The sequence below is a fragment of the Mesocricetus auratus genome, unplaced genomic scaffold, assembly GCF_017639785.1.
Source record: "Mesocricetus auratus isolate SY011 unplaced genomic scaffold, BCM_Maur_2.0 Super-Scaffold_100014, whole genome shotgun sequence".
NCBI lineage: Eukaryota > Metazoa > Chordata > Mammalia > Rodentia > Cricetidae > Mesocricetus > Mesocricetus auratus.
Genome location: NW_024429197.1, coordinates 44,053,762 through 44,179,114, shown reverse-complemented (window position 1 = coordinate 44,179,114; position 125,353 = coordinate 44,053,762). Strand labels below are relative to the sequence as shown.

At 41.0% G+C, this 125,353-nt stretch overlaps 2 protein-coding genes across 6 annotated transcripts; both read right to left on the bottom strand.

The window, feature by feature from the left end:
- Nucleotides 1-14,587: 14,587 nt before the first annotated feature.
- Nucleotides 14,588-25,912, bottom strand: Eqtn (equatorin). The gene is made up of 8 exons (XM_005074343.2): nucleotides 25,757-25,912; nucleotides 25,348-25,539; nucleotides 24,169-24,255; nucleotides 22,466-22,552; nucleotides 21,845-21,889; nucleotides 20,704-20,763; nucleotides 16,447-16,600; nucleotides 14,588-15,180 (listed from the first exon to the last, which is right to left on the bottom strand). Exons 1-8 carry the CDS (start codon nucleotides 25,830-25,832, stop codon nucleotides 14,730-14,732), a joined length of 1,152 nt encoding a protein of 383 aa, XP_005074400.1. The 5' UTR covers nucleotides 25,833-25,912; the 3' UTR covers nucleotides 14,588-14,729.
- Nucleotides 25,913-53,130: 27,218 nt separating this feature from the next.
- On the bottom strand, nucleotides 53,131-87,967 carry Mysm1 (Myb like, SWIRM and MPN domains 1). 5 transcript variants are annotated; one of them, XM_005074304.4, is made up of 21 exons: nucleotides 87,821-87,967; nucleotides 85,523-85,598; nucleotides 83,940-84,010; nucleotides 81,225-81,302; nucleotides 81,111-81,134; nucleotides 79,437-79,515; nucleotides 76,570-76,668; nucleotides 74,762-75,516; nucleotides 71,196-71,326; nucleotides 69,789-69,892; nucleotides 68,236-68,313; nucleotides 66,588-66,676; nucleotides 62,720-62,774; nucleotides 62,356-62,406; nucleotides 61,677-61,751; nucleotides 61,041-61,229; nucleotides 59,734-59,866; nucleotides 57,719-57,824; nucleotides 57,489-57,546; nucleotides 56,357-56,525; nucleotides 53,131-53,723 (listed from the first exon to the last, which is right to left on the bottom strand). In XM_005074304.4, the coding sequence occupies exons 1-20, from the start codon at nucleotides 87,880-87,882 to the stop codon at nucleotides 56,367-56,369; spliced, it is 2,472 nt and encodes an 823-aa protein (XP_005074361.1). In that variant the 5' UTR covers nucleotides 87,883-87,967; the 3' UTR covers nucleotides 53,131-53,723; nucleotides 56,357-56,366. The 5 variants fall into 5 exon arrangements, with proteins under 5 accessions (XP_005074361.1, XP_012971952.1, XP_012971953.1 ...); XM_013116498.3 differs by having other exon boundaries at nucleotides 57,489-57,543; XM_013116499.3 differs by having other exon boundaries at nucleotides 62,395-62,406.
- Between the last annotated feature and the right edge of the window lie 37,386 nt (nucleotides 87,968-125,353).

Genomic DNA, 125,353 nt, shown 5'->3' with positions numbered 1-125,353 from the left:
ACTCAAGAAACTAGATATCAAAAAACAAATATCCAAATAAAAATGGGGTGTATATATATATATGTATATATATACATATATATATAAACAGAATCTCAATAGAAGAATCTTAAATGGTTGAGAAACACTTAAAGAAATGTTCAACATCCCCAGCCATTAGGGAAATGCAAATCAAAAGTACTTTGAGATTCCATCTTGCACTTGTCAGAATGGTTAAGATAAAAAACAAAAAGTAACAGCTCATGATGGAGAGGAACCCAACTCCATAAAAATAAATGTTATGTTTTCACTTATAAGTGGCTATTACCCATTAAATAAATGATGACAAAGCTACAATCCATAGACCCAGAGAGGTTAGGTAAAGAGGAGGGGCCTGGGGAATGCAGGGATCTCCTAGGGAAGGAGAAATAGAATAAATTTTACAGATGAACTGGGTGTGGGTAGGGTGATAGAAGGAGAGAATATGGGGAGAGACAGCTGGAATTGGGGGACACTTAGGGGGCAGTGTGAAAACTTAGTGCAGTGGAAATTTCCAGGAATCCATGAGGGTCACCCTAGTGAGGACTCCTAGTAATAGGGGATACAGTGTCTGTACTACCCATGTCTTGCAGCCAGGCAAGACTTCCAGTGGTGTGACTGGCTTGTATTTAGTGGAGTTGTTGACTGAGGGTATCCCTTGGAGATCCCTAAACAACCAAGGCTGGTGCTAGGACAGAGGCTCACTCTCTGTAAACTAACAGCTGTTGCCAAGGACAATGTGCACACAGATCATTGAATGTGGAGCAGTTGAGCTGTTGCCTGCACGGAGCCTTCACTCCCAAGTTCCAGTCCTATTGGTGTGAAAATGTATACGTCAGGCTACAGAAAGAGAAACCCGGACACCAACACAGCCACAAAACCTTGACCTACAATGTGCCCTGCCTACAAGGTAGCACAGAACTTGTGGGAGTGGCCAACCACTGTCTGATTTAACTTGAGGCCAGTCCATGAGAGAGCCCACGCCCAAAACTGCTTAGATGGCCAGAGTCAGAGACTAGATAGACCAGAGACCGAGGGTAGAACTAACATGACTGGTCTTTTAAAAAAATCAATGAAATTATTCCTAATGATATTCTGCTATAATCATATGATGTTGCCTTGTCAAGTAATCATCAGAGATGCTTCCTCCAACAGCAGATGGTATTAGATGTAGAGACCCATATCCAGACACTGTTCAAACTCTAAGTATCCATTGGGTCTTTCCCCTCAGAGGCTGAGGAATCCTGCAGAAGGGAGGGTGGAAGGATTGTAGGAGTTAGAGGGGATGGAGGACAACAGGAGAGCATGGTTCACTGAACTAAGCAGGGCTCAAAGACTGAAGTGACAGATATGGGGCCTGAAAGTATCTGCATGGGTCTGTACCAGGTTCTCTGCATATATGCTGTGGCTGTTAGCTTGGTGGTTTTGTGGGACACCGAACACGGGAGCTGGTATATCTTTGACTTGTTTGCCTGCTCTTCAAAATCTTTTATTTCTGTTGGGTTGCTTTGTCCAGCCTCTTTTTTTTAAAACACTTTTTAATTATATATTTAAATTAGAAACAAGCTTGCTTCCCATGTCAGTCCCAGCTCCCTCTCCCTCCCCTCCACGCCTGCTCTCCCCATCAGTGCCCCCAACACCCCCCACTCAATCCCCACTCCATTCCCCAGGGAGGGCATCTCTATGGGGGATCTCTAGAGTCTGTCATTTCATTCTGGGGAGGGCCCAGGCCCTCTCCCCAGTGTACAGATTGAGAGAGCATCCCTCATTGTGGGATGGGTACCCAAAGTCTACTTGTGTGCCAGGGATAAATACTGATCTACTATTGAAAGCCCCATACATTGCCTACGTCTCCACACTGACACCCACATTCAGTGGGTTTGGATCTGTCCCATGCTGGCTCCTCAACCATCAGTCTGGGGTCCAAGATCTCCCCCTTGTCAGGTCAGCTGTTTCTCTGGGTTTTACCAGGCCAGGCTTGACCACTTTGTTCATCACTCCTCCCGCTCTGTCACTGGGTTCCTGGAGTACAGTTCAGTGTTTAGCTGTGGGGGTCTGCCTCTGCTTCTGTCTGTCACAGATGGAGGTTCTATGATCGTATATAAGATAGTCGTCAAAATCATTATCAGGGTGGGGCATTTAAGGTAGTCTCTCCCCTATTGCTTAGTTTGTCAGCTGGTGTAATCCTTGGAGATCTCTGGAGATCTCACTAGTGCCTGATCTCCCCTCCTCAAACCTATAATGACTCCCTCTAATATGGTATCTCTCATCCTGCTCTCCTCTATTCTTCCCCCAACTCAACCTTCCTACTCCCCCATGTCCTCCTCTCCGCTTCTCTTCTCCCTCTCTATTTTCCTGGCTCCCTCTCCCCTCCCCCCATGCTTCAAATCTTGCCTCATTTCCCTTCTCTGGGGTACCATGCATATCTCTTAGGGTCCTTCCTGTTTCCCAGACTCTCTGGCAGTTGGATTGCAGGCTGGCATTCCCCTGATTCATGTCTAAAATCCATATATGAGTGAGTACATACCATTTTTGTCTTTTTGTGACTGGGTTACCTTACTCAGGATGGTTTCTTCTAGTCCCATCCATTTGCCTGCAAATTTCAAGATGGCATTTTTTTTTCCTGTGAGTAGTACTCCATTGTGTAAATGCACATTTTCTCTATCCACTCTTTAGTTAAGGGGCATCTAGATGGCTTCTAGGTTCTGGCTATTACAAGTAATGCTGCTATAAGCACAGTAGAACAGATGTCCTTGTTGTATGAATGTGCATCTTTTGGGTATATGCCTAAGAGTGGAATTGCTGGGTGTTGGCCGTTTGTTTGGTTCTTACTGGCTATCTCATAATTGTTAATCTAAGTATTTCTCTTACTGGAGAAAGGGTCTTATTCTCATGACGGTTACATGATGTCTCCCTGTGTTTCTCCTTCCCAGAGTCCTCTTCGACTCCTAGTCCCACCTATCTTGCTTCCCTATTGGCCAACAGTGCTTTATTGACATATACACAGGACTTCCCCATTAGCTGGGTCTTATGATAGACTGATTTCCATTTTCCTGAGGAATCTCCATACTGATTTCCATAGTGGCTGTACAAGTTGGCACTCCTACTAGCAGTGGAGGAGTGCTCCCCTTTCACCACATCCTCTCCAGCATAAACTGTCACTGGTGTTTTTTATTTTAGCCATTCTGACAGGAGTAAGATGGTATCTCAGAGTTGTTTTGATTTGCATCTCCCTGATTGCTAGGGATATTGAGCACTTTCTCAAGTGTCTCTCAACCATTTTAGACTCCTCTATTGAGAATTCTCTATTTAGTTCTGTAGCCCACTTTTTCATTCGATCCTTTGGTGTTCTGGAGGCTTGCTTCATGAGTTCTTTGTAAATTTTGGAGATCAGTCCTCTGTAAGATGTGGGGTTAATGAATATCTTTTCCCATTCTGTGGGCTGTCTTTTTGGCTTGTTGACTGTGTCCTTTGCCTTGCAGAAGCTTCTCAGTTTCAGTAGGTCCCATTTATTAATTGTTGATCTCACTGTCTGTGCTAATGGTGTTATGTTCAGGAAGTTGTCTCCTGTACCAATTCGTTCAAGGGTACCCCCCACTTTCTCTTCTAAGAGGTTCAGTGTGACTGGATTTATGTTGAGGTCTTTAACCCATTTGGTTTGTCCAGCCTCTTTATAAAGGCTTTTGCCTTGTATTATTCTATTTTGTTTTGTCTTGTTTGGTTGTTCTCTCTTTGAGTCCTGCTCTTTTTCTGAAGTGAGACAGAGGGGAAGTCGATCAGGGAAGATGGGAGGTATGGAGAACTAGGACAAGTGGAGGGAGAGGAAAATGTAGTCAGGATGTACTGTGTGAGAGAAGAATCTATTTTTAGTTTTAAAAGGTTTGTAACTGGATCTTGAGGCAGATCTATTCCCAGATTCCCGAGGAACGGCCACACCAATTTCCATGGTGGCTGTACAAGTTGGCACTCCCACCAGCAGTGGATGAGTGTTCCCCTTACTCCATCTTGTCATCTGCATGAGCTGTCACTTGTCTTATTGACTCTGGTCATTCTGACTGGTATAAGATAAAATTACAAAGTGGTTTTGATTTGCATTTCCCTGATGGCTAAAGATTTCAAATATTTCTTTAAGTGCTCCTCAGCCTTTTGAGTTTCCTCTTTTGAGAACTTTGTTTAGATCTGTAACCCACTGTATGGATGTACCATTAGTAGAAGTGTTTTCCCCTTTTCTAACCTGCCCCTTGTCTGAATGACAATGTTCTTTGCCATACAGAAGTTTTTTCAATTTCATGAGGTCCCATTTATCAGGTTGATCTGAGTTGCCTGGGCTAATGGTGTCCTGTTCAGAAATTTTTTTCCTGTGCCAGCAGGTTCAAGGCTATTCCCCACTTTCTCCTCTATCAACTAACAATTCTTACCTAGGCAGTATTTTCTCTGAATGGTCTTGGAGAGCATTCTTGGGTGCCTTTGTCAAATGAAGTCACCAAAAACTACAAAAAATGCAAAAATCCATGGCACAGACATAGCATTCACACAATGACAAAAAAGAAATTATTTTGTCTGGGTAGGTGAATTTCAAAATTCTGAAGATAGACATTATCAATTTGTGATGAAAATGTTGAGCAATGTCAATAAAAAACCTTTTAATGAAAATGGCAGATAAGATTCAATGCAATCCCCATTAAAATCCCAGCACAATTCTTCACAGACCTTGAAAGAACAATAATCAATTTTGTATAGAAAAACAAAAGACCCAGGATAGCCAAAACAACCCTGTTCAACAAGGCAACGTCTGGAGGCATCACCATCCCTGACCTCAAGCTCTATTATAGAGCTATAGTCCTGAAAACAGCTTGGTGTTGGCACAAAAATAGACAGGTAGACCAATGGAATAGAACTGAAAACCCTGATATTAACCCACACACGTACGAACATCTGATCTTTGACAAAGAAGCTAAAAATATACAATGGAATAAAGAAAGCATCTTTAACAAATGGTGCTGGCATAACTGGAGGCTGGCATGTAGAAGAATGCAGATCGATCCATGTTTATCGCCATGCACAAAACTTAAGTCCAAATGGATCAAAGACCTCAACATAAATCCAGCCACACTGAACCTCTTAGAAGAGAAAGTGGGTGGTACCCTTGAAAGAATTGGTACAGGAGACAGCTTCCTGAACATAACACCAGTAGCACAGACAGTGAGATCAACAATTAATAAATGGGACCTACTGAAACTGAGAAGCTTCTGTAAGGCAAAGGACACAGTCAGCAAGACAAAAAGGCAGCCCACAGAATGGGAAAAAATATTCACTAATCCCACATCTGACAGAGGGTTGATCTCCAAAATTTACAAAGAACTCAAGAAGCAAGTCTCCAAAACAGCAAAGGATCCAATTAAAAAGTGGGCTGCAGAACTAAATAGAGAGTTTTCAATAGAGGAGTCTAAAATGGCTGAGAGGCACTTGAGAAAGTGCTCAACATCCTTAGCCATCCGGGAAATGCAAATCAAAACAACTCTGAGATACCATCTCACTCATGTCAGAATGGCTAAAATCAAAAACACCAATGACAATTTATGCTGGAGAGGATGTGGTGAAAGGGGAGCACTCCTCCATTGCTGGTGGGAGTGCCAACTGGTTCAGCCACTTTGGAAATCAGTATGGAGATTCCTCAGAAAAATGGGAATAAACCTACCACAAGACCCAGAAACTCCACTCTTAGGCATATATCCAAAAGATGTCCATTCATACAACAAAGATGTCTGTTCCACTATGTACATAGCAGCATTATTTGTAATAGCCAGGACTTGGAAGCAACCTAGATGTCCCTCAACCGAAGAGTGGATAGAGAAAATGTGGTACATTTACACAATGGAGTACTATTCAGCAGAAAAAAACAATGGAATCCTGAGATTCACAGGCAAATGGATGACACTAGAAGAAACCATCCTGAGTGAGGTAACCCAGTCACAAAAAGAGAAACATGGCATGTACTCTCTCATATATGGATTTTAGACATAGATTGGGGAGTGCCAGCCTACAATCCCATGGCCAGAGAGTCTGGGAAACAGAAACTTCATTTAGTAGCTGATCAAAGAAGAGGCAGACTTGAGTACTGAGCTGAACTCAAGAAAGCCAGTAACAGAGAGGGAGGACTGATGATCAAAGGGATTAAGACTGGGCTGGTTTAGCCCCCAGAAACAGCTGACCTGACAAAGGTTAACTCTTGAATCCCAGGCATCAGCCTGGGAATCCAGCATGGGACTGATCAAGACCCCCTGAATGTGAGTGTCAGTGAGGAGACCTAGGTAATCTGCCTTGGGCAGCAGATCAGTACCTATCCCGAGTATACACACGGACTTTGGACTCCCATCCAACAATGTGAGGTGCACTCTCACCCTGAACTCTTGGGGAAGGGTCTAGGCCCTGCCCTATATGAAATGATAGACTATGGACACCCCCATGGAGGGCCTCACCCTCCCTGGGGAAATGAGGGGATAATGGGGGGGGGTTGGGGGGAGGGCATGGGAGGAGAGGAGGGAAAAGGAGAGGGCCCTGGAACTGACTTGTGAAGCAACCTTGTTTCTTATCTAAATTTAAACTGAAAAAAAAAAAAAGAAAATGGCAGATAAGGGGAAATGAACACAAAATGCTTGCAAATAGGAATCAGTTTATTTACTTCCCACTTATGCCCCCTAGTGGGTGACAAGGTCCTAAGCACTGGGAAAAGCTGGGAATATATTGTGTAATACACTTTATATATAGTAAATTTTGGGCATATGGATATAGAGAAAAACTAAATGACATGCATCAGTTTGGAAAGCCTGTGAAATTATTTTTTTTGTTTTTTAAGTGATTTTGTATATGACAAATCTTATCAATCTGAAGGTAAGTGGGCAAAAAATATGCCATTTTAGCCTACACACTTGCCTTAGTACTACAGTGAGTACATATATAGTTTGAGCCTCATTCACAAACAACTAAATTTCGAACATACATGCTTAGAGATACTCTATTCATTACCAATCAGTGATGAGTGGGCACTTCAAATAGATGGTTGACTCACAGCCTCACACAGCAAGGCAATTTCTGTGTCTACAACAAAACACTTTCTAAAACATTAGACATCTCTTTATTTGGGGCATCTCTCAACATTCTGACCAAGGCCTTCGATGTTTACAGAATACTCCAAACATAGAATGAATGCCATTTCTAACCACCACAAAAATCTTAGAGTCAGCAAACAAAATTCCAAAGCATATGGATTCATAGTCCTGAGTATATACTTCCTTTGTGTTTTACTAAAATCATCATGTCCTCCTCCCTCTTCTGAAGATCAATTTCCCTTTCTTATGTATGTGTTAACTAACTCTTCTCTAAAACATATCTCAGATCTAAAATGAGGTCCAATTACTCTCTTAAGACTTTGAATTCGTTTTAGATAATCTGCAGGTTTGGGAAACACATGCATTATAGAATATTATTTGGGGATGTGTTACATTTGTTTATGCTGTGTAATATTTAATGATGCAAAGATGTGTTGTATTCTTTTATGTTGCATTTGTTTAACTCTGTGAAGCTGTGTTACTTTGCCTGTCTAAAACACCTGATTGGCCTAATAAAGAGCTGAACAGCCAATAGCTAGGCAGGAGAAAGGATACATGGGGCTGGCAGGCAGAGAGGATAAATGGAAGTCAAGGAGCAAGAGAACAAGGAGAACAGGACGCTAAGGGCCAACCACACTCTAAGTCACAGAGTAAGAGTGAAAGTAAGATATAGAGAAGTAAGAAAAGGAAAAAGACCAGATGCAAATGGTGGATGGGATAATTTAAGGGAAGCAGGCTAGAAACAAGCCTAGCTAAAGCTGGGCAATCATTAGTAATAGCCTCCATGTGTGATTTATTTGCGAGCTGGGTGGTGGGCCCTGGAAAGAGCAAAGAATAAAGAGTAAAAAACAACTACACACATGCATCCTTTTTACACAATAATCTTTCTCCTGGATCAGTAGCCTTGGATTTACCAAACATTTTCTATTAAGAAATCTATTGAAATTCCAGACAATATACTGGAAAAGGAACTGTTTGAAAAAGAACGGAGGAGATGATAATGTTAGCAATTTCATGATCTGAACTTAACATCTGGGTTTGACCTTCTCTTTAAATAAGCTTGGTTATTCAGCCAGAAAAGCATGTTGACATACGTTGCATTTACTGGCTGCTATAATTTGGACCATGTTGCTAAACAGTTCCATGAGAAACAAAGGAGTCTACTCATGCCACAGCTTAAACTCTGCCACCTCACTAGAAGTCAGTTTAGATAGTTTTAAGATGTGCCATTGCTGTGAGATTTTGAGTAAGACAGCACTTTTCTTAGTCCCGTCACGCCCAATACAAAGTCCTAAGGTGCTGGACACTCAACAGTCATCAAAGGTCAACTTGAGATGGTGCCAACAAAAACTAAAGACACAGGAGTTGGTACAATGAAATCAAGCTTTAATGAAGAGGAAAAACACAAAAGTGAGAAATTGAGACATTCCATCACTGACGTCAAGCCCTATTATAGAGCTATAGTCCTGAAAACAGCTTGGTATTGGCACAAAAGCAGACAGGTAGACCAATGGAATTGAATAGAAGACCCTGATATCAACCCACACACCTTTGAACACCTGATCTTTGACAAAGAAGCTAAAACTACACAATGGAAAAAAGAAATGGTGCTGGCATAAATGGATGCTGGCATGTAAAAGAAACCAGATAGATCCATATCTATCACCATGCACAAAACTTAAGTACAAATACATCAAAGACCTCAACATCAATCAAGCTACACTAAATCTCTTAGAGGAGAAAGTGGGAAGTACCCTTGAACGAATTGGTACAGGAGACCACTTCCTGAACATAACACCAGGAGCACAGACACTGAGATCAACAATTAATAAATGGGACCTCCTGAAACTGAGGAACTTCTGCAGGGCAAAGGACACAGTCAACAAGACAAAAAGGCACCCCGCAGATTGGGAAAAAATATTCACAAACCCCACATCTGACAGAGGGCTGATCTCCAAAATTTACAAAGAACTCAAGAAGCAAGTCTCCAAAACACCAAAGGATCCAATTAAAAGTTGGGGTACAGAACTAAATAGAGAATTTTCAATAGAGGAGTCCAAAATGGCCAAGAGACACTTGAGAAAGTGTTCAACATCTTTAGCCATTAGTTAAATGCAAATCAAAACAACTCTCAGATACCATCCCACACCTGTCAGAATGGCTAAAATCAAAAACACCAATGACAATTTATGCTGGAGAGGATGTGGAGAAAGGGGTACACTCCTCCACAGCTGGTGGGAATGCCAACTTGTGCAGCCACTTTGGAGATCAGTATGGAGATTCCACAGAAAAATGGAAATCAGTCTACTACAAGATCCAGCATATACCCAAAACATGTACCCTCATACAATAAGGACATCTGCTTAACTATGTTCATAGCAGCATTATTTGTAATAGCCAGAACCTGGAACAAACCCAAATGCCCCTCAACTGAAGAGTGGATAGAGAAAATGTGGTACATTTACACAATGGAGTACTACTCAGCAGAAAAAAAACAATGGAATCTTGAAATTTGCAGGCAAATGAATGGCACTAGAAGAAAACCATCCTGAGTGAGGAAACCCAGTCACAAAAAGACAAGCATGGTATGTACTCACTCATATATGGATTTTAGACATGGAACAGGGCATTGCTAGCCCACAATACCACCGCCAGAAAGTCTGGGGTACAGGGAGGACCCTCAGAGAGATATGCATGGTAACCCGGAAAATGGTTAGGGGATGTGATCTCCTAATTGAATTGGGGGGGAGAAGGGGAGGGCAGATGGAGATGGGAGAAAAGAGGAGGGGAGAGGAGGACATGGGAGAGTAGGAAGGTTGAGCCAGGTTAAGAATAGAGGAGAAAAGGATGGGAGATACCATAAAAGAGGGAGCCAGTATAAGTTGGAGGAGAGATCTAACACTAGTGAGATCTTCACAGATCTACAAGAATGACACCAATTGGCATTAAGGCTGCCTTAAATGCCCTCCCATGATAATGAGAATGATGACTACCTTATATGCCATCCTAGAACTCTCATCCACTGGCTGATGGAGGCAGAGGCAGACACCCATAGCTGTGAACCAAATTGAACTCCTGGAACCCAGTTGGAAAGAGGAGTGATTACCAAAGGAATCAGGATCAGGCTGGCGAAACCCTCAGAGGCAGCTGACCTAAACAAGGGGGAACACATGGACCCCAGACTGATGACTGAGGGGCCAGCATGGGACTTACCCAGACATCCCTCCCACCAAACCTGGGTGACAAAGAGGAGACCTTGGCAATCTGTGGGACCTTAGAGAGTAGAGCAGTATTTATTCCTGGAATACAGAGGGACTCTGGGAACCCATGCCACGTGGAGGGACACTCTCTTAGCCTGGACACATGGGGAAGAACCTGGGACTTTTCCTGGGATGATGTGACAGACTCTGAAAATCCCTCACGGAGGCCCTTGCTCCCCCCTGGGGAGCGAAGGGGGGAATGCAGTGGGGGTGAGGGGTTGGGAGGATTGGAGGATGGGGAAGGAGGGGAGGGAGAGGGAACTGAAAGTGACATGCGTAAAAAGTTAAATAAAAAATGGGAAAAAAAGAAAAAAAATGAAACCTCAGAGAAAGGAAAGGACTTCAAAGCGCAACTTTGTTACAAGTTGTTATGTCGCAGTTCCATAACAGAAATCTGACCATGGCTGAGGTAAGCTCTATTGAGATTGGGTGGGTCAGAGGCAATAGGGCCTGCCTTTCTGGCCCAACCAAGTAGATGGCCATGATCTCTATTCATGGGGTACCGACCCTGTTATGGATGGTAGAAGCCCTATGCTGTTCATTTCTGACTCCCTCTTTGCTGGGCTTTTAGCCTGATGCCATTGGTCACTTGGTCTGAATCACTACCCTCCTTCTCATCTGTTAGGCTTGGTTTCTTCCTTGTCTGCCTCAGAATTCCAAACATTCCTTTGTTAATCCTGAACATTCCTTTAAACCTTAACCCCTATTCGGGCCGATATGTGAACAATTCAGTAGTTTTTTATAGTGGCTGCTTTCCTCTTACCTCCTGCTTCAGAGCCACCTTAGTTACTCCTGGCTAGGAAACAGCTACTTTTGATTGGTACTTATCAGGCACAATAGAGTATTTGCAACTCTCAGCTGCTGGGTCCAACTTGTCCACAGGATCCCCCATACCACCTTTCCCCAGAGCACAGAAAGCCCCTTATGATGATTTCACATCCGAGATGATGGAAGACATCACCTTCACACCTTGTCCATGCTGCTTCAGGCCTTCAGAGTACCTTTCTGCAAACTCACCAGGTCCCGTCACGTCCATTCCCCACGGCGCTTGCACATCGCCTTGATGGAACCCTAGCCCATCACAAGGCAGAAGCCGGACTTTTCCTCGCCCATCGGGGTGGCGTGGCATACACACGAGCCAGCTTCCTAAACATCACTCGGTAAGCTCTGACACACCAGGACTTTTGGAACCGCAAAATCATCCCAAAGGCACGTGACACTCCCCCCCCCCCCTTACCTGAAAGCTCCCTGAAAGCACCTACCTGTTAGTCATACCTTGGGACTTGATGCAGGAGGAACCAAGAACAAGGCTGACTTTTAGGGTAATGCTGGGCAGACCTCCGCCAGAAACTCACACAGTTTGACTCCGAGGTCTCAAGCAAGTTCTCTCGCCTACCCCAGACAGTCTGTAAGAACTGGCCCAGAGCACAAGCGGAGTATACCGAGGAGGAGCGATTCCACAAAATCTAAGCTATTGCAAGGCAGAAGCGGGTCTTGAAGGCTGGGCGAGTAGCAGACTAGGAAACATCAGGAGACCTGGGAGTTTTATAATAGGGAGATACCCAACAGCTGCTGGAGAAAAGTGAGGAAGGGGTCCAGGAAACCTGCTCAGGAAATGCAGGTTAGTGGCCATGGCGCAGAGGGTCAGCGGTGGACAAGTGTGCGCGGTCTGTATACGGACTCCCAGCTTACAGTGTAGAGCCGGGAGGACCACCCAGCATCCTTCGTGTACCTCCACCCAGCTCCCAGCTTACAGTGTAGAGCCGGGAGGACCACCCAGCATCCTTCGTGTACCTCCACCCAGCTCCCAGCTTACAGTGTAGAGCCGGGAGGACCATCCAGCATCCTTCATGTACCTCCACCCAGCTCCCAGCTTACAGTGTAGAGCCGGGAGGACCATCCAGCATCCTTCGTTTACCTCCACCTAGCTCCCTCGAATATCCTGTCTTTTCTACATACCTGCAAGTTGTATCAGGACTCCAGAAGACAGCATGGTATTTTTATTTTGCCATTGCTTTTATTTTTGTGATGGTGCGGGGAATTGAACCTAGGGCCTTGGGCATGCCAGGCAACGGTTCTATAACTGGGCTATCTACCTAGCTGACTTTTAAAACATAATTAACATGTTGTTTTTGTCCATTTTAGTAAGAGTAATACTATACTCATTAATTTTCCCCCTAATACATTACAAATAGAAATACTTCGGTTTGAACGTGGCCTTTGCATCTGCTTCCAAACAAGAACATTCTTCACACCTTTAGGGGATGCGTGGAAGGCCAGAGGAAAATTGAGGGAAGATTAGCATTCTGGCATCACCTGCTGACATCCTCCCACAAGCCCTTCCACACCTGGGGTCTCAGGGAGACCCCTTAATACCTTGTTGCACCTACACACCCGCAGCCATCTGCCTCACTGGGCCCCACCCACCTTCACTGCTTCAGGTGTCTGAAGCACCAGTACCGAGGCTTGACTCCAGCCCTCCAGCTGTCAAAGGGGCATGGGAAACCGCACAAAGAATGGGCAGAGGGGAGCTGATGCTCAAGGGCACCCACACCGGCTCAGAAACTGTCCTCTATTGGGTGAGACCCAGACAAAGTGAGCAACCAGCCTTGCGGTGGCTTTTCCCTCGTGGGTAGAGACTTAGATCATCCATGGCTACTCAGAGGTGGATGCTTATTGCTCTCTCAACCAATGGTGAGTGAAAGAGGCTGGAGTCTGAAAAAGGGGAGTGAGAGTGAAGGACTCTTAAAGCGGCCGGTAAGAGCAGTGTATATTTTCCATAGGGTAGGAGAAACATCTTTCAAAGGCAAAGATAGTGAAGACAACTTTGTCGTGAGCAGAAATAACACCTAGAAACCTGAGACTTATCTTGTTCCTAAGGCCCTTTGATCTTTTGTGGATCATGGCCAGAAACTCAGTTTAGGAGCATATCCTGTTCTTTGCCACTCACAAGCAATGGATCTATCTGGCTTACCTGAGCTTCCATGTTGTTTAACACAGGGTCTCATATACCCCAGGCTGACCTCAAACACCCTTGTAGTTAAAGACAACCATACTTCTGTTCCTCCTCCCTCCAATGCAGATTTGCCTGGTACTGGTGATGGAAACCGTACTAGGAAAGTATCCTACTAACTAAGCTACACACAGAGCCCAAGAGATTCCATAACTTGATTTGTAAAATAAACACACCTTTCATAGGATAGTATAATGTAGCATGACACAAAGTGTCCCGTAGCCACTAAATGGAAACTTGTTGGCATGAAGGGTTCTAAGTACAATGACATCTGCCTTGGGTTCTCCCACATTCACATACCTACAAATGACCTGTTGCATGCCCTAAAACTGTCCCACTTAAGGAAGCAGTACTATCTCCCTATTTCATGTGTCCAGGTATATTCAAATACTCTTGGTATAGATAGCTTCTATAGTTACTAACACACTTGAATTAGCCTTTGGAATTTTTTCCCAGGTAAAGCACAGTGATTCTGGGTGTTTGGGACTGGTGGGAGCAAGAGCTGTAAACAAATTAGGTAACTTCTCTAGGAAATTACCTGCTGGAATGATCCCTTCTTTGATTTTTTTCTGGCACAACATGTGATCCCAAAAGATTACAAGTACTTCAGAAATGGAGGAAATTTTTTTTTATTATCATCATTGCATTTGGGCATGCACATGCACCCCCTACCACAGTGTACCTGGAGAGGTCAGAGGACAAGCAGGAGTTGAGTAATGGTTCACTCCTTCTGCTGTGCGTTCCAGGGATCCAACTCAGCTTGTCAGGCTTGTGTATGGCAGCTGAGCTATCTTGTTGGCAATGTTTTTCTTACTGATGAGAGTAACTGCATAACTTCAAAACAACTCAAGAATGCTAGCAGTTTCTACCACTAACTTAGTTTTATCTATTGTTGGTACCACTTTTTATCTGATGAAACAAGTCAGATGGTTTTGCCTTGATGTAGATAGCAGTACCAGGCACAGGTCAAGGTAAAGATGTAAATGCCCTCATTTAAAGATGAACCACCTCAGTATGGATTTTTATTGATCAGTGGATGGGTGGATCAAGCTAGTCAAGTGCTCTATCACTGAGCTACTTAGAGTCATGAATATTGTAACCTAGTCTCCAGCATCATTTTTATTTGATGAGTTTCCCTTAAATTATTTCCCTGTACATTTCTTTTAAATAATTCTTATAACAAATAATAACTGTGATATTTTTTATTGAGTATGCCCTTAAGGACATCAGAAAACTCAAATGTCTCTGAAATTTGCAGTTCCAAAATTAGAATGTTTATATGAGACACAAAGATCTTTTTTAAATATATAACCAAAGAATTAAAGTTATTTACTCAGAGATTGCTTGTTCCTCAACAATAGGTTCCTCACCAAGTTCTACGTCAACCATGGGCTCCTCACTCATTTCCACAATGGGCGCATTCTCACTGACGAGTTGCTCATCCAACTGCTCAGGAGGGAGGAAAGTTTCTGTCTCCTCTGGAGGAAGGAAGTCTGTCTCCTCCATGGGAGGAAGGAAAGATGGCTGCTCGGCAGTAAAGAAAGTTGTTTCTGGCTCCTCTGTTAAGACTGTTTGATCAGAGCTTGCAGAAAAATCCATAGATTTAGATTTTGACTTTTTTGAGCCGGATCGTCTCACTTCTGAAGAAGCATTGCCCCAATAAGAGCTGCTCTCTGCACTTTTCGAAAAAGATGTATCAGATACACCTTCTGACGGGTGGAAATAAGACAGAGTTGCCAGCTCTGGGTTGACAGAGTATTGACTTTCATAATGTTTGTTACTAGAAAGAAGAGAATACACACCGGAGGTTACCTCTAGTTGTATATACTTGTAACTCAAATCAAAACAGTTAAAATAGAAGTGGATCCTGTCCAATGTATTAGATAATTAATGAAAAAGGGAAAGGTTTTCTTTCATTGTAGTTGTATTTAATCCTTGTGTAAATGAACCACAAATGCCTGGTGTATACAGCCTGTCTCAAATCTCAATATTAAAATTTAAAAGCCAACAATAAAGGTTGCCTGAATCCATAAATGCTTACAAGAAACATAAAATGAAGCTGAGTTAGGGCAAATAAGCATTTAACATTGCAAGTTTAATGGGTCGGAGAAGTTACCTCATCAAAGCACCACAGTCAAAGAATAAATATAAAAGTTAACATAATATATTTCTTTTTATTTATTCTTTTTTCATAAAATACATCCCAACCACAGCCTTCCCTCACTCCACCCCTCCCAGTACTCCCCCACCTCCCCCTTTCCCTCAGATCCACTGCTCCTCAATTTCCCTTCAGAAAAGAGCAGGCCTCACAGGGATAGCAACAGAACATGGCACAAGTTACAATGAATCTAGGTATAAACCCTCATATCAAGACGGATGAGGCAATCCAGTAGGAGGAAGAGGGTCCCAAGAGTAGCACAAGAGCCAGGGATACCCAATTCAACCTGTTAGGAGTCATTTTTTTTTAATTTTTCCAGACAGGGTTTCTCAGTGTAGTTTTGTTGAGCAGGGTGGCCTCAAACAGAGATTTGCCTGCCTCTACCTCCTGAGTGCTAGGATTAAAGGTGTGTCCACTGCCCAGCCTAGGAGTCATATTTTTACAAGAAAAGATAAAGATTCTTTTAGACAAATTTCTAGGCCTCAGGGCATAAAAGTGACAGATTTTCTGTTTCTTTCAAGGTCTTAAGCAAAGTTCCCCAAAATTTAAAACATTAAACCCCAAGAAAACGAGCAAATTAGAAGAGAATAAATGGCCTTTGTGCTCCAGGGCTGTTTTTCAGAAATGCAGAGGGATGAAGCATTATCTCTATATCCTTCCTAATGAACTGTGAGTTTATGGCTATTTAAAATACTGGGGGCAAATACAGTAAGACAGTCCCTGAAACAGGGCCCGTGTTTCTATTGCATAAAGGGAGTGGATTTGAGCTGCATATCTTATATATATTATTGAGGAGGGTACACATTCCTATCAATCCACTAAAAATAGGAGGGCAGGAACATGACCTTGCGGACTAGTACTGAAGACTTCGGAGGCCAGGAGGCTTACCTTAGGTATCTCAGTTTGTACAGTGTGGCAAAGCAAAATATCAAGAGGGGAATTAAGAGGATTAGGGTCATCAGTGAGATTCCCAGCATTAATTTGAGCTTGATTCCCTCTAGCTCTGATAGTTTGTCTTCGTTGGTAGTGTTCAAATCAGAGCCTGGGATTAAAGAAAGAAAATGCAACAGAAAATTGAGTGTTGTACATGTTTTTCTTGAGGACTAAGAATAACAGAATATATCTGAAGTATTCAGAGTTCACTTTTTTTTCATTCATATACACAGCTTTTCTCTCAGTCCTCACAACAATCTTGGAGGAGATGTGCTTAACGAAATTTTATATACTCACAGAAACTTGCAAATCTTCTGCTAGTCAAAATGTGGTTTTAAGCCCAAGCTACCCATGACAAAATTTTTGTGTAGCAGCCTTTCTTATTCACTTTACAAGAAACCACTTCAAGCAACTTATCATCTCTGAAGAGGTTATTAGCACAATTTACAAGGTACTAGAGTTCTACAGAAAGGAAAGGTGTTTGCCCTGCTGTTGAGCACACACTGGTTATTCTTTTGAACTAGAAGTGTGTAATATTGATAGTTTCCTCTATATAAGGCCTATAAGGCTTAGGAGATAAGTTTGCCATTTTGTTACCAGGACAATTAAACAGTGTGTTTGATGTTACAAGAGGAAATAGAAACGATTTTTTTTAGATTCCTGAAATGAGTTAAATCACAAAATCATGTCTGGCTCTAAAACATTAAGAATCTAATAAAATCCGATGAAAATGTTTTCTTACTGTCAGATTTTGGATGTTCATGAGGACACATCTGACTTAAAATACATTTAATGCTGACAGCTCCCTTCTTACAGATCTCCCATGCCCATTCACAGTGTTCCCAGGGCTTTCATTACTTTGTAGGTAATACTTAGGTAATAATCAATGACAGATAGAGATTCCCATGTCAATCTTCTCTGACTTTTAATCATGTTAATTATTGTGCCTGGGATATAGTCAAGTAGAGCTCTTGCTAGCATGTTGAAAGGTCAAGGTTCAGTCCCTAATACCAACAAAGAGAAAAAATGTATTATCTCAGTGTGGTCTTAAACCAAGTGGATTAAACTGTGTACAGTAGTCAATGACTATTATTGGACTTTGAGACCAATTTGGGAATAATCAAGTGAGAGGGGTAAACTAAACTCAAGGGCTTCACTTCTAATAATTTAGAAATAAAGAGAGCAGACCCTCACTCAGCCCCCTGCTTTAGCAGCCATGGCAGGCTACAGAAAAGACACATAGGCCTCTGACACAAGGAAACTCCAGATCCTCTGGCCTCTCGGAGTCTAGGGTCAAAACTGAAAACAAAGAAACTCCAGACACCCACCCCTCAGCCTCCTAGATGCTTGGTTCCTGGGAACTGTTTGGCCACAAAAGAAACTCCAAGGGAGACCAAAACCTCCCCTATAGTCTCCAAGATATATTTCTGGAAACTATGGGTATCTGTGTACAACAGGCCACCTACAAGTAACAAGACAATGCTATAGAAACCACAGAATGTTCCCTCTCAGCACTGGCACAGGTATTTCATGCCAAAATATGACTTTGAGAAATTTTCCTGATTGTTCCCAAATGTCAGCCAATCAGAAACAACCTGTACCTACTGGTGTAATCCTGTAACTTTTGTCTATAAAATTTAGCAGTAGACAGGGAACTTCACTCCCTCTGGGGGCTGCTGCGTCAGTTTGCTAGATGGGGTCCCTGTCATGGGCAGATGAACAATCATCAAACCTTGCTTTTGCAGTTTAGTGGATCTGTCTTCCTGTTGGTCTCTGGGGACTTTGCAACTTGGGCACAAAACAAGTAGATTATATTAAAATGAACTACTCCTCTTAAATGCACATCTAGTTCTTAAAGCCTTTTTTTTTTTGAGACAGGATCTCATTATATAGCTCTGGTCACCCTAAAACCCAGCTCCCAAGAGTCTTTATAACTAGGTAATTCTTGGAGTTAACTCAGAGATCCTCTATCTGCTGTTCTGTCTTGCAGAAATCAAGCTACAATCCCTGTCTGCGAGACAGAGACAGCAAGAGACAGAGAGAGAGAGAGAGAGACAGACACAGAGAGAGATAATTACAGAGAACTGTTGTGACCTTGTAGCTCTCACTGAGTTCTTTGCTGACCATTCTCTCTTGCATGTAAGCAAGCACTGTCTCCTCACAAGACAAACTTGAACCATAATTCTTCTCTCTTGACTAGAGCCTTTCCCTCTGACAGGGGCTGCATAGGCTGATGGAATGGAAATTTATCCTCTACCCAGCCCTAAAGCTGTAAAGTCAGATACTGTAGCACAAAATGTAAAAAGACCCAGAGACTGATATTGGGGTTCAAGTTTCAAGCTGAAGATCAGGGAAGCAAAGCAGCCAAGCCAATAGCTCTTATGTCTACCTCAGCTCAGACCAAAGGGGAGATCCTCAGATTGCTCCTCAGATTCACTCACACTGCTGTGCTCTCCTCAAAGGGGCTAATCCTGAGGCTGAATGCATCTACCGTTTTGTACCTCTTGAGAACTAGGATTAAAGGCATGAGATCCCAAGTGCTGAGATCACTTTTGTGTGAGCTGTTTCTCTTTACAACTGGATCGGTTTCGTGTAGCTCAGTGTGGCCTTGAATTAACAGAGATCCATCTACCTCTATCTCCTGAGTCCTGGAAGTAATGATGTGTGCCACCTCTGCCTGGAATGCTAGTATAGCTGCTGGGGTTAAAGGTGTATATCACCATTGTCTGACCTCTATGGCTTGTGGCTGACTTTTGCTTTATGAATCCTCAGGCAAGCTTTAATAAATCGTAAATAATATATCACCCAAGATACTCCGGATCTAAAGGAAGCTGATAAAACTGAAGGGTCTTGTCCTTTAAAGCTCCTTATAGCTGCCTATGGTCAGGGTACTGTATCTCTCTTGATATTCCAGAAAATGAAGGGTCTATGTCCTTTCAAGGTCTTATCATGACTACCTGACTATGGGCCAAGATGATATCTCTCCTAAAATTGCTTTTCACTTCAGGGCCTCCTCATGACTGCCTAGGACTCTCCTAACAAAGGACATCTAAAAGATAGTTTGCCATAGACTCCCTTTCCTACAGAGCCCTCACTCTTCCTAACATAGCGCATTTACCAAAGTCAAGGTCAGAACTAGAGGAGGGTTTACAATGTCTAACCACTGGGAGTTATAAAAAGTTAACTGCAGGGTTGGGCTGCCTTTTGCTTTATGCCTCAATTTCTTCATAAAACTGACTTGGTGGAAGAAATGATATAATGCGGCTAAACACCAGAATACGAGATATATAATGTGTCTTCAATAAATGGTAGAAAACTAGTCAACTCCAAGTTCAGTTGCTTAAATGCTAAATAGAGAGATGATAACATATTTCTAAGGTGACTCACCATTTATCATCCCTGTACATAAAGAAAAAAAAAAGACTCATTCCATTTTCTTAAAGCAACTCCAAGGCAAGGGCTATGTTTGTCAAATAATTCTCTATAGAACTAAGCAGATAAGCCACCAAAATGATCTATTTCCCAATTATTTACTTGTAGGATAAATGGTTTGAGAAAAATTAAAACATTGCCTTTCAATTAGGAGTTTGGTTCCTGGTACCCAAGTCAGGAGGCTCCAGCTCCAGTTCCAGGGGATCTGACACCCTCTTCTGGCCTCCACAAGCACCTGCACACACACACACACACACACACACACACACACACACACACACACATAATCTTAACATCACAAAAAGTAGAAACCAAAGAAGGGTGGGATAAGGGAATTCTGTACTTTTTGATATTGTTTTCTTTAAATTTAAAACTTCAAGTAAAGCCTATTTTTAAAAGAATATATATATGTATATATTACAATGTGTGCATGTGTGTGTGTGTGTGAGAGAGAGAGAGAGAGAGAGAGAGAGTGAGGGAGAGAGAGAGAGAGAGAGAGAGAGAGAGAGAGAGAGAGAGAGATGTACATATCTTAATCTGTTTCAACATTGTAAGTCAGAAGACAAGGAGGGGAAAACAGTTATTTGTAAAAGGGCAACAAGAATACTTGGTAAGTATAATTTGTCTAATGTAGTCAATGTCCTCCTTGATGTGACATTAACCACCTGCACTCTCCCACATTCACTCACTACCCTTTGCTTTGAGACATTGTTTCACAATGAAGCCACTAAAATTCAAGTGATATTCATGTATCTGTTAATTGAAGTACTTTGACCTTACCTGGAATTGCTTGAAAGAATTGATCTTTACCATTCAAGGTCACTGATGTTCCATTTATAGCTGTTAAAACAATATGTTGATGTTGTAAGTAATATTCACTTACTAAAATTTTTGCATGTGTGTAAAGGTATGTATATAGTATGTGAGTCTGTCATTATTCATTGTAGTCTTGTTTTATAAAGGGAACATCTCTTTAACTTATGTTCGAAAGAGCTTATCTAATACATGTGTATTTTCTATAAGGTCCATTATAGTATTTAGGGATATTAACAAATCATTTAATACTATGCTTAGGAGCCAGTTCAAGGTATGACTGTCAGGCTCCAGTCAGGCAACTAAAAACATTTGAAACTGTGTCAATATCAACAAATGATCTTGAAGGTTCTACAAATATTTTTATGTTAACAGAGATCTTAGTCTCAAGTAGGTAATACTGAATGTAAATAAACAATATACAAATAATAATGGTCGAGTGAATATGTATATTTTATTTTTTATAATACACGTATATGACACATACATTACATATGTTAATGTGTACTTCTGTATCTGCACAGGATATATGCATGCATAGATTGATCTGTGCATTGTACTCTGTGTGTGTATTTGTGGATTCATGCTATATACATTACTTTCATGCACAAACAAACACTGATGCTTTAAACTTATATGTGCATCTTTGTGTGCTTATGCACATGCTGCCCCAAACATGTAGGGACCACACTGAGCAAAACCCTTGCTTAAAATGATGAATCATGCACTTAGTTGAGTGGTTTTTGATCTGGGATCATCTGTTTCTGGAGTCAAGGTTACAAAACAGGAAGATTATCATAGTTACTTACAACACAAGGGAAAGAAAACCAACTCCCCTATACCAGCGAGTATCCTCTTTGATTTTAAGATACACTCTAGACTATAATATTTGCAGGAAGGTGTACTTTTGGGTGCAGAAGAAGCAGAAACTGAAGCTTCATTTTCCTGCATATTACATTTGCTATTACAAGGGGCAGTAAACATGAACTTATTATTATCGTCAGAAATATTTGGACCAGTCTTGTCTTTCTTATCTAAAATGTCAGAAAATTAATATAAATGTAAATGTTAGAAATATTTCCCCAGTTACCCAACTGAATGAATTTACCTTTAGCTAACATTGTCCAGAATGCAGGCACATTGGGGGTTGATGCTGTTCAAAGGAGATAATAGGTAACAGGTGAGAATCTATTGTCTGCAATTACACACTCACTCAAAATCCTTAGGAGAGTTATCCTGGATTGTTATGGCTTCACAAATACTTTATATGGAACAATGATCTTGGCAAGAAAATAGAATGGTGATTTTGAGTTTGTAACCTCCCATTCCCAAGACCCTCCCTCAAATAATCTTAGGAAACATTAATCATTTTGACCAGAGATACATTTATTCCTTAATCAAATAGAAAAACTTTACATTGCCATAAAATATTAAAATATACCCAATATTCTTATCATAGCTAGATCTAATATTTAATGAATATATTATATATACTTATATGTCTATTTAAATATTTGAAAATTCAGTTCCTATGGCTGCTCCAGTTCCTCTGAAAATGGACTGTTACATATTTGCCACTTAAAAGACTCCAGGGTGACTCTACATGATAGCAGTATAGATTCTTTAGGCATGCTATTCATTTATGTCATGTTCAGAGCAGCGAAAGCTAATAGCATAAGTCATGTAATAATATGCTCCAGATATCAATACAGTGTAGTAGTTTTAATACTTTGCATATTTTTACGAGAGGGTTCATTAGATTTGTCTTCATCTTCATCGGCAGATTTTTCAGTTGTAGTTGTATTGAGGAGTTTATCTAGGAAAAGAGATAAAGCATTTTCAGCATACTAAAACATTGGCCAAACATCTGGAGTTTCCATATTTTAAGACTACAAAATGGAACAAGGCAAGGAGAGAACAAAGGAAAAGGAATAGTGTTTTTTATCATAAATGAAGAGTGAGAAGGAAGACAATGGAGAATAGTGTTTATGGGATGCCCAAAAAGGGACTAATATGTCTGTGCTCCACAAAAGAAAGGAAAAGCACAGAACTCAGGCCTTTAGAGGTAATGATGAACTATTGGCAAAGATAGTTGTAGGGAGCTTTGGCAGGCTCCCTACAAAGTACTTAGCATAAATCTTAGCATAAATCTCAGCCTAGGATGTGTCCATGTGGTCACATCACTGACTGTTTGGACAGTATTCATTTTTGTTGTTGTTGTTTTGGGGTTTTTGTTTGTTTGTTTTGTTTTTCAAGACAGGAATTCTCTGTGGCTTTGGAGGCTGTCCTGGAACTTGCTCTGTAGACCATGCTGGCCTCGAACTCACAGAGATCCACCTGCCTCTGCCTCCCCAGTGCTGGGATTAAATGTGTGCACCACCAACGCCTGGATTGGGCTATATTAATTAACTGAGCAAACTAAGGTCCATATGGGATACCATCACACTAAAGAGAGATTTCTATGGAGGCACCAAATGAATCCACAGAGCCTACAAATCTATCACAGGTATCCTGTTAATGAGAAAAGGTAGGAAAGGGAACCTATTACTGAAATAAACATTCAGACAGGACTCAAAACAGTTGAATAATCCAAGCTACAAAGGAGAAGAACATCCAAGTGCTTCAGTTTACCCCACTCTCCAAGGAGCATTGGAGATTAGGTTCAAGCAATTTAACATTAGTGAAAGCTATCCTAGAGCTCACTGTTTGACAGGCTAGCTCTTCTGGAATGTTCTTACAAGGCCCAGTTGTGGGGTTGGAATCTAGGGCTTGGGATCTCCTCCTTAGGTTCTATGGTTTTCTGTAACTCATATTATAGGAAGTCTGAGGTGTCTGGGATGCTGAAGAGTCAGCTAACTTACCTCACACAACTCAAGACGTTTGCTCTATACAAGCAAGATGCCTCTGGTAGTTGAACTAAGTTCATCCTGAAAGTGTGACTGCCACAAGGCTTAGAATTGCTCAAATGCCCCATTATTGTCAAGTAAATTTATTAAGAATTAGACATTAATGAGTCTGTCCCAGGATTGAAATTACCATAGCCAGAAAGAACCACTTTTTGCTATTTCACACCATTCAAAGTATAAAAAAGGAAAAGAAATCCTACAAATATGGGTTTGAGATGAAGATAAGTAAAGCCTAGAGTCCTAAATTTAATGTTTCTTTCTATGGAAACTGGAAAACATAAGCTTTAGCAGTGAAAGAATCCATCTACTTCTTCCATAACAGTCACTGTAACGGTCATGGAGCTTCACAAAAAAATGTTGTGGAAGGAAATTTAGGAAAAACAAAAACAGGAGATGACATAATTCTGCTGGCTTCCAGAAGCACAAGATGGGATCTGGAGGGGAACCCTCACCCCTTCCTGGTGCTGTTCTGGAATCTTTCCCTAGGGCTGTGCATGTGTTGCATGAATGTGCATTCAGTACTTACAGTTCTTCAGAGCAAACTTCAGGTCAGTTGTGGCTCTCACAGATATTTCAGAGTCGCTGCCATTTGTATTTTGTGTGGTAAACACATCTACAAACATAAAATCACAAGTCTGTAGCAACCAGTAAATCACTGCTTGTCTATTATATTCTTTACTTCATGACACTTTTTTAACTTTAAAAAGTATCCCCTGAATAACATAATTATAAACAAAAAATATGACCTTTTCTTTTTCAAAGGAAGTGGACGGAACAAAGGACAAGCTGAAAACTCATAAGTAAAAAGAAATCAATTATTTTATGATAAATAATTTTGAGAAACACATACTGAGGAAATCAATTTGTAGGCAAAAAAGTCACCAAATCTTAACCCAGTACCTCAGAAAATGAGACAGGATTACTCATGGCGTTGCTGAGAGTATAATTCAGCCAAAACCAGATTGGAGTAGGGTGTGCTCCTAATTGGGTTTGACTGATGTTATTATACAAGAAGGGAGTCTGCATACAGAAACAGGAAGAATATGACATGAAGAGAGTGAAGCTGCCACAAGCCAAGACGCACCTGAACCGTCAGCAGCTATAGGAAGCTAGGAAGGGTTCTCAACCTGTGGGCTTGGGTGGAGCCCTTACTTGACTAGTTCTACTTTGATTTTAGACAGCCAGCCTCTAGAACTATAGAAAACGTTTTCTATTGTCCTTACTGCCCAATTCATTATACTTTCCTTCAGCAGCCTTAATAAATGGATCCACACCTCAAAGTAAGTTTTGGCTAACGTACCATCAAATTAGATCAGTTTTTACAAAAGTTTCATAATGCCACAATGAACCACAGTGGACGGAAATGGTAGCAAAGATAGCCTTATAAAATTTCATACTGCCCCATGAAAAATACTGTAAGAAATAAAGCTTTAGTTTTATGTACTGAAATGTCTATAAAGTAAATTAGAATTTCAAAACTGGGAAATAGAATGCTGAGAGATTACAAGGCAGGATTAAGGAGAATTTCATACTGCCCCATGAAAAATACTGTAAGAAATAAAGCTTTAGTTTTATGTACTGAAATGTCTATAAAGTAAATTAGAATTTCAAAACTGGGAAATAAAATGCTGAGAGATTACAAGGCAGGATTAAGGAGAATCAAACCAGTGTAATCATATGTATGTTATTAACTTTAAAAACTTACATTGTTTTATGTCTTTGTAGTAATTGCCAGTTTTCTCATTAGCAGGAGTACCGTCTTCATTTTCTTCTGATTTATGTATAACAGAATTAGCATCCACATTTTTTTCATCTTCACGAAGAGGGGCATTATTGGCCTGATTCTCATCATCTGAATAATACTGTTCTTCATCTGAAGACATCCCATCTGATTCCTCTGGAAAAAAAAAAAAAACATGACACACCGTGGAACAAAGTATGCTCATTTTTTTTCTACTGCTTTCTCTTGTTAAGATTTTTTTCACAATTAGAAACTGAGATTTAGAAGTTAAATTATATCACATCTCCAACGTTCAATTATTCTGCAGAAAATACACTGGATTCTGTGACTGAGGATCATCCTTCTGATTGACTAATTTTAAGCGTTTACTTACGTTCCACACTCGACTGTAGATTGCTAATGTCTGGGAGGAAAATCCCAGACAAAAAGATAAACAATATAAAATCCATTGGGAAATTGATGTGATTTATCCAGCAATCTACTGTCTCCTCGGGGCTTCCTTCTTGTGGCCCAGCAGGCCCCAAGACTCAGTAGGACATTATGACATCACTGTTCCTGGGAAACAGAATGCCAGGGAAATGCCCAGAGCTTTGTGATTCCAACTTATGGCCGTTTCATTTTTGGTGTTAACAATAGTCTTAGTTTTTAAACATAAAATTTTTCATTTGAAAGGTAACAAATGTGTTTTCAGAAAATAATGTTAGTTATTGGCCCATGAATTATTTAAAAAAATCAGTCTTATTGATAATGACATAAAAACTTTTGGAACTTAGGGGTTTTGTTTTTAATGATATGTTTTGGATAGCTGCTAAAAACAAAACAACAACAACAAAATACAACAAAATAAAAATCTAGTCAGAGAAAGCAAAACTCAAAAAATCCAAATGCCCTTCAAATTCTCATTCATAAACTATTTGACTATAATTCTTCAAGAAATACGTTACAAACTATCTTTTTTATTTTAAGAATTATTTTCATTGTAAGGTATAACATATTTGTTTTGCTTAATACATTTTTTCCAATGAGGTCCAACTTCTACTTCACATTTCAATTGAGAAAATTATCCAATAATACTTAGCTAGTTAAAAGGTGACTCCAGGCCGGGCGGTGGTGGCGCACACCTTTAATCCCAGCACTCGGGAGGCAGAGGCAGGCGGATCTCTGTGAGTTCGAGGCCAGGCTAGACCGATAGCCTCCGAAACAATACAGAGAAACCCTGTCTCGTAAAAACCAAAAAAAAAAAAAAAAAAAAAAAAAAAAGGTGACTCCAGTATGAATAACCTTGTACATGATTACTCACATAATAATTAATGAGCAATAAAGACAGAGAATGGATTGAAATTATTACAGGATCGCCTAAATTTGAAGTGTACTAACTTTAATTATTATTGATGATAAACCCTCCACATCAGATGATAGAGTTGCACTTACAACGTAAGCACCAGGAAAGACAGAATAATGCCACGGACTTTATGTTTGTCTTCAGTGAAGGGGAAAGTCGTAAGTGAAGTACCTTCACTAATGGTGCCTGGTGACACGGAGGACAGACTCAGCAGAGGATAATGACTTACGAGGATAAAAAAAGCAAAGATAATGTGTCCAAAGAAAGACAGCAAAGCAAGTGAGGTTCTTGACCGAATTCTTAGTCAACCAAAGGGAAATGACTCCAAATTTAGCACTGGACTCGTCCCGTCATCTCAAGGAAGAACCTGAAGGTGGAAAAGACTGAGCTGGCAAATCTCTAGAGAGCTTTCTTTCCTCTAGTGTAGTGGTTTTCAGCCTGTGGGGCCTGTCCCCTTTGGGGATCAAATGACCCATTAGCTATCCTGCATATCAGATATTTACATTACAATTCACAACAGTAGCAAAATTACAGTTATGAAGTAGCAATGAAATAATTTTATGGTTGGGGGTTGCCAGAACATGAGGAACTGTGCCTTTCTAACGTGGTTCAACACAGGAAGTCAGAGAATCAGGGGTCAAACATGCCTCATGTTGCTGCAAGCCATCAAACACCTTTGGATAATGTAACTAACCTATGATGAAATTTAACAGACATCCTGGGGATATGGAACATAATAGAATCATATTATGCCTGGTGGTACAGAAGAGGCAGAGCTGGAGAAACATGTTTGCCTAGGTCTACACAAATCTTGTCAGGCAGCAAGTGATATATGAAATACTGTGGCATTGTATTTAGTTCAGGAATCCCTAAATGCCAAAAGTCAATTTGGCATTTTGAAGACACAAATAGAATTTTCTTTATTGTTTCATCATCATCATCATCATCATCATCATCATCATCATCATCATCATCTCTCTCTCCACCGAGTCCTCCAAGGCTAGCCATTCTTTTTCTTTGAAACAGGGTCTCTCTATATAGCCTTGGCTGTCCTAGAACTTATGTAGACAAGGCTGACCTCAAACTCACAGAGGTCCACCTGCCTCTGCCTCCTGAGTACTGCCCTTTTTATTTTCTGATGGGACAAATACTTTCCATAGGAAACTGAGTTGCTAGAATGAAAATACAGAAGGTTATATAGATAAGACTTCATGACACTAAGATGTTTAAATGCTGGCCCCAATTTCCTGTCTTAGAACAGTACTATTTCTAGTGTATATTGCTAGATGCTATAGATTGAATTGTATCTGCCTCAAATTTGTATGTTGAAGTCCAAACCCTGAGCATTTCAAAACACAACTGTGATTAGAGCTGAGATTACTAGAGGGATGGAAGATGGATATCACAGAGGAATCACGATCTGCAAGAGTCCACGGGTAATGAGCCAGGGGGAGATGGAGAACAGCTATCAGTAGAGGTTATGACACTCTGTAGTTTCCGCAGCTACATAAAGTAGGAAATTTTACAAAGGGGAAAAGCAAAGTGCAGGTATTTGTGGAGTCTAGAGACCACTCCCCTCCTGAGTGGAGTTCAATTTCAGTGTTTTAAAGGGCAGAATGAGAGGATGAATGGAGACAAAAGTAGCAGTGATGGACAGGTTGGGAGGGGGAGTACTGTAAGTTTCCTTTTTGTGCACTTGGTTGGAGCAATGATGCAAAGTCTGTCTATATATACATATTTATTTATATTTTAGCTTCCCCATTTTTTTGTTTTAGAAAGGGACTCACTATGTAGCCCTTGCTATGTAGAGCAGGCTGGCCTAAACTCACAGAGACATGCCTGCCTCCAGTAGTGCTGGGATTCAAAAGCGTGTGCTTCCACATGCGTGTAGAGTCGGCACCCTAGCTACTCTCTGACCCACACTCTCTGGGACCCCAGAGCAAGTGCTGTGGTGCTATATGCTGGGACCTGAGCATCAGAGAGCCTCATGGCTGTGAGAAAACTGAATCAGCACCCTGGAGTATCGAATGAGTTGAAAATTGGTAAGAACCAGCATCTATGAACTGACATAAGTTCAAAGTGTGCACACCTGGCATCGGGAAGGAACACCCAGTGGCACAGACAGCATTCACACATGATGTATGAGGGACCACCAAGGGGTCTGATCAGCATTTGTGACCTGACTGACCCATGAAGGCTGTATTTCCTATGTCTTTCATATTAAACTCCAGTACAGATAATGACCTACAGAAAGCTTGCATAGTCAACTAGTTTGGAAAACACTTGTAACACCTTCCTTTAGATAGCTATGGCCACAATGTTAGTCTAAAGGCTCAAAACAAACTCCAGCAAGAAACCCTTTCAAAATTTTTCCATTTCAAATATTAACCAGCTTTTTTTCTTACAAGGAACTAGTTCGATAAGAGCATTTGCATGTGGACTACCATGTTGACTAAGAACGCTCGGCAAGAATAGCGATGAAAATCTTAGCTACGTCAGGTTGACTTTCCAGTGGGTTTTTAGAAACTTGTGTGTGCACATGTTGTGGAGGCAGCCAGAAGAGAGTCTTGGATATCATCTTCAGAAACACTGTGCAGGTCCTTTCTCTCTTCCATCTCCTACATTCCACTCACTCCTCAATCTCTCGTTCTCTCTGTTCCTGTCTTCTCTCTCCACTGTCTCTCCTCTCCCCTCTCTGTTCTCTTTCCTGTGTCCTTCCACCTCTATCTCTCCTCTCCACCTATGATCTTTCTTCTGTCTTCCTTTCCCGCCCTCTCTTCTCTCACTTTCCTTCTTTCTCACTTGTTTCTCTCCCCTCTATCTCCTCACTCTCTCTCCCTTCTCCCTTTTCTCCCTCTTGTCTTTTCCTCCTCATTCTCCTGCTCTGTCTTCTCTCTTCCCCTCTTACCTGTCTTTCCCTTCTCCCTCTGCACTCTGTCATCTCTCTCTTCTCTTCCCTCTCTCTCTTTTGCCAATCCTCTCTCCCATTTTTCCTTTCTCTCTCTTCTTTTGTTCTTATTCCTCTCTCTCCAATCTCATTCTTCTCTCTCTACCCTTACCCCACCCCTTCTCTTACCCCCACTTTCTTCACTCTTTCTTACATGTCACTCTCCCCTTTCTCTATGTCCTACCTCTCCTCGTCTCTCTTCTCCAACTTTCCTCTCTCCTCCACCTCTCGCCTGTCTTTTTCTCCCCTCTCTATCATCTCTCCTCTCTTACGCATCTCTCCCCCCTTCTCCCCCTCCCCCTTCCATCCTGCCATCACTTTCTCACCTTTATCTCACATCTCCTTCCCCTACATCCTCCTTCCTCTCCAACTCTTGCTCTCTCCTATGTCTCCCCTTTCTCCTCACTCTCTCACTTTCTGCCCTCTCTGTGCTCTCTTCTCCTTCCCCTATCTCTCACATATACTCTTGCCTCTCTCTTCCTTCAATCCCCCATGTTCTCCTCCTTCCCTCTACTCCATTCTCCTGCCTCACACTCCTCTTTCACCTCCTACTGTGTTCTCTGTTATCTTTCTCTACCCTTACCCTCACCCCTTCTCTCTTTCCCTTCTCTCTCCTTTCTGTTTCAGTCCTCACACTTATATCTCACTTTCCCTGCCCTGTTTCTGTCTCCTCTCCTTTCTTTACTGTCTCTATCCTCTTTCTCCACTCTCTCCTCCTCTCTCCTATGTCTCCCCCTCTTGTTTCCCCTCTCCCTGTTACATTGTTATCTCTTCTCTCTCTTTCATCTGTATTGCTTCTCTCTCTCTCTGTGTGTCTCTCTCTCTCCATCATTAACAACATAGCAGAAAGATGCACCTGTATAGATGTACAAATACCTTAAGTAGAACAGCAGGTCACATTTTTTTGAATAGTGCAGTTTACTGGGATACACAAGTACATGGTGCAAATAGAGGTTATTGTACAGCAGCAATAATGAGAAAGAAAGACAGAAGGAAGAGAGGAGAGGGAGAACAGGAGAGTGAGGAAAATCATAGAGGAGAGAGAACACAGAGGGGATGGTGAGAGAGGAGAGAGTGATGTGGGAGTGAGGGACAGAGACATAAGATGGAGGGAAGGGGAAAGAGAAGGGGAGAGAGACAAATGAGAGAGAAAATGAGGGAGAGGAGACAGGGAGAGAAGGATAGGAGAGAGGGTGAGAGGAAGTGAAGATAGAAGACATGAATTAAGAAGAGAAAGGGGAGTGAGAGACAAGACGGAGGGGAGTGAGAGAGGAAAAAGAGAGGAGAGACTAAGGAGAAGTGAGGGAGATTGTTGGAGGAGCATAGAAAGGGTGGCGAGACAGAGGAGAGAAGACAGACACCAGGGAGATAGAGACAGATGAGGGGAGGAGAGAAAGAGGGAGAGGATAGAGTTATGAGAGAGATGATGAAAAGAAGTGAGGGAGATGAAGGAAAGAAATGGGCAATAAAGGTAAGGATGGAGAGAATGGAGAGAATGAAAGAGAGCAAGAAGGTAGAGCAGAGAAGGGAGAGATCTAGAAGGCAGGGAGAGAGGCACTTCCAGCATTCTAAACTGGGAGCACAGAATCTGGGTACAGAATCCTGCATGGGTACAGAATCCACTACAATTAGAGGAGTAAGAGCTCTGCTGCAGTGTCACACGAATGTTCAGACCTGTACAAGTACATCCATCTACTCCGTTACTAGTGCACATGTAGTAAGGAATTTTGTACATAGGAATTTTGCAGAGATTCCATCCTGATGTGCTTTTGTCATAGACCCACACACGGCACTCAATTAGAACATGAGAGTGACGTGATATACTAGGATATCCTTGTGTGCTCCTGTCTGGTGTTCCCATGAGTCGTGATGGTCTACAGCCATGAATGTCTGTGCTCTTACGTTTGTATGCTTTCTCTCATAGTACTCTGTGAGTGACACATTTGTGTACAACCACTCTTGTTGCTGTACCTTCATTGTGCTATGTGCTTGACCATCCCCATGAGTTTCTCTATTCCTAAAGATGTGTGTGCGACTGTTCAGGCACGTTCTGAGCTCTGCAAGTATACTCAACTGCTTCGTTGTAAAAACACATCAGTATACAGCTAAAGTCATTGTACGTCAGCATTTGGAAAGATGCCATTATGTAGTGCATTGGTATTGGATAAGTGTGCAGTGATCTACTAGCATGCGGTTGGCATGTGAGGATGTCCTTGTGCGCTCTTGTCTACCAGTATAGCCGCACACATAGAAATACATGTAAAGCAACACACATGGACTGAAATAGTACAAAAATCAACAATGCTTTTTCTTGTAAACTCAAACGCAATACACAGATGACTTAGTACGGCTGCACACCAATGCAGTGTAACGGAAATGTACATGAACATAGTACTACAACAAGATTTATTGACATACTGCATCAGTACTCACAGGAACAAGTAGGTTATTGCGTTCTGATGTGCTAGTAAATACACGGACACACTGATGGCCATCCATGTAAACTGCTTTTCTGCTCTTGTACTTCAATATTCATGTGAACCTCTACAATATTATCATGTGCACTGCCTTCTTGTAAGTCTATGGTCAGTGTTTGTTGCAACAGATCTGTGTGTGGTGCATTAGTGCTGTAACCATTTTGCTGTATCATTACTTCCATTTCCACTGTGTCCATTCTGGTATAGTCCGTGCTCTAATCCTGAAACAGATGTGCTGTTGTCCTAGTTAAGGCATGTTCTGGGCCTTACAAGTACATCCATCTTTGTGGTACATGCACATCAGTTTACATTGCAGCAGAAGTATATCAATTTGGGCAAAGACTCCATTGTGCGGTGCTTTAGTATTAGATGTGTGTGTGTGTGTGTGTGTGTGTGTGTGTGTGTGCTACTCTACTAGTACATTCATGCCAGTGATATGTTAATATGTTCCTGTGTGCTCCTGCCTAGTACTTCCCTGAGTACCGATTCATTAATCCACGAACCCTGCTGTAGTATTATATTCACCTGTGTGTATTCTGACACCCATGTGTGCTTCTTTTCAAGAATGTGTGATCATTCCTGTAGCAATGAATCCATGTACACACCTTTACTGGTATTCCCATGTGTGCTGCTATACTATTACACATGCGTGGACCGCTACTCAGGGACCTCCGTGTGTTCTGGTCTGGTAAATACAAGGACACACTGATACTAGGGCAGCTGTGAGCATTGCTCTACTCCTATGCTATTCCACCAGTGTCCAGGTGTGCTGCTGTAATAAGCTGTCCATGTGTGCTGCTGACCAGTAAGCCTATGGTCACGGCAGCTACAGCGCATTTCTGTGCATTGCCTCAGCAGCACAGCCGTTTTTGCTGCTTCATTTACACTCTGTGCTTCTCCCATCACGCTTTGCCAATCCATCCCTAGATGTGTGCACTGTGATTCCATGCCAGGCATGTGCAGAGCTGCACCGGTACATCTGTCTGCTTCACGGTAAAGGCACAGCACTTTATGCTGCGGTAGCAGGACATCAGTTATTGCGAAGATGCCATGGTGCAGGCTCCACATATATTCTATGAGTGTGCACTGCTCTACCTGCAAACTCACGTGCAGAGATGGCAATGCATATCCTTGTGTGTTCCTGGTAGTATGTCTACCAGTGTTTATCTTGTACACTGGTGAGCACTGCTGTATTCTTATGTGTCTCTGTGATGGTGCATCTATGTACTGCTTTACAAGAACGTGTGTGATCATTCCTTTAATATTAGAACCATATGCAACCTGTATTTGTATTTCTAGGTATACTACTGTACTAATACTCCCACATGGATAGGAGTTCACAGGCATCCATGTGTTCTGATGTGCCAGTAAAAACATGCACATACTGATCCTGGGACATCAGTGTGCTTTGGTTTGCTTCTACACTAGTGCTTCAATGTCCAGGTAAACTGTGATAATAATATCCTCACGTACTCGGCTTCCCATTAAACCTACGATAACTTCTGTTACAGAAACCCTCTTCGCAGTGAGACAGTAACACAACCGTTCTTGCTGCTGTACCATTACATCCATCTGCACCCTCCCTCTCCATCCCCCCACCCCGCCCTTTCTAGGTTCCCTACAATTCTCTTTCTCCTCTCCCCTTATCTCTCTCTCTCTCTCTCTCTCTCTCTCTCTCTCTCTCTCTCTCCATTCTTTCACTTATGCTCTCTTCTTTTTCTTTCTCTACCATTCATTCCCTGACCCAACGTTTTGCCTTTCAATCAATTCAAATGTCACAGAGACCACATATGTCATAAAGAAGCCTTGTCTTAGAACAGGCCAGAGCTTTCTCCTAGGGTGCTGGCAAAGGCCCCTCTGGTCACCATGAGTAGGTGGCCCTTCTGGTGGACTTCAGGTGTTTCTCTGTTGCAAAGTTGTTGGGATTTACTCTGGAAGCTACCTTTTTTCTTTTCCTTGGTGCCTTTCCAATTCAGTATTTAAAATAAAAATGAAATAAGATATCCATCTTAAAATAAACAATGCTACATTAAAATACTAGGCAATTTGGTAAAAAGGCAAAATTAGAAGTGTATTTTTTCAACTTCCATGATTAAAAGTCACATTATAAACAGGAATAAAACAAATTTCCTGTCAAATACAGACCTGTTTTTCAAATTAAAGATGCCAAAGTACCTGCCCCCAGCTATGGAGATTCTTACTTGTACAAATAAAGCTTGTCTGAAGATCAGAAGATGGAGCTTGCCACTAGCTAACCATAGAGGTCTGGAGGTCTGCACAGATAGACAGGAAGTGAGATGGCTGAGAGGAGAGAGAATATAAGTGGGAAGAAACAGGAACTCACTCTCTTTTCCACTTGGAAGCTAATGAGGTAAAGGTGGCTTTGGCTTGCTCCTTCTGTTCTCTGATTTCTCAGCATTTTCCTCTATATCTGACTTGAGGTTTTTATTCTTTAGACCAATTAAGACCATTTACCAGCCGGGCGTTGGTGACGCACGCCTTTAATCCCAGCACTGGGGAGGCAGAGGCAGGCTGATCTCTGTGAGTTCGAGGCCAGCCTGGTTTACAGAGGGAGCTCCAGGACAGCCTCCAAAACAATACAGAGAAACTCCGTCTTGAGAATCCAAAAAAAAAAAAAAAAACACCATTTATACCCAGTGGGTCAGAAAAGCTGAAGAGGAGGCATGGAGTTGGCGAAATACTAGACAGATACACAGACCCACATGGGACTTAATGCTTCATTTGTTTTTTCTCTCCCTGCTCCTGCTCTGCTCTGCTCTTCCACCCTGCTGTTTTCCTTCTTGCTCCCTTATTCTCTTCTTCTGCATCTTCCTTGATGTTTTCCTTGTACTTTTTCACTCATGTTTTCCTTCTACTTCCCTTATTTTTCATTTATTCTTTTTATACCTCCCAAGACAAAAAAAATCTACACAAGAAAAGATTACCTCACAACCACAAGTTGCATATTTTCCAAAAAGAAATTAAAATCTTTATACAGGAAAAATCACATTATGACCACAAGTTACATGTTTTTCTTAGAAGACAACAAGTAGTTAAACATTTTTTGTATTAATTTTCTTCACCCAAAAGTAATGATTTTTTTTACAACCTCAAAGTTTTAAGCAAGCCAAGTATATTTCTGTCAATTCCTTTTGTACTGACAAGCAGCTATTTGCAGTTACAAAGGATCAATTGTTTTATTATTTATCTCAAAAAGTAATCTTACAAAAGATCTTAAAAGAATCACAAATCTAAACACACACACACACACACACACACACACACAAAATCAGTCATTTCTACCTTAAGTCCTCAGAGTGCACACCCACTGATCAACAAATTTTTATTAAATCATACTAGGAAGCTGAGGGCAAAAATGGATACAAGAAATTATCACTTTTGATCACCAACCCATCTTAACCTTTACTAACAATCTACATCTCTAAATTCTTTTTAAGGGTGGTGGTTGAATCATTAATCTACTCCAGCAGCCATGCTTGGAAAAATCTATCACTATTATGATAAGTACCAGCGATACCGCTACAAACCCCCTTAGTTTTCATCCAATTCATGGATTATGAGGGATGTGGTGTCTACAAGGGCAATAAGCAGAGCTTTGTTCAATAAAAGCATGAGGTTCTCAGGAAACATAGTCCTCAGGGCTCGGCTTCTCCAAGGGTCACCCAATTTAATTATGATAACTGATGGACTGTTTACCATGAGTTCCAAAACCACTTGCTGTTCCTCTCAGATGACCCTTGACATAAACATATTTGCCTTTCTCTTTTTCAGACTACCAAAAACATACTTACAAAAAAAAAACACCAAAAACCAGAAAAGCATCAAGAACCAACACATCTTACTGCCAATACCAAACCAACCAACCAAACAACAAAAAACCCACAAGTGTGGATGCCTGTAACTACAGCACTTCCTTAAATGCCCAAGGAAACAGGATCATGGGGGCAGGTTACTCCCAGGCACATGGTGAGAACTTGTTTCAGTAAAACTAGTCTGGGGGCTAGAGAGATGGCTAAGCAGTTAAGAACACTGCCTACCGAGGACCCTGGTTTTATTCCCAGTTTCCACACGGAGATTAGCAATCACGTGTAACTCCAGTTCCAGAAGACCAAATGATCTCTTCTGGCCTCTTTGGGTACCAATCACACACATGGTACACACACATACATGCAGGTAAAACACCCATACACATAAAATAGAAATAAGTCTGAAAAATGGAAAACAAGAAACATACCAACAGAAAACGTCTGGAGTAGTTCTTCAGTTGGCAAAGGACTTAACTGTAGAGGAATGAGAACCTGAGTCTGGATCCACAGTACATCTAGAAAAAAAACTGTGTTGTGGCACTCGTCTGTAGTTAGTGACAGGGAAGCAAAGACAGGTGGATCCCTGGGCCTTGATTCAGTCTAACTGAATTGGCAAGTGCCAGGTTCAGAGATTCTATCTCACAAAGAAAAAAGGTGAAGAGTTGTAACATGAAAAATAAATGACCCAAAGACTGATATTTGGGGTTCGACCTGAAGACCAGGGAAGCAAAGCAGCTGGCCACTAGTTCTCACATCTAGCTCAGGCTGAAAAGGCTGATCCACACATGAGCTCTTCACCAAGTCTCAAACTGCTGCTTCTCCTCAATGTGGCTGGAGAACAAATGAATCTCTGAGATCTAACTTCTGTCTTATATACTTCCCTAATGTTGGGATTAAAGGTGTTAATTACAATTCTCTTTTAGACTGATTCAATCTTGTGTAGATCTGGGTGGTCTTGGACTCACAGAGATCTTCTACCTCTTAATCCTGAGTCCTAGGATTAACGGTGTGCACCACCACCTCCTAGCTTCTGACTACTGGGATTAAAGGTGTATGTATGCCTGGCTTCTATGGCCTGTGGTTGACTTTGCGTTTCTGAATCCTCAGGCAAGCTTTAATAAATCATAAACAATATATCACCACAAAGAGTAACTGAAAAAGAAACACGACTTCCGACCTACATACACTTATATGTACACACACACACACACACACACACACACACACACTTCCATGATTCCATTACTATTTTGATACTTCAACATGTGCTTCCAATATTTTTTCTGTATTAACATAGTATATTTCAGATCTGACATAACTCATTTTATCTTTCTTTGACTCTATAGGATATTCATAGTATTTGTGTGCAAGTAATTGTTGTGGAACATTATTTTAACTGTGTAAAGGTGTGCTACATTTGCTTCTGCTGCCTTTGTTAATAATGCAAAGATGTGTTACATTTGTTTTATTAAATAAAATTAACCTGGGGTCAAGAGGCTGAGTCAACTAGCCGACAGGGAGCGGTAGGGAGGAACTCAGTGTAGCCAGGGCTGTTCAGTAGGATAGCCCTTTGTTCCCAGGGGACAAGAACAAGGAGAGAAGGTTGACTGCTGTATATTCATGCTCTCTGAGCCAGCAGAATTTCACCTCTACCTTTGAATCCTGAGTTCTACAGAAGGATATAGATTTAGATAAAGTTTCTGTTAGAGCTGGTGCCTGAGGGAACAGAATTCCAGCCAGGCTGCATCCCCCGCCTGTGTGTCCACACCACTGCTGGGAGCTGTGGAGTGGCGATTGCAGATGGAACAGCAGTTGCTTAAGGTGTAGCCACTGTAGTAAATGCCAAACAATATTTGGTGATCCAACACATGGTATGACCACATGGGAGGAGGGGTCATGCCAGCCAGCTCTACGGCATTTGCCATCTTGGCCTCTCCACACAAGTAGTAGGCAGCCACTTGCCTGGAGAGTTCAACAGAATTGATGAGAGACATGGGAAATTCTTTAGGAGAGTAGGAGAAAATGAAACAATATTGAAAAGAACTTCCTTTCTCCATGTTAAGAATGAGGAACATAATGCAGGGTACAAGGACCCTATATACTGCTACTTTAGATGGCTTGAAGTTAGACGCAGAATGTGAGAAGATAAGTAATTTAACTGATGCTGATATAATACTGATAAGGACTATCAGTATGCTAATTAATATCTTATCAATAATAGTCCTAGTGGTTTTTTGTGCTCAATATGACAAATTGATTAATAGGATATAGGCTTTGGAAAGATTTATTAATGAAAAAAGAAAAGTGCTCAGACACAGACAGCAGAATTTGCCACATCATTGCACTGTAAAACTGGAGAGGAACGGCCTAAGATTATTAGAACACCTATATTAACATATCCCGTTACTGTTCAGCAATCACCACCAGATGATATGTATCCCCTAGGCTATGCAGAAGTTAACTGTAATCCTGTAGATATGTTAGACTTACAGAGATTTAAGGAAGCAGTTTTTTTCATATGGCATGTATTCACCTTTGGAAAAACAGATGATACATTCATTGGCAACTAGGAACAGAATCTTTCCATAAGAAGGATTTAGTTATAGCAGTATTGGAAACTGGTCCTCAGTTACAATGGAGAACCTGGTGGAGAGAGAAAGTTAGGGCCCTGGAACAATGAGGTAGGGCTAAAGATCATGGGATTTCCTAAGATCGAACCAAGTCTTCACTGATTTTTTTTTTTGTTTCACAAAGATTCACTTCAGCTGTAAATAGTAAATCAAATGTTATCAGACCCAGAAGTTAGATAAATATTAATCTAAATATGAATCTTTGGCTTTTGAAAATGCTAATTTAGAATGCAAAAGGGTGATTAGGCCTTTAAAGGCAAGAGCAGTACCCACAGAAGAATGGATCAGAGATACAACTGACATTGGACCTAACCCTTCTAATGATACTTGGAGAGTAGCACTGATACCTAAAAATATTAAGAAAAAATAAAAATGCTCAATATCTTAATTGGGGTATATAATTTCTGAAATGGTTTCCATCTGTTGCAAAGAGAAATTTCCTTTTGAGAGGAAAGGACTACATCTATCTGTGGGCATTCCTTATATTTATTCTTTTATTTAGAGTTTAAATATTTAGTGTGTAGTTGGGGATTAAACTGGTTTAGTAAAGTGGCAATTCTCTTTCAAGACCCATGACTTCACTAAACCTGGGTGTTTAGCTAGGTTTATAGTACCAGGCACGATTCCCCTCAGTTTAGCAGATCTTTTTTTATCATTTTTTATTTTAATTTTAAATAGCTTGTTTTACATGTCAATCCCAGTTCCCTCTCCCTCCCCTCCTCCTGCACTCCCCCCCCAGCCTCCCACCCTATTGCCAATTCCTTCCACATAGGGGATATCTAGAGCCTGTCATTTCACTCAGGGTAGGGTTCAGGCACTCCCCTAAGAGTCCAGGCTGAGAGAGCATCCCTCTTTGTGCTATGGGCACATGATGACTGTTTGTATTCCAGGGATAAACACTGATTCACTGCTCAGGGCCCCATAGGTTGCGCAGGCCTTCTCACTGACACTCACATTTGGGGGGTCCAGATCAGTCCCATGCTGGCCTCCCCGCTGTCAGTCTGAGGTCCAAGAGCTCTCCCCTGTTCAGATCAGCTGTCTCTGCTGGTTTTGCCAGCCCATTCTTTGCCAATTTGCTCATCACTCCTCTCTCTGCCACTGGGTTCCTTGGGTTCAGTTCAGTGCTTAACTGTGGGTGTTTGCCTCTGATTCCATCAGTCACTGGATGAAGGCTCCCGGATGGTTATAGACATCAAGTTCATTATCAGGAATGGGCATTCAAGGTAGTCTCTCCACTATTGCTTAGCTTGCCAATTGGTGTTATCCCTTTAGATCACTAGGGGTCACTCTGTTGCCTGATCTGTCTTCTAACCTATGATTCCCTCTTCCCCCTATTCTACCCCTACCCACTCAAACTTCCTGTTCCCCCATGACCTACTCTCTCTTCCTCTTCTCCCCCTCTTCTTCCCAGCTCACACTCCCCCCCACCCCTCGCCGTGTTCCCCATCCATCTTAAGTTCAATTCAAAAGCTATTGGTTACTGCCAAAGTATACATGACACTACCGCATTCTTAGGGTTACCATACCAAAAATTAAAAAATATTTATTCGCAATTTGTATCACTTCTTTTGAAAATATCCTGTTCAGCTTCTCAGCACATTTTTCAGTTGGGTTGTTTGTTTTCCTGTTTAGACCCTTGAGTTCTTTGTATATTCCAAACATTCTTCTGTATGCCTGGCAAGGATTTTCTCCCATTCTATAGTATTGGGGTATGAATTAAGGTTATGTGAGGATAGAATTAACTTTTTCACAGGCATGAGAACATCCAATGCTGACATTTTTTTTAAAGATGGGAGTTTGGAATGCCAACAAATGTGAGAAACATGATGGGGAAAGCCTGAGATCGCTCCGATTTCTAGAATAGTTAGGGTAAGTGATCTTCCCATAATGAAGACATTTTTCTGAAGGAAAATACCATTGTTGTGCTTCATATAACCTTTAATAGGTTTGTCTGTGAAGCAGGCTTCTCTGCACTCAAGTACTCAGCTACCCTGAGCCCCTAGTTTCCCTTTCCAGTTCTCTGGCAGTAATCAGGAGAGACAAACTGGTCAATCTCATTTACACCATGTTCTCTCTCTCTGTGGTGTTTAAAACAGGATTTGTCTGTATAACAGTCCTGGTCATTCTGGAACTCCCTTTGTAGACCAGGTTGGCTTCAACTCACAGAGATCCACCTGACTCCGCCACCCAAGTGCTTGGATTAAAGGCATACACCACCACCCAGCTATATCCTCCCTCCCTCCCTCCCTCCCTCCCTCCCTCCCTCCCTCCCTCCCTCTCTCTCTCTCTCTGGTTTTTTGAGACAGGGCTTCTCTGTATTGCTTTGGAGGTTGTCCTGGAACTCGCTCTGGAGACCAGGCTAGCCTCGAACTCACAGAGATCTGCCTACCTCTGCCGCCCGAGTGCTGGGATTAAAGGCAAGAGCCACCAATGCCCGGCATACTCTGTCTCTTTACTCAACTTATTTCCTTTGTTGTACAGAAACTTTTGAATTCCATCAGATCCTACTTGTTGACAGTTGGCTGTATTTCCTGAGTGCCTTAAGTCCTATTCAGAAAGTTCTTACCTATACCCAGATCTTTAAAAACCACTTATTAATCTATTTCATATGCATGCTGTATGTGCACACATGCCACAGCACATATGTGGAAGTCAGTTCTCTGCTACCTTGTGGGTTTTATGGGTTGAACTTAGATCATCAGGCTTAGAGTCAGACACCGTTGTCTTGTTGGCCCCCTCTGCCTATATCTTGAAGTGCTTTTCCTACTTTACATATAAAATTTATGTTTCACATAACCTTATACATATTTATAGTCTAAAGCTAATCTTGTTTGGTATTTTAGTATGCCTCGATTTTAAGTGTGGCTAATCATATGACCTGTGTTATGCTGGGGTTCAAAATATTCCAGATTTTTGGAACTTCTCAAATTTCTGATGTGCAGCCTTGCATTTGTAAAGTGTTTAAATCAACTGCCTGGCGATTCCTGAGACTTCATCCTTCTTCTTCCCAGCATCCGTCTAGTCTGGCTCTCTTGCCCAATCTCTTCCTGCCTATCTATAGGCCAGTCAGCTCTTTATAAACAATGAGAGTAAGACATATTTACAGTGTACAAAGATTGTTCCACAGCAGATCTCCATTCCCATTAAAAGGGACAAACAACTAAATTGTGTTGCATTTGTGTATGAAGTGATTTTAGGATGGATAAATCAAATTATCACCATGGAAAAAATCTATGTCACTGATGGGCAAACACTGTAGCTCAGGCTCCAGGAAAGCAAACCTTTAAACTCAAAGAACCCTATGCGACAAGTTCACCGGGTATTCTTGGGAACACTTGTGAGAGCCTGGGAGGCAGGACTGACTGGACACAGAAAAAACAGAACATGTGCCACATCTCAGATGTCTTTTCTAAACTGTTCTAGAGTACGGAAGGGCTCTAAGCATCTGTGTTTTATGTTCCTCAGTAACTGGATGGCTTGCCCCATGGGAAGAGTCATGACCTGGTGCATGTAGCATGATAAATAAAAGACCCAGAGACTGATATTGGGCTTCAAGTTGAAGATCAGAGAAGCAAAGCAGCCAGCAGATCTTACCTCTCCCTCAGCTCAGGCCAAGGGGCTGATCCTCAAACTGCTCCTGACTTCGGTGCTCCTCAGCTTCACTCAGTCTGCTATGCTCTCCTCAACATGGCTAGAGACTAATCCTGAGACTGACTACTGAAGATCCTATCTTTTATACCTCTCTAGCGCTGGGAGTAAAAGGCGTGAGATCTCAGTGCTGAGATCTCCTTTGTGTGAGCTGTTTCTTTTAGGATTGGATTCATTTCCTGTAGTCAGTTTGGCCTTGAACTAACAGAGATCTACCTCTTTCCCCCCTCTCAATATGTTTTTATTTAAATTAGAAACATGAATGCTTCACATGTCAATCCCAGCTCCCTCTCCCACCCCTCCTCCCTTATCCCTCCACCAGCTCCCCCAGCCCCCCACCACCTCCCCACATCATTCCCCAGGGAGGGTGAGGCCCTCCTTGTTGCCTCTTGTACAGGCCAAGATTAAGGCTCCAGACCTGCGCAGCAAGGAGGAGCTACGGCCATACCACCCTGAACGCACCCGATCTCGTCAGAGATCTACCTCTTAATCCTGAGTCCTGGCATTAAAGGTGTGTACCACCACTGCCTGATCTCTATAGCTTGAAGCTGACTTTGCTTTCTGAATCCTCAGGCAAGCTTTAATAAATCATAAATAATAAACCACCGCAGGGACAAGGTGGCTTCTTTTTTGCTGAGGTTGACTTCCTGTGCAAAATGCAATAGTTGTGGCAGCTGGAACATGTTTCCATTCTGAAGGGGCATCTGTCCGTGTACAATTCTATCCACCAGACAGGGAGAAACATGGAAGGAGTTAGGAGGTTCGCAGCATTAGGACTTGGGGGTCTCATGGGGGAAGAAGGGCACTGGAATAAAAGAGTCTATCTGCAGGTCAGCTCCCCAGGTTGCAAAGCTGTAAATAGCAGTGGAGGTTGGTATGTGGATCTTATCAGAAGCAGTGGAGGTTTCTATGTGGATCTTATCAGAAGTTCCCCAATCCTGACAGCCCACGTGTATTACCGGTCAAGCCAATTTTCCCCTTTGGGTTTCTCACTCCACTTGAGGCTTCTAGGTCATTACTCCTTCAGAGGAACCTGTGGTTTAGCTGCTGCTAAACCCGTCCAGAGCTCAAGATGTCCCATGTCTCAGCCTTTCTCCACTGAACTGCGAACTGATTTGAGAATTAGGAAAAGGTGTTCTGGCAAAGAAGAGGAGGTGGTATCAAGGGGCCTCAGCTTTCAATGTCAGGCACCTGAGGCACTGGGTGAGATCTTTTGTGGTCACACTGCTTACCTATTTGGTCACTCTGGAAAAGTCTTTCCTGTGTGTCCTGTGGTCACCATTTGAACATGAATCTTTTCCCTTAGGAGTGAAGCCGTTTAGATCATCCTATCCACCTCTGGTATGTGACTCTACTTCACTACCAATGGTACCCTGTCACCCCATCTCTCTGTGCTAAGCCAGACTCCTGTCTGGCCCTCACACCATTAGCATTCTGAATTGACTTCCAGAGTCTTTCTATCATCATTTTTTCCCGATTATAAAAATGGAGGGAATTTAGAAAATACAGGAACATCACTAACCACAGTAGGAGTGGGGATTGTTTTTACAGACATAAAGGATAAATGTCCCCAGTCTAACTAGAGGCAATCTGACAAGACCATTTCACCAAATAACAAGAGTAGGTTCTAACCTGGGGCCCATGACCTTCCTAGCGATTGGTTTTTGATCAAAATTACAGTACCATTCATAGGATTCCTTCCTGTGAGGTAGGCTTCATATCCAATTTAAAAAGTTAGTTTCCCCTATTGCACAAATGGGCAGATCTTGCCTGGTGTCTAACTCCTCTATTGTTTTGAAGGGAAAATTTTTTGCAGGCTTACAGTTTCAGAGGGTGAGTCCATGACCACCGTAGTGGCAGCATGGCAGCAGGCTGGCAGGCATGGCTCTGGAGCAGTAGCATGGAGCTTATCCCCAAGCAGGTGACCAGAGAGAGCTAACTCACTAGGAACTGCTTCTGAAACCTCAAAGCACGTCCCTATGACACACCTCCTCCAACAAGACCACACCTCCAACACTTTCACCCATTGGGGACCAATTATTCAAATATATGAGCCTGGGGGGGCATTCTTATTCACACTCTCACAGCTGGCAACTTACTACTGATTCTGCAGGGTCCAGCACCGGGTAAGAATACTGAGGTCTTCAAACCTATAGAGATCTGGTACTAGTGAGATGTCCAGAGGCCTACAAGGATGACACCAGCTGGTAACCTAACCAATACTGGAGAGGCTACCTTAAATGCCCTTCCCTGATAATGTGAGTGACAACTTCCTTGTATGCCATCCTAGAGCCTTCATCCAGTGGCTGAATGAAGCAGAGGCAGACACCCATAGCTAAACACTGAACTGAACTCCTGGAACCCAGCTGCAGAGAGGGAGGAGTGATGAGCAAAGGGGTTATGACTTGTGCAGGTCAGAAACAGCTGACCTGCACAAGGGGAAGCTCAGACTGACAGCTCAGCATGGGACTGATCCACCCCTGACCGTCTCAGCATCCTTTGGGGCCTCAGGCAATATATCAGCATTTGTCCTGTCATCCAGATGGATTGGGAACCCATTCCACGTGGAGGGATGCTGTCTTCACCTGACACATAGGGAGGGCCTAGGCCCTGCCCCAGATCATATGACAGACTTTCGAGATCACCCATGAAGGGCCTCACCTTCCTTGGAGAGTGGAGTGGGGATTGGAGGAGGGGCTGGGGGGGAGGCTGAAGGGGGGGAGCGGGAGTGGAGGGGGAGAGGGAGCTGGGATTGACATGTGAAGCAAACTTGTTTCTAATTTAAATAAAAAAAAAGAATATTGATGTCTTTTCTCACCCCTTAGGGCTACATAGCACCTTCTAGCACCATGAAAACTAGCCAGCAGGGATGAAGTTTTTGTTGTGCCCAAAGAGAGAGACCCCAAGACTCCAAGGAATCACTGATACCCTAATGCAAGTGCAAAAAGGTTTTAATTCTAAACCAACCTGCTGGGACCTTGCACTATCAGGAGAGTAAGGCCCCGTCTTACAATTACAAGGCATTTTTAAAGGGAAGAAAGGGGAGCGAGAATCCTGAGACCGTAAGTGTCAATTCCCAAGGTTACAGAGATTACTTAGCAGAGTTTCCATACAAGGTGATCATGAAATGGAAGGCCTTGAAGAAGGCAGTAACTGTCACCTGGTTAAGTAAAATTAATTGGCATATAGACAAGATCCTCTGAATGGATGGGGAACAGGGAAAGGGGGGGGGGGTAGTGGGACCTGGGAAGAATAGAGGGGGTAAAGAGGAAGGGAGTTGGTCATGGGGGAACAGGAAGTTGAGGGGGTGGGGGTAGAATAGGGGGAAGAGGGAATCATAGGATCGAAGACAGATCAGGCACCAGAGTGACCTCGAGTGATCTAAAGGTATAACATCAATTGGCAAGCTAAGCAATAGTGGAGGGACCACCTCGAATGCCCATTCCTGATAATGAACTTGATGTCTATAACTATCCGGGAGCCTTCATCCTGGGACTGATGGAAGCAGAGGCAAACACACAGCTAAGCACTGAACTGAACCCAAGGAACCCAGTGACAGAGAGAGAGGAATGATGAGCAAATTGGCAAAGAATGGGCTGGCAAAACCAGCAGAGACAGCTGATCTGAACAGGGGAGTGCTCTTGGACCCCAGACCGACAGTGGGGAGGCCAGAATGGGACTGATCTGGACCCCCCAAATGTGAGTGTCAGTGAGAAGGCTTGGACAACCTATGGGGCCCTGAGCTGTGGATCAGTGTCTATCCCTGGTATACAATCTGTCTTCATGTGCCTATAGCACAAAGAGAGATGCTCTCTCAGCCTGGACTCTTAGGGGAGTACCTTGACCCTACCAAGAGTAAAATGATAGACTCTAGACATCCCCTATGTGGAAGGATTTGGCAATAGGGTGGGAGGGAGGGTGGAAGGGGAGTGCGGGAGGAGGGGAGGGAGAGGGAACTGGGATTGACATGTAAAACAAGCTATTTAAAATTAAAATTAAAAAAAATACACACAAAAAAATTAATTGGCATAGTGGGATAGGGCTAGTTTTACGACCAGTAGGGCAAGAGGCTTTCTGGTTCCCAGTCTTCTCAAGGCAAGCCAGTAGTAGTAGGTGTTGTTGCAGCTGCTCGTGGGTCCCAGCTTCTGATCACATTATCTGTGGTCAGGGGGATTTATGATTGACAGGTCAGGTGGCCATCCAGTTCCCAGTTTTCTTAAGACAATGGGGCAGGGGTGAGCTTAGGTCCCCTTTTTGTGGGAACTGCTTGTGGCCTCCTGTCACCTCAAATAGTTGGGGACTTTTATTTTCCCCATTACAGTTTTCCACACAGTTGAAACTGATTTCTCGAAGTCTTATCTAAAGCGTGTGTTGACTTCAGCAACAGGGACTTACCTTATCAATATGGTGAGTAACTGTCTTGGTTAGGGTTTCTGTTGCTGTAATGACACACCATGACCAAAGCAACTTTGGAAAAAAAAAAAAGACTTTATTTGACTTATTGCTGTTCACCAATGGAAGTCAAGACAGAAGCTCAATCAGGGCCAGAACCTGGAGGCAGGAGCTGATGCAGGTCACAGAGAGGAGCTGCTTACTGGCTTGTTCCTCATGGCTTCCTTAGCCTGCTTTCTTATAGAGCCAGGACCACCAACCCAGGGATGGCACCACCCACAATGGACTAGGCCTTTTCCTTAATTAAGAAAATGCCCTGTGTAAAAAACACACAAAGGAAGGGAGGGAAGGAGAGAGGGAGGGAGGAGATGGAAATGCCTTAAAGATTTTATGGAGGCATCTTATCACTTGAGAGTCTCTCTTTCAGATAACTAGTGTGTGTGTAAAGTTGACGTAGGAATAGCCGGCACATGGTATTGGCACAAAAATAGACAGGTAGACCAATGGAATCGAATTGAAAACCCTGATATTAACCCACACACGTATGAACATCTGATCTTTGACAAAGAAGCTAAAAATATACAATGGAAAAAAGAAAGTATCTTCAACAAATGGTGCTGACATAACTGCAGAAGACTGCAGATAGATCCATGTCTATCGCCATGCACAAAACAAGTCCAAATGGATCAAAGACCTCAACATAAATCTAGCCACACTGAATCTCTTAGAAGGAAAAGTGGGTGGTACCCTTGAACGAATTGGTACAGGAGACAGCTTCCTGAACAAAACACCAGTAGCACAGTGAGATCAACAATTAATAAATGGGACCTCCTGAAACTGAGAAGCTTCTGTAAGGCAGAGGACACAGTCAGCAAGACAAAAAGGCAGCCCACAGAACGGGAAAAAATATTCACTAACCCCACATCTGAAAGAGGGCTGATCTCCAAAATTTACAAAGAACTCAAGAAGCAAGTCTCCAAAACACCAAAGGATCCAATTAAAAAGTGGGCTACAGAACTAAATAGAGAATTTTCAATAGAGGAGTCTAAAATGGCACTTGAGAAAGTGCTCAACATCCTTAGCCATCCAGGAAATGCAAATAAAAACAACTCTGAGATACCTTCTCACTTCTGTCAGAATGGCTAAAATCAAAAATACCAATGACAATTTATGCTGGAGAGGATGTGGTGAAAGGGGAACACTCCTCCATTGCTGGTGTGAGTGCCAACTTGTACAGCCACTTTGGAAATCAGTATGGAGATTCCTCAGAAAAATGGGAATAAAAGTACCACAAGACCCAGAAACTCCACTCTTAGGCATATATCCAAAAGATGCCCATTCATATAACAAGGATGTCTGTTCTACTATGTTCATAGCAGCATTATTTGTAATAGCCAGAACTTGGAAGCAACCTAGATGCCCCTCAACTGAAGAGTGGATAGAGAAAATGTGGTACACTTATACAATGGAGTACTATTCAGCAGAAAAAAACAATGGAATCCTGAGATTTGCAGGCAAATGGATGGCACTAGAAAAAACCATCCTGAGTGAGGTGACCCAGTCACAAAAAGAGAAACATGCCATGTACTCTCTCATATATGGATTTTAGACATAGATCTGGGGAGTGCCAGCCTACAATCCCATGGCCAGAGATTCTGGGAAACAGAACCTTCATTCAGTGGCTGATGGAAGCAGAGGCAGACTCCCACGGCTAAGCACTGAGCTGAACTCAAGAAATCCAGTGACAGAGAGGGAGGACTGATGACCAAAGGCTTAAGACTGGACTGGTTTAACCCCCAGATACAGCTGACCTGACAAGGGTTAGCTCTTGAATCCCAGACTGATGCCTGGGAATCCAGCATGGGACTGATCAAGACCCCCTGAATGTGGGTGTCAGTGAGGAGGCCTAGGTAACCTATTGAGCCTTGGGTAGTAGATCAGTATTTATCCCGGGTATACAAATGGACTTTGGGCTCCCATCCAACAATGAGAGATGCACTCTTATCTTGGACTCTTGGGGGAGGGTCTAAGCCCTGGATGAAATGATAGACTATGGACACCCCCATGGAGGGACTCACCCTCCCTGGAGAAATGAGGGGATATTGGTGGGATTGGTGGGAGGGCATGGGAGGAGGGGAGGGAAACGGAGAGGGACCTGGAATTGACATGTGAAGCAACCTTGTTTCTAATTTGAAAATTATATATATATATATATGTATATATATGTAACCATAATTTAAAACTAAGCAAGTTTTATGTAATAAAATATTTTAAATTAAAAAAAAAAAAGAATAGCCAGCACAGCGACCAATGGCAATGGCAACAAACTGTACTGTTTTGGAGACTTCTAGGACCTTCCTGATCAATTAATTCACAGGGTTCCATCCCAGGCCTCATACTACAATTTTACTTTAATAACCCATGTCTTCTGGGAGTGACACTGTCTTATTGATGCAGGGTAATCCTGTTCAAATTCCCTTTTCTAAACCTGAATTTTGAGAATAGCTAACTAGTGGGTTTCCACAAGGTTGTTTACAAATATCCTTGGTTTTGGTTAACTCACCAGCTACAGTACCCTCCCCTATAACCCCAACCCCATACCCACTAAATCCTTTATGCCCTAATATGCCCTGCAGTGTAACAGGAAAAACATAGAAAAAAAAAAAGCCAACAACAGGCATTCTATTTTATTACATCTTTCTGAAAATTTGAGATTCTGAGCGAATGTATAGATGGTGTAAACCCGTGTTTAAACTAGCATTCTGCGGGAAGATAAACTTCAGGTTCAGTGATGCAAAACACAAATAGGACTGACACAATACTGGCCTCCAAAGCCATGGCCGCAATCAAAGTTAAAGCAATGGCGTAATTAGCAGGAATCCCTAACAACTATATGGAGGAATGAACTTCCAATGAAATAAATGCATTATGGAATTAAAACTCAGAATTTCATTATATCTTGTAAATAAATCATTACTTCACTTGGGCACTTACTTGACTTTAAATTACTATAAAAGATAAAAATTCCTCCAAGATACTAAAAAATTTTAAATGGATGTAGGTCTCAGCCTAGCACTACTAGAAACTTCTCTAGCAAGTAGTCATAGGAGGTTAAACAACATAGTTTAACCTACTACACAGGTGTAGCAGACATGGGGACTATCGGATTCTGTATTGTACACTACCAGATCCAGAGGACAAATGACAGCATGGAATGCCAGGCTCCTACATAAAGAAAGGACAGATCTTACAGGATCTCACATTCCTTGCAAGCTACCACTGAGTTTCATCCCAAGCTGGTGTTTTTAATGATAATTTAGAAATTAAATCTATTATCTTTCCTTATATAAAATGTATAATTTCTTACATGCTAGGAGGAAAAAACTGGAAAGTTTAAAATCAGTTAAACCACTATCTTGATTTTTAAGATGAGATTTTCGCTTTCTACTTACTCAAAACATTTTCAAAGGTATTTTGTGTGCATGTGTATCAGCAGTTGACATGGTATAGGGTATGGAGGTCAGAGGGCAGCCTGCAGATGGTCTTTCCACTATGTGGCTCTTGGGAACAGAGTTCATGTTATCATCAGATGCCTTTTCCTACTCTCTCACTGGCTTCTAATCTTCTGTAACTTCAAAGTTGCATGTCTCTTTCATAATTGCCATCTTCATATGCGCTACTCTTTGATCAAAATATTTTAAGGTTTTGTTACCTCCACAGCTATGCTAAGGCCACTTCTATCTGCACTATCTTTTCCTAAAGATCACATAATCAAATCCTGCCAGATATTTCTACCAAAGGCACTGATCTCACACTCCCGGTCCTGAGACTTCTCACCACCACCCTCTACCTGGAACTTATCTAGGTGTTTTATAACCAATTGCAATTTGCTTTATATTTTCCCGTTAATCAGGTGACCGGGTTCTCACAGAAAGAAGGTGAGATTTACTGAACTTTGTCTCTGGCTGTGCACAGTGTAGGAGATACTCAACAAACCCTGGATGAACTATGTGGCTGTGGTGTTTCAATGTTCTTGAATGGCCCCCACAGGTTCATATAATTGAATACCTCATCTCCATTGGTGGAACTGTCTGGGAAGGCTTAGATGTGACTTTGTTGGAGGAAGTGACACTGAGGAGCAGGCTTTGAGGTTTCCAAAGCCTGTGCCATTCCCAGTTAGCTCTCTCTCTGTCTTCTCTTTGTGGATAAAAATATCTAAGTTCTCAGCTCTCAGCCTCCAATGCCAGGCCTGCTTCCATACTCCCTAACATGATGGTCAAGGTCCTTCTAGAACACTCTAGTAGTGTGAACCCCAAATTAAATGCTGTCTTTTGTAAGTTGCCTTGGTCATGGTTTTTTGTCACAGCAATGGAAAGGTAACTAAGACAATACCTTCTTTTTGTAATTCAATATATATATTGCTAACAATTTACTAAGACACCAAAACCCACCTGTTTTATTTTCAAATTTTTACTTACATTGACTTGGTAGCATGTTTCTCCTTAGTTTTCATTGTAAGGTAATATGTCAAAGCTTAAAATTGGGTATTTTTAATATGTTACAAGATGAATTTATATTTTGAAGAAAACCTTTCATAATTCTACAAACACTGATATTTACAATATTCTTAATATAAATATATACAATGTAGCATAACATCTAAATATACAAAATAGTTTTACATCATCATATTGGTATAGAACACTGAAAATGCAAACTAGTGAAAAAATTCACAAAAAAACCTGCTAATACTGTAGGAAATCAGCAACAAGTTAATAAACTGTCATACAATATCTTATATACAACATAACTGTGCAAGTCAATTCTAATCTACACTTTTAAAGGCAGATGACTTATCCACACAAAGCATGCTAAAATCTAACTACAATTTTAGAACTCATATGCTAATGCAGGCATTTTTCTCTTCATTTTGTTTTGTTTTAAAGATAGGGGCTTACTTTGTAGTCCTGTTCTTGGAACTCACTCTGTAGACCAAGCTGGCCTCAAACTCAGAGATCCATCTACCTCAGTTTTGGAGTTCTGGGATTAAAGGTGTGCGCCACCATACAGGGTGCAATTTTATGATAATATATGAAACAGGAATTTGAACTGTGAATTCCTAGAAAGATACTGGGAAACCTCAGAGAAAACAAACCAGGCCTTTTCCCTGGGACTCATGAGTATATAACCGAAACATAACAGAGTATATAACAGAAACACCAAAGAAAGAAAATAAAAGTCACCAGGGTGCTGTGAGTTAATTTAACCTTTAGAGTTTAGTTTCCCTTAAAACCCTTAAAATTTCTCTAGGATGCTTTTATTTTCTTGTGATTTAGTGGGGGCAATAAGGAAATGAGGTACCTTAGAAGAAATACCAGAAAGCAAAATTACAGGAAACAAAAGCGCATATAAAATGTTCTCAGAAAAGGGCAGGAAATAATAATCTAAGTACAGCACATTTTTCTCATCTTTTTGGGCATACTACAAAATATGTTAAGTCATAAGAGCATTGTTAAAGAATAAGAAAGTAGAGATGCAGATCACATTTCTTTGTTAAATTTGTTAATGCTGATAGAGTGCATGTTTACCAAAATGTGTGCTTTTCTTTGTGCTTCTGTGAACGTACTCTTCCTTCATGCCACACCCTGTGATACCCACCAGATGAAGTGTCTTGGTGGTAAAGACAAGAAAAGAGAGAATTTGGGTGACCAGCTCTACTACTGACAAGAAACCCATATGGGTGTCTGCTGGTGACTTACAAGTCTGTGGTACAAGCAGGAGGTCAACTAGGTGGCTTCTGCTGGCACAGAACGGAACAACTCTCTTGGACATCCTGGTTCTATCAGCTTCCCCATCACACTCAAACCCAGAAATATATATGGGAAAGGTAATCTAAAAAGCAGGACAGCTTGGGCTGGCATGCTGAGGGTGCTGTTTTCTTTGTCCTGAGAACTGAAGAGGCTGAATGCTTGCAGTCCTGCATGCCACAGACCTCACCCACCCCTCAGCATGGGAGGAGGAACATTCTGTGGAGAAGCCTGGGCCAGTACCAAACCACGGCAGGGAAATCTCAATGGGTCTGTTTATCACTTTCACCTTATGCCTATATAAAGTGATATACAGGTATAAACCTATGAGCTGTGAGGTTGAATGAATAAAAGGGAGGTGTGACACAAGCTGTGAAAGTAGGAACCCAAATAAAAACATCTGTCTGCGGACTTCTAACTACTTCCCCCAACCCCCGCCCCCCCCCCCCAGTCTCTGTCTCTCTCCCAAAAATGAATGGTGCTAAGCAATACCCTGAGTTCTGGTAGGACAGGAAAGAATGAAGTTCAGATGTATAGGCTGTGACCATGGGAACCGCAGTGGTACAGGGTAGAGTGACAACAGATAACCTAGAGGTGGTGGGAAGGGGACAGAGAACACTAACTGCAGGGCAGACCATCCATTGGGTACAGTGTCTCAGACTCCCAGGGCACGTAACTAGCATTTTACTTAATTTTATTAGTAAAAATAATCCAAGTTTTAGATTAAAGGAATATTTTAATCCAAAATATGAATACTGTCATTTTATACAAACACAATTATTAAACATACATTTAAATTTTGTATGGAAGGGGCCCAAGTGGGCCAAAGTGCTTGGGGCCTAAAAACCTCATGAGCTGTGGGCACAGGGTCAAACCAACTCTAGAAATGGGAGCTTCAGGCCACTAAAAAGGACTGGAGAAGAAGGGTTCGAGGGTAAATGATGGCCAAGGAATTTTACCTTGCTGGTCTTGTTTCACTGATTTTGTTTTCTTGAGTTTTATTTTTGAAGGAGAAGTGCTATTATTAGTTTAACTTACCCAAGTCAGAACAAGAAACAAATTTAAGATCATTATTTTACAGTTATGTCCTCCAAAAGGACAGGGCTGACGGGTCTCAGGTGTCTGCGGTCCTCCACTTCTGCAAACACTGTTCTTTAGGAGCCTGCCCCTTGGTTCCAGACTCATCTGTGCTTCTTTAAGGCCTTGGCTCTAAGCCAAGGTTGGCAAGGTCAGCATTGGGGCCATCTGCAGTTGCCAAAGCACGTAGACACTATGACGAAAGAAAAGCAGCATGGAGAACAGATAAGAAGCAACAGGAGACAAATGATAAATCTGAATGTTCTAAATTTGTGCTGTTAAAAACTGGTAAAGAAAGCCAGGTATGGTAGTGCATGCCTTTAATCCCAGTACTAGGAAGGCTTGACCCAGTACAAGGTCACCCTGGTCTACATAGTGAGTTCCAGGATACCAGGGCTACACAGAGAAACCCTGTCTTGAAAAACAACCAAAAACAAAAGAACAAAAAGACAAAAAACAAAAACAAACAAAACTCCCAAAACACAATGGTAAAAGATTCTTGTGTGAAGCATTCTCTGAACAGTAGGTTTGAGATATCCACACTTTGTACATACTTCTTTGTATTTAAAAATATTTCATAAGATACATTATAAATGTATAGTCAGAAAAATAGACTTTCAGTAGTTGCTTAAAAACTTGTGTTCTTGAGCTGGAGAGATGGCTCAGTGGTTATGAGCACTGGCTGCTCTTCCAGAGGACATGGGTTCAACTCCCAGCACCCATATAGCAGTTTATAACTGCCTGTAACTCCAGTTACGGGTGATCTGACACATTCACACAGACATACATGTAGGAAAATGAGTGCACATGAAATTAAAAATTAATAAATTAAAAAGTAATTGTAATAAAAAACCAAAAACAAAACTTGTGTTCTCAAGGCCCTGCACTCTGACTGCTGCCATCTTTTAAGTCCTTACAAGGTAGCCCAGGATAGTGAATATGATTAAGCATGGGCATGCGAAAAACCCAAATTTGACAAAGAAGTTTTGGCAACTCAGCAACATTCTAGGGAAACACCCATCAAGAAAGGTAATCAGCGTCCACTTCTCGGCCTGTTCCAACGCCTATGAAGACAGGTGAGGAGGAAGAAAACACAAAGAATGAATGCTATTGACTTTAGTAGTCTTCTGTGCTGAAGAGACAGAGCTACAGTATTCAGCTCTCTGAATTTCAACTGAAGAGCCTACATTTTAGACATGTGACTAGATCAAGGTCATATACCAAAGTGGACACAAATTAGCTTGAGAGCTCAGGATTCCTGATTTTTTTGCTTTGGAGTTCTTATACTTCCAGACTTCAAGGGAATTTTACAATTGTACGAAATGTACACAGGGAAATGGAAAAACTACTAGTTTTCTTTTAAAAGTACACATTAATTTGTGAACTGTACAATCTTAAAATGAAGTTCCAAAGAAGCAACCTAAAAAAAACAAACAAACAAACAAACAAACAAAAAAAAAACCAGGTAAAATCAGAGCTGGAATAAGACTGGAAGGTTAGATTAGCCCGAGTTGTACACTGGGACCTTAGCGTAGAGACAGCAAACTCTGTTTCTTCAAATCAGATTCAGGCCACTTTAGACTTTGAGGCAACTCCAGCCAGTGCTGCCCTCTTTTTCTGGTTACAACTGCAACAACAACAGAAAAGGAGGGCTGGAGAGATGGCTCAGATGTTAAGAGCACCGGCTGTTCTACCAAGGTCCTGAGTTCAATTCCCAGCAACTCCATGGTAACTCATAACACTCAATAATGAGATCTAGTGCCCCCTTTTGGTATGCAGACAGAACACTATATACATAATAAATATACCTAAAAAAACAAAAAGAAAACGACAGAAAAGGAAAATTCTAAACTTGAACTCAGTTTCAAGGTAACAAAACTGTTAGCATTAAGAAGGCCTTGATGATGGGCAAACACCAGGTCTCCAGCTAACAGAAAGTCACTAACTGATCCTTTCCATGGAAAAGCTTATTAGTTTTCGTTTCTTATTCAGGAGGTACAAACTGGGTTAAATATGTAAGATACTACACAGTATCTCTTTGTTTCTAAAACTTCAACATCTGATTTTAGTTTTATTGTTGTCTCTTTCCCCTGACAGTAGTGAAAAAAGCTAGGTGGAGGGTTACATTACCAGGTCCAGTTCAATGACATTTTTCACACTACTGTAATCAGGCAGAGCTATTTCACTTGTGAAATCCATCTAAAATACTGAAATCACTGAGAATGCTGACTAGTTGTACAGAGTTACACACTAAAATTGAAGCAAATACATGGGACTGAAAACTGGTTATTCTCCCCTTTGTTTTCTTGTCTGGATGTTTAAGGATACTCTCCTTTTGCCCATGTTGGCACTTGACAGCATGGTGTTAGATATCTTAGTCAGTACTTCTCAACCTATTAACTCATTTTATATATGTATATACATATATATGTATATACATATATAAAATGAGTTAATTTATATAACTATATATATTTATATCACTACCAGAACATATGGAAAGAAAATAAGTCTTTCTAGTGAGATGAGACGCCAAAATGAAAAAGAAAAGACTACTTCAGAAGTAAGACTTAGACAGTGTACTGATTAAGCTGGATATACAGTAAGGCCGACCACTGTTCAACCTTTCATAGTCTACTGTGCTGCTTAATACAGACCGGCACTCTTGATTACCACTGCATGAGAACGAGCCTCTCTCTCTTCCTTTTCACATTAGTATGCGGAAAAGATTAGGATTTTATGCTTTAAAAGAAAAAAATTACTCGTTATATTTCTTTAAATTCTCTATTTACAGCAGCATGCCAAGATTAGAACAGAATGTCTTACTTTTAAATAATTACATGAACAACTCCTTTGTACTGTTTTCTTCGGCCAGTCCATTTTCTTCCTTGCTTTTGTAATCGGAAAGGAACAAATTTTCTATTTGAGTCAAGAATTCCTCAGCGATGAAGCAATTGGCTATTTTGCTTAGTGTTTTCCTTAGACACTCCAAAAGCTAGTAGAAAGGAAAAATTTATATTTAAGTATTAAGAGGGTTTGCATAACTGTCACAATTTCTTTTCAAACCTCAGTAATACTCAAATGAGAAACACTGTTCCTTCTCAACAATCTTAGCCTTCACCACTGGAATCACTATTGAAGGTTAAGTTAGCTCCTTTACAATTCCACAGGAAACACACATGTGCAAGCAACGCTCTCTACTTCGGACAAATCCATGGTTGTTGCTCCCTTTAGGAGTTACATTTACAGAGCCATCTCTAACGACTTAAAAACAAACAACAAGAACAAAGAGGCACATAGAACTGTGGGTCTATGGATGAAGCACAGTGCCTGGTGACTCAAATTGAATCCCAGTCCCCAAACCACACAAATAAGAGAGACAGACAGGGGGACAAAAAAAAGAACTAAGTATATAGTCATTGCCAGTTTTCTTAGAGATGCACACAATAGTCTTTCAATAGTATATAGGAAAATGTAGCAAAAAGAACTTAGTATGTGTACTTTTCAGAATATTCAGAAATGACTAAAACACTCTATTCATCTTAACCAGAAGTGTATGTGTGTCTGTGTGTGTGTGTGTGGGGGGGGGGTGTTTAAACCGTTACTTTCTAAGTACAATGTTAGAGCAAAAATGACTACTTAAACTTAAATTAGACTTATACTACATATTTTTTAAAATGGTCAAATGTTATGATTAAAAGGGAAACATGGTACTCATGAATTTTAAAGATCAAAGGTTCTTTATTGTACACAATGGTAACCTGCAAAGAAATATATCAGTAAATGCATTCTAAAATAGTATTTTTACATATAAGCTTAGCCAATAGAACACATTAATTTTACAAAGTAAATCAATAAAGGAAACAGAAAATGTATTCACAGAGCAGCAGAAAACACACCAAGAACACTAGCTTTGGAATCTGAATAATAAAACCAATTAAAAATGAAGGCAGCTTACTTTCTGCAAACAAGTTAGGTCTGAATCCCGGCGAAAGATTCTATCCATGGGGATACTGCTGTAGGAAGAAATTTAGAAGCCGATGACACAAATACCCAACTGGTTGTATAATAAAATGTCATTGATGCCAGACATTAGGATTCTATATTTAATCCAGGCTTTGCTTTCTCTGATTCAATTTGATGAGAAAGACTGCAAATTTGGGGCCATCACAAAACCACAAAACATACCTATGAGAAAACCTGTATTTTTCAATTATCCATCTTGTCTTTTCAAATACTAATTCCCACTGAGGTTCTTCTAACATCTGTTGTACTTCAAATTTGTAAGGTAAACCTAGAGAAGTGTAAAGAAGGACATTTTCATCAACTATTTCTCCAATCTCCTTTTCTGACAGTTCTATGAAAAGCACCGTGAAAGGCAGGATGGCACCTCACTTATCATTGAAGAGATCTTGTAGGCTGAAGAGGGCAGTATCAGAAACAAACTGGTCTGTTCTCCGCAAACAGGGCATGGTACTTTCCTAGGACACAAGCCAGCAAGCCCATGGCAACGCTGCATCGGCAGGCGGCACTCTTGAGAAAAGCTGGGAGATCTACCAGGCGTTCAGCACGCAGTTCTTCCCAGGGGCTGTCTCCTGGCTCTGCTAGCTTCTTCACAAACACGTGTTGTCTACACTTTGCTAACTACTTGAGGGGGTATCTTCTACAGTCTCTGGAGTTCACTTTGAAATAATATGGCAGACTGTTCTCTGGTAACTTAGTTGCCTCAGGTCCATCACCTTCACTCAAGTTTGCCAGGACCTGGTTTCTCTCTTCCTGGTATAGCAAATTGGGCTTAACTGATTTGTTTCCCATCTTTGAGCAACCATCTTCCTTCAGATCCTAAGTTATATCGTAAATAAAATACTACTATTTTGTATATTTTACCTAGTGTTTTGGTTGCTTCAAAAAAGTCCTTTATTACTTCATTTTGGCCAGAAAAGAATTACATAAATTTTAAATTATTAAATTCTAATGAATTAAAATGAGAACAGTAACATGTACCCAGTATCAACTAATTGTATTAGATTTGATTGGAATAGAGGCTCATGACCAAAATCCATACAACTGAGAAATGACTTAAAGTGAAGACAAGTTTATCATGATGCTTTCTGTTACAACTTTTTAGAAATTACAGTTAAGTTGAAGAATTATGTGTATTATATGCTGTACTCAGCAGGGCTTTATGAACTACTACTGATATTATTCATTCAAAGAAATTCAGTGCTCATTAGTTGCTACTAAGGATACAAAAACAGTAAATAAATTGTCTCAAAAGTCAAAGTGGTCAATAAGTCAGAAAAAGTATTGCATATTTATTAAAACAAAAATAAATTAATAGTCAGCCATGCTGAGAAGATTTTACCAATGACAGGGCATCAAAGAAGGATGAAATTAATTAATAAGCAAACATTCATTTAGAATCCACTTTATGCCAGGTTCCGTGCTGGAAGCTAGATAGAAAACTACAGTATGTAGTGCCAAAGATTTCATGATTCAACAGAGAAGGGACCACTGCAAATGTAGTTCACACAGAATTACACCCAGAAAAATCTGAGTCTCCAACTACTTGCTTACAAAGTCCCCTCCCTGCCTTTCTTAGTCTGCTGTATTAATTCCCATGTAGACAGATGACCAGAACAGTCACAAGGAGACATACAGAAGACACACATCCCAAGTTGGGATAGTTGGCTATGTCAAACTAATTCTTTCTTGAGACAGATGGATTTGGGAGATCTGAAGTCTGTCTGTCTTTGGGAATCCTAATACTCCAGGGGGTAATGGAAAGCTGGGTTGTGTTTTTTTTTCTTCTTTATTTGCATACCACAACAGAGAAAGCAAGGTTGCATTTATGAAAGTATCTTTCTGAGAACTGTGTTTTGTGTCCTACTATGTCTCTGGTGCCCAGTATATACACACTTCTATGCATGCAATGTTTACAGTGCTCAGCATGTACGCTGCCTGTGCAACACAATGTCTCCAGTGCTCATCAGATACACGCCCTGCTCTAATGTTTCTCCACAATTTCATCCTTTTATCTAAGGCCATGGTAACACTAGAATGAAAGGAAACAGGGTGGTTTAGCTAGGTGGCATGTAATGAGTCCTCAGCTGATACACTTTCTCATCAAACAGTTTTACACAATTATAAGTTCTTTAACTTGAGGATAGGGATAGTAAGAAGCTATCACTGCTGAAACTTACGGTAGGTACCATCGGGGCTAACTTCTTCACTTATAACCAAGCAGGTAATCTGGGAATATGGTAAAGGATTACTTCGATTATATGGACTAACAATCATTCCAATGAACTTTGCTCCTCCTCTAGAGAAGTAAGTCTGCAATGAAAAGAAAAGTATAATTAATTTCAACTCTCAAAGTTGTAATTGATAATTAATTGGAGAAAAGAAAACAAAAAGGGGCCCTATCCAAACAGCAGCAACTGAAGGAAATGCCTTATATACTCATTTCAGGCCCAAGCTGTTTACCTCCATCAGAAGTGATCCTTACAAATGCATACAGCATGGTTGGGGAGAGCATACTAAGTACGCAAGCAGGAGGATCAGGTTTCACCTATCCAGAACCCACATAATAAGCCTGTGGCAATGAGTTATTTGCACCTGTAGCATGCAATCTTAGTACTGAGGAAGGGCATGGGAAGGCAGCACAGGAGGGTACTAGCTGGCTACCCTGGCCTAGCTACAGTTTCAGTGAGAAATCCCATGGCAACAGAATAAAATGGAAAGGGACAGAACAGGACACCCAATGTTCTTCTCTGGTTCATGTGCAAACACATAGGAGTGTGCACCTCTCCTCACAAACATACATACATACAAAATTAAAGAAAAAGACAACAGAAATGCCACATATATTAGTTAGGTGTGGTGATACACATTCATCTCAGTACTCAAGAGGCTGAGACAGGAGAATGGAAAATTAGCACAAGTTCTAGGCCAGGCTGGGCCCACAGAATAAGAGTCTTCGTCAAACAAAACAAAATACATACCACAAACAATTGTGTTTACATATTGTAATGTCAAATCATTTGATTGTAATTCTTATTAACATGACAAAAACTTACAAATAGCTATTAACATAGAAAATACACATCAAATGTAACCGTGAGTAAAAATACAACTTGTTTTTACAAAGAGATAAATCAACGTTTTCAACTACTGTAATTGTAATGAGTCTTGTTCTACTTCCTGTCAGGTTTTAAGGGCTCTTAAACAAAACAAACAAACAAACAAACAAAAAAAAAAAAAAAAAAGAAAAGAAAGAAAGAAGAAAAAAGAAAAATCAAAAACAAAAACCCAAAACCTGTCTATACTCAACTGCTGACCTTCCAAATGCTTACTGATGTAACTGGGGAAAAAAGCAAGTTATTTCAGAACTGCAGATGTAAAGAATGTTAGTGTAAAGCTAAAAAAGACAGATGTTTAATTTCACAGAAACAAACAGGAGGATATATAATTCTTTACAAATTGTAGGCACATAACACTATAAACGCACCTGGTATTTGGCTTGTGTGTCAATATCTCGTAAAGATGGATTAGGATCAAACGCAGGATGAGAATGGTACCACCCAATAACACTGTAGCCTCTAAGAGCCAAGGTTTCTGAGGCCTGCGTCTGTGATACAGGATCCATCTCACACTGCAGTCCTGTACTCAGACTGTTACATGGTTCTGCTGCACAGACCTGTAAAGGATTGTACAAACCTGATTACAGAGGAATCCTGTCAATTCTATTACTTGTCAAATAAACTCCAAGTGTGACTATAGGCTACGAACTCCTTAACACCTACCCAAAAACATTTTCAACAATTCCTATTACATATGAAAGTAATTTTAGTCAAATTATGTATGGCAGGCAGCATTTACCCACAAGCACTAGAATACATTACTGCTCTTAGTTGTAGCTTTTCACTGGGGATGGTAGCGGGCAGCCAAGGCTGGCAGATCCTCTCCCTCTTAAGAGTAAACAGATGCCCAGTTAATGCAATGCTAACTCACTTCTGAATACATTTCTATACTTGTATACTCTGACACATGCAGATAAAATCAGTATTTCAATTATACTTTCTGAATTCCAAAATATATGACAGCAAGACTTGGTAACTAAAATGTTTGAAAAAAAAAGACTTACTTCAAGAGTCTTCTCAGACTCTGAGTATCTTCCTCCTAATAGCCCAATCACTTCTGCCATCGACACATGAGCATGCTACAGGAGAGAGGACAGACTCAGGCCAAATCCACACGGCAATCAACAAAGAATCACACAAGAGTGCTGCGAGGCCCAGCAGGGCACTGGCGGACAGCAGGGAGCGGGCACTGGGCTCAGTCCCTTCCTGCTGCCTATGGACCTCTGAAGCACACAGCAGAAGACGAAACCTGTTCTCTTAAAAGAACATATCATTTGCATTCAAAGGGCACAGAGTGAGTCACTTTAGAGCCTTTTGCAGGAAACGCCCTCACACACAAACTGTTAGAGGGTCTGGAGGCAGTGAGTACACACAGGGAGACCCTGCATTTCAATGCGGTGGAGGGTCAGTCATCTACCATGCAGCAGACACGGGGTGGTAGAAAATGGTAAGAGGTTAATGACGGTAGATGATCTGCAAAATTCACATAAATTTGTCTTTTCTAAAATATGAAAACATACACCTGTCTGGCTTCCTTCAAAAGAAATTAATTCCTTACAAAGAAAACAGTTAAAATCTGAAATATAAATCTTCCACTTTGTCTTACGTCTACAAGAAATGAATTAAGGAAATAGAAGAACAGAAACCAGAATAACTAAGTAAGATACAATAGGCTACCCTTACCAAATCCATTATTAAAAGCGCTTCTGAAGCTACTTTCACCTGAAATGGCTCCTGAAACAGAAAAGGACAGAATAAAAACTGAGACTTTTGTTCTCCCCAGTTGGAATATCCACCCCTTTCTCCTTACCCAACCCACCAACTTCTCATCATTAGTCAAAGTTAGTACAAAATGGACTTAAAAACAACTAAGCTTCAAAGGCCCAGCAGGAAACTGCTCTTCCCTCTCATTTCCTGCCTGAACTGTTCACCCAATCCTAACTATACCCTGTCATGTCCAATACACATGCCCCACACACATAGGTAAAGAGTAAGTGTTTCCTGTCAGATGGGGCATTATTGGTGACTACTCATTGATAACAAGTACCTGCTTTTCTTCACTGAAAAAATTACAAGGTATCAGTTGGAAGGGATCAAGTGAGCTGAAAAAGAAAAGAAAATTACTAATTTGAAAAATTAGCAATAGAGGCCCCTCCAGTCCCTGCCCTGTGCTTGAGGTGATTCAGGGTTCTACTCTGGGCCTCAACTCCCAACATCTCCCTGCTTCCATCTCCCTGGGCATGCCCTGCACCTAGAGAGGACCCACCCCACCGGAAAGGATCACCCTGAGTCCCGCCACATCTCAGCCTTCAGTGCCGTCCAGCCCCTCCCCAGTGCTTGAGTCCCCTCCGGTCTCCACCTGTGCTTGAGAGTTTCTCAGACCCACCTGCACCCATCATGAGACCCATCTGAGTATTAGACCTGCTTGAATGCACTGGAAGAGATCCTTAGACCCAAACACACCAGGAGAGGAAGAGATGCCACGAGCTCCCACTGAAAGAAGGGATGGGAAGACAGCAATATAGAAACACAGCCAACAACAGAAGAACCAGTGTGACACCACCTGAGTCTAGACACTCTACACCAGCAAGACCTGGACATCCCAACACAGATGAAACAGAAAAGAATGCCCTTCAAAACAACCTCATGAAAGTGATAGAAGTCCTCAAAGAGGATATGAGAAAATCCCTTAAAGAAATAGAAAAAAAAACCAAAAAAATGCAAGAAATCAATAAATCTCTAAAAGAAAGCAAAGAAAAACCAATCAAACAGATGAAGGAAGCAATTCAAATAATTCAAGACCTGAAAACTGTAATGGAGACAATAAAGAAAACACAAACTGAGGTAATGCTGGAAATCGAAAAGCTGAATAAACAATCAGGAACTATAGATGCAAGCATAACTAACAGAATACAAGAGATGGAGGACAGAATCTCATGCACTGAAGATAAACTAGAGGAAATAGATTCATTGACAAAAGAAAGTCTTAAATCCAACAAATCCTTAACACAAAATATCCAGGAAATATGGGACACCATGAAAAAACCAGATGTGATAATAATAATAGGTTTAGAAGAAGCAAAAAAGCCTAGTTCAATGGTGCAGAAAACTTTCCCAGCCTAAAGGAGATACCTCTGAAAGTACAAGAAGCTTACCGAACACCAAATAGACTGGACAAAAAAAAAAAAAAAAAAAAAAGTCCCCTTGCCACATAATAATCAAAACACCAAACATACAGAATAAAAAAATGAATAATAAGAGCAGCAAAGGAAAAAGGCCAAGTAATATATAAAGGCAAACCCATCAGAATTATACCTGACTTCTCCATGGAAACTATGAAAGCCAGAAGGTACTGGACAGATATTCTACAAACACTAAGAGACCACAGACGCCAGCCCAGACTACTATTCCCAGCAAAACTCTCAATCACTATCGATGGAGAAAACAAGATATTCCATGACAAAACCAGATTTATATAATATGTATCCCCAAATCCAGCCCTACAGAAAGTTCTAGAAGGAAAACTCCAACCCAAGGAAGTTAACTACATTCAAAATAACATGGGCAATAGATAATCTTACTTTACCAGGAGTCAGAGATAGGGTAAAAAAAAAAAAAATCACACACAGTACCACCACCAAAAACGGATCCAAAGCAAACAAGAATCAACAATTGATGGTCATTGATATCCCTGAAAATCAATGGTCTTAACTCATTGATAAAAAGACACAGGCTAACAGAATGGATAAGAAGAGAGAATCCATTCTTCTGCTGCATACAAGAAACACACCTCAATTTCAAAGACAGACACTATTTCGAGGTTAAGGGCTGGGAAAAGACTTTCCAATCAAATGGACATAAGAAGCAAGCAGGTGTAGCTATCCTACTGTCTAACAAAATAGACTTCAAACTAAAATTAATCAAAAGAGATGAAGAAGGTCATTTAATATTCACCATAGGAAAAATCCATCAGGAAGAAGTCTCAATTCTTAACATATATGCCCCAAATATAAAGGCACCCACATTCATAAAAGAAACATTACTACAACTCAAATCACACATCAAACCCCACACACTTATAGTGGGAGACTTCAACACTCCACTCTCACTATAGCAGCATTATTTGTAATAGCCAGAACCTGGAAGCAATCTAGATGGCCCTCAAATGAAGAGTGGATAGAGAAAATGTGGTACATCTACACAATGGAGTACTACTCAGCAGGAAAAAAAAAATGGAAATTCGCAGGCAAAAATGGATGGCATTAGAGAAAACCATCCTGAGTGAGGTAACCCAGCCACAAAAAGACAAACATGGTATGTACTCACTCATATATGGATTTTAGACATGGAGCATCAGGGGATTGCCAGTTTATAATCCCACCGCCAGAGAAGCTAGGAAACATGGAGGACCTTAAGAGAGACATACATGGTCCCCCGAAGAAGGGGAAAGGGACAGGATCTCCTGAGCAAATTGGGAGCATGGCGGGAGGGGGAAGAGAGATGGGAGAAAGAGAGGGGGAGAAGAGGAGTGGAGAGGAGGGCAGAGGAGAGCAGGAAGGTTGAGCCAGGGTAAGAATAGAGGAGAAAAGGATGAGAGATACCGTAATAGAGGGAGCCATTATAAGTTGGAGGAGAGATCTGGCACTGGTGAGATCTTCACAAATCTACATAAAAGACACTAACTGGCATTAAGGCTACCTTAAATGCCCTCCCCTGCTAAGAGATTAATGACTATCTTATATGCCATCCTAGAACTCTCTCCAGTGGCTGACAGAAGCAGGGGCAGACACCCACAGCTAAAAATCGAACTGAACTCCTGGAACCCAATTGCAAAGAGGACTGATGTGCAAAGAATGAAGACCAGGCTGGCGAAACCCACAGAGGCAGCTGACCTAAACAAGGGGGAACGCATGGACCCCAGACTGATGACCGAGAGACCAGCATGGGACTGATCTTGACACCTTGGAGAGTAGATCAGTATTTATTCCTGGCACACAAATGGACTCTGGGAGCCCATTCCACATGGAGGGATGCTCTCTCAGCCTGGACACATGGAGGAGGACCTAGGCCCTGCCCATTATTATATGACAGACTCTGAAAATCCCTCCCTGGGGAGGGGAAGGGAGGTGGAATCTGTGTAAAAAGTTAAAGTTAAATTATATATATATATATATATATATATATATATATATATATATATATATATGCAATAATATAAACCCAAACTTTTTCCTGTATGAAAAAACATTAGAGCAGGAGAATCCCTTAGAAGGAGCTACACGTTCTTCTAGATCTGACAGAAAACGGGAAGTCTGGACAAAGTAGCTTTACTGTTTTATTTTGGCTTAACCTGAAGGAGCTGGTATGCAGATACAACTCTTCAACTGAAAGGAGATCAACAGTTTAGAGAAACAACTATTACCCTGGCATGGGACCTGACAGAAATTCAAGTGAGGAGTTTCTCAAAACAGCTTGTCAGGCTAAGTGCTGCAATGTATGCCTTTAATCCCACTCAGGAGCAGGGGCCAGCTCAGTTTACATAGTGAGCTCTAGGCCAATCTCAAAATAAACACAAGCACACCAACACCTGTCAGTATAGATCTACTACAATGGGGATCTATAACTGAATACTTTTTAAACTAAGGAGTAATTAACAAGTCTATGAAACAATTAAAGCAAACAGAAAGCCCTATAATATTATTTCAAAACAGAGATGGAGAAGGGAATCTAAGTAAGGCCAGATACAAAAGCATGTGCAAACCAAGAAAATACTAAGAAAGACTTCATCACTACACATACACACACACACAAAACACACACAGAGGAAGCTTTTTTACCTCGTTTATATTATACAACATATCTAACGGAGCTATTTTCATGTTTTCTGTGTGTCGTAAGTTAAGAAAATACTGTACCTTTTTGTTAATTTTGAAACTTTTGAAGATTTAATAGGTTTACACTTTTCCTCTTCTCTTCTTTTTGCCAATTCCTCTGCAGACAGATGCTAAAGCAAAACAGCCAATCAAAGAGTTCATCAGCTACTCAAGTACAAGAAATAAAACAGTTAAGGACATATGAGAATAAGAATGACTAAGTCAGTATACATTGTTTCCTTGTTACTAGTAAATACTGGGCAATAGGTTAAAATTATGTCAAAAATATATAGCCTTATCAAAATGAAAATATATTTCTTCTTCTGACTTGTCCATTTCAAAGGTATGAGTCATTAAGTTTCAAACACCTCCAAGTCTTTATTTCTCATTTCTAGTTTTCAGTGCTCAGGTGGCTGAATTTTCTTTTATAACTTACAACACCACCGTGTAGTGATCAAGAATGCTGATTCCAATGGCTGAGGCAGTAGTTTGGTGGTAAAGTAGTAATCTGTCTAGCATGCATGAGGTCCTGGTTTCATCTCTGGCACCATGGGAGTGGGATGCCTCAACATACAATTCTGGAGCAAAAATGTATCAGCTGAGAGGCCATTGCTGAGCTCTGCAGCTTCCACACTTAGAGTCATCATCTTCACAGAACAAGTAACAGCAGCAATAACAGTGTCAAAGCATGCTGTAAAGTCAAACATTAATGTCCATAACCTAGCGATTTCTACTACCACCCCTACACTCTAATTAAACAGACTATGCACCTTTCCCAGAATATTAATATTTTCCTGTATCTGTACCTTTGCTTGTGCAACTCCCTCAGCCTAGAATGCTTCCATCTACATTTTGAGATGATTCTTCTCCTGATCCTTTGGTTCAAACTCTTTCCTCATCACACTCTTTGGGAGTACCTCATATCCTTAGACCAACCTTATGGGAAGGAACCATGTATTACTTATTAATATGCCAACAAGAGTACTAGGTGTAAGGTTAGGGACAGGATGGGGGGAGGGGCATGAGAAAGGTAACATTTATTGAGTAGCTTGTGCAAGTGGGCTTACTGAATGACTAGTACCAGGACCTTAATATACTTCATCTCATTCTTTTAAAATCCTTTCAAGGAACTATTGTCCATACTTCATAAATTAAAATTTGAGATTTAGTACAGTTAAGTATCTACTTGAGATAACAAAGCTAGTAAATGTATGTTTATACCTTCTTTCCACTCTACTGCTCTAATTTCTACAAACTATATGTGAACACTTGTACATATATGTATATTTGTACAGTACTTGTTGCCTATGTTTCCTTTCTATTAGTGGAAATAACATTTCAATATTTACAATTCAATATGCCTAATGTTTAGAATGATTTAACTGGTAACAAACATCACTCAAAGGAATATCATTTAATGAAATGGATAGGGAATACCAACTGCTAAGTCTGCCTCTTATTCTTGATTTAGAGACAATGTTGTGGAGATAGAGAATCAAAGTTCTGGGTGCAAATCAGACTCCTAGGTAACTGTACCACTGGTACCTTTGGTGTGGTTAATGGTAACTTTTCAATAAACTAATTAACATGGGAACAAGAACACGTACTTCAACAATGAAATTAGTGTAAGGTAGGAATTAAAGTAATGAGGCAAGTTTTCAAGGATAAGTCACAAATAAGGTAAAATTACCTCAAATGTTTGCCCTTCTAAGTCTTTTGCATCGCACCAGTTTCCCCATGGGTCTCGGACCCTACGTCTCCTTGTACGCTATATTAAGAAAACAAATAAAGGCAAAATGTCACAAAATTAACCTGGCAAAATCTTTAACACACGAACACATAAAACTTAGACACTCTCTAAAACTCTATTATTACATATATCAACTCCCTAAGCTGTATTCTATTGATCATGTGCAACAGTCAGTTCTCTGCTTAGACTGCTTAGAGACATTCAACTGACTTCTTTTTTGTTTTAATTTTTATTTTGTTTTTTGAGACAGGGTCCTGGCACTCGCTCTGTAGACCAGGCTGGCCTCGAACTCCCAGAAATCTGCCTGCCTCTGCCTCCTGAGTGCGTCACCAATGCCTGACCCTCAACTGACTTCTTGTGAGCACTAAAAACAGTAGCTAGGTAGGAACGAGGTGGCGGCATCAAGGAGCCACTTTAGAAAAACATGGCACTGATGACTTTCTGCATTTTATTTGACTTCATCTTTATTTTCCTTTCCATTGCCATTTAGGAGCTAAAATACCAAGATAAAATACTGTTAAGACTTAAAGACACACCAAGAAAATGATTTGCTTCCAATTATCTGTGGTAGAAAAGAACATACATCAAAAGGTATAGTGAAAATAGAAGCAATGATTATCCCAGGTTTAGAAAGGCCACCGCCAAGTTAATTCAAACAGCAGGAAACTATAAAATGTATGAACACTATGACTCAACTAGTTTTGCAAACATTGTATATGAGGTTTTTTAAATGGACCAGCTGCCAAAAAGAGGTGTGTGACTTGTATGATCACCAAAGAGACACTTGAAAACAGCCTTTCTTAAGACAGAAAATTCAGGTAAAAATTGTTCACAAACAAAATAGTCTGAGAATTATTTTACCTGTCACCAATTTAATGTGAAACTAATGAGATCTTATTATATTTTGCCTTATAGGACACTTACTGAATAACTGGTGTTTTGTATTTGAGACAGGGTCTCACTGTGGAGACCAGGCTGGCTTTCAACTCACTGAGATCTGCCTGCTTCTACCTTCTCAATGCTGAGGTTAAATGTGTGTGCCACCACACTCAGATGGTGTGTGTGTGTTGCTGTGTTTGTTTTCTTAATGTTTATGAGTATATGCGCTACATGCATGCTAGATGACCAGGAGGCCAGTAGAGGGTGTCAGATCTTCTGGAACTGGAGTTACAAACGCTTGTGGTCTGCATGATGTGCATGATGGGAACTGAACTCGGGTCCTCTGCAAGAGCAACATATGCTCTTCATCATTGAGCCATCTCTCTAACACACAACATGTTAGGTTTACAAATCAAAACCAAGTACCCAAGGCCTATTCACTAATTAAATAATAGATATTTCTATGGACTTTGACCCTGAACTTGAAGGGTTTTATAGTTTGTTTTTGTCTCATGCACAATAGAAAAGCATAAAATTAAATGGCTAAGGTGAAACACAAGAGAAAACATGTTCTTCCACTCAATAGTCATTTGTTTAGTAAAACAGCAGCTTACCATAGACTGTAGGCGCCAAACAAGCTGGTATGCTGCTTCTGCATCTTTTCTGTCACTCATTCGTACTTTATCAACTGGCTGTGGCCTGTTATATATTGCCTGCTCTGTTAGAATTCAGGAAAGATGAAACAATCTATTATTCTGTGAAATCTGTTAAACAGGAAGATATACTATACTGACTACAGCTGAACTCCCATGATTCTTATCCCACAATTGTACATTTGATGTGCCACTTAGTTCTCAAATGAAAATGCTGTAAATAAAATGGCACCTCAATGAAACTAATTATTAAGAAATAAGTAATCTGGTTAAATGAGTGCTGAGCCTACTTTGTTGACTTTGGCAGTTTAATACAGAAAACTATGTCACCTCTGTGGCTGCAGCCAGAATGACTTAGTTTCACAAACAGCTCATTTCTACACAGAGCTTGGGGCCCAGTGGCACACATGTGGAAGAGTAAACCCAGGCAGACTGTCCGTTCTCAATACACAAAAATGAAATCACCTGTCAGAGGCATTCTGGTTAGCTCTCTAGCTCACCTCCAAAACCAGGGCTGGTAAAGTTCTGGTTCCTTATCACTACCTGAACCCATCACCATTAGTTTTTTCAGAGCTCTGCCATGTGACTTCAGTGATCAGGAAGGATTCATTTTGACATATTCATTCTCATCAACTTTGAATAAAAAAAAATCAAGACTGAAAGATTTTCACTAATTAAAAAATTATGTGTGTGCGTGTGTACACATGTGTAGGTGTGTGCATGTTGCAGTCATAAGACAACTTGTTGGAGCTGTTTCTCCTAAATAGATCCCAGTGATCAAACTCAAGTCTCAGGCTTAGTTAGGGACAAATGCCACTGAGTACCTCACCAGTCTTGATAAAATACTTTTGTATTTTTATTAGATTTAAACATACAAGTTCGTAAGTTACTGCCTTTATTTAATCATTGCTAGAAAGCATCTCTAGCAGGAATACAGTATAAGGTGAGTAACACTTCAATTTTCAGATTTTGTTGGATCTTGGAATATATGCAGAAAAATGCTCGCAACATTTAAAGCTTTTTAACAGCCATGCTGGTCTCAGCTTCTATCTTTTTAAATAGGCTATTCTTAGACTTCTCATAAATTATTTACTTTTACTTGACAAAGAACTCTTTGTTAAAATACTTCTAGTATGTAGATAAAATATTTTTCTTTAAAATTGTAATTTTCATAGGGAAACAGTTTAATTAGCAGAAATCTGTTTAACATCAAATCTTAATGATACACTTATTTCATAATGTTACACTCTTTCTCTGAATTTCATATACTTAAATCTACTTGAATTTGAACCACCATAAAAATTAATCAATGCTATAAGGATAAAAAAAAATGCCAAGTAAAAGGTGTTGTTGGGTTTTTATTTTTACCACATCCAAAATTGATTGCTCCTATCAACTCGAGGTATGTATGAATCCGTCCAATACAATTAACATCCCCACAGTTCTTCAGGCCAGGACGTACTGAGGTCTTATTTAAGTATTTCGGTTTGCATATTTCCCTAATTAAGAGATGGAAGTACAATTATTTTGGATGAATAGAAACATTTTATAAAGGATTTCTGGGGAAAACTTTTAATATATGAAGTACCTTAAAATTTTACCCTCACTCAATGCCTAATTGTGTAACAAATAAACACCCAAGTGTCCTTTTTTTCACAAGTATTTAAACGATGCAACAACTTACAACCACTTGTAAGCCTGCTTGTGTTACAATTATTCTTCCCCATACTAAGCCCCATAGATTCCAGGATCCCCCAACCTTGAAATTAGCAGCTTACTTTGTACAGAACCAAATTCATATCTACATCTGTGAATAAAAAGAGCACTTTGGAAATTAAGATTTTTTTTATAGTATTGGCCTCATGCTGCTAGGCAACTGTTGTAACACTCAGTTATACTCTCTGTCCCAAGGCTTTCCCAGCTTTGCTAATGCTATTAATTAACTCTCTCAAAAGTTTTACATATTGTGTATTCATATTTAATTATAATAAGCACTTAGTCTCAAAGGAAAACAGATAAGTATTTTAGGAATTTCCAAAGGAATTAAAAAAGATTCATATAATAATCATATATTTGCTTAATGTACCATGCTAGAAAGCACAATATAAAATTTAACAGGAACAGAGAACTTCATAATAATAGAAATCAATTACTGTTAGGTACCCATGCTCAACCTTCCTAATTCTAAGAGCAAGGTTTTACCAATCCCATCTTAGAAAGGAGCAAACAACCTGGCCAGAATAACTACAGCACCTCCCTACTTGAGGAAGTGGTAAGATCAAGATGCAGACACTGACCCAGGTGTTAAGTGACAGCAAGATACTACTTAGTCACATTTTATTATGTAAGTATTTGTGTCTCGTGTCCCAGACACTGTTCTAGGAACCAAGGGTCTGAGAGGTGAATAGTAGAAAGTTCCTATTTTCACAGGTCTTAAATAACAATGGGGACTATCAATACATAAACAAATAATACATATGACATTATCAAATAACAGCGCTAAAAAGAAAAAGAAGCCTAAGTGAATGGATGAATGGATATGAGGCAACAAACAGGCACAGACTACTTTAGATAAGGTGCTTACAGAAAGCCTCCCTAAATCTGTGAAGTTCAGACAACATGAAAATTATTGTGATAGAGAGGCGAATATTGTAACTTCTACAGAAAAGCTGGCACACCAGAGTCCCACGAAAAAAAGCAAACAAACTATACAAATATGACAAGTAGGAAAGAGCAAAGCTACTAAAAACAACAACAACAACAAAATTGACAGGAGCCTGAAAACTGTCTTCTCCAACCAACAGGCTTTGCCAGAAACTCAACAGCCTTGCTCACAGCTTAGACAGCAAACATTTCTGTTCAGCAAAGACATCCAACCATCTTCCCCTAACACCTGGACTGTCCACGGTATTACAAGCACTGTCTAAAGCAGAGCACACTCGATGAATAAGACAGACAGAACTGTCTTCACACTGCCTGCATCCTTGAGGGTTAGAGCAGAAGACAGCTGACAAAACTGTAGCCTTTTCAGTGGCAGTAAGCAGTGTGACAAGAATCAGGGTGCCAGAACAGACAGGAGCATGACCACAGACCTCCCCTCTTCCCTGAGCAGACCTAAGGAGTCAAAGAACCAGCATGGTACACCCTGAAGGGAAAGAAGCCATGGCTGGAGTTCTGACTTTTTAAACACAGAATCAAAGCAGAAACTGAAATCGCTTCACCCCTAGTGTGACCAGAACCAGGCTCTCATCTCTGCGAACCTCACTCTTTCATCTACGAAGACTACCAAGAGAACTGAAGATGATTTAAATGTAATGCAGGGCATGTGGCAGAGTAACGGTGCTAACAGCTGGTTGACACTTTAATAAAAACTTACCCTAAATGAAACCAATTGCACCTGCTCCCCTGGACAAGGAACACCAGGTGGGTCTCTCTATTTTCAAAACTTTACCTTTCCTTTTTAAAAGTATTACCTGTGTTCTGTTTTGTACTTTATGCTTTCTCTTTAAAAACATTTCTTTTGCTTTTACACTTTTCTACTAGATCCTCATATTTAAACAAATACCAAATAGGCTTTGTGTACTAAGGTAAAGGACTTAGGAAACTACTGCCATATAATTTATACCACCTATGTAATTTATCCTGCTAATTTAAAATCCAAAGTTCAATGTAAACAAATTTTTTAAAGATAACAAGTATGCACAAGCTGTGACATTTCTGAGGTAGGAACTGTTTTTGAAGGTTCTAATTATGGCTATCCATCCTTTTATTTTCAAAAACAAACCGAGGTATGAACAGAGATCTAATTTAATTAGCATTTAAAAACTGTTAACTAGGCAATGTGGAGTAGCAGAATGAGTGAGTTGGACTGGTATCTTTCATGGGTCAGTGGCTGGTTGAAAGATCAAAGGCAGGTACCCTAACCTCTATCTGAGTGCTAATCTGTTTCAAACAGCAAAAATCTCATTTCCCTAATCACAGGACTGTTGTGAAGATTCAGATGAGGAGACACAGGGTAGCCTTCTGTAAACCACAAAGCACTACATAAATGTCAATTGTTTCTCTTCAGTATCCCTTACTCTAATGACATCTATAGTCAGAGGACAGTTGTTCAGCGCTTTCATCAGGGAAAGATCACTTTTTCATCAGTGCAAAAACATTTTAGAATATGGCTATCTTGACAAGCCAAGTAAGTCAATGGTATGAGTGAAATGAGAGTTATTTATCAGGGTATATGGCAATCTTCAATAGGATTTCTAGGTTCTAGCAGAAAGCCATTGCAACAGGACAGGAAAACCCTTGACAGAAGAAAAATAAAGGACAACATAGAATCCTCACACAAAGAATAGGGGAGCTCTCTAAAACATTAATAGCAACTATGGATCACTAACAGAGGCTTAATAATCTACCATGAACAAGTCTAGTTACTTTCAGTGTATTTAGGTTAATAAAGACTGAGGTCTTTTGAGTTAATAATTGAGCTCATTCCACATTCAAAGTTGCAAGCACTGAAGAGCTACTTCTGAGAACAGTCTGTAATACAGCCATGTTTTAATAACACCCCCCCCCCCCCCCGTCTCTAGGTTTGTCCTCCTTTATACTCAAGTACATGAAAACTGGAAATTCTCTCCTTTCCCAGGACAGTAGTGTTTTATACTTATAGCCTCCCAACACTGCCCAAGAAGCTGCTTCCCCCCCAAATGGTCATCCCCTTCTCCTCAGGGTTACACACGACACAAGGACAGATGTTATGATAGCAAGGGATGATTACCAAAGTTTTAAAGAGGTTCCCTAAGAGAAACTTTAAATCTTGACTACTGAAGGAGGACATGGGAAAGCTCTTTGGATCTCTAGAAAATTCTTGATTCTGCATGGGCCTAATCAATATACTTCAGAGTATCAAGTTTTTAGAACATTTGCAATGTAATTCTTACCACTGATCCAAAATGTAATTTCTAATTTTCAAATAGCGTTCTGGCGTTTTAGTTTGACGTCCCTCAAAAAACTCAGGAATTGCTTGCTTTTCTTCTTCTTGAATGGTATTTCTGTCCATCTCCACTTCTTGCTCTGGGGGCTTAAGCTCTTCTCCCTCATGGTTTTCCTCCACCGTCTGGAAAGGGGGCAAAAGCCTTTCTCTTCCACTTGAATCCTGCTGACTCTCACAGGACTCTGCAGAAGGTGAGCACTTCGCTTTATCTGTGACTTCTTTTCCAGCTTGCACATTGGATTCTTCAACCAGTTTATTGGACTTCTCACTAAGTTCGATAGAGTTTTTGCCATTATTGCTCTGTTGTATAGCCCCTGATGTAATTTCCAAGCTTGAGCATGCTTCTGCTTCACTCTGCTCCATGTTCTGAAGATATTCCCCGGAAGATTTAGCTAGCATGCCTTCTGAGCATATGAGTTCTCCCTGGTTGGCTTTACAAGGTTTACTATTGGGAATGTCTAAAGTAAGATGGCTGCCAGGATCCTTTTGTGGTGATTGAGAAGTCAACTCGTCCAGTTCATCTGTGATGTCTACGTCTTCATCATCAGATAACTTTTCAATTTTTACAGCATTCAAGTTAGGGTCAGCACGCCCCCTTAAGCATGATGCCGCCCAAACCTTTGCCCTTTCATCTTTGCTTTTAACCTGGAGATCACTGCTGCTCTTCTGAGTTGGTATTTCTTTCTGCACACCCCACTTTACCTTTTTAAGAATCAAAATAGCATCCAAATATTAAGATTTGAAGTTTAATCACTTAGATAAAATGTTTGTTTAAACCAAGCACATGTTAACAGCCATCATATCTTCACTTGCTTTTTAAAAATCTCACAGAATTTCTACCTAGTTAGAAAAGCCATTCTGAAGCCATGGAGTTTCACAATGGATTTTATACTTTCACTACTGAATATATTTTTATGCACTTATCCACCACCAAAAATGAAACCTCCTTGACATTGACAAAGTTAGAACTATAAAAGCAATTAGCTTTTTGTTTGGTTGGTTGCTTTTTGTTTTTCAAGACAGGGTTTTTGTGTAGCCCTGGCTATCCAGAACTCAATCTGTAGACCAGGCTGGCCTCAAACTCAGAGGACTCAGAGATCCACCTGCCTCTGTCTCCTGAGTTTTGGGTTTAAAGTTGTGTGCCACCACCACCTGGCAACAATTAATTTTATATTTTCTTTCACACCTTGTGTCCATCATCTGCACTGAGTCTGTCCTTATTCCCTAATGTTTAGCCTTTCTTGTGCTCTTTTTAACATGTTATGTTGCACCCATGCATACGCTGCTCCAAACAAAATCCACTGGGCCAGACAGAGGACTTAGCAGGTAAGGCAAGCTTGACATCGTGGAAGAAGAGAACCTGTTCCCACAAGTTGTCCTTTGACCTCCACAGTCCTGCCATGGCACCCTTGTATGGTCCCATACACACATAAACATTATCAATGTTTTAAAGATCTAAAACATTTACATGTTGTAAGCATAAACTACTTTAGCTATAATAAGTCTTAACAATAAGACTACTTAGCTGGAGATGACGATGCATGCCTACAATCTCAGCATTCAGGAAGACTGTCATATCATTCTAGGCCACCTGGGGCTATATAGTAAGATCCTGTGTCGAAAACAAACAAACAACTCCCCCCAAAAACACACCCAAAACAATCCAGACTATACTTACTGTCTGTATTGAGTATTTGTGCTTAGTAACTTTATTCAAAATGTTATTATTAATTAGGGTATCTGTAGTCTGCTTACCTTATTTTTAAAGTATTGTCTGGCATAACTCTTCACTTGTAAAACTGTGCGACTTTCAACTAGTGTTGCGATTTTGGTCCACCTTCGGCCAAATTTAGCCTGTTATTAAAATGGAAACAAATTTGCTTTGGAGTACTTTACTTAGTAATACTTCAAACAGATGCCACAAAATGAAATCCAATCTGTTAGACTATGCTCTTAAAAGTCAAAGCCTGCATTTCTCTGTTCAGTTCTGAAAAACTAAACAAAATGACTTAACGGATCAACTGGACACATTAGCTACTAATTGCAACTTTTAAACTCGCACTTTATACTCTACAGCACCTTGTAAGTATCTTATAGCAAACACTCTACACTGGGTGTACAGTGAAATGAGGGTATACAGTGCAATGACTTTCAAGATTCAATGACAGATGAAGACCTACAATCGACTCCCTTCTGGGGTCACAGGATGTGCCCTACTCTAGGTGTTCCCATGGAGATTTCATGTGCAAAAGAGAAAATACATAATTCTAGATATACGAAGGACATTTAGACACTAAGTCTAACCCTTATTTAGCATATAAATCTCTACCAGGACAACACAAGATAGTATTTTGCACAGGAGATCAACAACATATTAACCCCTTTTTAAGAATTCAAAATGAAACAAAAAACAAAACAAACCAACTAAATACAGCCTAGAAAAAACTCCTCACTCAGATCTACAGACCAAGTAGACATGCTTTGTGATAGTAAAATATCTTTAAAGATCTAACCCAAATGATAAAGCTTGACTTATATGCTTATTTCTGTTATTCAGATGGGTAATATGTTAAAACTCACAGTATTTCTGGGAAAATTGTTATAAATTACTTAAGAGTAACACCCAGCTAGATTAACTAACTGAAGAATCAGTTCTTTATATTGTGGAGTGAAAGCCAATGACCTGGTATTATGAAACACATTTAGAGACAGCAGGGATGGGGTAAATGAGATCTTTCTGTATAACAGGGTTTGAACACTAAGAAAAGGTGACACTAGCAAGAGGGGCACAGAAAATATCCACCAGACTCAAAGAGCAGTAAAGATATAGTCTCATGCTAAAGAAACAGAAGGAATAAAATACTCCCTCACCATCAGCATTCCTACTGCATTCCTTCCCAAGCCTGACAGAATATGTCAGTGGATAATAGTGGGCAACACAACAATTGCCCAATAAATCAAAGCATTTCCTTCTGTAGGAAAACATTCTGTTTAAAATTATCATGCGTCTATGCAAATAAATTCTCATCTGCTGATATATGAATCCAACATCTCTAGGACATATAAAAAGAGCCAATTGATTACCTCAGAAACAAAAGTAGGCTTATTACCCAATAACTTTAGGTAAGTGTGAGTTCTGAATATACAAATGAGCCCCCATAACCATCACTAATGCCAACAATAAAAACAAAAGCAGAATCTTAAGTTCACAAACCACTTGCTAATAAGAGCATATGCACATTTAGTCTGATAACAGGCAAACATAGAAGTTATCTGTCCTAAATAAACTAGTTATTAAATTGTATTACAACAGATAAATAGCCAACATAACTATCATCAGTACAGAAAAAAAAACAGAAAAAGCCCTCCAGATATTTATGTACTTATATTAAAACACCATAATATATAGTTGTCAAGCCACTGACTACAAAAGTTCAAACACATTTTACTTCTCTCATAATTGGAACATATGTTATTAATTCAATTTTATTCAAGCACCCCATAATTATACATTACCTATATAATGCATATAAAAATCTCAAAATCAAATTTAGTCTAAGTATGAGTTACATATACCCTAAAGGAAAATATCCAAAAGTTTAAATGAATGGTTATTTTATTAAACATTTCTCTACGTTGTAAAGTATTTTCAGTATCTGATTCACACACATACACACTCTTTTTTTATTAATTTTTATGTTACAATCTTATTTTACATACCAACCCCAGTTCCCTCTCCCTTCTGCTCCCATTCCTCTCACCAAGTCCTCATCCCAGCCCATATGCACTCCTCAGGGAGAACGAGGCCTCCTATGGGGTTCATCAAAGACTGTCACATCACTTGGGGTAGGACTCAGGCCCTTCCCCGTGTATCTAGGCTGAGAGAGAAGCCCTCCCTAGGGAATGGGCTCCCAAAGCCCATTTGTGCACTAGGGATAAATATTGGTTCCACTGCCAGAGGCCCCATAGACTGCCCAGGCCCCTCAATGGATACTCATATTCAGGGGGCCTGGTATGATCCTATGCTGGTTCCCTAGCTGTCAGATTGTGGTGTGTGAGTTCCCACTAGTTCAGGTGAGCTGTTTCTGTGAGTTTCTCCAGCATGGTTTTGATCCCTTTACTCAACACTCCTCCCCACACACATACTTCTTTTTTAAATTTTTTAAAAATGTTTTTTAATAATATACTTAAATTAAAAACAAGCTTGCTTCATGTGTCAGTCCCAGCTCCCTCCCTCCCCTCCATGGCCACTCCCCCCCCACCAGCCCCCACTCCGTTCCTCAGGGAGGGTAAGGCCCTCCATGAGGGGTCTCTAGAGTCTGTCATTTCATTCCAGGGAGGGTCTAGGCCCTCCCCCAAGTGTCCAGATTGAGAGAGCATCCCTCATCACACACCTACTTTTTATACCTCATAACTTGTATACTTTTCAAGAGATTTCAGTGAAACATTCATGCAAAAAATGTCTCTGGTCTTCAAATATACATATTGAAAAATATGGATCATGCACAATGCTAAATAGTTGAATAAAAAAAAAGTTTCTCTCTTATTGCAAATATACAAACTTTTTAAAAATTTTGCTTCTAGAATAATTTTACCATAAGTTATAAGTTTTCTCTACTTACCAGTCCTTGTTCAAACAGTTCTTTTTCTTCTATCGTCCACTTTACTGAATAACTGGCTGGTTTTGTAGGAGAATGTACCCTGAAGGAAAAAAGAGGAATTGCAAAAGAAAAATTCTGAAATGGAACATTCCATATTTAAGCAGCTCAAGGTTAGAGACCAGTGGTTCTCAACCTTCCTAATGCTGTGACCCTTTACTATAGTTCCTCATATTGTGGTGATACCCCACCATAAAATCATTTTCATTGTTATTTCATAACTGTAATTCTGCCAGTGTTAGGACTCATAAAAGTATGTGTTTTCTGATGTCTTGGTTCACTATGATCTTAGGTAACCCCTGTGAAGGGGTTGTTGGAACGTGCAATGTGCTGTGACCCACAGGTTGAGAACCACTGTTATAGACAGTCACTTGGGTAAAACCAAGACTTCTAGTCTACTGAAAAAGGAGGGGAAGGAGACAGCTACTGCAGTTGGTACCTGGGCAGTAAGGTTTACCTGTTTCTTATCTCTACCAGAATGAATGTAAAAAATATATATAATAATAATACATGTGTGTATTTTATACATATATATATACACATATACACACATATGAATATACATGTATACACACACACATGTGGGTCTGAGTAAAGAACACGAAAAGACATTATCCCTCTGGTAACAAGTAGGCCACTTCAGATTGAAAACAAAGAGCAGCCATTAACATGTTCTCAAAACCAAAGAATTTAAATCATAAAACTATGGCATCACATTTATTGCCATAGTTCTGTATCATAAGAAATTAAAGCATAGTAAGATCTCCAATTTCATCAAGCATCCAATCTTCTCACTAACTTCACTTTGCTTATGTACCAAAATATAAAAGCCGAAGTCTGCTCAGTACTCAAACTTGACTTTATAAATGCTAAATAATGCCCATGTTTTCCAATTAAAAAGAAAGGATATTTGTAAAATCTTTACTTTTTCTAGAATTTTTTGACACAGGGTGTTGCTATGTAGTCCTAATTGGCCTAGAACTTACTATGTAGAGCAAGCTGGTCTTGAACTTGTGGAAATCCTGATTCTGCCTTCCAACCACTGGAATTACAGGCATGTACCACTATGCCCAGGCCAATTTTCCTAGGTAATTTTTAGAAGTCACAGATCCAAATGAAATTGTATATACCAAACTTTAAATTATCAGACAGAACAAAAATCAAGTCAATTCGTAATATATCCTTATGATGTAATGAACTGCCAACAGAAAGACATTTTAAAATTCCTGGCAAATAAATGATGGCATAAATGTATTCTAATATCTGTGACAAAACCATCTTTTAAAAAAAACAAAAACTCTTGTCCTTTGAATCAAGAGCTTTTCCACTGACTACATCTAATTGTTAAGAATGTTCTTGTAATTCTCAGCTGACCTAAAAAAAAGTTTTGAAGGGGCTGGAGATGGCTTAGTAGTCACAGTATTCAATTGCTAGCACTCCTATCAGGATGCAAAAACTGCTTGTAACTCCAGCGCCAACGGACCGGACACACCTCTGGTCTCCATGGGCACCCACACTCACACACACACACACACACACAGAGACACACACACACACACACACAAGCGAACACACAGAATTAAAAGTAAAAAGGATTTTTATTAAAAAAAGATTTAAAAATATAAAATAGGTACATACATGACTTTTGCTGTTTTCTGCAGGCTGCACATGAAAAAAAGAAAATAGGAAGCTTGTGAAGAAGTTACTAAATCTGCAATTTGAAACTTTTAATAGTGCTATAACTGATTTTACCTGTTGGTGTATTTTTTATCACCTTCCTTTTGATTAACCCAGAATTTTCCTGGAAGGGATTTATTGGACAAATAATACCTATGTAATTATTAAGGAAATGTAAACAATATTAAAGTCATATAATTCTTATGTACTATCAAATAGGCATACTGGTCAAAGATATTCAAATGTAATCAAAACCTATTCCCCTTGAAGCTTGCCCAAGGCTATAAGTCCATGCTTTCCTTACAGATTTCCTGTAGGAATGATCACACATTGAAACACACAGCACAATGCCTGCATCACAGCAAGGCTGGCTTACATTCTCTTCTCTACCACAAGTGACTAAGAGAAAGTACTTCAAAATATGAATAGTAATTTGGGAACCATTGTTTCCATATTTTTAAAAGTCACAGTAAAGAGTTCAGGATTCTTCTACATGCTAAATAACAAATTTGTCAAGAAACACCCCCTCAGCATTGCTGGAACTAGTCTGCTACAAAACTGTTCCTTAAGTGTGAATTAGTCTTTATTTAACAAATATCAACTACATGTCATACGTTAGGCTTTGTACTACAGACAAATATATATACATAATAAAGGTTCTGTTTATCCTCTAAAATATATTTAGAGTCTATATGCTCATGTTTAACTCTTATTCTACCTGTTTCTACATCTGGAAATGAATAAGTGACTACTTGAGTATTCAATAACCTAGAATTGCACTGTTCAATATGGTAGCTACTAGTCACATGCATGGATCAAGCATCTGAAACACAATTAGCATTAACTGAGATGCAGTGTTAAAATAAAATGTATTGTGGATTCCAAAGACTTAGTATGAAACATTAATGTTTTCATTTGGAGCTGGGGACATGACTCAATTAGTGTTCATTTAGTATCTAAATGAAGATCCCAGGATGTAACAAGAATCAATAAAAGGACCCAGAGACTGATACTGGGGTCAAACTTCAAGCTAAAGATCAGAGAGGCAAAGCAGCCGGCCACTAGCTCTCACCTCCAGTTCAGGGTAATAGGGCTGATCCACCCACGAGCTCTTCACCAAGTCTCAAACTGATGCCTCTCTTCAGTGTGGCTGGAGAATGAATGAATCTCTGAGACTTAACTTCTGTCTTATATACTTCCCTAATATTGGGATTAAAGGTGTGAGCTATAATTCTCTTTTAGACTGATTCACTCTTGTGTAGATCTGGGTGGCCTTGGACTCAGAGATCAGTCTATCTCTTAATCCTGAGTCCAAGGACTAAAGGTGTATCCCACCACCTCCTAGCTTTTGGCTGCTGGGATTAAAGGTGTGTGCCTGGCTTCTATAGCCTTGTGGCAGACTTTGCTTTTCTGAATCCTCAGTCAAACTTTAATAAATCTCAAATGATATATCACTAGCAGGATTCAAGTAGTTTTGTGAACATATAATCCCAGCATTGGGAGGCAGGCACAGGTGGATTCCAAGAGCTTTGGACTCGCTAGCCAGTCAAGTCAGTGAGCTTCAAGTTCATAAGAATCTTCGATCAAAAAATAATTTGGAGAATGAATAAAGAAAACACCTGAAGTCAACCTTTGGGTTCTGGACATACATGCATATACAAACATGCCCCAGAATGTGTGTACATATGCACACAAAGAAAAAAAGTTTCATATAAGCTGGTATTTTAAGTAAGATGTAAAAAAAAAAGATACAAAAGCTCATTTTTTTAAATGAGGTTACTAGGAAATTGGAGATTATATGTGCCTCTCATTTAAAAAAATAATCTAGGCAATATTTGCAGAGTTACAAAGTAAAGGGCTAACCAATGGCAACTCACAATACAGAAAACATTCTTAAATTAACAGAATCGGTTGGGAATAAAATAGCAGAAATTCTCAATTAAATAATGGGCAGGGAGAGCTGGTTCAGTGATTAAAGAGCACTAATTGCTATTCCAGAAGACCCAAGTTTGATTCCAGAAACCACACTGCAGCTCTCAATGGTCTGTAACTCTAGTTCCAGGAGATCTGACCGCCTTAAGGTCTCCACAGGCACCAGGAACACGAGAGGTTCACATACATGCCAACAAAAACACATACATAAATAGTAACAGTGGACAGATATCCATAAAATGCATATGGAAAAGTTAAAAGTAAGCCACTATTTGTTAGTGATCATTAAAAGCCAGAAAATTAGAAATTTTTGATTTATTGAATTAAGTGAAATTACTGACATCCTCATGTGACATAAGAAAACTGAGTCTCAAAGAATTTAACTGAAGCTATCAAGCTAATCAGTTGCTGAGTCACAGATAAAGACCTACAATTTTGGGGTGGGGGGTCAATTGACTTTTTCATTTCAGATTCCTCTCACATAACATCTGTAAACTGTAGAGTATAATATGAAAATTTCCACGTTCTAATTATGTGCCTTGCACAGATAAGTATCTCTGAGTTTTAGCTTTTATTACTTTGAAAATGGAAGCTTAGAATTAAATATTTTACCATTTCTATGCAACATGTATACTCTACATGCAGACATGGCTGCCAATAAAAACTTAAAACATTGTGTTAGTCTCAGATGCAACAGTGAAAGATGCTACTTTGTGCATAGATAGTTGACATGAAATTACACAATCGAAGCCTGTGACCAAAGTCATCTAGTAATTACAGTGGCTTCTTCAGTAATGCTTGCATTGATCCACTTTTAACCCTGAATCCTTTACTCTTCTCATTATCGATGAAGGATACTCTTCTTCCAACAGCATTTTCTCAATGACAGCTCTGTTCTCATCACTGATGGTGCTATCCAGAGTCCAAGGCTATTTAAAAGAAAGAAAGGAATGTATAACTCTCTGTGTATTTCATGACTTTAAAAGCTACCTTATTTCACTGAGTGAAATACATGATACAAACGGTAACAGCTACACGTCACTAAATAAGCATAGGTCACATTCTGACTTTCACAATCACCCTGAGACAGGCATAAACAGTTCACAGTTGCATCTGCAGCACTGATGACATTTTAAGTGGAAGAGAAGAAACCTCACATAAAACCTGCTGGATTGCAAGGCTCATACCCCTTACCTGTAATCAGCAATAATGGCTGCCATGCACAAAAGAAAAGAACTCTTAGGCTTCAGACATTTTGCTCAACACTTAACCTGTTTCCAAAACTCAATTCTGTTTTACCTCAGCCACACCCTGAGTAAATGATTATACTCATTCAATTCTCAAAGTCACAAAATTTCAACTCCTATCTCTTCTTTAAGCTCCAGACTATGTGGTCACTACTCACACAAGACCTCCCTTTGAATATCTAACTGGCTTCTCAAATGAAACATACTCAAAACAGAATTCAGCATCACCTGTCTCCACCTGCCTTTCCAACTTCGCAAAGAGCACCATCAATCAGTTAAACAGCCAGGAATCATGGATTCTTTCCTTTCTCCTCCATCCCCACATGCAATCTACTAAACAACTCTTTCTTTAAAATCTAATTCAAATTGGTCCAATTAGACCTCTACTGGAACATACAGGACCAAGCCACTATCTAAAACCTTGCTTGGATTATTGCAAATGGTTCCTAATCAGTCTCTCTGTTTCTACTCTTGCTTCCCCCCAGGTCTTTTCTTTACCAAAGCACCCAAAGCACACTTGACAAAAATGAACCTACTCTCTGTACTGAAAGTTAAAGAAATGTTTCAAATTTAAACCCGTAAGCTAATACTTCCGCACTCACTATTCTTTCTGCCTAGCATGTTGGCTTTTTTTGTAATTCATCCATCCATTCATTTTCCCCATTATAGTTCAACTTAAATGTCACCTCCTCAGCATCCTTCATTGACTTTTCCTCAAGTTCCCCACCCTACTATCTTCAGTCAACATTGCTTATTTCTTTCACGATCTATAAATGGTTTGTCTGCCCATTTATTGACAGACTTGTTTTGTCTATAGATCCCGTGAGAGGAAAGTCAATCTATCTTGCAGACACTTGAGTGTTTAAGCCACCCTACTGTCTGGCATGGAGAGTATGCAGCTACTGCTAAATGAAGGTGTGGACTCTGATTCTGCACATCTTTCACTTGAAGAAATCAAAGTTGACAAATGTGGGGAAGAAATGTGGTAAACAGCTATACCTACATCAAACTCATCTAAATTTATTTCTCAAGAGATCTTTTTCCCATAGTTGAAAAAAAAGGTTCCTCTATTTTTAAGTGAAGTGTTTCCATATACTTCTGCGACTGTGGAGAATTGGTCCTCAGCTAAAAAAGGAAAAGAGGCACTCGGGGCATCTAGCAGGAGTGTTAAGTCATCTGACTCAGCATACTTACAAGACAGCCATTCTCCCTCCGCCATGTTGAATCAAGATAGTGATCTTGAAAAACTGATGCTGTACTTTCATCATTTCTGTAGTAAGTACAAAAAGTAAGAGAAGGGTTATGTTACATCTATTTACGGCTATAACTCACACAGGGCAGGGGCTGGCCAGTTGTTGATGCTGAGCAAGCACCTCCTCCCCTTAACAAAGACTGGAGACTACGACAGTACCTGCTCTGCCTTGTAGGCCACTGAGGGGAATACTATAATGTGATACAACAGCCACAACACTCTGAGGCTGACAGCTGCCACTTGAGTTCTGGCTGATAAGTATACACATGCACATACAAACTCTACAGCTAAATCTTTCAGAAATAACAAAGCCACAAACTCCACTACCCTTAAAATGAAGAAACAAAACAAAACTAGATGTAAGAACTAATAAAAATACTGAAGGAATTTAATAACAACTTAATTTTAAAAATAATTTGATTTGGAGGATTTCTGTATCCACGAGAGATCAAAGTTTACTAATTCTGTCATTTCTTTTCAATGAAATAATACATACAATATGTATTTCACTTGCAAGAAACAAAGAGTCGGGTTTTAGAGGGTCTCAAGGCATGATATAACAAATTTCAAGCATACAAAAGGCAAACATTAAATTTATGTTTCTTAGTGAAATTATTGACTTTTTTCTGACATTTACTCTATGAACCAAAAGCAATTTCTCTCAAACAGTTTTAAACTCACGTCAACTGACTCCAAAGAGACTAAAAGGCTTCTACGATGGTCAGCAGAAGGAAACCTTTGTACAACTAGGTCTGCTAGTAGCGCAGGAGGTGGGATCATTGCAGAAATCTTCTCATACAGTACACCACGGCGAGAAGTAACAACATTCACACTGATATACACAACTGAACACCTACCTGAATCTCCTTTACACGGTTAAGCTTAAAATAACCTTTCCTCTCAAATCCGCCAGGCTTCCAGCTCCCTTTCTTAGCTCCTGAAACTTCAGTCTCCCTAGTGGGTCAACCCAGAAATAGGAGTTTGCCCCTTCTTCTTAACAACTCAGTTCAGCCTGCCCCCTCTTTCACTGTTTCCACTCTGTTCTAAGGCCCCATCGTTTCACACCTTAAGATCCTCACTGGGTCAGAGCATGAGAAAAAGCTGGCAAGCCAGCTGATAACACCAATGTAAAGAACTGTTGCTATCTCGGGCTACCCACCATAGCTTTTAAACTGCTCTGCCGAAGGACGTCAGTGAAAAATAGTCATAGGAATGTAACGATCCCTCACGTTATTAACACATTCTAAGAGTGCAGTGGACATTTTTAAATGTTCCTTATTTTGTTATCTCGGAGGGGAGGACTGGTATTCTATGCAACCGAGCACCTCTCCTGTCGGATGAATTATACAAGACAGCCTCTCTATAGGCCAAAAATTGGCCATTTGTAATAGTATACAGTTCAACAAAGTTTCAACGAAGTTGCTGACAAGTTAGAAATCATGTAATTGGCTGCATTTATGCCTCAGGTCTTCCGGCTACTACCGAGTTCCTATTCTGGCTGCCATTAGTTAAAAGGAGGGATAATTCTTACTCCTAAAGCAAGGTGTTAGAGCATGTTTAGTTTAAAACACTGCCGGTCCTGCAGGCACTAGTATTTAACAACAGCCCTCACTGAACCATCACTACATTATCCTTAAGACAGTAAAGAACACTGCCGAGCATCTTACATATGCTAAAGCATCTTTCACAATTATTTCATCCGATGCTCGCAACAGTAAGCCGGACACGTGATTCTTGGTTTCCATGCAAGCGAGCAGAGGCTCAAATGCCTTGACCACGGTCACAATGACAGCAAACAGGAAGAGCAGATGCAGAGAAAATCTGAACTGTCCAAGAATAAAATCTGGGCCCCTTGAATTAAGCTGTCTTTCCGCAAGTTTCCATAACTTCCTCTGCGAAGGACTCAAACGACTTGACTAAGGTCGCTTACGGACGCACAACCAATTGTCTACGAGGTCAGGTCCTGTGGACTAGACACCCTTGTTCAAGTTGCTGGGAGGGGCCTGAGACACAGAGAATGCAGGAAGGAATCCGAACTGGAACACGTCCACTGCATCCCGGAAGCAGCGAAAAACAGTGTGGTCCGGGCGCTCAGCCCAAGCCCCGAGCCGCAGACCCAGCCGACTTCCGGCCAGCAGCAGCCCGAGTCCCGCCGCCGTCCGCGCGGACCCTCGGCCGACCGCATCCTCCGGCCCTCGCCTAGCACCGCCCGGCCCACAGGACCCCGCTCCGAGCCTCACCCTGGCTGTGCAGACGCCACCACATCTCCCTCCACATCCACATCCGCCTCCTCCGCCTCCATGACTGCACCTGACCCGGCCGTACCCGCGAGATCCCGCGAGATGCAGCGGGCCGGGGGCCAGGCAGGGGGCGGGGCCTGGAGTGTTGCGCGCGCACCTGGGGCGGGGCTTCCCGGGAAAGGCGCTGGCTGGGGCAGCCCAGGGGATTTGTTGTGAAACAGGCACCCACAGCCTCCCACCCTCCTTTCCTCTGCGGGTCCCTGGACATACTGGGGTGTCTCACTCGTCTCACGTGTTACATGGGATTACTCAACAACGGGTATCTTTCCATTCTGACGAGAGACCCTGCTTTGTGAACTGAGCGTGTGACAACTATTGCCTGTGGTTCTGTTTATGCACACACACACACACACACACACACAGCCACCCCGTACACTCTAGCGTCCCGCCCCCTTACACACACACACACACAGCCACCCCGTACACTCTAGCGTCCCGCCCCCTTACACACACACACACACACACAGCCACCCCGTACACTCTAGCGTCCCGCCCCCTTACACACACACACACACACAGCCACCCCGTACACTCTAACATCCCGCCCCCTTACACACACACACACACACACACACACAGCCACCCCGTACACTCTAGCGTCCCACGGGTATCTTTCCATTCTGACGAGAGACCCTGCTTCGTGAACTGAGCGTGTGACAACCATTGCCTCTGGTTCTGTTTATGCACACACACACAGACACACACACACAGACACACACACACAGCCACCCCGTACACTCTAGCGTCCCGCCCCCTTACACACACACACACACACAGCCACCCCGTACACTCTAGCGTCCCGCCCCCTTACACACACACACACACACAGCCACCCCATACACTCTAGCGTCCCGCCCCCTTACACACACACACACACACAGCCACCCCATACACTCTAGCGTCCCGCCCCCTTACACAGACACACACACACAGCCACCCCATACACTCTAGCGTCCCGCCCCCTTACACACACACACACACACAGCCACCCCATACACTCTAGCGTCCCGCCCCCTTACACACACACACACACAGCCACCCCGTACACTCTAACATCCCGCCCCCTTACACACACACACACACACACACACACACACACACACACACAGCCACCCCGTACACTCTAGCGTCCCACGGGTATCTTTCCATTCGGACGAGAGACCCTGCTTTGTGAATAGAGTGTGTGACAACCATTGCCTCTGGTTCTTTTTACACACACACACACACACACACACACACACACCACACACACACACATATACACAGCCCAGCCACCCCGTACACTCTAGCGTCCCGTCCCCTTACACACACACAGCCACCCCGTACACTCTAGCGTCCCGCCCCCTTAAACACACACACACACACACACACACACACAGCCCAGCCACCCCGTACACTCTAGCATCCCGCCCCATTCCCCTCCACTCACTCACCACAGTGAATTTTTAGAATGACCAATGGGTGTAGGTTCATGGATTTTATGTCACAGATAGGAAACAGGCTCAGAAAGTTGATGTGATTGTCCAAGCCTAGTGCTAGGAAAACTGGCCTTTTAAACTCCTGAGTGCTCGCCACACACAAATCATTGATGGTTAGAAATGGAAAAAGAAATGTGTAAAATGAGTGCCCAGTTCTCAGTGTGAAGTTTAACCTCGGGATAACCTGGAGCTGTGGTTTATTTTTTGTTTGTTTGTTTGTTTTGTATGTCTGCCTATTATCAAAGGACTTCTCCAGTAACGACTCCCCTGACACAGAATAGGTAGTTAAAGATGTCTATTGAATTTAATTTGGGAAATGCAAAATAAAAACACTAGTCTCTTAAGTTAAAAAGAACCAAGGAGAAAAGTATCAGGGAATATGGCAGTACCTGCTACACAGGTAGAGCCAGGAATGGTGCCTATTTTTACTGTACATGGTGAGGAGCTGAGGAAACCTTGACTGAATGTGTAAGGAGTGATTGAAATCCCAAGTGAATGTGTATTGTTACATGTACAGCCATGTCAAACACCCAGTGCCTCACACCTATGGGGCACCATCCCAGGAAGGGTCAGGCTCAGAATGGCAAAGCCTTCCTGTGATCCACGTGTGAGTGTTTAGGAACAGTTGACCACATTGTGCAAACACTAGCAAGTGCAGCTTCTTCCTCCTGGGTTTTTACAGCCTGAGACTGCTTTCCTGCAGAGACCTCCTAGAGACTCGCTTACTCCTGACACTCTGCTATACATAATAACTGTGCTGAGGTTTTGTACTGTGGGCCCCATGTCGTGGGTATAGTTGGTGCCACTCAGTCAGAATGTGTTCAGTCCCCATGGCTCCAGTTTTTTGTGTATGTGTCTGTTGTTTCTTTAGTTTCTGTCTTATCTTTACTCCCTCATAGCCCCAGCCGTGCTTCAAGGACCACACCCATGCAAGACAACAAGACAGCCCCACAGACTAGAAATCCTCTTCATTCATTGGGTAGACAATATGAAGGATATGGCCTGGGTAGTAAAGCCCAATAGGCCATTGCTTTGGCACTGCCCAGCAAACAAACACAAAACCTGAAAGGATAAACTGTTTCCAGGTAGTTTAGCTGCAGTATCACCTTCAAGCCCCATGCAGAAATAAAGGAATAAAAAGTATTTAGTCTGTAGCAAGGTAAAGTTACAATGCCTGGCATCCTATAGCTAGATATTCAAAGAAGTAAGAAAATAAGAGCCATAGAAAAGAAATGGTGATTCATTGAAATCCATTTGATTCTAACACAGATGCTAGAGTTGATATATGTAGGACATTTCCATGTGGCAGTCCCTATGCTAGAATTGACATGTGAGGGTCCCTAAGCTAGAACATTAAAACAGTGATTATAAGCTCAGTCTGTGTGTTTAAAAAGTTAAGTAGAGGCATAGGCAATATAAAAAGTATGTCATCAAACCTATGGAAATAGAGAGTATATTTCCAGAGACGAGAACACATTTGATGGGACTAATGGAAGAGTAGATATTTGTGAAAAGAGAATCAGTGAACCATGTAACATAAAGTATCCAAATGAAACACACAAAGTGACATAAATAAATAAGGAATCACTGAGCTGTTCAATGAGCAACTTTGAACATTCCACTATATAACTAATTAGAAAAACAGATCAGAAAAACATTTAAAAAATAATGACTGAAGATATTTCCCATTTTGAGGAAAATAATAAATTAATAGATTCAAGGAACCCCCAAAACAAATGATGCTGTACTAAGGTCAATTATAACTAAAACCAGTAGACAAAAGACTTTCCTTTGACAGGAAATTTCTTGTTGAGAAAAATGGAATCCAGAAAGTTGTAAAGCAATATACTTAATGTATAAGGAGGAAATTAACTAGTCAACTTAAAGGTCTATTTCTAGTAAACAAACTTTCCAAAAATGAGAACTAGACTTTGTTTTTGTTTTGTTTTGAGACAGGGCTTGCTATGTAGCTCAGAATTGCCATGAACTCAAGATGCTCTTGCCTCCAACACCAGAGGGCTGGGATTACAGGTTTGCACCACTGTCCTCAACAAAAAATTTTGGAAGATATAAAAAATTTGGAAGATCAAAAATTAGTAAACAACATCCTCCAAGAGGAAAGAAGTTATATGCAATGAAGCTGGGACTATTTAAAAAAAAATGAGGAACACATGATATATTATGTAAGACTATGTATGTGTGAGGAGGCATGTATACATGCTTATATCTTTGTATGTACACATATCAGCATAAGTGTATGCACTTGACAGTGGCCAGAGGTAAATGTTGAATATCTTGCTCTATCATTTTCTACCTTCATTTTGATACAGAATCTCTCACTGAACCTAGGGCTCGCCAATTCAACAAGACTAGCTGGGCAGCAAGTTCCTGACTGTGCTTCCCCAGGCAGGCGCATTCCACCAGCTTCAGTTCTCATCCGGGGTTCTGCACTCACTTCCTCCTATTGAACAGCAGGCCCTTCACTGCCTGAGAAGTCTGTCCAGCTCCGTATGCAATACTTTCCCTTAGTACTTAAATCTAAGATTATTAACTGTTAAAAAGAAGAGGCCAGGCATGGCAATACATGCCTGTCCAATTCCAGTGTTATAGAGGAAGTGGGAGGATCAAGGCCAGCCTGGGCTAATAATAGAAGTGGTGATGATGAATGATGAGGTGATGGTGATAATGTGATGACAACTAGTGAAGTATGAGATTCATGAAATATATGACATCAATGTATAAAGTCTAGGAAGAATATTATCATCTTGACCCCAGCTGGAAACCTGAGCAGTTGGCCGTGCCTGTGAGGGATTTTCTTTATTCTCTTTATTTATTTATTTGTTTATTTTTGGTGTTTCGAGACAGGTTTTTCTGTGTAGCTTTGTAAACCAGGCTGGCCTAGAACTCACAGAGATCTGCCTGCCTCTGCCTCCCGAGTGTGAGGAATTTTCTTGGCTGTATTTTCTGAGGTAGGAAGATCGCCTCTAAATCTGGGCCACACCTTTTGGTGGCAGTCCTCATAAAAGGACATGGAAGAACAAAGCTTTTGCCCTTTGCCCTTACTCTCTCTGACAAGTTCATCTATTGTGCTGTGAGGCATTCATTCCTTCACTAGGATTAGAACCTAGTTCTTTGGGATTCCAACACAGATTGAAGACCATCTGGTTCCTAGGAAGCCCCTGGAACTGCAGCACCAGACATGCAGTGTCACAGCCTGAACAACTCCAGACTTGACCTTTTTATGAAGAGACATCCATGGTTGGACTACCCAGACCACAGCTGAAGGTATTCTAACACACACACACACACACACACACACACACACACACACACACACACACACTCAGTTTTATTCATTCAAAGAACCGTGACTAATGCCCCCAATCCATTTAGGGATGAGGAAACAAAGATCCTGAGAGTTACTGTTCCATGGATGACAAGTTCCAGAGCAGACACTCCAACCCAAGCCTCTCCGAGTCTGCTTGCTGTGTTGTATGTTCGTATTACAGCAGAAAGAGGAGATATTTTGCAACACAATGTCATTTGGTATTTTGCCATTTGGTTTAAATAACAAGTGGATGAATTTTCTAGTTAGAGGCATTTAAATCTGGAAGTTAATAAAGAGTATATCTTGAGGATAGAATCTTATGATAAGTATACACATCTTTCTATGTAAGCACCAATGCCCTGTTTCCTTTGTGGATTCTAAAACAATGTGACTGGGGACACCAAGCTATAAACCTTCATGGATGTTACTAGAGGAATGTTTTGTCAATAAAATCCTCATCTCATTTTTTAAACTATAGTACTTTTGACCCAATTGGACAGACAGCTTATTTATGTCTTGTTTCTTCATATTTCTAGTGAGTGAAAAAAGATCACTGTGTTTGTTTTGAAAAAATAAACAGAGTATCATTGCAATTTTAATTCATAGATTCTGTCATGTTAGCATTTATGCTAATTACTTTGGATCTTAAAGTGCTTTAAAAGCAGAAAGTGTCATACAACTGCTCTAAAATATCATTGCCTTATGAATGGAACTGTCTGCTAAATGATTGTCAGAGATTTAAAGGAGTTCCCATCTTAAAAACACAATAGCTAAAGAGCAGAGAGGAAGCCCACTTTATCTATATAGAGGTGATAAAATAGATGAATGCAGACATAGAGATATGAACTACACCTGGCAAGAATTAAATAGGGCTTGAGTTTTTCCAGGAAATGAAGCTGCATTTTCTTTTCTTTCCCCTCTTCAATTCCCTGAAATCACATAAGGTAGCTACCGAAAACACTGTTTTCAACATGTTGTGAGGAATGTCATTGTCCTTCTTACATTTTAATTGTAGTAATGATACATCCATCTGACATTAGTTGGAAGAGAATAAAAGGAGCCAGCATTAATGAGTTCCTACTGTGTGACAAGCATTTTATGTTCATTTCTTTATAGCCAGACAACAGTTCTCTGAGGCAGGAATTGTTTCTCTTTACAGATGTGTTAACTGTGAGGCTCAGAGCAGTTAAGCAATTTACCCAAGGAAAGGTAGTTTATTATCTTTTCATTACATCTGGAGTCTTGAGTACCAATAGCATCATTCTGACTTAATCCTGTTCTTCTTGGAAATCCCCAGTGGCAGGAATAGCTCCAGGTGAATGGGCATAGGCAGACATGGGTCACATACCAATCTTGAAACCAAGAGGATTCAGCTCTACTTTCCTAGAAAAGCCCAAGTTAAGAACCTGGTTAGACCTGGGCTTTGAATGTTGCAAATGGAATTTCCGAGAAGGAGATTCTGACAGGACATTCTAGGCAGAGAGCAAGGAACGAGTGATAACATGGAACGAGCAGTTTAAGGGTTGGCAGGAGTCAGTGGAAGCCTGTGGGATATAGAGGTCTTGTGAAGGAGAAAAATGTCAGAAGGTTTCTTGACTGAGAACTACCTGCTAGACATACTGAGTTGAGAATGGTGGAAAATAATTATCTAAAGTTTTTTGCTATTGTTTGTTTATTCCTTATCTCTGGGAACCTATGGTTCAAAGAATTGTACAAGAAATTTAAGTTGTGTAGTCAAGGAAAAATTGAATGTTGAGGTCAAAGATCAAATTTTTGACAATTAAATTGTTCATAGTATGCATATTACCTTCACATGAATAAAAGGAATTTGCACCTAGGTTATTTGCTTAAAGTTTTTCAAGAAGGAAAGAAAATGAGTCAAATAGTATCTATTGTTAGCAATAAAACAAGAAAATAGAAGTACATTTTCATTATTTCATTTACAAGGACATAAAGTGTGTAAGTTTCTTATGTAACCATTCCTTACTTTACTATCTCACTTGTTTTTTGTGATCTGGCAGCCCAAAGAAAAAGCCCCCAACAAATGCCACCCAACATGGGCATATTTTTCCTTATAAGACCTGAGAAAGTTTACAAAAGCTTCCAAACACACAAAAGTGGCGTCAAATGCGGCCTTTTAGTCCTGTAATCTTCCATGTGGTTTGCGGTACAGAGACATGTCTCCGGGCTGCTGCCTGTGGGCTTGAACTACCGGCATGCCATATCCTAAACTGTGCTGCTCTGAGATTTAAGATTTTGCTCATGCAGGCAGAAAAGGTTACAGATGTACAGTAAAGCAGGTTCAGATGGGGGAAAAAAAAACTTCAAACAGGTTACAGTGTATTTAAAAATGAGCATAGGCTTAAGAAAGAAAAGAAAATGGGTATAGCTAGTCAGAGAAAACAAACAGTAAAGAGTTTACAAATAATTAAAAAAGAATAAGCTATTTAGAGATGGGAAATATACAGGGAGTCCAGATTCTGTACAGTGTTGTATTTACTTTAAATGTTTTGATTGCTGATGAGCAAACAATAGCTGCTGAGAGGCACTGGACTATAAATACTACTAAATTAAACCAACTATATGTTTAAAAAATGTCTTTACCTTCAAAATGGAAGTCAAAAAGTATATTACACTGGGGAAGAGGTTATGCTTTTGTTTCAATCTACAGCAAATGACAGGCTGTAGATTGGTTCAAGGTTAAAAAGGATCTGGTTTGATTAGGGGAAATCCCCTTGAAATCCTGACTACAGACATAAAAAACTAAAATAACTACAAAATAGGTAAGGAATATTTTAGCTACTCAAGCATAAAACAAAAAAAATCATGTTTGGTTGGCTAGTGTACAACGTACCGTCCATACTTGTGTTAATGAGATATGTATATTACCTTTGAAAGTTTATGTGTTTTCTGTGCAAGGGGATCAGACATCAGTGAAAATGGAGGTGATTCAGCCTCTCAGAGTACCTCTGTTGCAGTTTCCTCAGAGTTCTACATCCAGAACAGCTACAAGGCTGGCTGAGATGGTCCACTCTCACAGTCTATTCTAGCCAGGACTGCAGATAAGCCTTCTGCTTTCTCATTGCTCAGACTGGACAACAAATGTCTCCCAGAACTTGACCTTTATCCCAATCTTGTCAGGGTTCCCCCAGTGATGCCATCATCCCCAGACAACAGGAAGCAGTCTAGAGAACATGATACCCACATTCCTGAGAAGTAGGGTAGATAGGTTTTGGTTGTTTAGTAGGTTATGGATGTTTGTCATCATTTAGGAGGTTGGCTACAAGTTGTCATTGGTCATGTTCAAGGAAAGAAGCTAGACAAAGGAGATTAGATTCAGGGATCTCTTTCTGAAGGGAACAAAGAGAATATAGTATAAAAGTGGTGGGATAAAAGGGTATATTATTGAATCTACTTTTAAACTAAAAATAAGTTACTAGTCTTAAATATTTTACATTGATATTGTTTTTTATATATTGATACAGATTTAAGATATTTGTATTATATTTCTATGTCTTATTTAATGTATTGTACCTATGTAGCTCATTTACAAATGTAATATAAAGTTCTAGTCCTTGAAACTATTTAGGATAATAAAGAAATACAGGTTAATAATCATCTATAACATCTATAACATCAAACTTACAGTCAGGTGTGTTTTCAAGGTCATACAGAGACATATTTTAGATAGGTGATCTTCAAACATTTCAAAGACCTACAGAATATGGCATTTAAAATATTGTAGTAACACAGGGATTTTCATGGAGGTGAGACAGGCCTCCTCCTGGGGGAACAATTTTCTTCATAAAAGGTTGATGGGCATTGAAGAACCTGCATATGGAGTTTGCTTTCAATGTGACAAAACTAGTCATTTGGACAAGAGACTGCTGTTGTCTTGACTTCTGACAGTATGCTGGACAAGCAAGAAACAAAGGAAAAAGACTGTTAAACTTGGTCTAGATGAAGTGGGACACTGCTTCAAAATTCCTGCTTCCTAGAAATGTCTGCCAGATATTCTGCAGGACACACAGGAAAGTGACTACTGAACCTTGCCCAAATAAGGAAGAACAGTTCTTCAAAATTCCTGCTTCAGAGAAAAGTCTGTCTGATGTTCTAGTACTGTATGCCAAAGATGGGTGCCCCAACATTGCAGAGGAAGCTTGGAGTAACTGTCCAAGCAGCCAGGTGTCTCTGTCATTTCTTAGTTTTTGGAAGTGGCTTGCACTGCACTTCCTGTTTACTGAGGTAATGTTATACCCTTCTCAGGTCTCTGATGGAGTTGGAGACTAGATAGTTGCAGTTACAGTTTCCCTTAGTCATGATAGAAACTAAATTTTGCCAAATACAAATGGGTTGGGCAGAGTAAATGTAATTCTTACCTGATAATTATTCTTATTGCATATAGTTTTACTATGTTAGAGTTAAAACCTTGTCTTTTTATTTAGACAGAAAAAAAGAGGAAATGTGGAATACTCTTTTTGTATACTTTGAAGAGGTGTCACTCATATTGGTTTAATAAAAAGCTGAATGGCCAATAGGTAGGCAGGATTTGGAGGGGGGGCAGAGAGAATGCTGGGAAGAAGAAAGGCAGAGTTGCCAACCAGATGGAAAGGAAGTCTGATGGGCAGTACAGAGGAAAGGTAACCAAGCCATGTGAAAGAACACAATTTAAAGATATAGGTTAATTTAAGTTATAAGAGCTAGTTAGAAACAAGCCTAAGCTAAGGCCATGCTTTTATAATTAATAGTAAGTTTCCATGTAGTTCTTTGTGTGCTGGTGACCCAAAGAAAAAGTCTGATACAGATGGGCAGTGCTTTTGGGTTTGAAAGTCTTCATTTTAACACTCTTGTGCCTTACTAGCAACTTCATTTATTTCGTCATGTATAAACTTTATTGCAACAGTAAGTTACTTTTATTTTGTGTGTGAGATATGCCTGACTTCAGAGAGCTGAGAAACAAAGTAGCTTTAAGTTGATGCCTTTAATTTCATTCTCTCACCTGCTTGCACTATTGAGGGCAAGGATCTACTTCATTCAACGGTGACTCTTCCTAATACTGTGTACAGTTTTTGGTACACAGCAGATTATGTATTATGGTGTTTTGAATGGCTACCATAGGCTCTTATATTTGCATGCTTAGTCCAAAGTTGGTGAACTGTTAGAGAAGGACTAGAAGGAATAGAAAGTGTGGCCTTGTTGGAGGAAGTGTGTCAATGGGGGTGGGCTATCAGATTTCAAAAGCCCATATGAGGCTCAGTGTCTCTTTTTTGTCTGCTACCTGTGGATCAGAATGTAGAACCCTCAGCTACTTTTCCAGCCCCATGCCTGCTTGTGTGCTGCCATGCTCCCTGTCATGATGATAATAGACTAGCTCTGAAACTGTAAGTCAGCTCCAATTAAATGCCTTCCTTTATAAGTTGCCTTGGTCACGGTGTCTCTTCACAATAGGATGGTAACTAAGACAGAAATAGTCCAATATTTGTTGAGCTAAATTGAACAAGTCTCCATTTATCTGATACATTTTGGCACAGCTGCTTATCCTATTTCAGACACAACACATTTTAAAAGATGAATATTTAATCATCTATCTCAGAACTCCTTATAGAATATTGAAATGTACCAGTGATAATTGGCATTGACAAAAACCTCACATCACCAGCCTGAGATCTTAGCGTGCAGAGGTGTTCTGCAATATGTTCATGTGTGTTCGTCTCCATGTCACAGCTGTTTTTTGCTGTTTGTTTTTTCTATCACATTTACAAGAAACCACAAGAGCCCTCTTTTAAAAGTCACTGTTTAGGTAAGTGTAATGGCAAAAATAATGTTAAAAGCTCAGATATTATGAATTATTTGTTTGTGGAGCTGTTTGAAAAGTTAGCCATCCCTAACTTTTCCAGCTCTTTGAAAGGATTTGAAAGGGAGCAAAAAGTTAGACATCGAGGAATTATTCATATTTATCTCCGTGGTTTCCATTTAGTATGGGAAAGCATTTTTCAAAGTTTTCCATGCCTTTGTTTGATTTAATTTCATGCTCACTGAAGCCCATTTCCATCTCAGTTACTGACACCTTGAACTTGTGATTTTCCTCTGTTAAGTAGACCAGATGACATTTGATAAGACGTTTGGCTCTTAAGCTCCATGGCTCAGAAACTGCATTAGGAAGATTCCATGGCATTCTTCTTACAGATCCCATTAAGCCCCTGAAAATATACTATGACCACTACAATTTTCGAGCCTTAGTCTGGACTCAGCATAAAAGAAGCCAAAGGCTTGGAAGGCTCTGATGCCTGGGGTACAGTATTTATACTTCATTAACCCAGAGCAGTCCCACCCCACCCCCACCTCCCATACCCCCTTCTACCTCTGTCTCTTCATCTTCCCATCTGGGCCTGGGACCAAGACTGCTAGGACCCTGGGAAGGTGGGACAGAACCATCTAAGATGCTCCCAGGAGAAGCTGCAGACAACCCCCACCCTTTTTCTGCTGCAGGAATTTAATCCTATCCCTCCCCCTCCTCTCCTGGGGAGAGTGGCCTCTCTTTGTAGCCAGGGTAGACTTTGAATTCACAATCCTCTGTCTCCATTTCCTGCCAGCTGGGACTCTAAAGCACTTCACCAGCCCAGCTTCACTTTCTATTTTGATTCTGTTCCTGGCTTATTCTAACCGCAGGGTTTAGATTCTCAGTATGGGAAAAGTAATATTTGCAGGGCGGAACAGTGAATGGTGGTAGAGTGGATGGGAATTTTGGCTTTGAATTTACTGTTGAGGCGCCTAGGTAAGTGTAATAGTGTTATTTTTGTAGTGGTGGATATGTTCCAAGTCCCCCAGTAGATGTTTAAAACGTGTGTGTGTGTGTGTGTGTGTGTGTGTGTGAGAGAGAGAGAGAGAGAGAGAGAGAGAGAGAGAGAGAGAGAGAGAGAGAGAGAGAGTGTGTGTGTGTATAAAATAAAGTTTCATTTAAGGGAAGCACTTTATGGCTTCTCTCTGACATAGCTTAACTGCATGATTGCTGTGTTTGCACTTTGGAATTATTAAGTATAATGAACTATATAACCACAGTTGATGTGTGATGACCCCTGGTAGATAGTATAAAGGCACAGTGTAGAAATACTGGATTACTGAGTGGCTCATGGGTAGGTAGTATACACAGCCTGCAAATGCTAGATGAATAGGTGATTCACGTTTGGGGCAGAAAGGAATAGGATGGTACAGAATTGTGTTATCCTCAGCCACATGCAGCTTAAAATGTAGGAACTGTCTGCTTTTGAATTTCAAATATCATAAACTCAGTTGACTGCTGGCAATTGAAACCACAAATAAGGGGACTAGTGTTTTTGTGCTTATCAGGCCTCAGTTTCAGTACCCATAATTTCAGGGGGCTGTTGGAAGGATAGAATGCCATGGAAGAGAATGAAGGTGATACGAATGGCAAGAGCTCACCCAGGATTTGGTGTGTGGCAAGTTTCCTTTATATCTGAGTCCACCTGCCTTTACCCACACTCTCCCTGCAAAGTGAGTGGAACAGAAAGGCTCTAAAACTAGGGATAAACAAAAACAAACACAAATGGAGTCTGACCCCCTTTAGATATGCAAACATGGAGGGTTAGTATCCCATCTGAACTATTTGAGGGGAACACACACTGTCTCTGCCCGACAACATCAGGTGATGTTTTGCTGACCTGCTTTTCTTAAACAATTTGCACAGACCGGGAAGTGCCAGCCAGAGAACTACTGATGCCAGGAGCCTGCCAGCTGGACCAGCGGCTCAAAGTCCTGCACTGTGTTTTCTGTGCCCCATGTGTGCTCATGTTTCCCTACCCAGAAAGGAAGGAAGACTGGAAAATCCTGGAAGAAGGGAAGGACCACTGCTTGCTATGGTTTTTATTCTCTCTCTCTGCTTTAGCACTCTCTCCTCCATCTTTCTTCTGCCTTTGCTCACTCTCAGTAAAATCTCAAGCAAAGTGTCAACTTGGAAAACCTAGCTTCTTGACCGTGTCACCTATGGATTATATGTCACTGGATCAAGTCACTTAACTCTTTTGAACCTTTAAAATCTTTGAATTATTAATTTTGTGTGTGTGTCCCACATATATACCTATGAGAGAGAGGGGGGTATGTGTGTATCTCACATGTGTTCATGAGAGAGAGAGAGAGAGAGAGAGAGAAGAGAGAGAGAGAGAGAGAGAGAGAGAGAGAGAGAGAGAGAGAGAGAGAGAGAGAGAGAGAGAGAGAGAGAGAGATTACACATCTGGAGATCAGAGGCAACTTTTCAGGAGTTGGCGGTCTTTCTTCTGCCTTTTTAAGTATTATTTTATGCATACACCATGTATGTTTAAAATACTGTAGATGGTTTGCCTCCAGGTATTTCAGTGAACCACATGTATGGCTGGTGTAGTAATTTTTATCAGATTCCTTCTTTCATTTCTGCCCTCTTTGGTATCTCTTGCTCAATACAGTGACTCTTAGAATTTATGACAGTTTTTAAAACATATTTAAAAATTATTTTTACAAGTGTATATTGTATGTTGAACACATCTCTTCTCCATGTCCCAGCAAACCCCTTCCTCCCCTTCTTCTTCCCTTTGTCTCCTAGAGAGCTGGTCTCACTTGTACCCGCATGTGAATTATGCATGAGAAGACACACAATAAAGATTGTATTTAAACATTCATTGCTTACATTTGTTCCTAACTTTCTTTTTATGTATTCTTTGTGTCTTTCACACCATGCACCTCTATCCCATTCATTTCCCACCCCTTCTTATCTGCCCGCTGCCTTTGTAGCACCCCTTCCAAATAAAATAAAATGTAAGAGAATAAAGGAAGAGGAAAAATCAACTTCATCGTGGAAGCTGTTGAGTGACACAGTGAGTCACACAGTAAGCCCTTTTATACCCATATCATTATTTGCAAGAGTTCATTGCAAAGAGTCATTGGTTTGCTTTGAGGCCTCTGGTTTCTGCTACACTATCGATGCTGGGCCCTCACTGGGACTCCTCTTGAATATCCTGTGATTGCTCTGTGTTGTGGAGACCCTGCAGCTTTGGGTCTGCAGGACTGGTCCCTTCACATGCTCCAGCAGATCACAGATGGGGTGGATGCTGAGCTGGGCCAACTCATAACCATGGGTTTTGGTTTGGGTAGTTGCAGGGTTGGCCAGTCACCGGCATTCCCGTTCTCACCACCAGGGTGAGCTCTTCAGCATTGCCCTGGCGAGTTCACCCCTTGCAGCAATGAGCAGGGGCAGGGCCGGTTCTCCTGCTTTCAGCCCTCAGGGTAGGCTCTCCACACCTACACCTTCAGGGCCAGCTCTACTGTGTTTCCCTGGTGAGGTCAGGGGCCACTCTCCCAAGTGCAGCTGCAGCTGGAGAGGGGCAGGGACAGCTCCCTGACACTATAAGTTATAAGACTATAAGAGACTTTAACTCCTCTCTCAAACCTTCAGTCTAGACTGGGTCATGGCCCTTCCTGTCTTCTCTCCCACTCAGGATACCAGGCACTCTTGGACACCTTCTTTTATTCATTTCTCATACCAGAAGATTCTGTTTCATGTAATTACTAGGCTAACTCTCACATCAAAGCTTGGATCAAATGCCACCTCCTTGTAGATGTCTTCAACGATACCTTTGAATTTGCAACCTCCAGTTCCCAGTCTGCCTACCTTTTCTATTTCTCGTTTTTATCAGGTATGTTTTATAAGAGAATTATCGCTCAGTTTCCAAGAGGAGACTGACTCCAGGACCCCATTCAGATACCAACGGCTACCAAAATGATATGACAAAATGGCACAGCATTTACATATATCCTACACATACCTTCCTATGCACATTAAATCATAACTAGATCACTCATATACTTAATATAAATACTACATAAATAATTGCTATACAGTATTATTTAGGGAACAGTGACCAGAAAAAAATTCTGTACATACTCAATATAGATACAACTTTTTTCCTAAAAATCAATTTGTAGTAGATTGACCTTTGGCTATAGAATCCACAGGTATGGGTAAAGTTGTTTATTGATTTATTATCTACTTGTGTGTCTGTGAATGCATATGTTTCATCTTGATAGAATGACGGTCCCTGAAGAAAAGAAGTTTATCTTTTTCTTCACTGATACATTGTCCAGTAGCTAGGAGAGCATTTGAGTTGTAGTAGGTACCAAATATTTGTTGACTATAAGATGCTAAGATAGATGTGGTCTCACATGTTTTGTAATCCTATTACTTGGGAGGCAGAGGCAGGATTATTCAAAGTTTGAGGCCAGCCTCATCTACATAACAAAATTCTGTCTCAGAAAACAGCGTCACAAACAATAAAACAAGCAAACAAACTAAACAAAAATAGAAATAAAAACTAGATGAAAAGATGAAGGCAAACCCATTTCTAATAATATCTGAATATTGTACTTGAGGCAAAGTTAATTTTAGACTTTCAAGTTCCATGAGTTTCTGATGTCTGAAGTCATAGCTTCCATGGGGAACTAATATCCATAGGGAAGACAGAAAGACCTCTCTGGCAAGTGACACTAAAGCTGACCCTTTCAGGAAGAATTTAAATTGGACAAAGAAGGTGGTGGAGAGAGCCAGTGCAGGGCCTACTCCAGGATGAAAGCTGGGAGCCCTAGGGCAGGCAGGAATTGAAAGGTGACCACTGAGGCAGAAATGAAATGGAATATTGGTGTGATAACAAGCTGGGAAGTGGGCCAAGGCCCAGTTACAGTGGCAGGTGCAATTTCTCATGGGATTCTGTCAGCAGTGGGCAATCATAAGGGTAAGCTAGAAAGTGCCATGGCTTTTTCTAGATAATCACTGTGGTTATTGTTTGGTTAGTGGAGTGGTGTGTGTGTGTGTGTGTGTGTGTGTGTGTGTGTGTGTGTGTGCGCATGCACCTGTGCCTATGCTCCTGTAACTATTGTGAAGGAAGGATGACAGGTTCCAGATAGGAAGTTACAGTGTTCAGTTATGGATAGCTGTAAAGGAGAGAAACACATGAAATAGAGACGTATTTTTTGGAGGTATAATCAACAAGGTTTGATAACTGGTTGGCTGTGGGGGTGAGGAAGAGGAAGGCAACAAGAATAACTCATAGATATTGGCCCAAGTAGTGTTAAGGATGCAGGTGCTGTTTGCCAGGATATGGAAGATTGGAGCAAGAACAGACTGAAGAAGCCCATGGTGGGAGCAGCCTGGCCTGGAGCAGTATGATTTTGGCTAAGCATTTCCTACAACATTTCCTAACACAGTCAGACATCAATACATCCTATGTTGGAAGGCAGTTTGTTGTAGCACATTAATATCTATTTTTCATGAGGGAATAGTAAGGACAGTCTGTTCTTCTCTGCAGATACTTTGATTGTAGTGAATTCTCAGTCCACTTAAGAGCTGGGCCCTACTGGGATCATGGTGTAGACAGCATGCATAATTTTAAAGGAGTATTCAAGGGATAAGCTATTGAAGAGCTTCCAGACTGTACAATCACAGAAAGACTTGGACTACAATCTTAGCTTTGTTTTTGTTGCTGTAATAAAGAACATGGCCCAAAGCATCTTAGAGCGGAAAGTGTCCACCGAGGGAAGTCAAGGCAGGAACTCAAGGCTGGAACCTGTGAGCAGGAACTGAAGCAGAGGCCTCAGAGGAACCCTGCTTCCTCACCTGCTTAGCTTGCTTTCTTATGCCATCTAGAAACAGGTTTCCAGAGGTGCACCACCTTCAGGGGATTGTGCCTCCCATATCAATCATTAATCAAGAAAATGAGTTCACAGACTTGCCCACAGGTGAAACTGATGACGGAATTTTCTCAAATGAAGTTCATTCTTCCCAAATGACCTGGTTTGTGTCAAGTTGACAAAACACCAGTCAGCACAGACTTCATTGTCTTTGGAGTCCTTTTAGGATTGGACCTCTATGATTTAATAGTTCAGTAAGTATGAAAGTGCAATAGAAAGAGTTCAGAAACTGCAACAGATAGAGGAGGGTCCTTGGATGAAACAGGTTCTGTAGTGGCCTCTGTGACTTCATTCCTGTCTTTAATGTGAGAATTCCCTTTCTCAGGGAAGTCTGGATTTTGGAGCTTATTCTCACCCCACTAATATCAAAATATTTATACCCAAATGGAGGCTAAGATTTTGTAGTGGCATACTATTTTGAGAGTGTAAGTTTGGAGAAAAATATACTTGTGTACCTGTAGATTGTAGAGTTAGACTAGTAAAGTTTCAATGTTGGCTCTGCCTTGTTCTAGCTGTCTTTTTACTTTTCCAAAATAAAAAATGCAGGGCTTCATAGTTGCTAATTCATAGGACTGTTGTGAGGACAACTGAACTCCTGGATCCTGGCATGGTGTTTTATTAAACCACCAACGTTCTTGAAATTGCATTCTCATTGTCTGCTCTCATTCTCAAGGTGGGAGGGCCTAAAGGTATTTTATTTATAAGTCATAGATCAGGAACCTATCACAGGTCATGGCTCAACAGAAGGCTCCTAACAAAGACTCATTGAGTGAATGACTTACATATAAATTTGGGAAAATTAAACATGCTCTTTTCAATATAGGTAAGAACTGCATGTGAGTAAGGACATAACTAAAGTTGGAGGCTGAAATTCACTCTGTTGCTGTGTGTGAGAGTTTTAAGGGAGCCCAGGGGCTCTCTGCAGCGTTTGTCCTAGTGGGTTCTGAACCAGTTGAACCAAAGAGAAGGAGATGAAAATATCAGATCTGAATTGAGAATGTACCATTGACCTTTGGCAAAATTGGCTTCCTTAGTCACAGGTATTCAGTCACTGAGGCAAGCTGCCCCTTCTGAGAACAATCATTTGCCTCCCAAAGGAGTAGGAGGCAAATACTATCAGATAGCACAGTGGAAAAGGAGGACAGCTGTGTGGGAGCAGAGGTCCTTACCCTGGCCATTTCAGCATTGCTGAAGGCACTGCTGCAACGCTTGCTTCTAGGGAAAAATAGTGTTAAAATGCCATTTTTCCCTATAATAGAGTGTTCTGTTTAATAAACCAAATGAACACATATGTATGCATACAATAGATAAGGGATTGTATGAATTTGTATATATCATATGTGTACTATATATGCATAATATATTATCTTATATGTATATATAGTGTGTGTAACTTGACATGTTGTATATTTTAGTCACTATATTTTAGGTAGTGTGAATTAATTACAATCATCATAATGGGAAGAAAAATGCCAGATTTTTGACCCAATAGACTTTCTATTTTACCTCTGTGGCCTAAGCAGCAAAAATTATTAGAAGCAGTACAATAACTAAAATAAAACAAAGCAGACATTTTAACTGAAAAATACTAAAAGAAAAAAATACACAAAATTCAATAAATTAGACTAAACATGCTGGCTCAGCTAAATACAATATTTAGTTTAAATATGTGCATTTTCCTTCACAGTGCTGTTTAGCTGGGTGGTTCTTAGAGCCTCCCTCAGGGCAGTTGTGGAGATGGCATTTGGCTCTGGCATCTTCTGAAGATGTCTCATTTGGCGGTCAGCACCCGATGGTGGAGTTTGGAGGACTCCTCTGCCCTGATGGCACCCCTCCTCTCACTGGCCTCTCTGCTCTTACATGACACACTAAGAGCAATCAATATTTCTGATAACAGTTCTGCCATTCCCAAAACATGACTTCTGTTCCATTTGCTTGGTCAATAAAGTGGACAAGTAGTTTAGAATCAAGGAAGAGAACTCGACTCCATCTTTCCACAGGAGGAAGTGGGAAAAAAGGTAGTTATTTTTAATTTTCTTTAGAGAAGTTTCACCATGGAAACATGAGAACAGACAAAAACAACTAATGGTCTTTTGAATGATTATGCCACATGCACATTTTGAATATCATATGGTTTTCACAAGGACTCAAAAGAGGTATTATTATCCCCATTTTAGGTAAAGAATTTAAGCCTCAAAGATCTTTAGTCAATAGACTAAAAAAAAAATCAAACCCATTTATTTCTGATTCTAAAGTTTTGTGTTCTCTCTGGAAACTACATAACTTCTCACTATTATAAAATTTTCACTTACAGAATATAAATTTAGGATCTCTAAATGCCTAGGAACTAGTAAACCTTGAAAATAATTTTTACAGCACCTTCAGTGGTCCAATATAGGTTCTTAACCAGTATTTAGTAAGCTGATCTCAAGAAAAACATGCCCTGCCTGGAATGTCCCATGTACTGGTCCTTGCCTTATTGATGGGGATGAAGTGCCCCAACTAAAGCAGCTTCAGAGAAAAGGGGCTTATTTTAGCTTCCAGTTCTACATGGATACAGTCCACGAGGGTGGAGAGGGCAAAGCAGACCGTAGGAACAACATGGTAGCCGTAATTGGAGGCTGGCGACCATACCGCAAACACACCCAAGAAGCAGAGAGTGAATGGAAAGTAGAGCCAGGCTACAAAGCCTCAAGGCCTGCTCCCACTGACTCGCTCCCCCAGAGCGCCTCTAGGTCTCAAAGGTCCTGTGGTCTTCCCTAACAACGCTACCAGCTCAGGACTATGGGGTCACTTCACGTCAAACTGCAACATCCCACTAGATGGGAGAAACGGCTTTCAACCAAAGACTCATCAATGTAGCTTTCTCTACTGCTGAGTCCGGTGCCTGCCACACAGCCAGAGGATGGGACTTCATAGGATGATGCTGCAGTGCTCTCACTTGAACCTTGAGGCATGCCCACTACATCCTAGCGCCAAACCCAGTCTTTCTGTTCACAGCGTTTTGTAGAGTGCTTGCCTAGCATGCTCAAGGCTCTGGGGTCCTGTCCCCAGCACTGATAAATAGATAAGAAGAACAAATAAAATATGTAACTTAAAAAACACTGTATATTTGGTGTCTCAACTTTGCAGCATCCGCTTTCTACAAAGTGAGCATTTGTCTTAATAAAAAAATATTTTATACCTCCTTTAGGAACCCTGAAAAGGAAATCATGACCATATGAGGCTGAAATATGATCATAAAGGAGAAACAAGAGGAAGGCTTTTAAAATAAAACAAGAGCTTAATAAGTATATGCTGGAACACATTTACATAGGATGACAGTATTAATAGTTCTCAAACTGTGATGACACTTCAATTAAATCTTAAAAATTCTATTACTAATTAATACTTTCATAAAAATACAATGAACTGTCCAGCAGAGGGCAGCTGTTATGGAAGTTCTAAAAAAGGTCATCAACTCTTTCTGCAGGCCACTAATGAAGTGGTTCAGACAATTATGGACCAGTTATGGCCTCAGACTCAGATTTGATTAGCACTGTTGCGTTATCCAGTATCAGAGCATCCCTGAGATTTTCTGAAAGGATGTCAAGGCTCAGCTTCAGATCCAAGTATTTTAGCATAGGGCCCGTGCCAGACTTCACAGGGAAACCCAGTAAAGGTGCAGAATAAGGTCGAGTACCATCAAGTATTCGACATATTGGAAGAAACTGAAAAATAATACACTAATCATTTTTAAGATCTTCATAAAATGTTATTGTGAAGTAAAACTTTAGGAGAAATGAGATCACCTCACTGAAACTGCCCCCAAAATTCTGTCATTGGATCATAAATTGTCTCACTTTACCCCAACATCAACAACACAATTTTCAAGCCTTCCACGTCTCATTCTGATTCTTAATTAGACTCAGAGAATGGGGGAAATGACACCCCTCACTCCCAAGTTCATCTTTCCAAAAAGCCAGTGGATGGTTCCCTGCTTCTGTAGGAGTCCAGATGGGACATGATGATATGAGAAGTTAATCGGTGCATCTGTTCTCCTGCCTGCTGGTGAGGAGCTTGTGATCACAAACAACTCACTTGGGGCCATCAGTAGTCTCCGTAGAGGTACCACCCCCATACCATTTGTGGACCACACACTGGTGTGTGAGTCACCTCCTAGGATGAATGATGGTTGACTCAGCTTCGGAGAGCTTCCTATTGAGCCAGCAGTTGTTCTGAAGTCTTGGAAAGAGAACAGAATGACTTTGGAAGGAAATGATCACCATCCTTTATCAACTTCCAGGCTGTTAAAGCTGGAAAAGGGTCTCGCTGCTCACCAGCAAGATTCAAGGGGATTCAAGGCTCAGATCAGTTAGTGTCTGCTGGAGGGGCAGCATCCTGGGTTTCCCCAACAGTGCTACCTAGAGGTCCTGAGAACTACTTATTCAGGAACGACATCTTTTAATCACTTATTATATACAAAATAACACACACATGTTATTTCTCAAAAGAAGCATGATGCATGTTCCCAGAACTCTTCTGGATATTCGTTACCACAAGCACTACTGAACCCTATGCATGCCATTTCTTCCTCTACATATGGTCTTCTGGAAGTTTACTTTATAAATTAGGCACTACAGAGAGAGAGAGACAATTGTAAGAATACTATAAATACTCTTAAAACTTATGAATTTTTAGACTTTTCCACTTAATATTTTTGGACTGTGGCCTAATATCACCAAATAAAATTAAATTCTTGGGTAAAGGCGAGTGCTGTAATAGTCACACTATCCTGACTTCTACTGCATCATTGATTTAATTTAGGTACGGCCTGCTTAACAATCTGTCAAAAATCAGGGGTCAGTAAGCAGAGAATCGGCTTCCGCATACTTGCCTTCAGGCACTGCTACTCAGTGAACACCTGATGTCAGGCAGCTGTCTGGTTCTTCCATGAGAGTGTTCTTGTCCATTTATTGAACGTGGACACTTGCCTCAGCTCTATGATACGTGCACAGAATGTGATGCAAAGGGTGAGAGGCATCACCACGCTCCCTTCCTTGACTTTACGCCATATTGTAATGGGTATTTGATACATCCTTTTAGGTTTGAAAAGGGTCCAGAGTAACAAAACATGAGATGCTCCTTGCCTTATCCACGACAGATGCCTGATACATGCTATTCACCTGCCCTTCCCAAACCACACATAGGCAATGGACATGGAATGAATACATTCCCGGTAACAATTCCAACTCTCATGGGAGTAGCTTAGGCTTTAGTATGGCCCAAGTAAGATTACAATGAAAGCTTAGAACTCTTAAAATGCCACACACCATTATATCTTATGCCATTTCACTCTAACAGTTTCATAAACTTAGTATTATTTTTGCAAGCTGACTAGGTAAAGTCAGTCTGTGCATGGTGTTGAGGAAGGTCACATTGTGTGAAAAGTAGGTGGGTTTCTTTTGAGGTATAATAACATGATCTAGTGTTTCAAAGGTATCAGCAGCAGCATCACAATTCTTTATTAGTTCTTTGAGAATTTTACCATATATTTTGGTCATACTCCGCCTCTCTTCCAACTCTTCCCAGATCAATCATTTCTGGATTTGGGGGAGACAGGGTCTCTATGACTCTGGCTGTCCTAGTACTTTCTGTGAAGACCAGGTTGGCCTTGAACTCATAGTAATCTGTTGACCTCTCATTCTGGGTGCTAGGATTATAAGAATGAGCCACCATGCCTAACTCCAAAGTCATTTTTTCATCAGGTTTGGGTCTTAATGAACTGAGTTGCATGATAAAGCTTACGTGATCATGAAGTAGTTTGTAGCCATCTATAATGTTATTTCCTTTAAGTAGATTTTATTTTATTTAGACCTCCAGCTGTGTGATGCCAAATGTACAGGCATTTCCTCTAGAACATAGGCTTGAGAATGAAGGCAGCTACTGACACGTATGAACTAAAAAGAGTAGGAATTTGACAGTAGGCAAAATACGCTATGAGCCCAGTGGGTCTACTGGATGACTGCCATACAAGGTGAAGATGGGGGGGGGGAGAAGGTGAGGCTTCCACCCTTCCAATGTTTGCAGCAATCTTACCACAAATGCAGCCCTTCTGAATAACAGTGGGTGAAAAATGGGCATTTTCAAATCTTGCTATCCAGTCTTAATGAAGCCAAAGAGTGTTCTCCCCTCACACAGCATGGCACACTGGACCCAGCCAACATGCAGAAACTGACAGTGTGCGAGTTGTCGCACATCTAGTGTGCACTTGAATGCTTGGGCCACCACATACATCTGTTACCTGGTTATGGCCGTGTTTCTACATAAGTAGAACTTTGGGACTTTCAGAAAAGTCCAAAGAAAGACTCGGTGATGGGACCAGACCATGTTCTTTTTACACAGTCACATCTTTTTCTGACAATATGGTAGTTAAGCCATGTTGTGGCAGGCCGGTAGACAGTTTGCACTTGAGTCAAGAATCAAAGGACTTGTATGCGCATGCGCACAACAATCAAGGCCCTGCACTGCGAGATGAAGTGCTGAGAGCAGGGTAGGCTGTTCAGGTATTGGGAGTGTTTGTATGCACGGGGACACGTAACTTAGTGTTTGTACGTTCACTGGCCAATTGGACGACTATTTATTGAGTTGTTCCTCTATTTCAGGGGACACATTATCATTACAGATTGTCACATTAATGTGTGGCTGTCATCTAGAAACTCATTGCTAGAGGTTAAAATGTATCATCTGAAGTCCCTCTGTGGGAGTCTTGATCCCTAATACCCTCATAATGGGACTGAATTTGAGAATGTGGCTTTTAAAGAGGTAGTACATGTAGTATGAAATAAGTTGGGTTGGCCTTAGCCCCCAAATGGTGTCATTATCGGCAGAGATTAGGGCACAGAAGCAGGTGGTCTTACATGAGAGAAGGAAAGCAGTTTCAGAAGAAGCCACCCTGCTAACCCCTTGATCTAACTCTTCTGGCCTCCACGAAAGTAGAAACAATAATTTCTGCTGTTAAAGCTACTGAGCATTTGGTATCATGCCACGACGACTCTAGGAAATGAATGTATGCTGGGACTATGGATTGTGCAAGATGTAGCTTCCCAGACTTCCAACCCCCATGCCGTAGGGAGACCACAGACAAGCACAAATGTTTCCAGGTTGCCATACAACAATCTAGCGTTTTGCCTTTAGCTGGGGACAGGTGAGTTTGGGCATGACCCTAAACTCTTTTTACACATTGACTCATGGGGAACAGGGTTCAGATAGCTGTAGATATGATGGAGAGAGCCATTTGGGAGACGACTTCAGTGAATCAGCTCAACTTCATTCCAGCGTATTGGAAATATATAGGATTGGGGAGCTGGGGAACAAAAGCTAATTTGCATTATGTGGCACACTCCTATCCCAAGGTTTCATATGTGGCAGCTGGGTCCTATAGCAAAGCTCCTAACACAAGTTGTAGTTACCATATGTGGAGCAGGAAAGCTTCTAGCAGGAAACTGTGCCAAAGGTAATGGTAGAGATAAACCAGGCATCCAGGCTTAGAGACAGCTTTCAGGTAAGGTCAGTCCTCAGGGCCCAGCCTAGAGACACTCTCCAGATAAGGGCAGATAGAGAGTAGGAAGTCTTGCTGGGGAGTGTGTACCTCATGTTGCTGTGCTTTGGAGAGTGCTGCCAGGCCATGACAGACTGCAACCTCTGACCATCAAGGCCTCCCAACAATTTACTTTACCTTCACATCACCCACTAGCATCAGGAACCTGCCTCTGACACCTGAGGGAGGTCCCTTCGTGTGCCATCTGCTTGATATTTCCTGTCTGGTCCACCCCGGGACAATCTGTGGACATTCTAATCTTCCTCCATACTTTTAACCTGCCCTTCCCTTCCACTCAGTCTCCTCTGTCTCCACAACATGCGCAATTTGTTTTGTTTGCCCTTCTTATTCCCCCAAAGCAATACCCTATATAGCCGTGTAGACCTGTATGTGTACAGGCTGTCTTCACTCTTCCATTAGTGGGCTTGTCGTCTGCACACAAATCTCTCTCACTCACCCACTCTCTGGTTTTATACTTCCAGAGCCCAGCTTTGTGCCCAACATGCAGTTTTTTTCTCCAGTTCTATTAGAACTGGAAATTGGAGTAGGGCCCCAGACCCTAACTTCTTTCTCTGGTACAGTGCTGTATCCTACAAGAACAAAATGCATTCACCCAGGAGAAAAACAGGAAAAGGGATGCCTTTGCAGGCTAGTGTGTGCATGGGTTGCATGTGCGTGCTCACACATGCATGAGTAACCATGTTGTTTTCAATGATGATGTCTAGCTCTGACACCAGACTCAGTTCAGCCAGCAGTGTGATGATCAACGTCCCAATCAATTTACCAAATGTCTGTTTTGCTCAGTCAAACAGCACAGTAACAGAGAAGGGTGGTGAGATAGGGACAAGAAGTCTTGAGAGCCGAGAAGGAGGCCTCACTAAGTAAAGGACATTTGAGCTTGCTTCTGATTTTGAGCTCCTCTTTTAAGAAAGATGAGCCAGTGCCTCACTTTGAGCAGAGGCCACAAGTATTCCAGAGAGAAAATGGTGTAGGCCTTGTCATGAGACTTGGGATTGTGCAGTAAAGATGAAGTAAGCATGCTGTATGCATCAGGGGTAGGGGTTAAATAGAGAATTAAAAGCCACAACCAAGCAACATCTTTATGTACAACATTCCCTTACATTTTAAATAGCCATAGAATATTTTAGGTTTGAGCATAAAAAATTGGAAATGGTCAAGATACGAGAACAGATGAATTATGATGCATTTACTAGGACCAATATTATATGATGAAAATAATAATAAGTGTATCATCCCTGTGATTATAATAAAGATATTGTCATAACTATTTCTTTTTAGATAATCATAAAAATGACACGGTTTGGAATTATCATGTCTAGTTAAAAATGAAGTAAAATTCTAATTGGAGGAAACAAATAGAAGGAAGTAATGTTAGTAATGGTTATCGTTGGGTGATGTCCTTCTCGACTCTTATTGCTTATTTGTGCTTGTCAGTTATCTACAATGAAGATGAAAGTCTTTCATAATGGACTTAAAAAAATCAGCAGGGCCTGGTAGGGCAAGACTGTAGTTCCAGGGACTCAGTGACCTGTGACAGGAGGATCAGAAGTTCAAGACCTACCTGGGCTTCATGTGAGTTCAACCTGTCTGTCTGGTTTGCAGAGTGAATTTGAGGTCAGTCTGGACAACTTGGCATGATTCTATCTCAGTTCTCAATGTTTTAAAAGTAAAGCACAAACATTCTGGTGGTGATACAGTTCAGTGGTAGAACATTTGCCCACCATGTATGAGACCCCTGGATCAAGGCCACAAATGATTACAAAAGAAAATGCCCATGTCCTATCCCAAAGATTTTTGATGTCAGTCCTTTAGAATCTGTGGTTAAAGGATAATGTTCATAGGAACATTTGGTGACCAGAAAAGAAAAGGCCTCCGTATCACTGAGACACAAAGAAAGGATCAAGAAAGGAAACCAAAGACCCACGGCTGTAACTTTGGTTTTCCTCATCTGAGAATGACAGGTGGCATTAGTTGTTGGCCTTCCTAGTGAACTCTGGAAGGCTGATGCATTCAATATGCCTAGGCCCAAAGGGTAGAAAAGAGGGTCAAATCCCACCACAACCCAAATAGTCTCCTTGAAGGCTTCCCAGTGACCTGGTAGTCTCCAAGTGGATAGTCCTAGCAGTAAGTGCTGCACACAGGTCCCCCAACCCCTTCCAGCCACTTTGAGTTCTGTCCCGCTGTGTGAATCTGCTCAGAAGAAGGTTACTTCCCTATGAGAAGCTTGTGCTATTCTCTGGCCCCCTCTACAGTAGGTTAAATGAGACCAGATGTAATGTCTATGTCACTGTCTCCTCCACACCTGACACGAGGCCCACACAAGTAAGTAGGCTAAGCATAAAATGAACAGATAAGGGAAGGACTGAATGAATGCATGCTCCTCAAGTTTCCTCCCCTCCTGGTTATGGGTCCCCAGTTCTGTAGTAATAATATCTTTCTGACATGGCTTCTGACCTTTCAGATATCACCCCGCACCTCATAATAAAATTTTGAGCTCAAGAATCTGCACAATAGTCCTCACCCAATCCATGGAGACACAGCTTCCCTAGGCTGACCCATTTCAGAGGGCAAGGAGGTTTTCCCCAGGGAATAGCACACCCATTGGTTGTACCGGGTCAGACCATCATCTCTGAAAACATACACGCAAATAACATTTTATGGACTGAGCAGGTTATATTTAGGAATATAGATGTATATCCATGTATGCACACAATAACAATTAGTGAAAAAAAGATGCCATGAATTTGAAGGAACATAGAGAGGAGCATCCATGGTGATTTGAAGGGGGGAAAGGGAAGGGAGAAATGTTGTAATTATGTAATGATCTCAAAAATAAAAAAGAAAGACTGACCCATTTCTGTAGTGTAATCAAGGTCTTCACAGCCATTGTCAAAGTCTTTAGTGTTCATAAAGTTAGGGCTTGGAGTCCATGTGAAAAATCCCAGTGTCACTATTTCTCTTGAGGCCTTGAAGACCTTACACAACATTGTGGAAGAGGCACAGCATGGGGAATGGAAGCCAGAGTCTCTGCTTGTTATGCAGCTTCGAGGCTCACTCTGGGCCCAGCGTCAAGCCAAGAGTCCCCATGAGTATTCTCAACTAACCTTTGTGCATAGGCAGAGGTTGCTTTTACCTGTGCTTCATAAACAGGAAAATGCAAACTTGGAGAAACTCAGAAAGGGATTACTACTTGTTTTTTGTCTTTTAGTGGACAAAGACTCTGTCACTTCGAGTCTCTGGCCATTCACTTTCCTTACTCGGCAAATGCAGATAATTAATCGTCCTTGCCTTGCAGAATTATTTCAGAGAATTATCAAGAGGATGCAGTGGAAACAATCACTGAGACCTTCAGTAAATTACTGTGTCTCTGATTTTCGGAACACTCCACTGCCTTCCCATTCCAGATTGTTGTCCATCAATCTAACAAATATTTTCATCCTTTTTCTAATCCTTTTTATAGACTAAGAGTAATTACTTCCAAATGGACACACCAAAGGCTAATTTTTACCTAGCATACAGCAAACCACTCATGAATATACATTCACATTTTATTTATTATTCTTCATTAAATCTATTTCATGTGAAAACAGTCACTTTATGTAAGTATTAAATTATCTCAGCACCCTGGCATTGCCCTGCTGTACTCTTCCAGCAGAGGGCACTGTTTCTCTATGAAATGGTTAGCCTAGTTTTTAAAACCAGACAGATTTTTGGAAAGGGGACCCTGAAAATAAATGCATACCAAAATACTAGGAGTGATAAGGATGATGCAATTTCAATTTTACTTTCTGAAGCAAAGTTCTAGCTAATGCAGAAACACCCGTGTCTGTGTTCTGCAAGGTTGGTTTGTCCCTTGAGTAGGTAGGGTATGGGTCTGTTACACAGTTTAGCCCAGGGGACTCAAAGATGATGCCAAGTTTAGGCCAGTTTCATGTTCTTTTATTGTTTTTTGTTTTGTCACACACATTTATTAATATTATTATCACCAGGCCAACATATTAACCACAAGATAACAGATAAAAACATAGATTTAATAGCAATCCAAAAGTCCTCAAAATGCCAAGTCCTTCAGCCCTCATAGCGACAGCTCCTGGAATTCAGTTAATTCACACCATTTTTTTTTCACCAGGGCACATGCAGGCCTGCTCACCAGTCCCTGTTTAGATCCCTGTATCTACCTAGACCTCAGAACCAGAGTTTGTGACCCAAATGCTCTGGTACAACCCCTTCATGTTGACACTGGAGTTGAGAAATTAGGGATTTACGCACCACAGATGAGGTGCTGGTCTCAGGATAGCTCCTAGGCCACCCAGAACTGTGCTCGTTTCTCATGGCTGCGATTTCTCAGGCACAGGGGCTGGTTCTGACACCCACCCACTGCCTCAGTCAGTATAGTATCACCAGTCCTTTCCTCCTCTTTCCAGCAGACCGGGGTTCCAAGGAGGATGAGCGAGGCCAGGAGAACTCCTAAACAGAGATGCAAGCGAGCTTGGGGGCAGAAAGACAGAGGAAGAGAAAGAGATGGGAGGTGGGCAGGGCCCTTTTAAAAGAGAGCATAGTGACTAGGAACAGGTGGTGCCCCTACTGGCAGGTGCCCTTAGATCTAATAGGATCTCCAAAAGCAGACCAGTTAAATATCTAAATACTAACAAGTTTAGGGATAAGACTGTGGTCTAACTCTGTTAAATAACAGATGAGAGGAGACTTTAAGGAAATATTTTGTTCCTAAGAACTAGAAGGCACAATATGCTGTGGTGATTTGATCATGAGAACGGCTGTTATGGCTGTTACCCCATTATAACCAGGTGAGGGTGTCACAGGGCCCCAAACTGGAAGGTGACCATTGGCTCACTGGTCAAAGTGACAAGGTTGATGGGTAGAAGGGGCCTAGTATCTACTGAGTCCCTGCCGTGTACCAGTCCTTATATTAAGTTCAGTAGACTATGTTAGTCTATGTAAGTGAAGACTGATGTGGCATCATGAAGCAATCAGCCTCTGGGGCTAGACTCTTTCCATTTTAACTTTAGTTTCAGTCTTTAAGCAAATACTCTGGGAGCCATTCTCTTTCAAATCGCCGTAGTATCTGTCTTAGTTAGGGTTTCTATTGCTGTGAAGAGACCTTGACCACGGCAACTCCTGTAAAGGAAAACAGTTAATTGGGGTGGCTCTCTTACAGTTCAGAGGTTCAGTCCTCTATCATCATGGCGGAAAGTGTGGCGGCATGCAGGCAGACATGGTGCGGGAGAAGGGGCTGAGAGTTTTTGATCTACGGGCAATAGGAAGTGAACTATGACCCTGGGCATAGCTCGAGCACAGGACACCTGAAAGCCTGCGCCCCACAATGACACACTTCCCCCAACAGGGCCACGTCTCCTGTTGGGGACCATTCCTGTTTGGGGGCCATTTTCTTTCAACCCACAACAGCATCCTAGGCTGGAACTCCCTTAATGTAGGGCTTTCCGTCTTTCCAGAGAGGAGTAGTTTTGACTGCCAGGAAGTTCTGTTTGTACATGAGGTCTGTTTCCCTTGAACTTCTACTTGCTGGTCTTGACCATAGTCACTAGAGATATAGCACATCCCTTTTTCTTCTGAACATGGACACAAGCCTAGTCCTGGAAGTCAGTTCACCAAGTCTCCTCACCTCCAAGCTACGCCCACATCAGTTTCTCAGCCAATCTACTTTCCATGATCCTGATTCCACAGAAAAACAAGGGGAATCAATATTCAGAGAAGATATGGAGCTAGAGACTAATTAAATATATTTCTCAACAGATATATGCTTGCATATAAATTATTATACTTTGAAAATTGTGAATAAAAATTATTCTGTGGTCTGGGAAACAGGGAGGACGCTAAGAGAGATATGCATGGTAACCTAGAGAAGGGGAACAGGACAGAATCTTCTGAGGGGATTGGGAGCACAGGGGGGCAGGGCTGGTGAGGAAGCTGAGAGAAAGAGAGGGGGTGAAGAGGAGGGGAGAGGAAGACATGGGGGAGCAGAATAGTTGAGTAGGGAGAAGAATAGAGAAGAGAAGGATGATAGATACCATAATAGAAAGAGCCATTATAGGTTTGAACAGAGATCTGGTACTAGTGAGACGTCCAGAGGCTACAGGGATGACACCAGCTGGTGACCTAACCAATACTGGAGAGACTACCTTAAATGCTCTTCCCTGATAATATGATTGATGACTTCCTTGTATGCCATCCTAGCCTTCACCCAGTGGCTGAAGGAAGCAGAGGCAGACACCCACAGCTAAACACTGAACTGAACTCCTGGAACCCAGCTGCAGAGAGGGAGGAGTGATGAGCAAAGGGGTTATGACTTGGCCGGTGAAACCCACAGAGACAGCTGACCTAAACAGGAGGAGCTCATAGACCCCGGACTGATAGCTGAGAGGCCAGCATGGGACTGATCTAGACCCCCTGAATGTGGGTGTCAGTGAGGAGGCCTCAGCATCCTTTGGGGCCTCAGGCAATATATCAGCATTTAGCCCTGTCATCCAGATGACTTTGGGAGTCCATTCTATGTGGGGGGATGCTGTCTCTGCCTGGACACATGGGGGAGGGCCTAGGCCCTGCCGCAGATCATATGACAGACTTTGGAGATCACCCATGAAGGACCTCACCCTCCTTGGAGAGTGTAGTGGGAATTCGAGGAGGGGTTGGGAGATGGTTGAAGTGGGGTGGAAGAGAATGGGAGGGAGAAGGAGCTGGGTTTGACATGTGAAGCAAACTTGTTTCTAATTTAAATTAAATTAAAAAATTATTCTCTGTGTGGTGTTTTGAGTGAGACCATATATTTGAATACATGGTCCACAGTTGGTGGAGCTGTTTGGGGGAGGATTAGGAGGTATGGATTGTTAGAAGAGATGTGTCACTGGGGACAGATTTTGAGGTTTAACAGACTAGTGACACTCTCAGTGCTCTCTTTCTCTTTCTGTCTGAGCTCTCAGCCATTCCTGCTGCCATGCCTTTGCTCTGACACCATGGACTCTAGCCCTATGAAACTGTAAGCTCAATAGATGCTTTCTATTGCTTGTTGCCTTGGTCATGGTGTCACATAACAGCAACAAAAAAGACCCCCTGAATGTGAGTGTCAGTGAGGAGGCCTAGGGAATCTATTGAGCCTTGGGCAGCAGATCAGTACCCATCCCGAGTATACACACGGACTTTGGACTCCCATCCAACAATGTGAGGTGCACTCTCACCCTGAACTCTTGGGGAAGGGTCTAGGCCCTGCCCTATATGAAATGACAGACTATGCACACCCCCATGGAGGGCCTCACCCTCCCTGGGGAAATGAGGGGGGTAATGGGGGGGTTGGGGGGAGGGCACGGGAGGAGGGGAGGGAAAGGGAGAGGGACCTGGAACTGACTTGTGAAGCAACCTTGTTTCTTATCTAAATTTAAACTGAAAAAAAAAGTTCCTAAGATAGAGGTTGGTACCAGGCAGTAGCCTACTGTCATGACAGGCCTGACCATGCAGTTTTTTGGAAGAATGTGCAAGATTTCTTTGGACTAGGAAAGCATTTGAATGCTATAAATAGAACTTAGTGGACCATTGAGTAGGCTCTTGGAAGCTAGTAATAATGAGAGCTATGTAGATTGTGGATGTTTCAGGGGGGGATCAATGCTAGCAACTGGGCTAGAGATCATTCCTGTGAAATTTCGACAAAGAATGTAGCTGTTTTCTCTCCTTGTCTTAAGAATTTGCCTGATGCTAAATTGAAAAGTAATAAACCAATTTCTTTGTTGGAAATTTGAAGGCATCTTAACATTGATGTGGTGGTCATTTACCATCTCCGTTACATAGGTCTACAGTGAAAATGAGGAAGTAGGATAGAAAGAAATACAAAGTAAGCAATTTAAAGCAAAAAATAGCACCAAGAAACTAACACTGGAGCCAGGGTTTGTGCTGAAAAAGATAAGGAAATTAGGCAGAGGCCTGATCTAAAATGGAATAAGGGAAAGGTGCCTTCAAGGCAAGACCCCACCTAACTAAGCCCCCAACCTGTGAAAGCAAAAGGCCTAAGGAATTTTCTGCTCTTAAAAAGCTACAACAAACCAAGGCTACAGCAGATGTGATTCTAGAGCACCAGGGTTCACCCCAATTGCTAGTCAAATTTGGCAGTGTCATCCGTGTCATCCTAGCTTCAGAATCATGAAGGGTTACATGAGTAAAGGGACTGTGAAATCTTCCTCCACAGTTAAGGAGAGCTCCTGCAGCTGGGAATGTGTCAGGAAAGTCCCTTCATGGAGGCCCTGAGAGGCCATTTTGCAAAACTGTAAAGTGAAGCCTGGACTGTGTGGGGGACCCTAAGATGTTGGGCATGCCAGACCTATGAGACATCTGCCAAACAGAGCTACACAAGGGGAGTGGAAATGGTCCCCAAAAGAGAGTGTGTTTCAGGGAACAAAATTGAAATGGAAGAGTCATTAAAGCCCCTTGACATCAGACATGAAGCTATAAAATTTAGAGTTGGTCCTGTGGGTTTTTATTTTGTTTTGATCTTCATTATGCCCCATTCCTCCATTTTGGAATGGTAATATACATCCTGTGCCATTGTATGTTGGGACTTTTAGTTTGTTTTTATGATTTTTTAGAGGGTTACAAGGAAGGGATTGCTTTGAATCTCAAAAGAGACTTTGAGTTTGAACTTTAAAATGATGTTGAGACTGAAAGAGACTGTGGGAACTTTTGAAGTTGGACTAAATGCATTTTCATTGTGTTATGGCCATAAGTCGATAGAGGGTATGCAGTTATAATGTGATTTAAATGAGAATGGTTCTATAAACTTATATGTTTGAATATATGTTTGAATGCCTGGTCACCATTTGATAGCAGTGCTTGGAAAGGGCTAGGAGGCATGAGGACAACTAATGCGATCCCTAGTGCATGATCTCTGTCTGTCTGTCTGTCTGTCTGTCTGTCTGTCTGTCTGTCTCTCTCTCTCTCTCTCTGTTCTGTGTGTGTGTGTGTCTGTCTGTCTGTCTGTCTGTCATCTTTCTGTCTCTGTCTCTTTGCTCCTACTTATAGATCAAGATATGAGCTCTCAGCTATTCCAGCTGCCATGCCTTTGTTTGGTCATCATGGACTCTGACTCTAAACCTCTGAAACCATAAGCCCAATTAAATACTTCTATAAGTTGCCTTGGACATGGTGTTTTTTTTTCACTGCAATATGAAAATAACTAAGATGCTCAAGTGTGGTTGAAACTGTTGTTCATGATATTTAGCATCCATGGCATTTCCTTTGGGACTAAATTTAGCATATGCTTTGGTAAATGACTAAGATCCTTTAAATACATCCCAGCCAGACAGTCAGCAAGGTGCCCTGGTCAGAAACTTGACCTTTCTTGGGCTGGTCAGATCCTTCTGTGAAGGGCAGGTGGTGCTCACTGGGTACCTAAAGAATTGCACATACAGCTTCTGTGGCATCCTGTAGTGCTTATTTTCTTTAAGATTCATTTGTATTTTACTTTATGTGCATGAGTATTTTGCTTATGTATATGTATGTGCACCATGTGTGTGCCTGGTGTTTGATCACTGAGGTGCAATAATCCTTCTGCACACATGTACTGTGAAGATGTGTTGCTCTCATTGTTAATAAAGGGCTTATTGGCCAATGGCTAGGCAGGATTTGGTGGCAGAGAGAATCCTGGGGAAAAGAAGGGAAGAGTTGAGGAGACTCCATGAGACACCGAGAGAAGCATATACATGTACTTCTCTGTAAGAGAAAGCAATGCTCTTATCCATCTCTCTAGTCCTTGGCTGCTACTTCTTACTTTGCTAAACCTTGTTGCGGTTCTTCTTTGAAATTTGTGAACTCCCCATGTTTCCCCAGCAAATTCTGTTCTATACTAGCCAGATGGAATTTCTGTTGCTTGCAGCTAAAGACTCCTGATTTACTAGGTATAAGATAAAGGAAAAAAATAACTTTATGAAATATTAATAGTCTTAGAATAGTGAAAACATATAATCTACTTCAATATCTATTGTAATAATTATCATAAGTTATAGTTTATAGATACATAAATGTTTAATGTTTTAATATTAACTTTTTTGATAAAAGAGCATCTACTCAGAAATCTTGGGGAAAAATCATATATACATATGTATACACACATACATACACATATTTGCATATCTATGTACATAAAGACATACACATGCACACACAGATATCCATATATACATATATATATATATATATGGATATATATGTGTGGGGGGGTTACATGGCTGCCAAAAGTGAGATTCTATGTCTAGGAAAGGATTTAAGCCATTCCTTCTCAGGCTCAACCACTTGGTTACTTTTTGACTTGTTTTTATTTCACTGGGAATGTGGGCCAGTGCTTATTTTCATAACCAAATTAATTAATGAGAAAATCCTCAGACTTTTCGTTTATCACTTCTAAACACCCACTTTTGATGAGTCAGTTGCCATTTGAGCAGTATCTGATGATTTTCAAATTAATTAAAACAGAACAACAATACAGTCCAATTCTTACTCAAGTCTCTCCAGGGATTTGACTTCATCGATCCTTCAACCACTTCTCAAACAGGGAAAGGACATTAGTCACCATTCTCCAGTGAAAGTGGACAGGACACAGAGTAAGTTTTGTCAGTCACAAAGTAGCTGCTGTTGGTTCTGAACACAGTAGAACATCAACTTTCTTAGAGTTTATACCTTTTTCTATATCTGAAAACATTTGTTGGTATCTATGCACAAGGCACTTTGACATACTTCTTTTCTCCCAGGGTTCACACGACCATGGAGGAGGAAGTGTCTTCATCTCGTGGGAAAGGGCATGAGGGTCACACCTAGCACAAGTCCTCTCTCCCACCTCCCCACGCTCCTCTTTTCTCCTCTGGCCTTGTTACCCTATATCTTGTGATGCTACTTTAGCCCAGCTCTGTCTTCCAGGCTAAACTTGATAGTCGAACCAAAATAACTCTACTTGGCTCTTTGCAGGCAAAAAGAACTCAGTGTGCCTTAGAGCACCCCATTTTGTCGCCTCTCTGACCTGATTCTTAATCTTTCTCCTATAATTCTGACAAGTAGAGCTTTGCACTGTTATCCCTAGTGAGGACCCTGAGAACCAGTCTGAATGCTGCCCATTTTTCAGAACTCTCTGTAGTCAGACTTTTTCATTGGGACCATCAGCTCCCCAATAATGACATAGGGACTTATTGATTATGAAAGCTTGGCAAATATCTTAGTCTTGTTTCTAACTAGTTCTTATAACTTACATTTCTAAAACTTTCTGCTTCATGGCTTTATTATCCCTTCTCCACAGTGCCCATCCTGCCTACTAAGGGGCTCCTGGTGTCTCCTACTTCTTCTTCTTAGCATCCTCTCTGCCCAGAAATCCTGCCAAACTACTGGTCATTCAGCTTTTTATTAAGCCAATCAGAGTGACACATCTTTACACAGCAGGAAGCAATATTCCACAACACTCTTCCATCTGATAATCCAATGAATCCTAAATCACACTTTATCCCCATCTCCCTGAATGTGGCCTGGGTCCAGGTTCTACTTTTATCCATTTTTTATTGCTTTAGCTTTTCTTTTCTACATTCATTGGTTTCCAATCCATGTTTTATGCCAAAGGGATTTTCCATAAATTAGATTTTACTGTTCACTTGACCTAAAATAATTCACTGGGGGGTGGTGGTGGTGAGGAAGACCTGAGTCTTCCTATTACCCATCTTAAAAACTGAACACTAGGGAAAGTTCAGCAGTTAAGAGTACTTGCTGCTTTTTCAGAGGACCAGGCTTCAATTCCCAGCACCTACATGGTGGCTCATTTGTATCTCCAATTCCAGGGAACTGGGTGCTCTTTTCTGGCCTCTGAGGTTACCAGACGCATATAGCACACAGATATACAAGCAGGTAAAAATTCAGACAATAAAATAAAATTAAATCTAAGAAAATCCCCAAAATGACACCCCTAATTCCAATTCTGGAAAGGTGGAAGCAGAAGGATTCCTGGGACTTGCAGGCCATCCAAACCAGCCAATCAGTGAGCTCCATGTACAGTGAGAGAGAAATCCTGTCTCAAAAATAAGATGAGGAACTGCTAAGATAGCTCAGTGGGAAAATGTACTTGCAGCCAAGCCTGATGATCTCGGTCAATCCCTGGAACCCACATGGCAGAAGGACAGAACTGACTCTCAAAAATTGTTCTGTAGCTTCCACACATTTGGCTGACGTGTGCATGCACTCAGAGAAGTGCATAGAATGAATGAATGAATGAATGAATGTAATTTTATATAAAAAATAAGGTAGTAAGCTATAGAGGAAGATACCTAACTTCAACCTCTGGCCCACACACACATATGCACATGAACCTGTACACAAATGTACTTGAGTACATCTGTGTATATATACAAATGAAATATAGAGTCTTTCAATGGCTCCCAGGTACTTGGTTACAATACTCAAACTTTTATTCATGACATAGAAATCTCTTAGGATCTGTTTTAACTTTACCTCTTGTTCATTCTAATTTTCTTCTTGGATCATTTCTCATTATCTTAATCATCTAATAGACTCCAACTCCTAGTCAAATTCAGGGCAGAGGCCACCTTCTACGTGAAGGGAAGACAAACATTGGTAGACTAGTGAGGTGAGGTAGTTGTGTGGTGGTTTGAATAAGAATGGCTCCCATAGGCTCACAAATTTGAATGTGTGGTCATTTGGGAGTAGCGCTGCTTGACAGGGATTAGGTTGGAGTAGGCATGGCCTTGTTGGAGGAAGTGTGTCACTGCCAGTGGGCTTTGAGGTTTCAAATGTTCAGTCTAGACCCAGAGTCACTCTCTTGCTGCCTGTGGATCAAGATGCAGAACTCCTCCACCACCATGTCTGTCTGCATGCCACCATGCTTCCTGACATGATGACAATGGAATAAACCTCTGGACTGTAAGTAAGCCCTAATTAAATGCTTTCCTTTATAAAAGTTGCCATTATCACGGTGTTTCTTCACAGAAATAGAACATTAGCCAAGTTGCTTCCTTCACACCTTCTTTGTATGGTCACCCTGGTCAGGCTGATGGGTCAGACCTGTCACTATGCTCTTCTGTCACACCACTGCTTCCCCACTCTGGTTCTCTTAAGCCACTCCTTATTCTTTTGAACCTAAAAGTGGTAACAGCCCTGAACGCAGTTAGCCCTGGGTTACTCCATCCTCTTGATGAGTCCCTTCCACCAGCATCCTTGTAGTCCATCCCGCCCCCACACTCTGTAAAGAAACAGTCTGAATTATTCAATTTAGGTGTTTCATCTGCTTCCTGTTAGGGCTCATGTCCACTAAGATTCTGTTAAATAGAATC

Bases quoted from the DNA above. Each gene is read 5' to 3' on its own strand.
- Eqtn (XM_005074343.2), bottom strand. From the start codon at position 25,832: ATGGATTTTATATTGTTTATCTTTTTGTCTGGGATTTTCCTCCCAGAC. The intron at 25,540-25,756 runs GTAAGTAAACGC...TTTTTTTTCCAG, and splicing joins TCTACAGTCGAGTGTGGAAC to AGGAATCAGATGGGATGTCT. The intron at 16,601-20,703 runs GTAAGGTCAAAG...CTTTAATCCCAG, and splicing joins ATTCTTTCAAGCAATTCCAG to GCTCTGATTTGAACACTACC.
- Mysm1 (XM_005074304.4), bottom strand. From the start codon at position 87,882: ATGGAGGCGGAGGAGGCGGATGTGGATGTGGAGGGAGATGTGGTGGCG. The intron at 84,011-85,522 runs GTAAGTATGCTG...TCTTTTAAATAG, and splicing joins GGAGGGAGAATGGCTGTCTT to CCTTGGACTCTGGATAGCAC. The intron at 81,303-83,939 runs GTATCCTTCATC...ATAATTACATAG, and splicing joins AAAATGCTGTTGGAAGAAGA to GTATTATTTGTCCAATAAAT.